Source organism: Cnephaeus nilssonii, assembly GCF_951640355.1.
Source record: "Cnephaeus nilssonii genome assembly, chromosome: 16".
In the NCBI taxonomy this organism is placed as follows: Eukaryota; Metazoa; Chordata; class Mammalia; order Chiroptera; family Vespertilionidae; genus Cnephaeus; species Cnephaeus nilssonii.
This window is the reverse complement of record NC_137087.1, coordinates 12,783,003-12,904,898: the sequence shown is the minus strand read 5'-3', so window position 1 is coordinate 12,904,898 and position 121,896 is coordinate 12,783,003. Positions and strand designations below refer to the sequence as shown.

The window sequence follows — 121,896 nt, the reverse complement described above, 5'->3', positions numbered from 1 at the left end:
GCAGCATGCAGCGGTGGCCGCCAGGGTCTCGGCAAACCCAGGAAGCCAGCAGCAGCCCCTAGTCCTGGGCGCCTGGCTGGGGGCGTGGCCCCAAACCGCCGCTTTGTGCAGGAGCCTTTGCAAGCGGCTTGGGGAGGCCAGCAGCCAGCCTGACCATGGGCCTCAAGCTCGGGGCTTGTAGGGACCCCGGGCAGCACACAGCAGTGGCCGCCAGGGTCTCGGCACACCCCAGAGGCCAGCGGCAGCCCTCGGTCCTGGGCGCCTGGCTGGGGGCGTGGCCCCAAACCGCAGCTTTGTGCAGGAGCCTTTGCAAGCCGCTGGGGGCGGGGCGGAACATCCCCGTGTCGCTTAGTGACGCGGGGATGTTCCCACCGGCCAGGTTGCTTGGCGCCTACACCCATAGGCTCTGAGTGGCCAGCGGGCGTTCTGGGACCCCTGCCGCTCAGGACCTAAGCACGGGCCTACAGGCTAGGAGCGGCCTGGGTCCGAAGGATGTTTCCTGGACCCAGGCCGCTCAGCGCCTGCATATGCAAATTAACCGCCATCTTGTTCGCTCTGATTGGCTGTGGGCGTAGCGGAGGTGCAGTCAATTTGCATGTTTCTCTATTATAAGGTAGGATGATTTCAGAGAGGAAGGGAGAGGTAGAGAGAGATTGAAACATCAATGATGAGAGAGAATCATTGACTGGCTGCCTCCTGCATGCCCCTCACTAGGGATCAAGCCCACAACCCAGCCTGTGCCCTTGACTGTAATTGAACCCAGGACCCTTCAGTCCACAGACTGATGCTCCATCCACTGAGCCAAACTGACGAGGCTGGTTAGTTTTATTTTTAAAGAATGTCATGCCCTGGCCAGTGTGGCTCAGCTGGTTGGAGCAGCGTCCTGTACACCAAAAGGTGGAGGGTTTGATTCCCAGTCAGGGCTCAAATCCAGGTTGTGTGTGTTCGATCCCCGCTAGGGGAGTGTATGGGAGGCAGTCTATATTTCTCTCTTACTTCAATGTCTCTCTATGCTTCCCTTTCCTCTTAAAAAAAAAAAAAAAACAAGAATGTCATTAAACAGGGACTAAAACCAAGGCCTGTCTGGCCTGGGATGGTCTGGAATGGTTCTGATGTATGCAATCCTTCTGCGACTTTCCTAGTTCCTTTTAGTTGGAGTTGGATATAACTATCTTTTTTCTATTTCCTTACAAATATATTGCCATAACTTACACTTTTAATTATCAAAGCCATGTAGTTTTTTTCTAACTTAATTAGAATTCTTAATTCTTAGATACCTTAATTTTTAGTGACAACAAAAAGTAAGTAATTAGTATTTTTAGATTGGCAAATTTACTAGTACATCTCATAACTCTTAGAAACAGGATTTTTGTTTTTTTGCATTGGCAAACACACTTACATTTTAAAGAGGTATGACAGATAACATGAACTTTCTCTGTAAACCCAGTCAAAACAAACATGTTTTTTTTTATATATATTTTATTGATTTTTTACAGAGAGGAAGAGAGAGGGATAGAGAGTTAGAAACATCGATGAAAGAGAAACATCGATCAGCTGACTCTTGCACACCCCCTACTGGGGATGTGCCCGCAACCAAGGTACATGCCCTTGACCGGAATCGAACCTGGGACCTTTCAGTCCGCAGGCTGACGCTCTATCCACTGAGCCAAACCGGCTTCGGCCAAAACAAACATGCTTTATGCTAATAACTTTAAAAGATATTAACTTAAATTACCTATTTGGATTCTTGGTGATTACTGCATTTCTTTAGTGGGCTCAAAAGTGAGCTATTTCATCGCCTAGTGTCATTGATAACTTTTACGAGGCGAGAAAAGGCGGGGGAGATACCAGGCTTGGGTGGCTTTAGCCGCTTGAGGTTTTTATTTTTAATAGATTTTTATTGATTTCAGAGAGGAAGGGAAAGAGAAACATCAATGATGAATCATTGATCGGCTGCCTCCTGCATGCCCCACACTGGGGGTTGAGCCCAAAACCAATTAGGAATTGAACTGTGACCTTCTGGTTCATAGGTCAATGTTCAACCATTGAGCCATACCAGCTGGACTGGTTAGCTTTATTTTTAAAGAATGTTATTAAAGAGGGGTCAGGACCAGGATGATCTGGAATGTGTCAACCATTTGCTTCTCAGTGTCGTTGGTTAGGGGAGATAAAACCTTGTGACTCATTAGCTGGCTGTAAATTGCTCATTGTTTGGCCTTGTTTAATTATTTCACCTATTCCTTCATTCCACTTGTCAAGGAATTTGCCTGGCTTCTTACTATCCTGCCACTTTCACCAAAATGCCTCCAGCCTTTTCTCATCCAAACTCATCATAAAGATGTTTCTCTGTATCACCACTATGACTGCCATTCAAAGCCAAGATGTCTTCATGTTTGTTTATTTTTTGCTTCACAGACTTACTTCTAAGCACCTGCTGTGGGGAAGGGGAGAAACACAAGGCCCAGTGAGAGGCTGGCCTCTCTGTGCGACGGTTACCTCACCTGGATGGGATGCATCTATGGGTCTGTAAAATGAAGGACCGGCACCATTGGTCCACTAAGATCCTTTTGTGCTACAAGCCATGAAAATGCCCCAAATAAGATTACAGGATTTTATACTTTTGGCATTTAAAAAGTCAGAGGTCTGGATGAATGGAACAGAATATCAGATCTCAGGGGTGGGGGCAGTGGGAGGGGACAGGAATAGAATAACCAAAGAACATATATACATAACCTATGGACACAGGCAATAGTATGGGGTGGAGGCTGATGAAGGTAGCAAAAAGGGAGAAAATGGGAGACACCTGCAATACTGTCAATAACAAAAAAAAGAAAAAGTCAGAATACTCCTCTCACTTGCTGTGTAGATTGTATCATAAGCTAAATTCAGGGGTCCTCAAACTTTTTAAACAGGGGGCCAGTTCACTGTCCCTCAGACCGTTGGAGGGGAGTCTGAGAGTGCAGCGCACATTCCACACATGCGCACTGCGGGCCCGGGACGAGTCGGCTGTAAGCAGGACAGGCAGCGGCGGCAAAAACATCCGGCGGGCCGGATAAATGTCCTCGGCGGGCCGCATGTGGCCCGCGGGCCGTGGTTTGAGGACCCTTGAGCTAAATTAAGTGTTAATGGAAACTAGAGAATAATCCTGCAATAAAAGGAGACAATCATGCCAGCCTGTGGCTCAGGCTGGAGAAGTGTGTGGAGAAGTTAAGTGGGCTGTGGGCAGCTCTCTAAGCATAATGAGGAGCACACGAACCACAACCAGGGCTTTCTGCATTTCTCTCAGTGGGAAAAAAATCCCTGCTATCTGAACTGGGATCAGACAGTCCTATAATAGAGTCTATTTGAGAAAAGGTAGGATGAAAAGTGTGACAACATATCAAAACTGACATATAAATACAGCATTTGAATGGAGAGACAATTCACAGCATTTTATTCGTTAATCCATTTCATTCAATAATGCACCATATTGTTCCTGGCACCATTAATGCTACTGTCTTTATTTCCCTTGGAGAAGACCATGCTTTTACAAAATCTGAGTTGGATTTCCATCGATTAACTCTAAAATATTTTACCTTACCAAAAAGCAACCCCTTATCAGCTAAGATGGAGGTGGTATGGGTAAGGTGTTTTAGTCAAAAGGTGGGAGCACAGGTATACCAACCAGCAAATTTAGTACGTGGCTTACACCAGATGGCAGGGAGAGAGCACCAACACAGCCTAGGCCTTCGAGAAGGTAGCTACAAGGACTCTGCTCAATAGGTTAGTCTGCAGAATGGAAAGTTAAACCTTTTCCTGTTATCTACTCAAACCCAACTAGAGAATATGAAATAATGAATAACTAGAGGGTCGTAACTTTCCAGAAAACAGAAAGGTGGAGTAAACACACCACCCCCAGATAAAGTGAGGCTGGATGTCAGTGCAGGGAAAGGCTTGGAGATCTCCTTTAAGTTTGCTTTTGGTGTTTTGGTCTGTAAGCAATCAGGATGGAAAGGGAGGCTATCCCAAAGAGGAACGTCTGCAGGAACCAGAGCAGCTGAGCCCGACCATTCGTGATGCCTTTCGACCTTAAGAGAAGAAACAATTTTAATATTATGGTTTCATAGTTATTATCTTCTATTTTTTAAAATGTACTCTTCTATCTACTTTCATTGGGTTTATTTTGCCATTTCTTCCAGCTTCTTAACTCGAATGGTTAGTTCATTTATTTTCACTTTCCTTGTGCAGTTAGGATGGTACACGCTTTCCCGAGAAGCAGCCTGGCTACTGCCTAGAGCTGTATCAGAGAACTGTTTCTCACATGATTTTGATGACTGGATAGATTAAACAGCACTGGGATGGCTTCAGAGCAAGTGTGTACCCAAGAAATATTATTTTTATTATTAAAACACAGTAGTAATAAAGTATCACTTTTAGAAATAATCTACAATAATAAAAGCGTAATATGCTAATTAGACCGGATGGCCAAACAGTGGAACGACCATCCAAATGATCTTCTGGACGACCATCCGGGACCATGCTGACACCCACTGGCGCCAGGCCAGCCAAGGTGAGTGCAATGCAATTGGTTGGGGGCCTGGCCATTGCCCCATGATTGCCCAGGAGAGAGAGGCCCAGGCCACAGGCCACCGACAGGTGGGTTGAGGTGGGTGGGTGGGGCCGGGTGAGAGGGAAGCCCGGGTCCCAGGTGTCAGAGGGAAGCTGGTGCCGGCAGCTGGGGGAAGGAAGGCCTACTCTTGCACAAATTTCGTTCATCGGGCCTCTAGTACAGCAATAATAGAGGTGACAGTTAATCTTGACCAGAAAAAAAGTCAACTGCAAAGAAATCTGGCATCACTATAACTACCTTTTTCATTACACCATCCTTTCTGTATATGCTACATGAAGTACAAATGTAAAAAAGAATCTTTTCTAGTACTTTCACACAGTATTAACTTAAACTGGCATCTGCTGAGTGGAGTTTAATCAAGGGACTTTTAGCTTGCATTGCACCTCAAAATGATTTGTGGAGCTTGTAATAATAACATTCCCATGTCTGAAGCAAGGCCAAGCAGGCCAGGACCTTGTGGGTCTGGAAACCAGGCTTGTGTATTTTGAAAAAGCTCTTCAGGTGGCTCAGTTGTAAAACTAGGATTGAGAATCATCAGCCCTGGTCAGGAACTAAGCTCTTTTTCAGGGGACCATACACAGACATCTTTTAAAACATAAGAAAAATCATCTAAATTAAGCAACTAAATAACTGATAAGCTATCACAAATGAAATAAATTCATTCATTAAATATTTACTGAGTACTCCCTCTGGGCTAGGCCCAGTATTAGGTGTGGGGATTCAACTCTACCCGGAGAATGCTCTCAGTTTACAAGTCCATGAATTATTTAAATGTGGCTACTCTCAAATTAGATACCAAGAGCAAAGCAACAAATACCTATTACAAACACTTACTTGCACAATACCATGGCATACAAGGACTCTCCCACGTGAATCAGCCAGGCAAGCCAGTACCTGGAATAAAAGTCAGCCAGGTTTAAGGTGATGGTTATCTGCTGATGAAATCTAACCCAGAAACCTTTATTAAAAAAAAGTGCTTTACTGTGAACTAGCACCACTCAGATATCTAAAGGCCACTGCAGGCCTCCCAGGTCTACAGTGGGACTACAACTGCAGTGTCCGCACCCCACTTCTGCAGCCCTCCTTACCCATTACGCAGAAGGGCGTGATGATGGTCCACCAAGTACTGAGTGAAGGGGCCCAGGGGCCCGAGGCTCTGATAAGGAATACTCTGAGGCCAGAAGACAACCCACTGGAAGAGAACCAGAGGCACAGAATACCTATTAGGTCACTGAAACCAGCAAATGTTTATTTTTGAGAGAGGCTAGGAAATAATCCTGACTCTACAGTAAGAACAGACCAAAGAAACTGTGAACTAAGACATCTGAGGTTCCACTCTTGACTTCTATTTTCTAAACACTGTTCTAGTGGGAGATTTATTCTGAGGAAACTATGTGGTTATCAGACTCAGTGCCCAGGCTGGATGGCTTTTGTTCTGAATGAATTCCATTAAAACATTATTTTATACAGGTTACTAACAAATTTTAAGAGTTTATGTGCCCTGACTAGTTTCTTTGCTGCAGAAACTATGGCTTGAGACAGAGCTCCATTTAATTTACAACCCCATCACCTCCTTTCACTTTTCCTATGTCTAAAACTGGGACTGATCCACTGCACAGAATTGGAAAATAAGTGAGATCAGGTTTGTGAAGTGCTCACAGCAACCACTTAATCACATAAGGTTTTTGTAATCTTACCAACTTTCCCTCAGTCTCTGTGTTGTGACCTCTGTCACCTTAGGCGTTTGAAGATAATTAAGTCCCAATAGGTCCAAAATTTATTGTTCCATTCATATTCAGCCAAGAGCAACACTACCTCTCCTGTTATGTTGTTACACACCTAAAATTTAAATAAAGCATAAAATATCACTCCATTCTCCCAAACCAAGGGGAATGGAACGGGCAGCATCTATCCACAATGTCCCAATGTGAGGCCATCAAAGCTTTCCTCAGTCTATATTCTAACTAATCAGAGATGCAGAATCACAGAACAGAAATGCACCTTTGAAAAATTTCAGTTCAACACCTCCATTTTACATATGGGGAAATCAGGACAAAGGTGGTCCGGTTTCACAACACACACTGTGGACACGACAAACACACTTTCAATCCCCAATCTCCAGGATCTACCGGGCAATATCCAAATAGTTTTGCCTTCATTCAAAATTACACCAACTCAGTCCCCCAACCTGAGTTCCAGAAGTTTTCCCTGTTATCTTTTATAAACCAACTGTCAAACAAAAGTCGTTCCTCTTCTCATCAGAGATTATCTGCCTTGGTTCCGCATTACATCCTCTCTATCCCTCCTTACCAATTAAGTCTCACCCATCCTTTAGCTTTATCTCCGTTTTCTTTTTCTTTTTTAAATATGTTTTTATTGGTTTCAGAGAGGAAGGAAGAGGGAGAGAGAGAAACATAAATGATAATAGAGAATCATTGATCGGCCGCCTCCTGCACGCCCCCTACGGGGGGGATTGAGCCCACAACCTGGGCATGTGCCCTTGACCGGAATGGAACCCGGACCTTCAGTCCACAGGCTGAGGATCTAGCCAGGCGTCCTCAAACTACGGCCCGTGGGCCACATGAGGGTGTTTTTGCAGTTTTGTTTTTTTCACTTCAAAATAAGATATGTGCAGTGTGCATAGGAATTTGTTCATAGTTTTTTTAAAACTATAGTCCGGCCCTCCAACGGTCTGAGGGACAGTGAACTGGCCCCCTGTTTAAAAAGTTTGAGGACCCCTGATTCTATCCACTGAGCCAAACCAGCCAGAGCTTTATCTCTGTTTTCTAAGCAATTTTAACTGCCCCAACATTCTGCTTCGGAAGCCCTGCTCTGACTTGGCAGGCTGTAACCTTGGCTTCCTGGGTGAGCTCTGAGACTCCTGTAAATCGTAGTAACCTTGGAGCCGAGGGGACGCAAAGGCAGGAACCCTCCTAAGTAGAAACAGACCTGTGAGCCCAAGAACTTCCGCTTACTCCAGTAACCTAGGCAACCGCCCGGAGCGCAGGCGCAGAACCGCGCTCCCTCAGAGCCCCTCGCCCTATGAGGGCCAGCCGAGCCCAAAACAGATGCCCCGCCCCTCCACGCCTCACCGCGAAATATCCCAGCGCGAGGGCTGTGACCAGCGAGGGCAAGGGTCTGGCTGTGCGGAAGTAGGCGGTGGCAGCCCTGCCGCCCTCCGACTTCGCCACCACCATCTTGAAAGATGTGTGGAGAGCCGCCCCCGTCCCCGCCCCCATACCGGGAAAGCCTGAGTAGCCGGTCTCAGGGCCCGGAGCGCCGGCGAGAGGCGCGGGCCGACCAGTGCGCCTGCGCCCCTTTCTGGGCTTGTCTCTCTCCCGCGGCTCCGAGAGCAGCCGCGCCGAATTGCGCCTGCGCGACCGCCTTCGCCTCCCGCAGGCGCGGGCCCTGCGTTCAATGGAGCGCTCATTCGCTCCCCTCGCTGCCTTTACCGTGTAATAGCCAAAGGAGAGGGTGATGACCGTGAACCAGAACAGACTGCCCCTCTGGAAGTAAGCCTCATCGCCTGCCGCCTTCCCCATCGCTGCAGCACATCCCGGGAGTGCGCTGGGCACCGCTCGCTCGGAGGCGGGGGCGGGGCCGGGGCCTCGTCCAGCGCCCCGCCCTCCTCCCTCCCGGGAGGGAGCAGATTCTGCGGGGTCGATGGTCGGAAACTCCAAGGGCGATTGTTGCTTGATTCTGGCCTGGTGGGCTGGACCTCATTTGCAGGGTAGACCCCTCTCTCAGAGTCACTTTCCCGCGTTTAAGATAAAGGTGTTGGAAATATGTGGTGCTTTACGTGGAAGTCTACTAACCACGAGTCTAATATTTGAACTTCAGCTCGGCCGTGCCCTTTGAGAAATAATGCTCTTCCTTTTCATTAGATGTCTGAAACCTTAGGGCACAGCAGTTATGAACAGGGGCTGTGGAGTAGATTGCCTGGGCTCTGCCACTAACTTTGCGTAAGCTTAGACTAGTTACTTAACCCTTCTGTGCCTCAGTTTAACTTCTCTTCCTCTCCACAAGTGACCGGGGTGGCTAAGTTTTTTATCCTCCAGGTATCCTCTATCGCCATCCCCATTATAACTTTAATCTCTCACCCCGTTATAATTTAGCTCTCTCCCCTCTACATGGATTAATGACCTAAATATTGAAAATAATGCAGAAAATACGGAGAAGAGTTTTACAACTTTTGAGCAAGTTATTAAAATTAAAAGCCATAAAGAGAAAGATTGAAAATTTAACGGCATCTAAATTTAAAACTTGCATTCTTAGGAAAGGCACCATAAAGTTGAAAGACCTGGAAGAAGGAATTCTTCAATATACACTGAGTGGTCAGATTGTTATGACCACCTGACGTTTGTAGGCAAATTAGCCGTACACTGCATCGTATGGGATATGGAAGCCAAAGGCCTGGCCTGTTCGAACACCTTTGCTGTCTGCAGTTACCAAGATAAAACGTCTCCAATTCGCATAGGAACACAAGGATTGGACAGTCGAGCATTGGAAAAAAGTCATGTGGTCCGATGAATCATGTTTCCAGTTGCATCATGCAGATGGCAGAGTGAGAATTTCCAGGAAACAGCATGAAAGCATGCACCTTACATGCATGAGTACAACCCTTCAAGCTGGTGGGGGCAGTGTTATGGTTTGGGGCATGTTTTCCTGGCATGATTTGGGCCCTTTAATTCGTGTGGAACAACGTCTGAATAGCACAACATACCCAAGTATCATTGCTGATCAAGTTCATCCTATCATGTTGATGGCGTATCCCAATGGAGATGGCTTCTTCCAACAAGACAATGCGCCATGCCACAGTGCTCGTATTGTGCAGGAGTGGTTTCAAGAACATGAGGGAGACTTTACCTTGCTTAGGTGGCCCCCACAATCACCAGATCTCAATCCAATTGAGCATTTGTGGGACGAAGTTAAAAGAGCCATCAGGCAGCTGGCTCCACAACCATCAAATCTCACAGAACTGGACAGTGCTATTCATCAGGCATTGTGTCAGATTCCTCGCATCACCTTTCAACATCTCGTGGAGTCAATGCCAAGAAGAATCGCCACAGTATTGAAGGCAAAAGGTGGCCCAACGAAGTACTGATGGGGTGGTCATAATAATCTGGCCACTCAGTGTATATAATAAAGGATATGAATTGGACATCCTTAAAAGAGAAAACATGAATGGCCAAGAAACATGAAAAGGTGTTCAACTGTAGGGAAATTTGGGATGTGCAAAATAAAGTAAAAATAAGATACTGTCTACTCTCCCCCTCCCCATTAAGATTGGCCTACAAGGTATCAAGACACACTATAAAGAACTATAATAAAAAGCATCTGGTATTTGACACACAAATCAAATCAGTGGAAATGATACTCCAGAGATAGACCTGACATTTATTTTATGATAAAGCTAACATTTCAAATTAAGGATGAAAGAATGATTATTCATTAAACTATTTTTGGATGACTGGTTATCTATTTGGGAAAAATATTTAAGACTCTACCCTCAACCCAACAGAAAAATGCAAATAATGCAGTAACATGAGGTACAGTGATAATAGTCCCTCTAGGGAAGTTCTGATGATGGAGAGTGGGATGTGCAAGTGCTGATACAGCAAAAACCCCACATTTTCCCAGGATCATGGAAGGGGAGAGTGATCTAAACAAACATGGAAATATGGATAGCATTGTGTGTCCAGAGAATTAGCAATGTATTGTTGCCAGAGGGAAAATGTGAAATTGAGGGAAGGAAGGGGAGGCCGAAAAGGCAGGTAGTCGGGTCCTGGTCATTAATGGCATTCATTGATTTGATCCCTTAGCCAAGGTGAGTCAGTGGCACGTTTTTTTTTGTTTTTGTTTTTTACATCAGTGGAGTGAAAATGTTTGGTGTACATTGGATGGAGGTAAAATTGGAAGCAAGGAAGATGAAGGGTTGATAAAGGAAAATTATGGGAGTGGAGAAAAGGTTATGTTATTCATTCAGATATTCAAAAAATATTTCCAAGGATCTGTTTAGTGTCAGGCTCGATGCTAATGCTCTAGAGATAAACAAGATAAATGAACAAGACCAATGCAGTCCAGGTGTCAGGTTGATACAGTGTAGGTCTGATGACAAGCAAATCAATAGGGATTGACTAGAGGCAGCATAACTTAATGTTTTAATACACTGACCACTTTGACCTTCAAGTATGAGAGCTTGCATTCAGAGGTGACAGAAATTCCTCAGGGCATTAAATCAACACATGAATGAAGGGGCAGAGATAATCTGGTAGTGTGTGTGGTAAAACTAGTGTGTGCTTGTCTAGCCTAAAAGTGTTCAAATTCAAATAATGATGATTAATGATGACAGTGATGGTGATGATTAGGTTTTATACAGGATTTTGGCCTATGGAACACTGATTTTTTAAAATATGCCCTTTGAAGTGGTTAGTTTAGAGGTGGCATAAAGTAAAATTTCAATAAATGTTAGCTATTCTTTTTACTACTGTTACTCTTTAATGAAATAAGTGCAGTGATAAGGGAGGATGAGGCACGCTAATGGCTAAAATTCACTCGGAGAAAATACAATTCAATGAACAGGCAATTTACACAATCATCTCAACTAAACTCAATGTGCTCAAAGCCAATTTGCTGAATCATCAGTTTGCAAAATTCATCAGATTTATGGAGTGTGACTTTAATAGGGATGTTAAATAGCTTTGTCAGACATGTTTACTTTTGGTCATGGAGCAACTTTCCTTTTATAGAAATATTTTTTTGAATCCTTTAACGTCGTTTCTTGTTTTGCTGACCTTTAGAATATTTAAAGGTGTGTGTGTTTTGTAGGCATTTTCTCAGGTGGTATATTGCATTTGTTAGATTTAGCTATGGCTGTGAGAAAGTAAGCCCTCATTTTTCTCCCACAAATCCAGATGTTGACTCCAGTACTGGGACTCCCATAGGGCCCTTCGGCCTGTTCCCAGTTTACTCCTACTCAGCTGTGCTTTGTGAGGAACCTTCCCAAGCATCCTCACTCCTGGTGAATAATGTCACTTTTTCTTGTGGAATATTGGTGCACATTGCTTACAATTTGACAGAGATAAACTTCTCATGAATAAACAGTATTTCATGATAGGGTAGGAGTGGAAGGAAGTGAAAATGCTTAATAATTTCCCTTTGAACACATATATCAGGAGAGAAAAGAGTATCACCTTGAGGCAAATGTAATGTCTTTGTAAAAATAAAAAATAAAAACAAAGAAAAAATGACCCAAATTTGGGTATGACAAACACAATATTGCTCATCTCTGCATACAACAATTGTGGAACACAGTAGAAGCTCAGAAATATTTATTGAATAAATGAATAGATAAAATACTGTTTCAAATATCTATATAGAAGGAAAATGTTACGTTTTTTAATTAGACAAACTTGAGGACTAGCCAGAGTTTGGGGCATTTAAGTTTAATTTTTAACATCACAAAAATGATGGGGAAAATGAATTAAAAGTTCATGGGACCCAAAAGTGGAGAATGTGTTTCCAAATCCTTGTAGAGGGGAGACCTGGGAGAAAAACATTAAAAGGAAAACACAGCTACTCTACAGAACACCAAACTCTTAAAATCACCTGTTGCTATTGTTGCCTTTTTCTTTTTAACTAGATGATCATTTTAATCAAATTGCATGTTCATCAACTTGCTTTTGACTTAAGTATTTTTTTCTAAGGTAACCTGGAACTCGTCTTTGTAGCACCTGAAGCAGATGCATAGGCCAGGAAGTTTCTTAGTACCTGGAAATAGCCCAGCTTGATTAGAGAGCTGAGCCTTAGCAGGAGGCCACAGAGTTTCCAAGGTGAGGCCAAAAGGGATGTAGTGGGCACGTCCTGAAACTCCCTCTCAGGCACCTCGCGAGTTCTGCCTTCCCCTTGCTGATGGTAACTGGGAGCGAAAGCTTATTGAATTTTGGTTTGCTGAGAGCAGAGACTGCATCCACAGGGCTCAAATACACACCTGGTTGTTATGCAAAGAGCTGGGGTCCAAGAAAATATCAGCTTTTTCTTGTCGATTCCAAAGAAATAAGCCGGAGGACTGGCCGTGAAGGAGAGTTTTATTATGTCTTATGTGCCCACCAGTGGCGGCTGGCTGGTAAAGTTTTCCACAGCACAGGCTTTCCCAGCTCAGAGTCATATAGAGTACAGAAAACAAAACAAACGGTATGGGTGGTGTGTGTATGTGTGTGTGTGGGGGTGCTTGTGTGTAAGCTGTGTGAGATCAAAACGCTAGCTGTTTCTCTGTAGTTGTTTACAGTCTAGAAGCAGTTTCTTTCTGGATGTACCGAGGAGCTGGCCAGGCTCCCAAGGTCTCACAGTCCACTTACAGACGGCCTTCATCAGATTCCCACAGTTTGGGAGGGGGCGTCGGAGCTTGGGAAGGGGCCCATGTTCTCACATACCGTACACTCCACCCCAACACGGGTACCTTCTTTCTTTGCCCCCGTACAATCTCCCCCTTACAACTTCCGCATATATCCTGGGGAGGAAGGAGAATGGGTGAGACTTTGCATCTGTTTCTATAGCAACTATATACTAGTAGCATACAGCAAAGGAATAACAACAGACTTACACATACCAGAATCAGAGTATATAAAACTAATCGCCAGTCCCAAGACAACTTTCCAAACCATGCTGGGATAGGACCAGTTTGTTAGGTTGACTGGGTTCGTTTTCCAAGGCAGCCCAGCAGTAGCAGAGAACACTCCCAACAGTTTGAAACAGTGGATCGGAGAGCCGCTTTATTAGCATCTCACAAAACAGCTAGCCTGCACTGAACTAGGGAGAATAAGACAAATGTTTAGTCAGCACCAATAGAGGGAAATCAGTATACAGGCTGTTGCTCTCCTATACCATACCTTTTGACTGGTGACATCCCCCTGCCCCCCACCCCCTGTCCTAGCATGCTAGCTGTGAGAGGAGCATTTGCATCTGCCAGATGGAAACAATGAAGGTCCCTACCCTGATACGTGTCCTAGGGTTATTTACTTGAATAGTAGGTGGCCATTTACCAGTATGGCAGGTTGTATAAGCACACCCTGTGCAAGCGCCTCCCCCCATGGGGCCGGGAGAGTGCACCAGTGGGTACCAGTTTGAGTTTTCCAGGGCCAGGGTAATACATTGACTTCAGGGTGTATGTCCTGGGGTGCTGACAACAACAGGTTCTTCTTCATTCCCCAAGAGGGTCTCATCTTACCATCCGTTGTTCAAACTTGCCCTCTCAGTGGGTTTGCCCATGTCTGCGGCAGCATCTGGTCGGGGCTTTTTATTCATTGTTAGTAGAGTCTTGGGGTCTGTCCTCGTAATGACCCTCCCTCAGTCTTCAGGGCATTTTTCAATAGTTCATTATAACGTCCTATCAGTCCAGCTCCTGTTGGATTATAAGGGAGGTGCAGTCACCATTCAATGTTGTGGCTCTCAGCCACAATTATTACAATGTCCTGTCATTGCTGGCAAGGGGCATAGATGCCACTCCACACATACAGACAAGCTGTTAACAAGCTGTAACATGTCAATCATTTTCAGTGGGAGGCCCAGGCTTTCGCTTTTGCCCTTTGACTCAAAGAACGCCACCTGCCGGTGTTCGGCAGCCAGCATTGCTTCCTTCTTCACCTTGCAGTCAGGAAAGAGAGATGGTGGTGATCAGGGGAGTGTTTCATCATATATAGCAAGTCAGACCAACAGAGAGTCTAAGAAAGATGCAACCCAGCTAGACCATCTGATCCAGGGCTTGGGGATGATTACGTGGCACCCTCATAGCCACTTCAACCCCTACAGGCATCCAGGAAGCTGGACTTTCTCCTCAGTCCCTCCAGGCTTCTGGCCACCACAGACTGGGAACCCCATTCTTTTTTTTTTTTAAAATATATTTTATTGATTTATTACAGTGAGGAAGAGAGAGGGATAGAGAGTTAGAAACATCGATAAGAGAGAAACATCGACCAGCTGCCTCCTGCACACCCCCCACTGGGGATGTGCCCGCAACCAAGGTACATGCCCTTGACCGGAATCGAACCTGGGACCTTTCAGTCCGCAGGCCGACGCTCTATCCACTGAGCAAAACCGGTTTCGGCGGAACCCCATTCTTGACTGGGCTGTCTTTGTTCCAGCCTGAGACTAACTTAGTCTGTGCTGTAGAGAGTCAAGACTCACTGGCTTGTTCCTTCACCCAGGACTTGGAAAGTTCTTGCTTGCTGGACCAAAAGGAGGGAGAGAAGGATTCTTCCTGGAAAAGGGAATGGCTTCATGGATCAAGAAGAAGAACCGTCAGGGTATGGTGAGACGCAGTAAACCACCTGGGGGCAAGGGCCCACAGCCCTGGGACAAGCCTACATGGGCACAGGTGTCTGCCAGAGAAAATAGGCAGGCCCCTGTCCTCTTTCATACAGGGAGCCCTGGAGTGGAGAAAACACAGAAGCAGGGAGACAAAGGTCTTGTCCTGATCCTGTGGTTTCTGGGACATGAAAAGAATGACAAGGCCTCTGGGAGTCAGCTTTTCACTGAGGATTCCCAGGGCCAGCGGGTCATTGCTCACAACTCCAGAGTTCCTTTCTGAGAGGTAGCCAGGGGTTAGGGCAGTTTCCTAACAGCCCTTAGGCTCAGTGCCAGGATAGGCTCACTCAGTTAAACCTGCAGCCTGATTCACTCCTTTCCCAGGACTCTGATGGTCACCAAGTTATCCGGCACCAAGTCTAACTATCTTTGAGGGTTTGGTTTTAAAAATGCTTGGGGAGTTATGGAATGAAGCTATTGTTGTTGAACATTATCTTTGTGTAAATAAAGCCGGTGGTGACACCTGTTGAGACAAAAAAATATATATGTATATATTACCACAACTTATACATTCCATTACCAAAACCATATACCTTTTTCCAACTTAATTAGAATTCTTAATTCTTAGAAAACTTAACTTGTAGTGACATCTAAAAGCAAGTAATTAGCATTTTTTTTAGATTGACAAATTTATGAATACATTTCATAAGTTCTAGAAATAGGTTTTTTTCATTGGCAAATAGACTCACATTTTCAAGAGACCTACTTCAAATAAAGTACAAAATATACTCATTCACAGATTCAAATTTATTTGTTCTTACCAACTGTATGAAAATTTAAAGTTAATTATTACCCAAGCCATTTTATTGACAAATTTTGTAACAGAGTAACAGAAATAAATAACATGAACTTGTAAACCCAGGCAAAACAAACATGTATGTTATGTTAATAACTTTGAAAGACATTCACTAAACTTAAACCACTATTTGAATTCTTGGTGATTATTGCTTTCCTTTAGTACATTGCTTAATTACCTAGTGTCCTTGCCAACTTTTAAGAAGGCTGGAGATGAGGGAGTGTACTAGGCTTGGACAACTTCCACCACTTCAGTTTTAAAAGTGTCAGTTTTTGCCATCTCACATGGAGGTGGGGCAGTCACCCCTACTGCCCACACAGAGTTTGGGGGAGACACCAATTCCTGCACTGTCCCCGGGACCACAGCATCCTCAGGGCCTCCAGAAGAATTTAGGCTGCTTAAAAGACCCATTTTCTTTTCTTTTTAAAATATGTTTGTATTGATTTGAAAGAGAGAGAGGAAGGGAAAGGGAGAGAGAGAGAGAGAAACATCAATTGGCTAACTCCTGCACACCCTCTACTGGGGATGGAGCCTGCAACCCAGGCATGTGACCTGATCAGGAACTGAACCAGTGATCTTTCGGTTCATGGGATGATGCTCAACCAACTGAGCCACTGTGGCAGGCAAAAGACCCTTGTCTTCATTTTCCTTTCATTTGCCAGTGGCAGCTTTCACACCACTGATTCCAGGACCAAAATCAGTCCTATTGGCTTTTCCAGGTGGTCCCCAACTGTCAATCAGGGTTGCCACCTGGGATTTCCCCCACTACATTCACACCACCTCCCATCCTGCCTCCACCTACTGGACTATGTGACTTGTTCTGCAAAGAGCTGAGGTCTGAGAAAAACATCAGTGTGTTGCTTGCTGAATTTTTTTTTTTTATTTTTTTTTATGATTTCAGAGAGCAAGGGAGAGAGAAAGGTCAATGATGAGAATCATTGATTGGCTGCCTCCTGCACGCCACCTACTGGGGATCGAGCCCACAACCCGGGCATGTGCCCTGACCAGGAACCGATCCTGGGACCCTTTGGTCCGCAGGCCTAAGCTCTATCCACTGAGCCAAACCAGCTAGGGCTTGCCTGCTGATTTTAAAGAAATAAACCAGATGACTGGCTGTGAAAGACATGGGTTTATTAAACTTATGTGGACACCAGTGTGGCCTGCAGGTGAAGTTTTCCGCACCACAGGCTTTCACAGTTCATGGTTATATAGAGTCCAGAAAACAAAGCAAGCAGGTGGGGGCAGGCGATGGGGTGTACTTGTGTGTAAACTGTGTGAGATCCAAATGCTGGCTGTTTCCCTGCAGTTTTCAGTCTGGGCTCACACACTCACCAGGCTCCCAAGGACCCACAGTCCACTACCTGATGGCCTTCCTCATATTCCCCCCAGGGTGGGAGGCTCACATACCATACATTGGTATATGTTATGGGATATTTTTCAAAAGCATTAAGGACTCGGTGGATATACCATGAAGCTAAGCTTAAAATAAGAATCTGAAGTAAGATTTTTTAAAAAGTTTTGATGACTTAAGGAAGAAGATTAACCATCAGGCTGGTCAACTTAGGGCCTTTGTTGACCTTTGCCAGTGAGATTGAAATAATGGAGTAGGAACAGAGGCACTACTGACTGGAGTTGAGAGAAGAATGTAAAGCAAGGAATTGAAAGTCTGGTGGAAATGTGTTTTGGAAGCAGCTTGATAGAGGAGGCACAGGGAAGGTTGCCAGCTGGTGTGAATTCAAGGTACTGAGAGAAAAAATAAAACCAAAAAAGCTCATGTGAATTTTGGATTATTGGGGGAGGAAAAAAGCAGCCTAAATCAGTTTAGGTTGAACCTTATTTTGGTTTGCTCTCTTAGTCCCCAGACTCCTTCAACACTTCCAGCTTCGCACATGGCGCTCTCTCCTACTCAGAACACCTAGTGCCGCCCAAATGCACTGGCTGAGCTCTCAAGGCCTCGAACTCCTAGCAGCAGACAAGACCCATCTACAGGCATGGCTCACAGGCCTCCCATGAGGTCATCTGCCCATCAAGTCTGTTCCTCGTGCTTATCCTTCATTTTGGTTGGGGAGGCATGATCTATGCTGGAATCAAGTCAGGAGCTCCCTCTGCCTTCTTGAAATTGCAAAAGGACTTTTTTTTTTTCCCCATTTATTTTTTTGAGGTTTTATTGTTAGTATACTAGAGGCCCATTGCACGAAATTCGTGCAGGGGCGGGGGGTGTCCCTCAGCCCAGCCTGCACCCTCTTCAATCTGGGACATCCCTTTCACAATCCAGGACTGCTGGCTCCCAACTGCTCATCTGCCTGCCTTCCTGATTGCCCTAACTGCTTCTGCCTCCCAGCCTGATCACCCCCTTAAACACTCCTCTGCCAGCCTAATTGATGCCTAACTGCTCCCCTGCCAGCCTGTTTGCCCCTAACTGCCCTCCCATGCAGGCCTGGTCACCCCTAACTGCCCTCCCCTGCAGGCCTGTTCCCCCACAACTGCTCTCCCCTGCAGGCCTGGCTCCCTTCCAACTGCCCTTCCCTGCAGGCTTGGTCGCCCACAACTTCCCTCCTCTGCCGGCTTGGTCACCCCTAACTGCCCTTCCCTGCAGGCTTGATCGCCCACAACTGCCCTCCCTTGCAGGCCTGGTCCCTCCCAACTGCCCTCCCCTGCTGGCCATCTTGTGGCGGTCATCTTGTGTCCACATGGGGGCAGCCATCTTGTGTGTTGGAGTGATGGTCAATCTGCATATTACTTTTTTATTAGATAGGATAGAGGCCTGGTGTATGGGTGGGGGCAAGCTGGTTTGACCTGAAGGATGTCCTGGATCAGGGTGGGGGCTCCCTTGGGGCATGGGGCAGCCTGAGTGAGGGGCGTGTGGTGGTTTTCAGGCTAGCCACGCCCCTCGGCGACCCAAGTGGAGGCCCTGGTATCTGGGGTTTATTTATCCTCTCTAATAAAATGGCAATATGCAAATTAACCATCACTCCGCTACATAAGCCACGCCCACTAGCCAAGTCACACCCACCAGCCAATCAGGGCAAGTATGCAAATTAACCCCAATCCAAGATGGCTACAGCCACAGAGAGCAAGGTTTCCCAGGTAACAGAGGAAGCCAAGCTTTCCATAGCCATTGCAGGCCTAAGCCTCCACTCAAGCTACAAAGTTTCAATTATAGAAGGTAAATAAATTCAAACAAATGGCGGCAGAATGGAGCTTGAGAGAGCAGGCCAGGGTTGCCGGCTGCAACAGGGGAAGCAAAGCTTTCCGCACACCCTGGCCGGGCTCACCCGCTTAAGGCTACAAAGTTTCAATTGTAGAAGGTGAATTAACTGCCACAGAAATGGCTGCCACCCCAGAGGGAACAGCAGGCTTGGCTCCACTCCAGGCTACAAAGTTTCAATTATAGAAGGAAAATAAATTCCAGATACCAGGGCCTCCTCTTGGGTCGCCAGGGTGCGTGGCTGGCCTGCAAACCACCACAGGCCCCTCGCTCAGGCCGCCCCACACCCCAAGGGAACCCCAACCTAATCCAGGACATCCTTCAGGGCAAACCAGCTGGCCCCCACCCCTGTACCAGGCCTCTATCCTATTTAATAAAAGAGTAATGTACAGATTGATCATCACTGCAACACACAATATAGCTGCCTCCATGTGGTCAAAGATCCTGCCCCCATATGGACACAAGATGGCCACTACAAGATGGCCAGCAGGAGAGGGCAGTTGGGAGGCACCAGGCCTGCAAGGGAGGGCAGTTGTGAGGGACCAGGCCTGCAAGGGAGGGCAGTTGAGAGGGACCAGGTTTGCAAGGGAGGGCAGTTGGAGGTGATCAACCCTGCAGGAGAGGGCAGTTAGGGGTGACCAGGCTGGCAGAGGAGGGAAGTTGGGGGCAAACAGGCTGGCAGGGGAGCAGTTAAGCATCAACCAGGCTGGCAGCAGAGTGGTTAGGGGGTGATCAGGCTGGCAGGCAGAAGCGGTTAGGAGCAATTAGGAAGGCAGGCAGGCAAGCAGTTGGAAGCCAGCAGTCCTGGATTGTGAGAGGGATGTCCGACTGCCCGTTTAGGCCCACCAGGATCGGGCCTAAAGGGGCAGTCAGACATCCCTCCAGGAGTCCCAGATTGGAGAGGGTACAGGCTGGGCTGAGGGACAACCCCCTGCCGTGCACGAATTTCGTGCATTGGGTTTCTAGTCTTCTATAATTGAAACTTTGTAGCCTGGAGCAGAGTCAAGCCTTCTGCTTGTTCTGTGGCAGCAGCCATTTCTGTTGGGATTTATGTATCTTCTATAATTGAAACTTTGTACCTTAAGCGGAGGCCTGGGCTGGCCAGGGTGTGTGGAAAGCTTGGCTTCCTCCATTGCTGGGGGCAACCCTAGCCTCCTGCTCTTTACAGCTCCATGGCTTCCGTCATTTCTGTTTGGATTTATGTATCTTCTATCATTGAAACTTTGTCGCCTTGACTGGAGGCCTAAGCCGGCAAGAGCAGGTGGAAAGCTTGGCTTCCTCCATTGCCAGGGAAACCCAAGCCTCCCTCCTGCTCTCTGTGACCGTAGCCATCTTGGTTGGGTTTATTTGCAAATTTGCTCCTGATTGGCTGGTGGGCGTGGCTGGTGGGCGTGGTTTGTGGGTGTAGCGGAGTGATGGTTAATTTGCATATTACTCTTTTATCAGATAGGGTAGGAAAGCAGGGGATTTTTTTACATTGATTTTATATCCTGCAACTTTCAGTTTTACACCATTGAGTATGATATAGGCTGGAGGTTTGTCATATATGGTCTTTATTATGTTGAGGTACTTTCCTTCTACTTTCCTTCTATACCCATCTTATTGAGTATTTTAATCATACCTGGATGTTGTATCATATCGAATGCTTTTTCTGCATCTATTGATAAGATCATATGACTTTTTATCCTTTGTTTTGTTACTGTGGTGTGTTACCCTGATTGATTGTATATGCTGAGCTATCCTTGTGCCCTTAGAATGAACCCCACTTAATCATGATGTGTTATTTTTTAAAATGTATTATTGCATTCCATTCCCTAGTATTTTGTTTAGGATTTTTGCATCTGCATTTGTCAGAGATATTGGTCTGTAGTTTTCTTTCTCTGTGTTATTCTTGCCAGGTTTTGGTATGAGGGTTAGGTTGGCCTTATAAAATGTGTTAGGAAGTATTGCCTCTTCTTCAATTTTTTGGAAGATTTTCAGAAGAATAGGCATCAAATCTTTGAATATTTGGTAGAATTTACTAGTGAAGCCATCTGGTGCTGTACTTTTATTTTTGGCATGGTTTTTGGTGGTTGTTTCAATTTCCTCACTGTTTATCAGTCTGTTTAGAGTTTCCAATTCTTCATGGTCATTTTAGGAAGGTTATATATTTCTAAGAATGCATCCTTTATTCTTGTGGCAGATAGTCTTTCGTAGTATTCTAGTGTGATCCTTTGTATATCTCTGATGTCTGTGATAACTTCCTCCCTTTCATTTTTGATTTTGTTTATTTGAGTCTTTTCTCTTTTTTCCTTAGTGAGTGTAGCCAGGGGTTTGTCAATTTGATTCATCTTTTCAAAGAACTAGCACTTTGTATTAATTTTTTGTATAGACCTTTTGTTCTTTATTTTATTCAATTCTGCTCTAATTTTTATTATTTCCTTTCTTCATCTGACTTTGGGTTGAGTTTTTGTCTGGAAAATCTCTCCAGTGATGTCAGTGGGGTATTAAAATCCCCTACTATGACTGTATTAATGTCAATCTCTCCCTTAAAGTCCTCCAAGAGTTTTTGTTTTAATGTATTTGGGTGCTTCTATATTGGTTGGATATATGTTTACCAGGGTTATATTCTCTTGTTGGAACAATCCCTTTAGTATTATGTAGTGACCTTCTTTGGTTCTTGTTATGATCTTTGTTTTAGAGTCTATTTTGTCAGATATAAGTATTGCTAACCTGCTAATTTTTCATTTCCATGTGCTTGGAAAATTTTTGCCATCCCTTCACTTTCATCCTGTGTGAGTCTTTTGTTCTAAGGTGGGTCTCTTGTAGACAGCATATACACTGAGTGGCCAGATTATTATGATCTCTGAATGCATAATAATCTGGCCACTCAATGTTTGTGTGTGTGTGTGTGTGTGTGTGTGTGTGTGTGTGTGTGTGTGTGCATATATATATTTTAGAGGCCCGGTGCATAAATTCCTGCATGGGTGGGGTCCGGCCAGCCTGGCCAGGGTGAGGGGACATGGGCAGTTGGCTGGCCTACCTGCTGGTCGAACTCCTGGTCGAGGGGACAATTTGCATATTAGCCTTTTATTATATAGGAGATCATAATATCTGGCCACTCAGTGTATATGGGTCATGTTTGTTTGTTTTTTATCCATTTAGCTACTCTATGTTTTTTGATTGGAGCACTTAATCCATGTATATATAAGGTTATAATTGACTAGAGGTCCAGTGCATGGATTCATGCACTGGTGGGGTCCCTCAGCCTGGCCTGCGGGGATCGGCCAAAACTGGCTCTCCAACATCGCCTGAGGGGTCCCAGAGTGCAAGAGGGCACTCTGCAAAGTTGCTGTCACTTGGGAGCTCCTGCGTTGAGCGTCTGCCCCCTGGTGGTCAGTGCCTGGTTAGACAGTCGCTTAGGCTTTTATATATGTAGATAGGTACTTATTTATTGTATTTATTGCCATTTTTAGTCTTTATACCTATGTTCCCTCTCTTCTCTCTCTTTTTCTTCTTACAACCGTCTCTTTAGCATTTCTTGCAATGCTGGTTGGGTGGTAATAAAGTCCTTTAGCTTTTTGTGTGGTTTTATGTGTATGTCTGGGAAGCTTTTTATTTCACCTTCAATTGTGAATGATAGCTTTGCTGGATAGAGTAGTCTTGGATTCAGATCCTTGCTTTTCATGATTTTGAATACTTCATGCCATTCACTTCTGGCTTATAGTGTTTCTGTTGAGAAATCAGCTGACAGCTTTATGGGAGCTCACTTTTAGGTAACTGACTGTCTTTCTTTGGCTGCCCTTAAGAATCTATCTTTGTCTTTAAAGTTTGCCATTTGAATTATGATGTATCTTGATGTGGGTCTTTTTGTCTTCATCTTTATTGGGACTTTCTGAACTTGTATGACATTTTCCTTCTCCAGTTTAGGAAGTTTCCTTTCATTATTTGTTCAAATATGTTCTTTCTCCTTTGCTCACACTCCTCTCCCTATGGTAGCCCAATTTGTGGGTATTGCTACGTTTCATGTTGTCCCAAAGTTCCCTTACACTATTCTTGTTTTTTGTTTTTTAATTCTTTTTTGTTCTTGTTGCTCTGATTGGGTGTTTTTCCTACATTGTCTTCCAAATCACTGATTCTATCCTCTGCTTCATCCAGCCTACTTTAAAATTTTTTTCAGTGTATTCTTGATGTCAGCTATGGTAATTTTCATTTCTGACTGGTTCTTATTCATGTTTTCTGTGTCATTTTTCATTCCAATGTAGTTTCCGCTAAGTATTTTGTAGTTACCGTTATGGTCCTTATAGTTCTCACTAAGTTCCTTTTAGCATCCTTATAACCATTACTTTGAACTCTATGTCTGATAAATGGCTTGCCTCCATTTCATTTGCATCTTTTTCTGGAGATTCCTTCTTTTCTTTAATTTGGGATTTGTTTCTTTGCCTCCCATTTTAATTGTCTCTTTGTATTTGTTTGTATTATTAGACGGAACTGCTATGATTCCAAATCTTTGTGGGATGTCCTTATGTAGTAAGTGTCCTGTGGGACCCAGTGGTGCAGTCTCTTTGATTTCCTGAGCTGGATGCTCTAGGAATGTGTCTTGTGTGGTTTATTTGAGCTGTCCTGATGTAATTGGGTCTTTGTTGTTGTTGTTAATCCTCATCTGAGGATATTTTTTCATTGACTTTTAGAAAGAGTGAGAGGAAGAGAGGTGGGGGGGAGAGAAAGAGAGAGAGAAACATTGATTCAAGAGAGACACAATTGATTGGTTGCCTCCTCACATGCCCCAGCTGGGGCTGGGGATCGAACCTGTAACACAGGTACATGCCCTTGACTGGGAATCAGACCAGTGACCCTTTGGTCCATGGGCCAACGCTCTAACCACTGAGCCAAACTGGACAGGGCTGTAATTGGGTCTTGATTGTTGTTCCTTTTATTCTTGGGATCTTCCCTCAGGTTTGCTGACTGTGAGGCTTAACCCTGAACACATTGTGCAGGCTGTTTACTGGTTCTGACAGAACAAAACAAAACAAGAAACCAAACAACTGGGAGGCGGGGGGAGCTGGAGAGAGATCAATGGGGGAAAAAGGAGACATATGACATATGTAACACTGTATGTAATACTTTAAACAATAAAGGATTTTTTTTTAAAGTAAGAAACAAATAAACAAAAACATTTTAAAAAAGAAACCAAGCAAAAACATACAAAAGAACCAAACAACAACAGCAAAATCAATCACAAAGAAGAGAGAATCAGGAAAGAGAATAAGAATAAAATTAAATTAAATTAAAAACAACAACAAGAAGAAATAAGGTGAAGAAAAAATAATATGATGGAAATAAGGGAGAGAGAAATAAGAATAAAGTATACAAAAAAATGGTAGAAAAAAGGAAAAGAATTATGAAAGGAAAAAAAAGAAGTGAAAGAAGAAAAAGAAAAAATAGAGTAAACAACTGAAAGAGAAAAATAAGAGAAATGAAAGAAAAAGAGAAAAAATAATAACAAAACAATAAAAAAAAACATAATGAGAAAAAAAGTGGAGTTTGACATGGCAGAGTTTAGTGTCTGCTTGGATCTCCCTTTGGATCCTGCTCTTATGTTGTCTGAGACTGATAGCTTTCGATGCCAGTTCCTGGCCTCCTGGGAGGTACTTTGGTGCTAGCCAATGTCCGAAGCTGTCCACATTGGACTCTTGACAACTTATTCATGTTGCAGAAGACCAAAGAAATACCAAGCACGCTTCCTAGAGAAAGGGAGGGACCCCGTTTATTAACACTAGTGGACTCCGGGAATAATTTCCAAATCAGAGTGAAGAAATACGCAGAGGACTTCACTTTTTATAACCTTCTGGGGTCTTTGTCTTGCAGATATGGTTCCGCCCCCTTTTGTGGGCTTACAGGATGATAGGACCACTGGATCTCCAGTGAGAGGGAGGTGCCTTGGGGGTCTCCAGGCCATATCCAATGATCTGTCCTGGGGCCAGCAATAACAACCCTTCCCCCACCCCAGGGCACTGCATTGTTCACAGTTTTTATGGCCTGACACGCCTTGCAAGACCAGTTTCCTCCTCATTCAAAGCTTCAAATGATGCACAGTTTGTGGCTGCCTCCACTGTGCTTGCCTGCACATGGGAAGGACTATATTGCATTCCTAGGGTGGCTATTTAACACCACAGAGCCCAGGAGAAGGCCAGCAAATATCCCAAGGCACCTTGGGATCCACCTCTGCCCCCACCCACCTCCGCCTGCCAGCCAGCGGTCAAACTTAGTCACTGAGAAGGCTGTTTCTGAAAGGGCTTTTGGCAGAATCAGGATGATAGGACCACTGGATCTCCTGTGAGAGGGAGGGGCCATTCAGACTCCATGGTAGATGGTGGTTGTGTGCCCCTCTCCCAGAGCGACATATTTGAGTCTGTATTAGAATATTTCCCTGACCTTGGCAGGGCAGAGGCCCTCTTAGGCAGGGCAGTGGGGTCTGCTAGAAGCTGGGAGTTTCTATCAGCTCTCTCCTGAGGAGGAAGTGACAGTCAGGGTCCTGGGAAAGTGGGGTAAGTGGTCCTGCCCCAAAGCCAGTCATTAATGCTCCCTGAGACTTCCCAGGCATGGCCTCTGCTGCTGCCTCCTCAGCCAGGGTCAAGATACAGGGTGGGGTGAGAAGGATTCTAGAAGGTGGGAAGAGCTGTATCCAGAGGGTGTGGTAATTTCCTTTTTCCAGGCTGCTGCTGTGGGGAGGGGCTTTCATTTCTCAGGAAAAATGGCTGCTATGATATGGGGGGTGGGTGAGATAATTAAGCACAGGTAGGTCAATATACAGGGTGTGGTGGGCAGGATACTAGAAGGTGGGGTGAGCTGTTAGAGGGTGTGGTAATTGCCTTTCCCCAGGCTGCTCCTGTGGGAAGGGGCTTTCATTTCTCAGGAAAAATGGCTGCTATGATATGGAGATAAGGGGTGAGATAACCAAGCAATTTCCTGACCTGATAATTTTTACGTTGTTTACCAAACTTTACCTTTGATCTGCCTGTATGCATTGCTAAAGGGAAAATGTGTATTGAGAGTAAATAAAAAGCAAAAGGGACCCAGTCTCGGTGTGTCTCTTCAAGAAAGAGGCTCCCCCTGGCCCCCAATGCCTTCTAAATTCATATTTCTTGTATAGTATTTTCATTTGTGCGTCGGCCCCTCCTTCAGATCCTGACCCCCTCCTCGAAGGTCGCAGCAAGGTGACTCCAGTCCGAATCACCCTCCCTCTGCTGGAGCCCAGGGTGAGTCACTGCAAATGAAAATCCTGTGCTCTGATCCTTCAAAAAGAAGTGGTTTTGTTGCATTGTACCCCCATCTTACAAAGGATGCCTCAAGAAGTCAAATTATGGATTAATTTATTAAAAGCTGGCAACATACAAGGGAGCCATTCAGCACTCCAAACCTTGCAGCCCCGAACAGCTTGCCACATCTGGCTTATATTGGCAGAATATCACAAAAGTATCGATTACATCTTTGGGTCTGGAATAAGGAATCTCTTTGCACAAGCAGTTACAGAAGCGAAATTGAGCAAGTTAGTTATCTAAAGTATAGTTTTTGGGTCTATAGATCACTGAATCAACAGAAACATATTATCTGGGACCACCGGGGCAATTTAGAATAATTGTGCTGTCCAAATTCCGGGACCACTGAGTCAACCAGAATGCATTATCTGTAGCTACTGAGGCAATTTAGGATAATTGTGCTGTTCTGGTTTTCGGGACCACTGAGTCATCTGAAGCTCAGTTATCTGTGCTTCAGTAAACCAATGAGATCACAATCAATGGAATATTCAAACCATCATCAATGGAGTATTGGGATAGCATACATAAGTTCAGAAAATCAAAATAACTTTCTATTGTTTTAGCAAACAAATAAGTACAGAACCCAAACAGCAGTTTCTACCTAAGATGATTGCTACCATACTTCAGTTTTGTCTCCAGCAGGCCCCATCTCTTCTTGGTGAATATAAGCCTCATCTCTTTTCACCACTAGATGCTACATGGCAGCTGTTCCCAGCTCTGGTGCTTTGGACTGGGAAGCCTGACCTGGGTGCAGGCCTCACTCTTCTCAGAGGAGCCCCCCGTAGCCAATATATCACTCCACACCATTGGCCTGGCACCTGTGGGAACTGGGCCATCCCTCTCATGACCCTGCCCTTCCTACCAGTCTTGAGGTGGTTTCTGCCCTTCCTTAAGAGTCTCCTCTTCAGTTAGTCTTCAGTTGGTAATTCAGGGTAATGCCCCCCAATTTATTTTTATTTCCAATTTGTGTTGGGAGGAGGTGCAAGAAAAACACACATACCCTGCCACCATCTTGAAACCCCTGGCTTTCCCCCCACTTTATACCTCTGTTTCTCTCTATATATTTCTTTTTCTTCTTAAAGCAAACATTTCTCACAATGCTGGTTTGGTGGTAAAAACTCCTTTTGCTTTCTTTTGTCTGGGAAGCTCTTTATTTCACCTTCAATTTTATTTATTTATTTACTCATTTATTTTTTATCCTACCCAAGGATATTTTTTCCCATTGCTTTTTTAGAGAGACTGGAAGAGAGAGGGAAAGATAGAGAGCAAATATTGATGTGAGAGAAACACATCGACTGGTTGCCTCCAACACATGCCCTGACCATAATCGAAACCGGGACCCTTCAGTCTGCAGGCTGACACTCTAACCACAGATAAAAACTGGCTGGAGCTCACCTTCAGTTTTAAATGATAGCCTTGCTGGATAGAGTAGTCTTGGTTTCAGATTCTTGCTTTTCATTACTTTGAATACTTGATGCCATTCACTTCTGGGCTGAAGTGTTTTTGTTGATGAATCAGCTGACAGCCTTATGGGAAATCCCTTGTAGGTAACCAGCTGTCTTCTCTTGCTGCCTTTAAGATTCTCTCTTTGTCTTTACCTTTCCCATTTTAATTATGAAGTGGCAGGGTTTCTTTTGGTCATCTTGATTGGGACTCTATGGGCTTCCTGAATTTGTGTGACTTTTTCCTTCACAAGGTTAAGGAAGTTTTCTGTTACTATTTTTTCCCTTGCTTACTTTCTTCTGCTGGTACCTCTATGATGTGGATGTTGTTACCTTTCATGTTGTCCCAGAGTTCCCTTAAGCTATTCTCACGCTTTTTAATTCTTCTTCCTTTTTGCTGTTCTTATGGGGTAGTTCTTTCTACCTTGTCTTCCTAATCACTAATTTGATCCTCTGCTTTATCTAAACTACTTTTTATTCCTTCCAGTGCATTCTTGATATCATTCTTTATTTCTGACTGTTTCCCCACCTCCACTGCTCCTGCCCTCATCATGGGTTCTATGGCCTTTTGTCATGCTGCTGTAGTTCTTATTAAGTTCCTGAGCATCTTTAAAACCATTGCTTTGAACTCTATATCTGATAAATAGCTTGCATCCATTTCATTCAGCTATTTTTTTTTCTGGAGACTCCTCCTTTTCTTTCATTTGGATTCTGTTTCCTTGTCTCCCCATTTTGGCTATCTCTTTGTGTTTGTTTCCTTGTATAGGTGTGGACAAAAGGGGCCACATGCTAACCTGACAAGCTCAGGAAAGGCCTGCACGGTTTGTTTTGCAAAATCAGAGACCTAGAGTAACCACAAAGGATGGTCTGAAATTAAACTTTAACTAAAAACAGGTTATAGTGGGTTAGTCATGTCCTAGGCCAGTATTTTCCCTGACAAAGCTCAACTTAGATCTTTACTGAGCCCATTTGTCTTTTTGCATCTAAGATAACATATCTGTGAAATGTCTGGGTAACTTGTAACTTCCCCTTTTTTTCTGGACCCCTCAGGGCACAACAAATGGCACCAGGACATTCCCTCATTGTTGTTGTTATCAACTGTTAACTATGTTAAACTATCCTGTATCCATAAGTAAAAGAAGCACATGTCCATCATTTCACATTTAATCCTATCCCAGCAATTTCCCCCCTTTGCTTTCTCCCACCTCCTTAATCGATCTCCAATGAATTTCATGTAACCCACTTACTTACTTTCCTTTGATGGTAATTTATAAAAACAAGGTATGAACTCCCCATTCTCTGGAGCATTATTTCAATTCCTTGAAGTTCTGCTTCCCGGCTTGTGTCGACAGTTTGGGTCAAATAAACTCACAAAAATTCTTTACAGGTTTCAATGGTTTTGTATGTTAACATGAGATAGAACTGCTGTGACGCCCCATTCTCGTGGAGTGTCCTTGTGAAGTAGGTGTCCTGTGGGGCCCAGTGGTGGTTTTTTTGTTCTCTCAAGTTGGGTGCTCTAGGCATGTCCCTTGTGTGAGTTAAATTGGCCCATCTGAGTTAAGCCTTCAGGCTGGGTGACTATAGGGGTAAAGCTTGATCACCATCTATGAGATGCTATGCAGTGCTGCCCTCTCAGGCACGCTGTTCCCAGCAGAATCTGGTGTCTGCCGGGTTCCCTCTTTGGGTGAGCAACTTGTGTGGCTAGTTGTGATGAGCTCTAGTGAGGCGTGAAGGCCTTCCCCAATTGTGTTGGTTCTGGGTCCACTGGGTGGGTTTCATGTGCAGGTTGCCCTCAGTCACTGTTTGTGTCTGTGAGCTAGACCTGCATGTGTGTGGGAGGGGCCAATTTGTGTAAAAGGTTCAGCTTCTCCCAGCTTAGAGCTGCTGACAGATCTGTCTCCAACAATCAGCTCTTCTGACCCCTCCGCCCCCCTGAGTTTGCATCAATGAGGGGAAATTAGTACCTGTTTCAAAGCCAAACCCCTCAGTTTCTGCCAGTCTCCAACTCTAGTTCCCCCTAGAAGGGCCTGCTATACTATAGGTTCGGGTTGGGTGTAGCCAGCTGTCTCCTCTTCAAGAGCAAGTTCAGCCACCCTTGGCTTAGGGGTACAGATCAAAGGAGTCTCCCATTGAGGATGATTCTGGCCCAGCCTGCAGGGATGGGCTAAGCATTTCTTCCTGGTCCCAGACAATAGCCTCCGAGGGTCTCACACTTTGAATATCCTCCCCCTCTGAACCATTCACTCCCCCCGCCACCCCACCCAGAATTGCACCCATTGGGGATATTTGGGACTTGGCAGGGCTCATCCAAACGGTCTCCCATTGGTGATGATGCTCACAACCTGTAGGAGGTGGGGCAGGCACTTCTTCCTGGGACATTAGGGGAGCTCAGATTTGCTTCCCTGCAATGCAGCTTCAGAGACCAGCCCTTGCTCGATTGGCTCCCAGACAGAAGCCTCCTTGGGAGACACAATCCAAAAATCCCAGCTCTGGGCAGCTCTCTGGCGCCCTTGTACCACCAGGCCAAGAGGAGGGGTGAAACTCAGCCTTGCACAGCACTCAGGTTTCTCCATGTCTGTCTCACCAGGGCGGGGCTGCAATTCTCAGCTAAGTTCAGCTCCTAACCCAGGTGGACAGGCTGAAACTCCGGCTCTCCTGCACCATCGTAACCAGCAGTATGGGCCGAAAAGTCCCAGTCCTGAGCTAGTTCCCTGTGCCGCCGCACCCAACAGGATGGGGCTGGCCTAGGAGCTCAAAGGTTGGGGAAGGGGTGCCATCTGTGTGCGTGAGGTGGGAGAGACCGTTCCTCACCACCAGCCCACACAGTTGAATCACTGACTGGGTTTTTCCTTAAAGCCTTTCCAGAGAACAGGGCCCCTCAAAGTCCTGCCGGGCTTAAAACCCAAGTATGGCTGAGTGCAGAGGGAACTCCAGGCTGGTGCTGCAGCAATGGGAGCGCTCCTTCCCTAGGATGGTGCGGTCAGTCTCCCAGGTGGACAGGATCCCCACTGATTCCCACTACCTGCTGGACATGGGCTCCATTCCTGTCTCTCTTGCTCTGGGTTGGGGATCCCTGCGTGGGGTTGAGACCCCACATTCCTAGGGGGAGGGAGTTTGGCAGCTGTGCTGTCCCCCTGGCTTCTCAACTGTCCCTGCCTGAGGGGGATCTCCCTTTCTGCATCTCCACACCTCTTAGCAGTCTCTACCTGGCTTTTCCTGGGCTCCTTGGTTATACTATTTCAGCTCAGCTATAGTTTAATTTGTTTTTCAAGTTGATTGCTCTGTAATTTAGCTGTAAATCCGGTCTGACTCCAGAAGCAAGTGACACAGCTTCCAGCTACTCTGCAGTTATCCTGGAATCCCAGCTGCTGTAATTTGTTTATTTGACAATCTGAGGGAAAAGAGGTCAGTGCCCCTGACTCAATAGTCAGGTATTGCATGTTTTAAAAAGTCTTGCAGGACACTGTTTGACAATTGCTGCCCTATAGCAAGCATGTCAAACTCCTGGCCAACCTGTAACATGCCTCATTTACTTATTTAAATGGCTGTGAGTTTGACATGCTTGCCCTACAGTCTAGCACTGATAAGAAAGGTAATGGGTCTGCTGAGCTTCAGTTTCAGCAATGATGTGGGCAAGCACCTGGTAAACCAAACATCAAGGTTGCAGCTCAGCTCTGACAAAAGTGCAGCTAATGACGTCCATTAGGGGCTGCAGGTATTGCTGAGGCTGCAGGATAGTATCAGTGGCCAGCAACCTAAGAAACCATGTGATCACCCTAGACCTCATCTTTCACACAGGGTGGTTCAGTGGTCATCTGCATGAAAGCCATTGTGGTCCTCATTTGCGATCTGACTCTTCTCACCTGTGTTGATGTCACTGAGGAAGGCAAAGGTTATCATTGTAAGAGGAGTGTGTGGGTTGGGTCATAAATAAAATTAGACTCTGTTGTAATGTGGAGTTAGACGAAGGAAACACTATAGTCTGTGTTATACGGGGATGCCAGGGCATTGAGAGGAGTACTTATTAGGCCAGGAGGTAGCAGTTAACAGAAGCTAAGTTGCAAACAGAGAAGACATATAAGGCTTCTGAAATAAAAGTCACCATAAATAGGAGTTTGTCTGGCTACCAGGATAAGACTTGTCAGGTAGGCTCTGTGGGGTGTGGAGAGCAACAGTTCAGGTCAGTTCAGCCTCCATGCTGATCCAGATCTCTGGGAGGCACACGAACATCCTAGCATGGGGATGTTAATAATGAAAGAGTTTTATCATTTGGGGCAGAAGTGGCTCTACTATGGGATCCTGCTTCAAAACATTGCAGTATGAGAAACAAGAGCCTTTCCTACGAGCCGAGGAAAACTGGCATTATAGACTCTACAATACACAAGGAGATGCCACAGCAGCAACAAAACCCAGGAACAGTCAGCACCCCCAATGGAGTGTCCAAAGGAGAGCATTGCAGGCATTGGGCAGCTGGTATGTGGACCTAGGCCAGTGATGGCGAACCTATGACACGCGTGTCAGCACTGACACGCGTAGCCATTTGTGATGACACGCGGCCGCTGAGGCGGCCGCATGCCGAGGATGAAACATTTATGTTATTTAAACTATAAATATCGCGAAATAATGTTTTTTCCTCAAAGTGACACACTACCTGAGTTATGCTCAGTATTTTGGCGAAGTTTGACACACCAAGCTCAAAAGGTTGCCCATCACTGACCTAGGCAAAGGTCCATTGATGCAAGAGATGAAGCCACAGGGACCTAGAAGGGAGCAGAGATGACAGCAACAGCAGGAGGGCAGGCAACCGCCCCATGGCCACTGGAAGTCAGAGTTTCCTGGAGGAGGCCTGCAATAGTGTATCAGCAGCTCAGGGTCCAAACTGCTCACTAGAGCAACACACAGAGGCAACACCAGCTAAGAAAGTGGGGAGATGATGGCAAGGATTTAAGGACATCCATCCCATAAAAACCAAGTGAGAGGCACCCAGATCTAGACCAGGAAGCAAAAGAGTGACTCCCCAGGCACCGTCCTCACAGAATGCTGCATCCTCGGCAACCCCTCTAGCTACTCCACCCCTGCCCAGAAATGCCAAGAAGCTCCCAGCTCTTTCCCACTATTTGGGTAGTAATGTTGAGGTGAACGTCAAAGAGAATTTGGCACAGAAAGCCCTGACTCTTGAAATATGCAAATGTGTGTGCTTTTGCAATAGTTGTAGGTTATTGGGCAACTTGCTTCCACATCTGCCCCTCACTCTGCCTCCTTGGCTTTGGTCTTCTCAGGACCTCAGATTTGAGGATATTTGTAAAACCCAGACATTGATGATGCCGCTGAACTCACAGAGCCCAGTGAGGTGCAGATGAGGTCATGCCCTGAGGGTGCTCTGTAAACTCTAAGGTGACAGGTGTGTAGTGTTGGGAACTCAGTGGCAAGTTTGCAGAACCCAGGTAGGGTGAGAGTGAGTCAATAAGGAAGAAAGTTGTCCAAAAGAGTTCTTAGAAGACCAACATCTGGTGGCTCAGGTTGCAGGGCAGCATAAATAGCCCCTGATTGCGGGCCAAGGAAGCGCTCATTGCCTGGGGACCCTGAGCCCTCGAGGAAGCAATGGTGAGTACCCAGCGAATGTCCCCCTGCCCATTTGGGGTGGTCTAATTTTCTGGTGTTGAGGAAGACAGGGTCTATGTAGCTCTTCTGGTCTGGGAGGTGTGAGTGTGGGTGTGGGTTTGGGTATGGGCCTGAGAGGGCAGCATAGTGGGGGAAGAGGACCGTTCTTCTGCCCCTCACTCTGCTTCTTTTGCTCAGTGGGAGGTTTGCCTTCTGAGCTGGGGGAGGGGGTGGGTGAGTGGGATATGACACCCACCTGGTCCCCAGAAGCCATTGTCAGGAAGCCTCAGGTGGGAATGCAATTTCAACTTCTCGCTTGGCTCTCTGCATCCCTGATTTCTTCAGAAAGTGGTGGTGGAGGAGAAACAGCCCAGGCCTTCCCAGGCCCGGGGTCAAAGCCCATCTTGGTACCAACTGCCCGTTGGACATGGATAAACATCTTTCCTCTTAGCTTCAAATCTTTGTCTTAAAAATACACCCACTGAACAAGTTTACTGATTTCCAATTAATTTTTAGAGGCGTCATTTTTCAATAATACTTTAGTTTGACATCGAGGCATAAAGTGAACACTATGTGGTTTAAGGGGATGTGGCTCTGCCCAATACCTCTATAGGCCCAGCGAAGAGGCCTGATCCAAGTCCTAGGTCTCCAACCCTGTGAGGTGGCTCCTGCCCAGGCCCTGCTGCTACAATGAGCTCTGGTGCCCTCGGTGCCATCTTGAGCTCATGGGCAGAATGCCTGTTGCTTTTCATTCTTCCCCAGATGTGGGCACAGGGCCCTTGAATTGTGGCAGCTGCACACCGGGGGGCCATGCCCTGACTCTGGCTGGATGCTTTGGTGCTCATGGCCGAGCCTCTGACCCAGCAAGGGCCATGCTGCTGGCCTGTGAGCTTGCCTGGTGTTTAGAGACACCCATGATTCCCAAGACGTGGTAAACTCGGAATGAGAAAGAACTGGTGCAAACAGGGTCCTCCGCAGCCCAGAACCACCAGCAGGTGGAGAAGACAGCACTTGTGTGGCCAGGAAGGCCCTCCACTGCCTGCCCCTCAGGCTGCCTGGCGATCCCTCCTCCTTTGCTCCGTCCCTCAGGCTTGTTCCCAGCCTCTGCAACTCCCGTGCGCGCTTTCCTGGCTCCTAACTGTACAGTTTCTCTCAAGAGGAAAGAAGCCCCCCATTGGGAGTGACCAGGTCCTGCACCCACCCTGACCTCACTTAGCTGCGGAGTCCCTCTCACATGCCACTGGACACCCTAGCGCCACATCTGTGTTTCCTACACCGAAAACCCCCCTTTCCCTGACGGAGCACACCTCACATGCCCTCCTCCACGAGGCCCCTCTCCCAAGTCGTTCCAGGTGGAGGGCCAGCACTCCAGGCGTCCCCGGGTCTCTCCAGCTATTCTGAGAACTTTTTCTGGGTTCCATCTGGAACTTTCTTCATGGAGACAGCGTCTAGTCCAGGAATGGCAGACCACCGGTAAATAGGTAGCCATGTGCCCATCTTGTGTTAGGACACATGGCACTGAGCATTCTGGCTCCTTTCCAGACAAGCACTGAAACTGCCAGTGCTAGTCCATGCACTGGTGCAAGTGACAGGAAATGGGTCTGCCCGGCCACCTTACTGATACAGACAGGGAGAAGGAGGTTCAAAGAGGGGGACTTTCCTGCCCAAAACACTTCCTGAATCCTTCCTGCTGTGACAGGTGGCCTCAGTGAGGAGTGCACATCCTAGCCGTGCCAATGGCAGTGAAAGGGAAGTCACTAGAAGGCACAAAACGGGGCTCTGAGAAGAGGTAGATGTTGCTGATTACCCATGTCAGAGTTCAGCTGGTAACTCATGCCCGCCCAGGCCAGACTGTCGGGCCGCCTTGTCCTAAGGTGCTTTGGGAGTCCTGCAGCTCCTGATCCCACAGAAGGGAGAGGCGGTAGGAAAGTGCCTCTCTGACTTCTGGGCGGTGGGCTAAGCACTAACCCATGTTCTGGAACCAAGAGCATGTCCTTCTCTTTCTGTCCCCCCCTGAAGGCCATGCTTCTCCTCCTCTCCGCGCTGGTCCTGCTCACACAGCCTCCAAGGTCATGGGGAGCAGAAGTGACGACGGCTTCCCAGAAACATTTGGTTGATGCCTGCACCCTGGTCATGTGTGGCCCTGTGGAGAATGGCCTGCCTGGTCGTGATGGACGAGATGGGAAAGAGGGCCCCCGGGGCGAGAAGGGGGATCCAGGTAGGGCTGGAGCCATGGGCTTGTCCTGGTGGGCATGGGTGGGCATGGAATTGTGACCAACTCAGCAACTCTGGCTATTCTGCCGTGCAAGCCCTGGAAATGGAAGCCCACCTGCTGGGGAAGAGGTCCCCTGGACATTCAGTCCACCTAAAACACCTCGTTACCAGTTGGCAAATGACAGGCTTCCCTGAACCCTGAGGTGTTTTTGCCCCTGCCCTAGGGGTCAGGATTCCTCCCCTAGGATCTTCTGATCCCTCTCACCCCAAGAATTGCAAATGGTGGGTAAATGACTGGTATTCGGGGCCCTCTAAGACCAAGCTGCAGCACTTACAATTGTTCATTGTGGTGGAATGATTTCTGTGCAGTGTCTTAATATCTAACTAAATTCTACTGCATGAGAAGTGGGCAAAGATGAGGCCCTGTGGCCCCACACTCAGGCCTGATCAAAAGGATTTACCTAAATGCACTACGGAGAGGAGGAAAGGGAACTCAGATTTCATAACTGGACGTTTGTAGCTTTTGACCTTCACCCGTTTTGCCCACCACCCAGCTGCCATCTTATGCAACCACCAATAATCTGATCTCTGCATTTATGAGTTCAGGTTCTTTGTTTTGTTTCTTAGAATCAAGATATAAGTGAGCTCACACTGTATCTGTCTCAATTTGTATGACTTATGGCACTTAGCATAATTCCTTCAAGATCCATTCATGTGTGGCAAATGGTAGGATTTTTTTTTTATGGCTGAATAATATTCCAGTGTGTGTGTTACATTTTTATCCCTCCATCCATTATGGACACTATTAGGTTGTTTCCACATCTTGGCTACTGTAAAAAAATGTTGCAATGAACATGAGGGTACAGATATCTTTTCAAATTAGTGTTTCGTTTCCTTTAGATAAAACCCAGAAGTGGTATTCCTGGATCATACTTTTTAAAAAAATTATCTTTTTAATGTCTTCAGGAAACTCCATATTGGTCTCCATAGTGGCTGCACCAATTTACACTCCCACCAACAGTGCATAGGGGTTCTTCTCCACATCCTCACCAACACTTGTGCTCTTTTATGTTTTTTTATAGTCGCCATTCTAGGAGGAGTGAGATGATATCTCATGGGTTTGATTTGCATTTCCCTGGAGACTCCTGTCAGGGACCATTTCTGATATAAAGTTTGGTCCTAGGAAGGGGAAAGCTAGGAGCCCATGATGCAGGGTAAAAGCTGGCAGATCCCCTGCTGTAATCCTGCAGCCTCGGGGCAGGCAGGGTGCACTGCATGGAAATCAGACAGTCCTTGGCTGGACCCCCCTCCAGCTCTGGCAGGCCTGTTTCCTTGCCTGTGAAATGGGGCTGTGCACACCCGTCTCCTGGGTCACCACTGGACTGAGGAGTGTGGAGGTGGAATGTCTACACCTGTGGACCTGAAGGAACGCAGGGGCTGGCCCTGCAGTGCTGGCTCCTCCTAGGCCCAGGGCCAGTTTTATGCCCATTTCTTCTGCTGCTACAGGTCCACCAGGAGCTACAGGGCCAATGGGGATGCCTGGACCTGTTGGCCCAGTTGGGCCCAAAGGAGACAATGGCCCTGCTGGAGAACCTGGACCGAAGGGAGACTCGGGGCCAAGTGGTGAGCAGTGGCGTGGACTGCAATGCCTGCCACTAGGCCATGCGGGAGGATGCACATACCCATCCCAGGAAGGAGGGTGCCCTGCGGGTGGTACAGGGTTCACGTGGGGAAGGCGTTAATTCTGCTGGGCGGCGTCTGTATGATGGTGCTGTTCTCTGTCCTCTATGACTGCTCTCACCTTCTCATGCTCTCCCCTTTCGACAAGACTGAGTGGACTGATTGGCTGGTCCTTTTCCCAGGACCTCCGGGACCTGCAGGTCCACCCGGGCCGGATGGAAGAGAGGGTCCCTCGGGAATGCAGGGGGATATAGGACCCCAAGGCGCACCAGGCCCCAAAGGAGAGCCTGGGCCCAAAGGTAGGAGGTTGGTGTGTGGTGGCCCGGAAGGGAGAGGGAGGAGTGACAATGGCAATCCCTGATGCGACCTAAGGATGCTCAGTGTGCCAGGGAAGCCAGTCCATCACTTTGGCAGCCTTGCTGTGGCCCCTGCCCCCCACACCCCACATGTAGAGGAGCCCAGACAGTGGGGTGTGCAGCCCCCAGTTCTCCTTCTCCATGTGGAGCCAAGGAAATGATCCAGCCAGCACACACTCTCAGCAGCCTTTGTCCCAATCTGTTCCTTCCTCAGGAGAAGTGGGTGCCCCAGGCGTGCAGGGCTCTGCAGGGACAAGAGGCCCCCCAGGTCTCAAAGGAGAGCAAGGTGCCCCTGGTGAGCGTGGAGCCCCTGGGAATGCAGGCCCACCAGGTGAGTGATGAGGAAAGCAGGCCTTCGGTTCTCCTGTGTCCACCTGAAGCTGTGGATGCCTGTCCCTGCCCCAACACCCCGCCAGCTCAGAGCTGCAACACTGGGCCCTGGGGAGTGTGTGCAAGGTGGTGCCTCGCTGGGCTTGAGCTCTGTAACTGGGGAGAGTGCGGTGTGAGCAGCAGGGACAGTCTGCATCCTGGGAAGGCCGGGTGCTGGGTGATGGGACAGTAGTGTACAGAGAGGGTGCGTGGCTGGCTTTGGGATAGACTGTACATGGGAGGGTGTATTGCTGGACAATAGCACAGTCCATATGCTGGGAGGGGGAAAATGCAGGAAAATGTGTGCCGAGTTCACCCTCTTCTTCTTGTCTGATCTCAGGACCTGCAGGACCGCTGGGACTACCAGGACCTCCAGGCGCCAGGGGCCCCCCAGGACTGAAGGGGGACAGAGGTGCTCCTGGGGAGAGAGGAGCAAAGGGAGAGAGTGGGCTTCCAGGTAAGGTCACCTCCCCTATCTCTGGGTGCCCCACCAGGGTGCAGAGGGAGGAGGGCCCTCTGCTCACTGGTGAGTCCTTTGTGGGGGCCGGGAGGGGCGTTGTGAAAGCAGGAAAGGCTGTGGGGCTGAAGGCAGGAAGATGAGGCTCTGGCTTAGACTCGGTGCTCGGAGAAGGGGAAGACTGAGCAGCTTCCCATCTGGTCACTGGGACAGCTCAGCTCTCTTCCCAGCTCATCAGAGAGCTTTGAGAATCAAATAACCCAGGGATGGGGAGCACTTGAGGGACATGCAATCCCACCCTCTCCCACCACCCCGGGAATGTGCTCCCAGACTCTCAGAATTTGCTGTGAAATGTCATCTGGGTCAGAATTAGTGGGGTGCTAGGATCTTCCCAGGGCACAATTTGCTCACAACAGAGCCTCCGGGAACCTGAGGGCAGCAGGGCCAGCTGGGACCCAGCTCCTTCCCCTACCCCAGGAAAGCCTGTCACTGAGCACCCTTCCCTTGGGACCCGGACTCTGAGCCGATCCCTGGCTGTGAGGGCCTGGTCTTCACTGGGCCTCTCTCTCCTGCAGACATCGCTGCTCTGAGGCGGCAGGTGGAGGCCTTGCAGGGGCAGGTAGGACGCCTTCAGGGAGACTTCCTTCAGTATAAGAAAGGTGAGTTCCTGGACCTGGACCTGGACCTGAGCCAGTCACCAAGGCAGGCCCCAGGCGGGGTCTGTTTGAGTTTGGAGTTGGCCGGGCCTGAGGCAGGCCTGGTTCTAGGATTGGGGCCTCTAGGATGGTAGTGGGTTTGGATGATGAGCTGGACCTGGGACTGGGGCAGGACCTGAGGCTAAGTATAGGGTGGGGCAGAGCAGGGCAGCCATGTGTTCCAGGAGCTGGAAGCAGATGCAAGGGACACGTATCAGGCTGTGGCCCCTACACCAGCTCAGTGGGCTGGTGCCAGCATGGTCAAGGCTACCAGGCTCCAGCCCCCACCATCACAGCCACCTGGGACCCGAGCCAGATCAATGCCCCAAGCCCAGCTGTTCAGACTTTCCCTCCTGCTGACCTGTGCTGGGCCCAGGACACCCCACTACCCAGGATGCATTCTTATCTCTATGGGGCTACGTGTACAAACCCCTCAAGATGTTGCTGCCCAGCGCACAGCAGCAGCGCCTCCAGACACTGTCCTGAGAGTTGGGGCTGGGATGCTGTGCTTGGGTTCAAGGCTTGAGGGTGTGACCTTGGCATGTGGCCATTGAGTGTCTCACCTGAGACAGGCCCAGGGTCCGCCAGGGGGCAGGCTGCCTCTGGGCTCTGCCCAGTGCTGGGCTCTCCCGCTCCTCCCTGGGTGTTCATGGTGGAGACTCTTCCCTAACCTGGGTGCTGAGGAGTCAGAGGCCCCCAGGAGCACAGCCAGTGCCCTGTTCCTGTGGGCATCTCCACCTGAGTCCCTAATTTGCCCCTCCTCCTCCCTGCTTTTCCCATGTCAGCTTTCAGCTCAGATCATTCAGCAAATCTCATTGATCCAAAGAGGAGTTTTTGAAGGAGGAGGGCATGCGGGGTGCGACATAGGGTTGGCTCCTATGTACCTAAGGCCACTGAGTACCCACGTACCAAGGGTGAGGTTTCAAGCATTTGGTATGTCTCCCTCTCTCCACAAACCTGCAAGTGTGCTCACTCCCTCACATGCACACTGATGCAAACAAAGGTACATTCATGATATGCACCTGCCACACGTGTGTGTATGACACACATGCCATCACTCACCTCATGTCATCTACACCCTCGAGCACAAACTCATATTCATACACACCCAGGTGGGCCTTCAGTGTTCCCATGTACCTTCAGATGGGCACGTGGCCATATTCGTGTGTGCACACACAGACCCTCCCGGGCACATGTAATGAATGGCAGATGAACTCTTGTCCAGGGCTGCTGTGGGTGCCCTCCTGAACCTGTGGACAGTCTGCCCCCTGAACCCTTGTGGAAGGGTCACGGTGCAGCCTGGGCTCCTCAGCAGCCCTTTGGGGCTGGAGCACAGCCCTCTCAGGAGCCCTGAAGGCTTCTATGCATGAACCCAGAAGTCAAAGGGATGGAAAATGAGCCGGGCCAGCGTGGCACAGTGCTTGAGCGTCGGCCTATGAACCAGGAGATTATCATTGGATTCCTGGTGAGGGCATGTGCCCTGGCTGTGGGCGTGATCCCCAGTAGGGGGCGTGCAGGAGGCAGCCAATCAATGATTATCTGTCATCATTGAGGTTTCTATCCTTCTCTCCCTCTCCCTTCATCTCTGAAATAAATAAAAATATATTAAAGCACACACACACACACACACACACACACACACAAAGGGTGGAAAATGAGATGGAATGAAAAGAGCTGTTGAATGTCACACAGGTGATGCTTTTATCAATTGCATTCCCATCTTAGAGATGAGGAACAGAAACCCCGAAAAAGGAAGTGATTTCCCTGCCACCTGGACAGTCATGGCCAAGGGGGGCTGAATACCTGGCCCTCTGGGTCCCAGAAAGCGCTCTCTCCAGCACTGACTCTCTCCTGCCCCTGACGCCCATGCACACCTCTCAGCCGTCTTCATTCTCTCTCCCAGCCCTCCAGCCTCACCCACACGCACACCTAGGCGCCAGCACTGGGCTGCACACAGTGCAGAGACTAGCACATCGCTGCCCTCAGAGGGCCCACCCTCCCCTCTTCTTTCCCACGTCCACACATGGCACGGACCTCCCAGCCAATGCCACCTGCCCTGCTGTTATGCAGGGTCCCAGTGAGAGCAGAGGGGGCACCTTCATGTTTGCAGCTCTCAGAGGCTGCACGATGCCATTTCGCTGCACCATGCCAAAGCTTTCCAGTCCCGCCCAGGAACTGGGAAACCGATTCCGCCATGCAACATGGGGTGAGATAGAAAGAGCACGTCTCAGCTTCAGTGTGAGATCAGATACGGGTGACTCTCCAACTCCACATGTGATGGTTAATGAAGCTGAGCCTCTTACCCTCTCTGAGCCCAGTGTTCTCACCTGTAACTAGACAGGCAGGTCCACCTTCCAGAGTGCACCACGGAGCTGGGGTCTCACCTTTGTCCTCCCGGGTGCTCTGAGGCCCTCTATGGGAGGCCCGGGGCTCTGGTTGGAGCACAAAGGTCTCAGAGCCATGGAGCTTTGGCAGGTGCCCCCAGAACCCCAACCTCACTGTCCTCTCCTTTTAGTGGAGCTCTTCCCCAACGGCCGAGGTGTTGGCCAGAAGGTCTTCAAGGCAGCAGGCTTTGTAAAACATTTCCAGGAGGCAAAGCAAGTGTGCGCACAGGCCGGGGGGCAGCTGCCCTCCCCACGCTCTGAAACTGAGAACAAGGCCTTGCAACAGCTGATGGTGGTAGAGAACAAGGGTGATGCATTCCTGAGCATGACTGACTCCCAGACGGAGGGCAAGTTCACCTACCCAGGAGGGGAGCCCCTGGGCTATTCCAACTGGAACCCCGGGGAGCCCAACAACAAGGGTGACAATGAGGACTGTGTGGAGATCTTCACCAATGGCAAGTGGAACGACATACCCTGTGAAGAGAAGCGCCTTGTGATCTGCGAGTTCTGAGCCCTCAGGGTGGGTGGGGGCGTTGTGGCCGGGAGCCAGGCCCAGACCCATACGCTGCCCACATGACAAAGAAGCGCTGAAGGCTCTGTGGCCGGGCTTCTGCACAGAGCCGTGGGATGAGGCCAGCCAAGGGCTCCCATGGAACTCCTCTCTCAGAATAAAATACACAACTGGCTTCACACACTGGCTGCCCTGTCAGAGGGAGAAGGGGCCAGCCTGCTTTCCCAGCTGCAAGGAATAAAATTAGGTCCCAAAATCCAAAGGCTCCTCCTCAGCCCTCTGCCTCCTCAAACTGTCCACCCAGCTTGTCACTCCCTCCTCTGTCACTCCCTCCTCTGTCACTCCCTCCTCTGTCACTCCCTCCTCTGTCACTCCCTCCTCTGTCACTCTTCCTCCTTTGTCACTCCCTCCTCTGTCACTCCCTCCTTTGTCACTCCCTCCTCTGTCACTCCCTCCTCTGTCACTCTTCCTCCTTTGTCACTCCCTCCTCTGTCACTCCCTCCTTTGTCACTCCCTCCTCTGTCACTCCCTCCTCTGTCACTCTTCCTCCATTGTCACTCCCTCCTCTGTCACTCCCTCCTCTGTCACTCTTCCTCCTCTGTCACTCCCTCCTCTGTCACTTTCTCCTCTGTCACTTTTCTTTCTCTTGCTTTGGTGTCCCCTTAGGGCAGTTCCTTATCTTCCTCTTTTGCTAGCCCCTCCTCCTCTTGACCACTTAATGGAGACCTGCGCAAGCCTTAGCTCTCCATTCTCTCCCCTCCTCACCCTCACTCCAGGGATGAACTTGTTCTGTCCAGGGCTCAGATCCCTGGCACCCATATTACATGCCTGCTCAGGACCTCTCCCGGAGCCCTGGACTTCTCTGTCCAATGCTAGCTGGAGCCCCAGGGCTGGGAGGTTCCAGTGGCTGCTCCTTGCCTCAAGGCCTGAGCCCCGGGAGGTGCACAGTGCCATGGGCTGAACTGGCAGGTCATCTGCCTCCCTGGCAGGACTGTGTGGCCCAGTTGAGTAGCCTCCTCCGCATCCCTGCACACCAGGACCTCATTCTTCCCTGTCATTGTGACTGCCTGTCGGCTCATGGGAGGGAATCCACCTGCTCAATCCCCATTCCAGCTGACATCTCAGGCACAGAGCATCCAGGCACGCTCAGGTTCACTCTCAGCCCTCTCCTTGCCTCCATCCAGGAGATTCTTCCCCCACGCTGCCTCAGAGACAGCCGGCCAGTTCCTCCTCCTCATCCCACATACAGGGGGAGACTTGCTCAAGGCCCCAGGTGTGTCAGTGCTATAACTTGGTCACGTGAAAGGTCATCTGATCCCAACCCTTATACTTCTGGCCTGTCAACTGCTGGGCCAAAGGCCTCTGTGTACCAGTTGACTTTAATGACACTTGTGCTTAAGAAATTGGAAGGACTCCTGGATGAAGCCCAGGCTCATAGGAGAGGCAACAAGACTCCTCCCCAGACAGGAAACCAGCCCTCCTTTGTTCCCAGGGACTGGAAGCCACACCCCTCTTCCCAACACTCCCCAGCCACACCTCAGATGTAGGACAGCAGGTCTGAGAGCAAAAAGCCACATCTAATCAACAGGGTGTCAGATGGTACGAGATTGATCGGGATGATCACTTAGTAAGTTATGTAATGACTAATCACTGGTATGGATCCTGAAGTTAATATAACACAGTATGTCACCTATAACTTAAAAATGAAAAATAACTTAAATAAATAAAGTGATTATTGATAGTTAAAAAAAGGAAAACAAGGACCACACCTCCCAGCAGCACTCAGCTCAGTCTCTCTGCTGAGACCTTGTTCCTGTTACCGACAAAAAAGCCCCATGTCCTGGCAGCTTCTGAAATATGTCAGTTATGCAACGGTGAGCAAATAATCTTCAATTCAGAAGTCAGACCTGGACACCATCGGCCAGGGAGCTGAGAAAGGTATTTCACTGCAAATAAAAAGGAAAAAGCAGTGGATGTGGGTTAAGCCCAGGAAGGGATATTTTCTAAGAATGAAGAGTTCTGAGGTGGCTTAAGGACTGCGGGTGCACACGAAGCGCTGTGCGGTCTCCCTGCTTCTGCCTCTGTGCACCCTCGCCTCTCTTCCTCCCTTTCCCACCACCTCCTTCTGCTTCCGGCTCTCAGCTGCCCAAGCACAGTCATGTGTCACACAGAGATCAGAAACTCTTGCTTGATATCAGGTCAAAATTCCTGTGGAAGTGAATCGGCCTGTCTCAGGTGCCCACCTCTGGCCCAGGAGACTAGGCCTGGGGGTGGACCACACAGCACAGTATGGCCATTGGGACCCATGCAAGGTCATGGTGGTCTGGCAGTCCCTCTAAAAGTGACCACTTCCCACCCAGCACGTAAGGCAACCTATTTTTTTGACAAGAGTGGAGTAAAAATGGCAAAACTGACTCAATAGGAAGAAAAGAAGTGTCCTGTAGTGTTGAAGGCTAGGACTGTTGAGACCCCAGGCCCTAGGAGAAGCTTTAGATCCACCTCATCATGAGGTCTGGTTCGCTCTCCAGCTCAGAGAGCAAGTAAGGAGAGTCATTTGGGTTCTGTAGACACAGCCCGACGAAAGCCAAGGACTAAGGAAAGTATTTCGGAAAATTCAAGTTTTAACCCTTTCTGAGCACAGCGACCTCTCCTACACTCCCATTCATGGGCAGAGGTGAACTCCGGCATTAAACTGCATTAGCCCTGCCCCACCCATAGTAGCTTGGTCCCTAGTGGAGTTGCCTGGGTGCCAAGTGGAGCCAGGACTGCGTGACTCTGACCTCTCAGGAGATGCTATGACCCTCACAGTGCCAGGTGACATCCTGGGAGCAGCCTGGGGTCCTTCCACGTGCGGAGGGTGACAACCACAGCAGCTCCTTAGGGAAGTCCCTGCTCAGTTCAATAGTGTATTCTCAGATCACCTCCTGGTTCTCAACCCTCCTACTACTCAACCAACCCACTTCCCATCAGGAGCTGACAGTGGGGCGCACACTGATGTTTGCTGGTGTTAAGATCTTCTATGTTTGTCCTGAATTCCCTCGATATAAAACACCGAGAACTGAGTTGCTTAAGATCAGGGCATTCTCAAATCACTCTTATCTTCCGGATATCCTTAATTCAAGCTTAATGGTGTGCTTGATCTTTTCAAGCTACCAGTGCTTATATAGTAGAGCCAAGAACCCAGGTATCTACTAGAGGGGACGACATATTCATAAGCTACATATTTATCCAGGCATCTCGTCATGCCCTCACAGATGCTATAAGGGATAAGTTGAAGAACTCTGTTTCTGCACACAATAGAGGCTCTCAACAACAAAAATCTGAAATGAGTGGATGATGGTAAAACCTTTTAACCAGGAAAATAGAGGAGAGCCATCTCTTTGTGGGATCACCAAGCTACTGAGGGACCAAGACACTTCTTATTATTGTCCAAGCTGTGTCTATTAGGCCCCCATATGGCCAATAGCAGGTGTCTTCTCAGAGGCTTTATTGTTGTTGTTGCTTTTGTGTGTCTGTGAATATTTCAATCCAAGAGACCTTATGAAGGCTGGTCTGTGACCTGCGTAGAAGCATATAATGGCAAGTGTACTGTCTGAAATGCCCTATTCTCCGCTGCCATGGTGGGAGCAGCAGCATTAGTGGTTATAACATGTTGTGTAACCCAGCATTCTGGAAACCTGAGCAAATGCAGGGAAAACACTGAAGATCACTTGGATCGATGTCCCTGGACCTTGAGTGAGGTTTGGAGGTTGTCATTGCAGCATACGTAGCCCATCTTTACTGCATAAATTTTGAATATTAACCTACTTGACTTTCAGTTACCTAAGCAATATAGTCTCTCTCAGGCTGCCTGACTCAAACAACCTTGAGCCACAGAGGCACTCACGAGGGCCCTCCCTACCTGAGCAAAACAGTACTTTTCATATTTGTTTAGTAAGAAGTCAGTGTGAAAAAATGAAAGAGTTGAGTGAATGAAATCCTGAATTCCTATTTGTAAGCCTGTTTGTATAGTTGAATAAAGTGTTTCCAAGACATTTCCAGGCCCATTGACCTGAGGAAATAGCACAGTGACCCCCCAGCCAGCCTCTCTGTACTTTTATTAATTCCCTGAATGCTTCATTTCACATGTAAGTGGCTGGAGTCAGGCCGAGGCCAAAGGTCAGGTGACACCTTCAAGGCCAAGGGAATGCGTTCTGTGATCAGAGGGCTGGATCGGGGCAGGAAGGAGAGGGGATAAGCGCTGCTGGGTGCTGGGTTTTTAGCAAGCCCAGAACACCTGGCCCTGGCCACAGAGGGCCTGAGAGGATAGTAAGAGGATGAGACGAATGTGAGTTCTCCAAAGACTCAGTTCCAAAAAAGAGTGAGGCTGGGAGGACCTCATCAGGAGGTCTTATGAGAGAATAAACAACCTAGAACAGTCAGAAAAATTACTTAAAAAACAGTGAGAATGCAGTTGGTCCTCGTAAGTTAAAAGGTTTTATAAAACTAACGTAATTATAATAGTGTGTTACTAACACAGGAACAGATGGGCCAAATGTAAAGGCTACCCAAGCCCGGCCCAAGTATGTCTATATATATATGTCATATATGCATGATAAAAACACATTACCAAGATTATAGGAAAATAATGAATGGTTCAATTAATAATTCTCAGTTAAATGGGTAAGGATTTAGTGGAAAAATAAAATCAGATTTTTACTTACATATAAAATTTAAAATCAGAACTAAAATATAAAACATCTCTGCCAAAATTTAAGGCAATGTAAGATTAAAATTGAAATGCTCATTTATCTGCAAATATATAACAGATAAATCAACAAGAAAATTATGAATATTGAAGTAGGAATGAGAAGAGAAATATCTAAGAATGAGAAGAGAAAATTCATGAAATAAGATCTACTGATGGCCAATAGTAATGAAACATGAAAAAGGTACAATCTTCGTAGTAATTAAAGAAATTCAAATTAAACAGCAGTAAACATGCAAAAATTTATGGACTAGAGTTCAAGCTATACTCAGAGGAAAATGTACTTTACTTTCATTATTAAAAATCTATATATATAAGAGCCTAAGTGACCGTTGCAACAGAAACAACTGCACAGACGACCAAATAGGCTGTGTGGGGCGACCAGGCCGTCAGGGGGGTTAGTGAGGAACGACCAAATGACTGAACAAGCAGGCTGCGTGCGGCAACCAGGCCAGCAGGGGAGTTAGTGAAGGATGACCAAACGACTGAGCAGTGAACTGTGTGGGGCAACCAGGCTGGCAGGGGGATTAGTGAGGGGCGACCAAACAACTAAACAGCAGGCTGTGTGGAGTGACCAGGCCATCAGGGGGAAGGCAATGAGGGGTGACCAGGCCAGCAGAGGGGGGCATTGAGGGGCAACCAGGCTGGCAGTGGAAGTTGGGGGTGACCAGGCCAGCAGGGGGGCCAGTTAGGAGCAATCAGTCAGGCAGGCAGGTGAGCACTTAGGAGCTAGTAGTCTCTGATTGTGAGAGGGATGTCTGACTGCCGATTTGTGCCTAAACCGGTAGATGGACATCCCCCTAGGAGTCTTGGATTGGAGAGGGTGCAGGCTGGGCTGTGGGGAAACCCCCTCCCCATGCATGAATTTCGTGTACCGGGCCTCTAGTTACAAAATAAAAGCATGGACATTGAGTGTGGTGTTAAGCCATCTCTGAAGCATCTATCCACCCTCCATCTCAGACCAAGGGTGCTTCCGCCTCTGGACTCCTCAGACCACTTCCACGTGGTGCATCCTAAATGCACCCCACCTTTCCTGATCCCTGCCCTTGGAATGCTTGGGAACCAGACCTCATCAGTGTAAGGGGAGAGGATCACCTAGGAACTGCAGACAGAGCACGAGAAAGGGTCTGCACAGGTGGCCAAGGTTTTCTCTCCAGAGGATGTTCTTGCTGGGTAAAGGGTCACAAGGCAACTCCCTGGAATCTGATAGTGCTTTTGTGGTGGTCAATACCTCGGTTTGTTAAGTGAACAAGAAGCTGAACTTGGCAGAAGCACCAGGCAGAGCTGGACAATGGGTTCTTTTCCACACACCATCTCAGATCTGTTGGTAGTCACTGCAGGGTTCAAATGGCCCCAGGGTCTCATCCCGGCTGAGATATTGTGTTGAGTGTAGAGAGCGCCTGGGAAGACACATGAGCATTTCTTTAATTAGTGTCAGCCGAATCCAGTGGCGTTTGCAGAGCCATGTCCTTGAGATGTACCGTGCCAGAGGCAGGTACGTCATCAGCCTGACCCTTAACTCAGGTGCCAGGAAGTGGGTTTCATTATCTAAGTTCAGTCAGGCACAAGGAATGGACGCAATTGTCTGTGCGTAGCCAGGAGTGACGATTACAAAGAAGCCACAAAGAATGAAAAATTACAGCTTGATGTTTAACCATGATTTCACATAATTTCCTTTATTTTAAACTCTAGTAAAACTTCCTGGAATTATACTGTATGTAATAAATGCACTGCACTGGCTCTGAGTCACTGTCCCTCCATCAGAGGACCAACTCTCCCACCCGGTACCAGCTTTTCCACTCTGTCTCTGTGTCTGTCTCTTTCTTTCATTTTCTCAATCCCCAGCCACCCCTACTCAGGATTCGTGGACCGTGGACCGCTCTCTAGCCTCGCTGGTGGCGGTCAGAGAGAAATACTTAATAGCTGAGTAGCCATGTCTGCTGCTGATATGGGAGAGGAGAGGGGCAACATGTGCTCTAGTGTTTGCCTTCCTTGGTGTAAGAGGACAAGGCTCCTCAGGACCTGAGGGAACCCAACCAGGGGGAGCCACTGAGCTGCATCAGTGAGCAAGTGAAGGCACCTTCTGGGTCCCCTAATCTGAGGTGGACAGACAAGAAGGAGGATGGGGGGTTTGAGGGGTGGCTTTCTGAAGAGCTCACATTGAACGTGTGGACATGAGAGAGACACACAGACCGGAGCAGAGAATTCCACCAGTTCCAGGGATTGCTGGACATGAGGGCTTCTGGTCACCCAGTGTGACAGTGTGTCTGGCCCTGGCCCTACAAGGGAGGGGCATTTAGGAAAGGCATTCTAACTGGGTATTGCAATCAAGGCAGCAGGGAAGAAAGCAGGAACATCTGAAGTTGCAGACAAGGGCCTCACCACTCACCTGGCCCCCATGTTGGCTCTCTGAGTTTGCTCGCCCTGTCTTAGAGACACCAGCAGAGGGCAGCATGAAGACACTGCTTTTACCCAAGAAAGGAAGCTGTGCCCAGAGCCATATTACAAAGTAAGTCTCTCCAAGCAGCTTCTTCTTGGTTCCAGCTTGGAGCTCAGTGAAGCTCCTGTGAAGGTTGTGGGATCACACATTTTGGGGAGGACTGAAATTCCTTTTTATTTGTTTATTCATTTATCCACTCAACAGTTATTGAGAGTGAGGTGGTCCCCAGCCCTGTTCTGGGCCCTGAGACTTCATTGTATGACTCAGCTTATCATACTAATCACAGTAACACCTAGAAGGAATGCTTACATGGCATTCATCAGGGCCAGTGCTCTTCTGGCTGCCTTACTTGTGCCAGTCCATTTACTCTTCACAGCCCTGTGAGGGGGGCACTAGTCATATCCCATGTTTACCACGAAGGGAACCAACACCCACAGTGTGTGTGACTTTCTCAGGACCTCAGCTGCATGGCTTGTGAATCCAGGCAGTCTGGCTCCAGTGTCCTCTTTTTAAAAAAATCATATTTTTATTGATTTCAGAGAGGAAGGAAGAGGGAGAGAGAGATAGAAAAATCAATGATGAGAGAGAATCATTGATCGGCTGCCTCCTGCACGACCCTACAGGGGATTAAGCCTGCAACCCAGGCATGTGCCCTTGACTGGGATTGAACCTGGGAACCTTTTGTCTGCAGGCCGACGCTCTATCCACTGAGCCAAACCAGCCAGGGCCCCAGCGTCCTCTTAATGACTTTGCTACACTGACAAAACCAAACAAGTAAATGGTCAGGATGATTTTAATGTCCACAATGGCCAATAAGAAGATGAACCTGGGTGTAGTAATGGGGACTGCGGTTGGAGTAGCCATACATTCGATGGTCAGATAAAGGCTTGAAGGGGAAGACAATGTGACAATAAGAGCCAGGCCCTGCGGGAGGGAGATCATGTTATCACACACACAATATCTGTTGAGCCCAGGGTGGTAGTGCTCAGCTCAAGGCCACTTGTGGACACTTTGTCCATGACCAAGCATGCACAGACCTCACCCTGAGCCCCTGACACCACCCAAGTTAATGCTCCTCATTGAGGGATGTGCAGAGTAAGGCAACTGAATATAGGCTGGGAGTGGGGGTGGGGAAGTAGGGGCTGAAGCTGCTAACAACAGGATGCTGGGAATTTCAAGCACTGGGTCACAGACTCACACATGCACAAAGACCCCAAATCATGTGCACACAATTCCCCACTCAGGGTTTCACCTGTGCGGTGCCTCACCAGAGATGTTTCAGACCCAGGCCCATTGCCTGAAGCCAGGAGGCAGTCAGACCCTGGAAATGCAGAGGGAAGGATTTGGGTCAGCAGTTGCATTTTACTAGTGGGCCATGAGCAACTGAAGGAGATTATTTGGGATCTGACACTGTGGAGTTAAACAGGACCCCCTTCACCTGGTGATGGGCTACACGAATGGAGAAGCCCTGGCCCCCTGGCTTCTGGGTCTCCCTGTGAAGGTAAAAGGCAGGCAGAAAGCAGCTAGGATGGTTGTATTTCCTTGAGCAGTGGTTTCCAAAACTGGCCAAACATCTGGATTGCCTAGGGACCTCAAGAAAGTGAAGGTTTCTGAGCTTTTGATGCACTGGGTCCAGAGCGGAACCAACTTGATCCTATGACTCTGCCAAGCCTTCCCGGTAGCTCTGCTGGCACGCCTCTGAAGAGCCACATGAGGTGGCACTCAAGGTTACAAAGACAACATCACTTTGCAAAGTTCACTTCTCAACATCCTCATGCTGACATTCGGTCTCTTACTGGTTAATGGGAAATGAATTCCTGATTCTTGGCAGGTTCTAATGCACAGATCAGTTACACAATTATGACAAATAACCTTCCAGGTCAGAGGCCCTCTGCCACGTGCAAATACAAGTCCAGGTCTGCCAGTGTCCTGGCGCTGGTGGATCTCTGATGGCCACACAGAGGGAAGCAGGTGGCCCAGGACACAAGGGAGGGCTGAGGAATGCGAATGCTAGGCCATTAGCCGGTACCCCAAGTCCCCATCCTCTGGCATGGGCATGGCTGAGAGTGAGAACAGCAGAGCCGTAGGCCTCCACAGAAAGATGATCCTGCAGGAGTGAGGCCCTGCAATTCCAGGCGCATGCCCAGCTGGAGCCGGGCCATGAACTTTGCAAGCTTTGGTAGCTGCTTCCCCTCTGGTGGCGGAAGCAAATCACACTGGCTGGGTCTATACTCCCTCAGGAGATCATCGACTTACATGTACTTTAAATTCAAGGTTCCCATCTGGAGAGCAAGGTGGACTCGCCATTCTAACTTACTCGGTCTGGCTTTAGATGGACTTGAGAAACTGGTGATCCGTGGTCAGGCCACAATGACTTTGCACAAAATGGCAGGTAACCAAGACTGAAAACAGTTCTGAGATCCTGCAGCGTTTGCTCCTGAAAAGCGCCCCACGGATCTGAATCTGTGTGATCATTGACTCCTCCAGCTTTAGCAGGGAGAAGCCTTGACAGAGCAATTTAGATATAGAGATAGAGGCCCGGGGAGCTCACATGCCACCCAATGCATTAGGCAGGGACATGCTTCCCAACCTTGCATTTCCCACCAACCTACTGCCTCTCTTCCAGCCTCAACATGGCACAGACACCCAGGCCTTGTCTCCCTTGGGCACAACCCTGGAGTCAGAGCCCAGGCTCCACAGAGGTCTCAGCACCAGCCTCCTGTCCAGGATTGCGCTGAGCCATGACCTTAGGGTCCTCACTCTTTGCAAGAGGCATCAGAGAAAAACTGCAGCTCAGATAGGCCTTCAGGTTTCTTGGTCCAAAAGCCAGCCTGGGGAGAGATACGGCAAATAACGGGGCTCAAGAGGTCACTCAGTCCTCCTCACTCCTGAAGTCCAAGGGGAATGTGCTGCTTAAGGCCAAAGGCCTGTCCTAGAGCCCCTGGTTTCATTAGGTCCCCTGTGCAAGAGATGTCGTTATCATATATCCCTGGGTGAAGGGAACTGTCTGCACTTAGCCCATGAGGTAGTGGGAGAGGCTGTCTGGACAGGCTCCTTAAAGCCATATGTCCGTCTTGTTCCAGATCCTGGGAAGCCTGGATGAACTGTAGTTACTACCTTTACACTCTCATGAGAATAGTGTATCTTTAGATTCATGCCACTCTCACCAGAGCTAACTTGCATCGGTTCCATGACTTATTGATAAGAACTGGGAAGTGAATATTAAGGAGGTGGTTGCCTCAATCCTACATGGAGGCAGAATCGTGGCAGGCAGATGCATTTAGAGAGAGGAGCTCTGAAAAGATGATCAGGTGCGAGGTCAGGAGAGGGACAGGCAGAGGAGAAGACTGGAAGGGGAATGGAAGAATTTGAGCTTGTCCTGTAGATTTTTACTGTCTCCCTGACTATTACATACTGGGAAACAATCCATGTGAAGTATGTGACTGTCTTCTACAATTTTATACCTAAAGATACTGTCCTTTATGCACAGTATAAACACGAAGACATTCCCCTTAGGGCAGAGCACGATCCCTCCGCCCCTTACAAAAAATAGAAATAATTATATAATGGTTACCAGTCTGTTTTCTCCTTGTTTTCTTGGCTGTGGGAAAATTCAGGCGTTAACTTTCATGCTTGGTTGCAGTAATCCTTCTTTGCTGAGTCATTGTATGTGTATTTTCCTTTCTTCTAGAAAGTTTCTGGTCTTTCCTTTTTGTATTTGCCTTGACGAATGGTTTGATAGGTGCCTCTAAACTTGAAGTAGCCTCCCACTCCTCTGGTAAGCAGAATGGACTTTAATTGAAAGTAGAGAATTTTCTGTTGGACATCACAAAATTACTCTTGGCATTGCCTCCAGGTGCAGTGCTTGAAGGAGAGAGTCTCATGGGATTGAAAATCCTGCCCTGTCTCCCCTACTTTACCAACCTTCAGCATTTCCCAGGCCACCTCTCACCCCTGCCCCACAGTCTTGCAGAAGGTGGGCAACTGGTAGTGGCCTCTCCCTACATTCACTTGTCAGATCCACTCCATGAGTCCATGTGGGCATTTTTTGGGGTGTACCCATTCTACAAATACACATCAAGCACTTCCTAAGTTTATGGTTCTTTCTCTGGGAGTTCAGATACAAAGAAAAACAGAATAGAAAACTAGTTTTATTTATTTTTATTTTTTAAAATATATTTTATTGATTTTTTTTTTTTTTTTTTTTACAGAGAGGAAGGGAGAGGGATAGAGAGTTAGAAACATCGATGAGAGAGAAACATCAATCAGCTGCCTCCTGCACACCTCCTACTGGGGATGTGCCCACAATCAAGGTACATGCCCTTGACCTGAATCGAACCTGGGACATTTCGGTCCACAGGACGACGCTCTATCCACTGAGCCAAACCGGTTAGGGCTAGAAAACTAATTTTAATAAAAACATCTTATTAAGTGGCCTTTGGCACATTCATGAACGATTTTTCAACCTTATTTGGTGAATGGGCTCCAAGTGGAGCTGCAATTCACTCTCTCCCGTTTGCTGCATGGGTTCTGCAGCATCTCAGCTCCACCGACCCTGAGATTGCTGCAACCATGCATGGTCATGAGCAGCACTGTGGGCCCACAGCGTCAGAATCCTGCTCAGAGGGCGGGTGGTGGGGAGGGGTGTTTTGTGGCCCTACTAGTTGACACTGCATCATTTGACCCACAGGGTGTGAAGCTCACCATTAGGGAGTTTTTCCTTTTGTATCTACTAATAATGGACCCATTGACCTATAATGGGATGAGGATGTCCCCAGAGAAAGGGAACACTGAACACGGACAGACTGAGACTGACAGTGCCCTGTGAAGAGGGAGGTCAGGAGTCTGCCTGACCTTCCCCCCACAGTGATGCTGGCATGCGCCATATCAAATCAGTGTCCTAAAGGTATGCTGGAAGGAAAGGCTGTGCTTTGTCCACAAGATTGCCCTGGTGGCTATAAGGAGGCCATAGCCACTTGGAGATTCCTGGGACTAATCATGGTACCGTTTTGGTGTGGTAACAAAAGTGGTTCCATGGAACATAACCTCCCAGGGTGATCTGATCACAGATTTCTAACTGGGCAGGTCACAGTGAGTAGTCACACTGCAGACATCTAGTGTTTTTAGTAAAAGGATTAACACACCTTTGAGTGGCCTCTTTTCAGACCCCTCAAGAGAAACCACCCTCAAGAGAGCATGGAATCTCGTTACCTACCCTGCAATCCATTTCCTGCCTTGCTTTCCTCCACCTTCAGGTTATCTCCCTTAGTTCCCTCATCAATTTCTTTTTTTTTAATTTTTATATTTTATTGATTTTTCACAGAGAGGAAGGGAGAGGGACAGAGAGTTAGAAACACCGATGAGAGAAACATTGATCAGCTGCCTCCTGCACACCCCCCACTGGGGATGTGCTTGCAACCAAGGTATATGCCCTTGAACGGAATCGAACCTGGGACCCTTCAGTCCGCAGGCCGACGCTCTATCCACTGAACCATACCGGTTTCGGCAGTTCTCTCCTCAATTTCAAGTGCACAAAGGAAGTCACAAACTGGCATTCTAGAAGCATTTTCTCGGACTGTTGTCTGGCTACCAGGTGTATCCTTTGTTTGGTTCAGATAATGTTTTATAAACATTCTCTACAGGTTTGGACTTCTAACATGGACATTGCATGTTGCCAGGTGTTACAGTAGGTGAAGGGTCTTCTGGTGCAGCACATGAGCAATGAAGACACATCCATGTCACAGATAGGACTGGGCGAGCCATGGGGAGGGATCGCGGGCATCTAGTGGTGGCAGCACTTGGACAAAAGGAATTGGATCTCTTGGAGGCCATGATCCACTCCTGACTGACACAGATGTGGCCCTCCATGGGTCCCTGTGGCGGGCCGCAGTGTCCTCGCTGAGAAAGGAGAGGACTAGAATGGCCCTTTCCACGGTTTCACTGTGACCCAGTGCCATGGTTTAGGCAAGACAGAGGGTGTCCTCTGCTGAGAACTAGACCAGAAACCCTCATGTCAGCCTCTTTTCACTCCCTAATCCCATAATCAAACCCATCCCTTCATTTTCCTCCCATCCCCACCAAAGAATGAGTCAACACTGGGCATGAGGAAAACATCACTGAATTTTCCTTTAGGGCAGCAGAGAGCTCAGCAGAGCCAAGGCGGGGTTGAGGGACCACCTCTTCAGGCTGGGAATTCACAGACGGCCACGAAGGAGGAAGAGCAGGAGACGTCATTCCACAGCCCATCCTTTAGAAGGAGCACACAGTCCTCCCCTGAGCCACAGTCATTAGGTTCATCCTTCCTCCAGTTGCTTTAGGTCAGCCTCCCTCCTGTCACATACACAAACTGGCCTTCGGTCGCTTCATCTGTGATGCCCAGGAAGGCATGGTCATTGGCCACGTCCATGATGGCTTTGTTCTCCTCGGCATTCTTGGGGGTGGCCACGGTGGCCTGGAGCTCAGCGCACAGAGCCTTCACTTTGGAAAAAGGCATCTTTTCACCTTGGGTCACATAGAGCTTCTTTCCAGATCTCCTGCCCAAGGAGAAGGCTTGCACTGAAATCACAAAGGATGGGTAGGATTGACTTGGCCTGGAGCCCCGGCCAGTAGGTGACCAAGCCCTCGTCGGGGAGTCAGGACTCTGAAAAAGAGCCCCTGTGCAACCCCTTCAGATCAGGTCCTAGTGAGGAGGAGCTCCTCAGCATGGGGAAGGCCCTGGCGGAGAGCCCGCCTCTCCTGGGGGAGCCTGTGCCTGAGACAGTCCCCGGCACAAACTGCCCCAGTGCAGGTGGACAGGGAAACAGGCGTGGGCCCCGCTGCCAGGCTTGGACGCCAGGACAGAAAGGGGCAGGGACAGCCACCTGAGAACAGTGGGTGCTGAGGACGGAGCGAAGATTTGGAGGCAGCAGACCTCCATGCAATCTTTCCTTTGCTGCTTCCCACCTGGGTGACAGTGAATGAATTACCTACAACTCCTGGACCTATTTTCTCTCCCTTGTAAATTAAATAAGCATAATGGTCATAAACAGCAGTGATGAGAGGACAGAATGAAACCATATTGTGAGAACATGCCAACCTAGCACAGGCTCTGGTATATAATCCGTGTTCACAATTGTCAGTTCTCTTCACCCTCTTGAAAGCCCAGAGCGCTCAAGGACAGGGGGAGAGCAGGAACTCAGTGGGGCAGGAAGAGGCTTACATTTTTTGATGTGGTCCAGTTCCGCCTCCAGGCTCCTCAGCTCTCTCTCTAAGTTCACCAGCTTAGTCTCTGTAACTGCAAAGCAACGGGAGAGGGCATATATTGAAAAAAATACCCTAAATTCAAGAACAGAGTATTTTTGGGGGGAATAAAGCTTATTAAGAAGTATGCTTATTTCATAAAAATAAGAAAACAAAAGCAAGTGAAAAAAACAAAACATAACTGTATTCCTGCCTTCTCAGACATAATTCATAACCCTTATAAACTGTATGTAACTCAGAAACTGTAATAACAATAGCAATAACAGTAACTTCCAAACTGTAGCTCTGGATCCTTTTCTTCACATACTGCTTAAATATTATACTCATTTATAGAAAAAGACTGAACTCATTCTTCTTTTTGAAAAAATTCTTAATCATGCTTTCATTTCTTATTCCAGGTGAGCTTTTTAATCTCCACTATAAAGACCTCTTGCCTGTGATGCCATCACGCAGTAATGACCAAAGACTGGTGATCAGGAAGCTGTTTGCACACTGAGGTGTGCTCTTTGGGCGGGGCTGTGTGGGTGGGCAGGCATGTGTGAGTGGGCGGGGACTTACTCTGTTCTCCCTGAGCAGCAGGACTCAGGGGAGTCCCACGGCACAGTGGGATCACTAGTCCTATATAATAAAAGAATAGTATGCAAATTGACTGCACCTTCACTACGCAAGTATGCAAATAAACCCAACCAAGATGGCTACAGCCACAGAGAGCAGGAGGGAGGCTTGGGTTTCCCCGGCAACAGAGGAAGCCAAGCTTTCCGCCTGCCCTTGCCGGCCTACGCCTCCACTCAAGGCTACAAAGTTTCAATTATAGAAGGTAAACAAATCCAAACAGAAATGGCTGCTGGCCATGAAGCCAGCAGGAGGCTTGGCTCCGCTCCAGGCTACAAAGTTTCAATTGTAGAAGGTAAATAAATTCCAGATACCAGGGCCTCCCCTTAGGTTTCCAGGGTGAGTGGCTGGCCTGAAAACCACCACAGGCCCCTCGCTCAGGCCGCCCCACACCCCAAGGGAACCCCCACTCTAATCCGGGCCACTCTTCAGGGCAAATCAGCTGGCCCCCACCCATGCACCAGGCCTCTAGCCTATCTAATAAAAGAGTAATATACAGATTGACCATCACTCCAACACAATATGGCTGCCCCCATGTGGTCAAAGATCCTGCCCCCATGTGGACATAAGATGGCCACCACAAGATGGCCAGCAGGGGAGGGCAGTTGAGAGGGACCAAGCCTGCAAGGGAGGGCAGTTGGAGGCGATCAACCCTGCAGGGCAGGGAAGTTAGAGGTGACCAGGCTGGCAGAGGAGGGAAGTTGGGGGCAAACAGGCTGGCAGGGGAGCAGTTAGGCATCAATCAGGATGGCAGCAGAGTGGTTAAGGGGTGATCAGGCTGGCAGACAGAAGCGGTTAGGGGCAATCAGGAGGCAGGCAGGCGAGCAGTTGGGAGCCAGCAGTCCTGGATTGTGAGAGGGATATCCGACTGCCCGTTTAGGCCTGATCCCGGTGGGCAGTCGGACATCCCTCGAGGGGTCCCAGATTGGAGAGGGTGCAGGCTGGGCTGAGGAACAACCCCCTCCGTGCATGAATTTTGTGCACTGGGCCTCTAGTATTCTTATAATTGTGACTAGAGGCCCGGTGCATGAAATTCGTGCATGGAGGGGGGTTGTCCCTCAGCCCAGCCTGTATTCTCTCCAATCTGGGACCCCTCAAGGGATGTCCAACTGCCCGTTTAGGCCCGATCCCTGGGATCGGGCCTAAACGGGCAGTTGGACATCCCTCTCACAATCCAGGACTGCTGGCTCCCAACTGCTTGCCTGCCTGCCTTCCTGATTGCCCCTAACCATTTCTGCCTGCCAGCCTAATCACCCCCTAACCACTCTGCTGCCAGCCTGTTTGCCCCCAACTTCCCTCCTCTGCCGGCCTGGTTACCCCTAACTGCCCTCCCTTGCAGGCCTGGTCCTTCTCAACTGCCCTCCCTTGCAGTCGGTGCCTCCCAACTGCCCTCTCCTGCTGGCCTACTTGTGGTGGCCATCTTGTGTCCACATGGGGGCAGGATCTTTGACCATATGGGGGCAGCTATATTGTCTGTTGCAGTGATGATCAATCTGCATAGTACTCTTTTATTAGATGGGATAGAGGACTGGTACAGGGGTGGGGGCCAGCTGGTTTGCCCTGAAGGGTGTCCCTGATCAGGGTGGGGTTCCCTTGGGGCATGGGGTGGCCTGAGCGAGGGGCCTGTGGTGGTTTGCAGGCGGGCCACGCCCCCTGGCAATGCAAGCGGAGGCCCTGATATCTGGAATTTATTTTCCTTCTACAATTGAAACTTTGTAGCCTGGAGCAGAGCCAAGCCTGGGGCTCCCTCCGAGGCCCGCAGCCATTTGTGTTGGGGTTATAATTGAAACTTTGTTGCCTTAAGCGGGTGGGCCCGGCCAGGGTGTGTGGAAAGCTTTGCTTCCTCTGTTGCCGGCGGCAACCCTGGCCTGCTCTCTCAAGCTCCATTCTGCCGCCATTTGTTTGAATTTGTTTACCTTCTATAATTGAAACTTTGTAGCTTGAGTGGAGGCTTAGGCCTACAACAGCTGGCAGAAAGCTTGGCTTCCTCTGTTACCTAGGAAACCTTGCTCTCTGTGGCTGTAGCCATCTTGGTTTGGGTTAATTTGCATACTTGCTCTGATTGGATGGTGGGCGTGGCTTGTGGGCGTGTCAGAAGTATGGTCCATTTGCATATTTGTCTATTATTAGATAGGATGGGCCGGTGGGCAAATATTTATGTGAGGTCATCATGTTTGTTTTGTTGTTACTAATTACTTTATTTCACTTCAGATGAATTTATTTAGTTACACTATTCATTACTTTATTGACCAGGGATCTTATGAAGCAGACCATCTTCATGCCACTCTTGTGACAACAAAGTTAAACCCACACCTAAGGGGACCAGTTTCCTCCCAAGCATCCTGGAACCTGGAATTGGCTGGTCCAGCTGAGGGAGCTGGTCCATCTGCAGAATCCATGAGGAGTGTCCGACAGGGTTGCAAGTCTGTTCTCAGGCACCTGTGGGAATCCCTTCAGGCCCAAAGTAGGACTGGGAGGAGTGAGAGTGCTGGGTCAGGAAGCAGAGGTGAGGTCTGCCAGTGGGGCACCGGAGAAGGACCCCTCCTACCTGGCATTCCAGTTCCCGGGCTGGGCCCCTCAGCCCACGCTGTGCTGAGATGAGCTCCTTACCTGAACTGTCTCCACGATCTCCTTTTGGGCCCTTCACTCCCTGTGTCCCAGGAGTCCCTCTACTTCCTGGAGGCCCCAGTTTCCCTGGAGGGCCCTGCAAGCCTCGGAGCCCCTGCTCTGTTGGAAGATGAAGGACATGTGGCCCAGTGTCTGTCACTCATTCTCTTCCTCGAAAAGCTCACCACAAGATTCACGTTGACTCCAGAAACCACCAGCAAACTAGTGGTGACCTGAGAAAGAAAGACCTGCCTCCAGCGCCAGCTGCCCGGCTACAGATACCGCCTCTTCACGGACAACCACACACCACCGATTCCTGCATGGAAATGTGGGAGCCAGGTCACAGCAGCATCTTTGATTAGGAGGGAATGACAATGTACAAGAATAATCCTGAGTGATTCATGCCCATCATAATGTAAGGGTAGCCTGCTCATGGCTCTGTCCCAGATCCCTCTGGGGAGTAAAGATTCAAGAAGTCAGACCAGCCTGGCTACCTGGTTCTCCCTTTTCTCCCTTAGCTCCGTCTCGCCCATCCCTGCCTGGGGTGCCATTGGTGACCGGGATGCCACAGGCAGTCACTGAGCAGGCCTTCTGGGCATCTTCACAGGTTGTGGGTTCTGAGAAGGACACTGTCACCACACACAGGAGGGTGGGAAGTGATACAAACCAGAACATGGACCTCACCTGGTAGTGGAGAGAGTGCAAGGAAAGAATTTCATCTCATCCTGTGGAGCCAACATTCGCTACCACCTCTGGTGTGTTGGACCCTGTGCTCGGGACAGCAGACACACCAGCTTTGACTCTGAGTTTCCCCCAGGCTTTTAAGGAGACAGACAACTTACACATTCCATTACCAAAACCATATACCTTTTTCCAACTGAATTAGAATTCTTAATTCTTAGAACACTTAACTTGTAGTGACATCTAAAAGCAAATAATTAGCATTTTCTACATTGGCAAATTTATGAATACATTTCATAACTTCTAGAAACAGGTGTTTTTCATTGGCAAATAGACACATTTTCAAGAGATCTACTTCAAATAAAGTACAAAATATATTCATTCACAGATTCAAATTTATTTGTTCTTACCAACTGTTTGAGATTTTAAAGTTAATTATTACCCAAGCCATTTTATTGACAAATTTTGTAACAGAGATAAATAACATGAACTTCGTTTTGTAAACCCAGGCAAAACAAATATGTATTTTATGTTAATAATTTTGAAAGACATTCACTAACCTTAAACTACCATTTGAATTCTTGGTGATTATTGCTTTCCTTTAGTGCATTGCTTAATTACCTAGTATCCTTGCCAACTTTTAAGAAGGCTGGAGATGAGGAAGGGTATTAGGCTTGGACAACTTCCACCACTTCAGTTTTAAAAGTGTCAGTTTTTGCCATCTCACATTGAGGTGGGGCAGTCACCCCTCCTGCTCATACTGCCCACACAGAGTTTGGTGAGGTACCATTTCCTGCACTGTCCCCGGGACCACAGCATCCTCAGGGCCTCCAGAAGAATTTAGGGTGCTTAAATTAACCATTTTCTTTTCTTTTAAAATATGTTTTTATTGATTTTAGAGAGAGAAAGAGAGAGGAAGGGAAAGGGAGAGAAACATCAATTGGCTAACTCCTGCACACCCCCTACTGGGGATGAAGCCTGCAACCAGGCATGTGCCCTGATAGAAACTGAACCAGTGATCTTTCGGTTCATGGGATGATGTTCAACTAACTGAGCCACTGTGGCCAGACAAAAGACCCATTGTCTTCATTTTCCTGTCATTTGCCAGTGGCAGCTTTTGCACCACTGATTGCAGGACCAAAATCAGTCCTATTGGCGTTTTCCAGGTGGTCCCCAACTGTCAATCAGGCTTGCCACCTGGGATTTCCCCCACTACATTCACACCACCTCCCATCCTGCCTCCACCAACAGGACTACGCGACTTGTGCTGCAAAGAGCTGAGGTCTGAGAAAAACAGCAGTGTGTTGCTTGCTGATTTTTTTTTGGTTTTGTTTGTTTTATGATTTCAGAGTGAAAGGGAGAGAGATAGAAACATCAATAATGAGAATCATTGATTGGCTGCCTCCTGCACGCCCCGTACTGGAGATCTAGCTAACAACCTGGGCAAGTGCCCTGACACGGAATGGAGCCTGGGACCCTTTGGCCACAGGCCTAAGCTCTATCCACTGAGCCAAACCAGCTAGGGCTTGTCTGCTGATTTTAAAGAAATAAGCCAGAGGACTGGCTGTGAAAAACACGGGTTTATTAGACTTATGAGGACACCAGTGTGGCTTGCAGGTGAAGTTTTCCGCACCACAGGCTTTCACAGTTCATGGTTATATTGAGTCCAGAAAACAAAGCAAGCAGGTGGGGGCAGGCGCTGGGGTGTACTTGTGTGCAAACTGTGTGGGATCCAAATGCTGGCTGTTTCCCTGCAGTTTGCAGTCTGGGCTCACACACTCACCAGGCTCCCAAGGACCCACAGTCCACTTCCAGATGGCCTTCCTCATATCCCCCCAGGGTGGGAGGCTCACATACCATACATTGGTATATGATATGGGATATTTTTCAAAAGCATAAAGGACTCGGTGGATATACCATGCAGCTAAGCTTAAAATAAGAATCTGAAGTAAGAGAGATTTTTAAAAAGTTTTGATGACTTAGGGAGGAAGATTAACCACCAGGCTGGGCAACTTAGGGCCTTTGTTGACCTTTGCCAGTGAGATTGAAATAATGGAGTAGGAACAGAGGCACTACTGACTGGAGTTGAGAGAAGAATGTAAAGCAAAAAATTGAAAGTCTGGTGGAAATATATTTTGGAAGCAGCTTGATAGAGGAGGCACAGAGAAGGTTGCCACCTGGTGTGAATTCAAGGTACTGAGAGAAAAAATAAAACCAAAATATCTCATGTGAACTTGGGATTAGTGGGGGAGGAAAAAGCAGCCTAAATCAGTTTAGGTTGAACCTTATTTTGGTTTGCTCTCTTAGTCCCCAAACTCCTTCAACACTTCCAGCTTCGCACATGGCGCTCTCTCCTACTCAGAACACCCAGTGCTGCCCAAATGCACTGGCTGAGCTCTCAAGGCCTCTAACTCCTAGCAGCAGCCAGGACCCATCTACAGGCATGGCTCACAGGCCTCCCATGAGGTCATCTGCCCATCAAGTCTGTTCCTCATGCTTATCCTTCATTTGGGTTGGGGAGCATGATCTATGCTGGAATCAAGTCAGACACTCCCTCCGCCTGCACCTCAGCCTTGGACTTCCCCATTAAAAATCGTGCTTTCACCTGCTTTATGTTCCTTTGGGCATATTCCTCTTCTTAGAGTTTGACTTCAGGCAAATTAATCTCTGGGCTTCAGAGTCCTCAGGTAGCCAAGACCCTTGTCATTTTAATGCTCCGATTATTTTGGCAAGTAGAATTAAATAATTTAATTATTTTCTTTCTTTTGAAATTTATCTATTTATTTATTACTAGTAGCCCGTTTGCACGAAGATTCGTGCAATAGACCTTCATTCACCTGGCTGCCTGCACCAGTTTTCTGCCGGCACCGGGGACCCAGGCCTTGGCTGTGGCCACCGCCTTCTGCCTTCTTTCAGGGTCGGGGCTTGGCCCCGGGTGGTGGCCTTGGGCTCGGCAGCACCCAGCATCCCTGCTACGGAATGCAGGAGCCGACCCCCAGTGGTTTCCTGCGATCCGTGCAGGCTCCCCGCTGGTGCCCAAGGCCGGGAAAGCCTCGGGCGGCTTTCCCGGCCTTGGGCTCCGCCACACCCCAACGTCCCTGCAACGGTTTCCTGGTGGGCGTGTTTGGTGGGCGTGGCTTGGTTGGTGGGGGTGGCTTGAGCGTAGCGAAGGTGCGGTCAATTTGCATATTTGTCTATTATAAGGTACTAGATATTAATTTATTGGGGTAACATTGGTTAATAGGATCATACACTGAGTGGCCAGATTATTATGATCTCTGAATGAATAATAATCTGGCCACTCAGTGTATATCCTATATAATCCTATCTAATAAAGAGGGAATATGCTAATTGACTTTGCAATGGTGGTGCCCACAGCCAATAAGGAGGGAATATGCTAATTGACTGCCCCACCCTCAAAGGTGGCTGTGCCCACAGCCAATAAGGAGGGAATATGCTAATTGACTTTCCTGCCCTCAAAGATGGCGGTACCCACAGCCAATAAGAAGGGAATATGCTAATTGACTGCCACACCCTTAAAGATGGCGGCGCCCAGTCCTTTCAGACCTGCTGGGGCAGCCGGCACACGGCAAGGCCGGGCCTGCCCCCAGGTAGGCTCTGCTGCTCCACGCACCTGCCTCCGGAATCCCCCAACCCCCTCAGCCCCCCAGCCGCCCAGGGCTGGCCTGAGGCGCAGGCAAGCCTCGGATGGCGGCTGCCCAGCTGCCCAGGGCCACCCGAGGCTCAGGTAACCAGGGCCGGCTTAGGCTTGCGCTGCCGGCAGTGGCAGCAGCAGAGATGTGATGGGGCGTTGCCTTCCCCTGATCGCTGGGTCACCTCCTGCCCCTGAGAGCTCCTGGACTGTGAGAGGGGGCAGGCTGGGCTGTAGCCCCCCCCGCTCCAGTGCATGAATTTTCATGCAATGGGACTCTAGTGAAAAGATAATATGCAAATTGTTTCTTTGACCAGGAGTTCGATCAGCAGGCAGGCTGGCCAATCGCCCATGTCCTCTACCACTGGCCAGGCTGGCCAGACCCCATCCATGCACGAATTCATGCACTGGGCCTCTAATATATATATACTGAGTGGCCAGGTTATTATGCCTTCAGAGATCATAATAATCTGGCCACTCAGTGTACAGGTTTCAAATGTATATTTCTATGATACATGATCTTTACATTGCATTGTGTGCCCACAACCTTCGTCAAATCATCTTCTATTACCATACATTGGCTTTTTTTTTCTTTACCCTTTACTACTCTCCACCTTCTTTTTCCTGGTAACGACCATAGTATTGTCTATGTCTATGAGTTTCAGTTTTATATCTCACATATTAATTAAATCATATTGTTCTTAGGTTTCTCCAACTGACATTTTTTTCTTTTTTAATGTATTTTTATTGATTTCAGAGAATTAGGGAGAGGAAGAGAAAGAGATAGAAACATTAACGATGAGAGAGAATCATTGATCAGCTGTCTCTTACACACCCCACTCTGGGGATTGAGCCCTGGGCATGTGTCCTGACTGAGAATTGAACCATGACCTCCTGGTTCATAGGTAAACACTTAACCACTGAGTTATGCTGGCCGGGCCTGAGTGACATTTTTTGCATAGGATAATATTCTCAAAGTCAATTCATGTTATCACAAATGGCAGTATTTCATTTTTTTTTTCTTACGGCTGAGCAGTATCCATAGTATGTATGTACCACATCTTTATCCAATCCTTTATCGAAGGACACTTGGGTTGTCTTCATGTCTTGGCCACCGTGAATAATGCTGTAATGAACACAGGGGTATATATATCTTTGTGAATAAGTGTTTTTGAGCTTGGGGGCAGATACCCAGAAGAGGGACTATTGGATTCTATGATAACTCTATTCTTAATTTTTTGAGAATCATCCATACTGTTTTCCATAGTGGCTGTACCAGTTTATATTCCCACCAGCAGTGAATGAGCATTCCTTTTCCTTCACAACCTCTCTAACACTTGTTATTACCTGTCTTGTTGATAATAGCCATTCTAACAGGTGTGATGTGGTGTCACATTGTAGTTTTTATTTGCATTTCTCTAGGATCTAGCGAAGTTCAACATGTTTTCATATTCTCTTGACTCTATGTCTTCTTGGGAGAGCTGCTTGTTTAGATCCTCTGCCCATTTTTAATTGGATTGTTTGTTTGCTTGGTGTTGTAAGAGTTCTTTATGTATTTTGGATATTAACACCTTGTTGGAGCTGTTGTTTGCAAATATCATCTCCCATTCAGTTGGTTGCCTTTTTTGTTGTCAGTTTCTTTTGCTGCACAGAGTTTTTTAGTTTGATACAGTTCATTTCATCTATTTTTTCCTTTTGTTTCCTTTGGGGTCAAATTCATAAAATGTTCTCTACAACCAAGGTCCCTATGCTTAGGACTAATGCTTTCTTCTATGAAATTTATTGTTTGAGATCTTATATTTAGGTATTTGATCCACTTTGTATTAATTTTCGTACATGAAGACAAACTGTAATCTAGTTTCATTCTTTTGCATCTGGCTTTCCAACTTTTCCAGTGCCATTTATTGAAGAGGATTTCTTTTCTCCTTATTGTGTTTTGGGCTCCTTTGTCAAAAATTACTTGCCCATATACACGTGTTTTTATTTCTGGGCTCTCAATTCTGTTGCATTGGTCTGTGTGTTTGTTTTTCTGCTAATGTCATGCTGTTTTGATTATTATAGCTCTGTAGTATAATTTGAAGCCAGGTAGTGTGATACCTCTGGCTTGATTTTGTTTTTTTTCTCAGGATTGCTCTGGGTATTAGGGGGTCTTCGTGGTTCCATAGAAAGCTGATGGTTTTGGTTCTCTTTGTTTAAAAAAAAATGACTTCAGATTTTGACAGGGCTCACATTAAATCTATATATTATTTTGGGTAATATGGCCATTCTAGCTATATTGATTCTTCCAATTCATGAATACGAATATCTTTTCATTCCATTGTGTCTTTTTCAATGTCTTTTAATCATGTTTTGTAGTTTTCCATATATAGGTCCTTCACATCTTTTGTTCAATTTATTCGAAGGTATTTTATTCTTATGGTTGAAATTGCAAAACAACTTTTTTTTTCCATTTATTTATTTAAGGTGTTATTGTTAGTAGATAGGAAAGCAGGGGATTTTTTACATTGATTTATATCCTGCAATTTTCAGATTTACACCATTGAGTATGATATAGGCTGGAGGTTTGTCATATATGGTCTTTATTATGTTGAGGTACTTTCCTTCTATACCCATTTTTTGAGTATTTTAATCATACCTGGATGTTGTATCTTATCAAATGCTTTTTCTGAATCTATTGATAAGATCATGTGACTTTTTATCCTTTGTTTTGTTACTGTGGTGTGTTACCCTGATTGATTGTATATGCTGAGCTATTCTTGTGCCCTTAGAATGAACCCCACTTAATCATGATGTGTTATTTTTAAAAATGTATTATTGCATTCCATTCCCTAGTACTTTGTTTAGGATTTTTGCATCTGCATTTGTCAGAGATATTGGTCTGTAGTTTTCTTTCTCTGTATTATTCTTGCCAGGTTTTGGTATGAGGGTTAGGTTGGCCTTATAAAATGTGTTAGGAAGTATTGCCTCTTCTTCAATTTTTTGGAAGATTTTCAGAAGAATAGGCATCAAATCTTTGAATATTTGGTAGAATTTACTAGTGAAGCCATCTGATGCTGTACTTTCATTTTGGCATGGTTTTTGATGGCCATTTTTAATCTTTATGCCTATGTTCCCCCCCCTTCTCTCCCTTTTTCTTTTTACAACAGTCTCTTTAGCATTTCTTGCAATGCTGGTTGGGTGGTAATAAAGTCCTTAGGTTTTTGTTTGGTTTTATGTGTGTGTCTGGGAAGCTTTTTATTTCACCTTCAAATGTGAATGATAGCTTTGCTGGATAGAGTAGTCTTGGATTCAGATCCTTGCTTTTCGTGACTTTGAATACTTCATGCCATTTATTTCTGGCTTATAGTGTTCCTATTGAGAAATCAGCTGATAGCTTTATGGGAGCTCACTTTTAGGTAACTGACTATCTTTCTTTTGCTGCCCTTAAGATTCTCTCTTTGTCTTTATAGTTTGCCATTTAATTATGATGTATCTTGATGTGGGTCTCTTTGTCTTCATCTTTATTGGGACTTTCTGAACTTGTATGACATTATCCTTCTCCAGGTTAGGAAGTTTCCTTTCATTCTTTCTTCAAACAGGTTCTTTATTCCTTGCTCACTCTCCTGCTCTCTGCCACCCCAATTTGTGGGTATTGTTATGTTTCATGTTGTTCCAACGTTCCCTTACACTGTCCTTGTTTATTTTTTTAATTCTTCTTTGTTTTTGTTGCTCTGATTGGGTGTTTTTTCTACATTGTCTTTTAAATCACTGATTCTATCCTATGCTTCATCCAGCCTACTTTAAAAAATTTTTCACTGTATTCTTGATGCCAGCTATGGGATTCTTCATTTCTGATTGATTCTTATTCATGAAAGTCACTGTTATCATCATTTGATATCTGACTCTTCTCATCTATGTTGGTGTCACTGAGGAAGGCAAAGGTTAACATTGTAACAGGAGTGTCTGGGTTGGGTCATAAATAAAATTAGACTCTGTTGTAATGTGGAGTTAGACGAAGGAAACACTATATTCTATGTTATAGGGGGATCCCAGGCATTGAGAGGGAGTACTTATTAGGCCAGGAGGTAGCAGCTAATAGAAGCTAAGTTGCAAACAGAGAAGACATATAAGGCTTCTGAAATAAAAGTCACCATAAATAAGAGTTTGTCTGGCTACCAGGATAAGACTTGTCAGGTAGGCTCTGTGGGGAGTGGAGAGCAACAGTTCAGGTCAGGTCAGCCTCCATGCTGATCCAGATCTCTGGGAGGCACACGAACATCCTAGCATGGGGATGTTAATAATGAAAGAGTTTTATCATTTGGGGCACAAGTGGCTCTACTATGGGATCCTGCTTCAAAACATTGCAATATGGGAAACAAGAGCCTTTCCTACGAGCCGAGGAAAACTGGCATTATAGACTCTACACTACACAAGGAGATGCCACAGCAGCAACAAAACCCAGGAGCAGTCAGCACCCCCAATGGAGTGGCCAAAGGAGAGTATTGCAGGCATTGGGCAGCTGGTATGTGGACCTAGGCAAAGGTCCATTGATGCAAGAGATGAAGCCACAGGGACCTAGAAGGGAGCAGAGATGACAGCAACAGCAGGAGGGCAGGCAACTGCCCCATGGCCACTGGAAGTCAGAGTTTCCTGGGGGATGCCTGCAATAGTGTATCAGCAGCTCAGGGTCCAAACTGCTCACTAGAGCAATACACAGAGGCAACACCAGCTAAGAAAGTGGGGAGATGATGGCAAGGATTTAAAGACATCCATCCCATAAAAACCAAGTGAGAGGTACCCAGATCTAGACCAGGAAGCAAAAGAGTGACTCCTGCCAGGTGGCAGCTCCCCCAGTCACCGTTCTGACAGAATGCTGCAGCCTTGGCAACCCGTCTAGCTACTCCACCCCTGCCCAGAAATGCCAAGAAGCTCCCAGCTCTTTCCTGCTCTCTGCGTAGTAATGTTGAGGTGAAGGACAAAGAGAAGGTGGCACAGAAAGCCCTGACTCTTGAAATATGCAAATGCATATGCTTTTGCAATATTGGTAGGTTATTGGGCACCTTGCTTCTTCATCTGCCCCTCACTCTGATTTCCTGGCTTTTGTCTTCTCAGGAACTCAGGTTCGTGGAAATCTGAATAACCAGACAGACACTGATGATGCCGATGAACTCACAGAGCCCAGTGAGGTACAGATGAGGTCATGCCCTGAGGGTGCTCTGTAAACTCTAAGGTGACAGGTGTGTAGTGGCAAGTTTCCAGAACCCACGTGGGGGTAAGAGTGAGTGAGGCAACAAGGAAGAAAGTTGTCCAAAAGAGTTATTAGAAGAACAAGGCCTGATGGCTCAGGTTGCAGGGCAGTATAAATAGCCTGTGCGTGCCAGGAAGTGCGCATTTGCCTGGGGACCCTGAGCCCTCGAGGAAGAAATGGTGAGTGGCTCTGGGCCTGCCTCTCTTTTCGTTTTCTCTGTGTCCAGTGAATGTCCCCCTGCCCATTTGGGGTGGTCTAACGTACTGGTGTTGAGGAAGATCAGAGGGTCTATGTAGCTCTTCTGGTCTGGGAGGTATGAGTGTGGGTGTGGGTGTGGGTGTGGGCTTGAGAGGGCAGCATAGTGGGGGAAGAGGACCATTCTTCTGCCCCTCACTCTGCTTCCTTTGCTCAGTGGGAGATTTGCCTTCTGGGCTGGGGTGGATGGGTGTGTGTGGGATATGACACACACCTGGACCCAAGAAGCCATTGTCAGGAAGCCTCAGGTGGGCATGCAATTTCAACTCCGCGCTTGGCTCTCTGCATCCCTGATTTCTCAGAAAGGAAGGTGGTGGAGGAGAAACAGCCCAGGCCTTCCCAGGCCCGGGGTCAAAGCCCATCCTGGTACCAACTGCCCGTTGGACATGGATAAACATCTTTCCTTTTAGCTTCAAATCTTTGTCTTAAAAATACACCCACTGGACAAGTTTACTGATTTCCAATTAATTTTTAGAGGCATCATTTTTCAATATACTTTAGTCAGACATTGAGGCATAAAGTGAACACTATGTGGTTTAAGGGGATGTGGCTCTGCCCAATACCTCTATAGGCCCAGCGAAGAGGCCTCATCCAAGTCTCCAACCCTGTGAGGTGGCTCCTGCCCAGGCCCTGCTGCTACAATGAGCTCTGGTGCCCTCTGTGCCATCTTGAGCTCATGGGCAGAATGCCTGTTGCTTTTCATTCTTCCCCAGATGTGGGCACAGGGGAATTGTGGCAGCTGCACACCGGGGGGCCATGCCCTGGCACAGGCTGGACACTTTGGTGCCCGTGGCCGAGACTCTGCCCCAGCAAGGGCCACGCTGTTGGCCTGTGAGCTTGCCTGGTGTTTAGAGACTCCCATGATGCCCGAAGACATGGTAAACTCCTAATGAGAAAGAACTGGTGCAAACAGGGTCCTCCGCAGCCCAGAACCACCAGCAGGTGGAGAAGAAAGCACTTGTGTGACCAGGAAGGCCCTCCACTGCCTGCCCCTCAGGCTGCCTGGCGATCCCTCCTCCTTTGCTCCGTCCCTCAGGCTTGTTCCCAGCCTCTGCAACTCCCGTGCGTGCTTTCCTGGCTCCTAACTGTACAGTTTCTCTCAAGAGGAAAGAAGCCCCCCATTGGGAGTGACCAGGTCCTGCACCCACCCTGACCTCACTTAGCTGCGGAGTCCCTCTCACATGCCACTGGACACCCTATTGCACATCTGTGTTTCCTACACCTAAAACCCCCCTTTCCCTGACGGAGCACACCTCACATGCCCTCCTCCACGAGGCCCCTCTCCCAAGTCGTCCCAGGTGGAGGGCCAGCACTCCAGGCGTCCCCGGGTCTCTCCAGCTATTCTGAGAACTTTTCCTGGGTTCCATCTGGAGCTTTCTTCATGGAGACAGCGTCTAGTCCAGGAATGGCAGACCACCGGCAAACATGTAGCCATGTGCCCATCTTGTGTTAGGACACATGGCACTGAGCATTCTGGCTCCTTTGCAGACAAGCACTGAAACCACCAGTGCTAGTCCATGCAGGTGGCCTAGGTGAGGAGTGCACATCCTAGCCGTGCGGATGGCAGTGAAAGGGAAGTCACCAGAAGGGACAAAACGGGGCTCTGAGAAGAGGTAGATGTTGCTGATAACCCATGTCAGAGTTCAGCTGGTAACTCATGCCCTCCCAGGCCAGACTGTCTGGCCGCCTTGTCCTAAGTTGCTTTGGGAGTCCTGCTGCTCCTGATCCCACAGAAGGGAGAGGCAGTAGGAAGTGCCTCTCTGACTTCTGGGCGGTGGGCTAAGCACTAACCCGTGTTCTGGAACCAAGAGCATGTCCTTCTCTTTCTGTCCACCCCTGAAGGCCATGCTTCTCCTCCTCTCCGCGCTGGTCCTGCTCACACAGACTCCAAGGTCATGGGGAGCAGAAGTGACAACGGTTTCCCAGAAACATTTGGTTGATAACTGCACCCTGGCCATATGTAGCCCTGTGGAGAATGGCCTGCCTGGTCGTGATGGACGAGATGGGAGAGAGGGCCCCCGGAGCGAGAAGGGAGATCCAGGTAGAACTGGGGCCATGGGCTTGTCCTGGTGGGCATGGGTGGGCACTAGAATTGTGACCAACTCAGCAACTCTGGGTATTCTGCCGTGCAAGCCCTGGAAATGGGAGCCCACCTCCTGGGGAAGAGGTCCCCTGGACATTCAGTCCACCTGAAACACCTCGTTACCAGTTGGCAAATTATAAGCTCTCCTGAGCCCCGAGGTGTTTTTGCTCCTGCCCTAGCAGTTGGGATTCCTCCCCTAGGATCTTCTGATCCCTCTCATCCCAAGAATTGCAAATGGTGGGTAAATGACTGGTATTCGGGGCCCTCTAGGACCAAGCTGCGGCACTTACAATTGTTCATTGTGGTGCAATGATTTCTGGGCAGTGTGTTAATATCTAACTAAACTCTACTGCATGAGAGGGGGGCAAAGATGAGGCCCTGTGGCCCCACACTCAGGCCTGATCAAAAGGATCTACCTAAATGCAGTACGGAGAGGAGGAAAGGGAACTCATATTTCATAACTGGACGTTTGTAGCTTTTGACCTTCACCCGTTTTGCCCACCACCCAGCTCCCATTTTATGCAAACACCAATAATATGATCTCTGCATTTATGAGATCAGGGTCTTTGTTTTGTTTCTTAGAATCCAGATATAAGTGAGCTCACACTGTATCTGTCTTAATTTGTATGACTTATGGCACTTAGCATAATTCCTTCAAGATCCACTCATGTGTGGCAAATGGTAGGATTTTTTTATGGCTGAATAGTATTCCAGTGTGTGTGTGACATTTTTATCCCTCCATCCATTATGGACACTATTAGGTTGTTTCCACATCTTGGCTACTGTAAAAAAATGTTGCAATGAACATGAGGGTACAGATATCTTTTCAAATGAGTGTTTAATTTCCTTTGGATAAAACCCATAAGTGGTATTCCTGGATCATACTTTTTTAAAAAATTACCTTTTTTAATGTATTCAGGAAACTCCATATTGGTCTCCATAGTGGCTGCACCAATTTACAATTCCACCAACAGTGCATAGGGGTTCTTCTTCTCGACATCCTCACCAACACTTGTTCTCTTTTGTGTTTTTTATAGTCGCCATTCTAGGAGGGGTGAGATGATATCTTGTGAGTTTGATTTGCATTTCCCTGGTGACTCCTGTCAGGGACCATTTCTGATATAAAGTTTGGTCCTAGGAAGGGGAAAGCTAGGAGTCCATGATGCAGGATAAAAGCTGGCAGATCCCCTGCTGTAATCCTGCAGCCTCGGGGGAAGGCAGGGTGCACTGCATGGAAATCAGACAGTCCTTGGCTGGACCCACCTCCAGCTCTGGCAGGCCTGTTTCCTCGCCTGTGAAATGGGGCTGTGCACACCCGTCTCCTGGGTCACCACTGGACTGAGGAGTGTGGAGGTGGAATGTCTACACCTGTGGACCTGAAGGAACGCAGGGGCTGGCCCTGCAGTGCTGGCTCCTCCTAGGCCCAGGGCCAGGTTTATGTCCATTTCTTCTGCTGCTACAGGTTCACCAGGAGCTAGAGTGCCAAGGAGCATGCTGGATGTCCCCAATGTGGAGAACGGCTCTGCTGGAGAACATGGAACGAAGGGAGACTCGGGGCCAAGTGGTGAGCTGTGGCGTGGACTGCAATGCCTGCCACTAGGCCATGCGGGAGGATGCACATACCCACCCAGGAAGGAGGGTGCCCTGCGGGTGGCACAGGGTTCACGCAGGGAAGGCTGTAATCCTGCTGGGAGGCGTCTGTATGATGGTGCTGTTCTCTGACCTTTGTGACTTCTCTCACCTTCTCACGCTCTCCCCCTTCTGAGAAGACTGAGTGCACTGACGGGCTGGTCCTTTTCCCAGGACCTCCGGGACCTGCAGGCTCTGGTTTAGACTCAGTACACTGGGGAGGACAAGCCTGAGCAGCTTCCCATCTGGTCACTGGGACAGCTCACCTCTCTTCCCAGCTCATCAGATTGCTTTGAGAATCAAATAACCCAGGGATGGGAAGCACTTGAGGGACGTGCAATCCCTTCCCAGAGCCCGCCCCCCCCCCCCCCCCCCCATTTAGGGATATGCTCCCAGACTCTCAGAATTTGCTGTGAAATGTCATCTGGATCAGAGTCAGTGGGGTGCCAGGAAATGCCCAGGGCACAGTGTGCTCACAACAGAGCCTCAGGGAACCCGAGAGCAGCAGGGCCAGCTGTGTCAGTGGCTGTGGATTCCTGGGGCCCAGCTCCTTCCCCTCCCCCAGGAAAGCCTGTCACTGAGCACCCTTTCCTTGGGACCCGGACTCTGAGCCAATCCCTGGCTGTGAGGGCCTGGTCTTCACTGGGCCTCTCTCTCCTACAGACATCGCTGCTCTAAGGCGGCAGGTGGAGGCCTTGCAGGGGCAGGTAGGACGCCTTCAGGGAGACTTCCTTCAGTATAAGAAAGGTGAGTTCCTGGAACTGGACCTGGACCTGAGCCAGTCACCAAGGCAGGCCCCAGGCGGGGTCTGTTTGAGTTTGGAGTTGGCCGGGCCTGAGGCAGGCCTGGTCCTAGAATTGGGGGCTCTAGGATGGTAGGGGGTTTGGATGATGAGCTGGACCTGGGACTGGTGCAGGACCTGGGGCTAACCATAGGGTGGGGCAGAGAGGGCAGCCACATGTTCCAGGAGCTGGAAGCAGATGCAAGGGACATGTAGCAGGGTGTGGCCCCTACACCAGCTCAGTGGACTGGTGCCAGCATGGTCAAGACTACCAGGCTCCAGCCCCCAACATCACAGCCACCTTTGACTTGAGCCAGATTAATGCCCCAAGCCCAGCTGTTCAGACCTTCCCTCCTACTGACCTGTGCTGGGCCCAGGACACCCCACTACCCAGGATGCATTTCTTATCTCTATGGGGCTAGGTGTACAAACCCCTCAAGATGTTGTTGCCCAGCCCACAGCAGCAGCGCCTCCAGACACTGCCCTGAGAGTTGGGGCTGGTTTGCTGTGCTTGGGTTCAAGGCTTGAGGGTGTGACCTTGGCATGTGGCCATTGAGCATCTCACCTGAGACAGGCCCAGGGTACGCCAGGGGGCAGGCTGCCTCTGGGCTCTGCCCAGTGCTGGGTTCCCCTGCTCCTCCCTGGGTGTTCATGGTGGAGACTCTTCCCTAACCTGGGTGCTGAGGAGTCAGAGGCCCCCAGGAGCACAGCCAGTGCCCTGTGCCTGTGGGCATCTCCACCTGAGTCCCTAATTTGCCCCTCCTCCTCCCTGCTTTCCCCATGTCAGCTTTCAGCTCAGATCATTCAGCAAATCTCATTGATCCAAAGAGGAGTTTCTGAAGGAGGAGGGCATGCAGGGGTGAGACATAGGGTTGGCTCCTACATACCTAAGGCCACTGAGTACCCACATTCCAATGGTGAGGTTTAAAGCATTTGGTATGTCTCCCTCTCTCCACAAACATGCACGTGTGCTCACTCTCTCACATGCACATTGATGTAAACAAAGGAAAATTCATGATATGCACCTGCCACACGTGTGTGTATGACACACATACCATCACTCACCTCACGTCATCTACACCCTCGAGCACAAACGCATATTCACACACACCCAGGTGGGCCTTCAGTGTTCCCATGTACTTTCAGATGGACACGTGACCATATTCGTGTGTGCACACACAGACCCTCCCGGGAGCATGTAATGAATGGCAGATGAACTCTTGTCCAGGGCTGCTGTGGGTGCCCTCCTGAGCCTGTGGACAGTCTGCCCCCTGAACCCTTGTGCAAGGGTCACGGTGCAGCCTGGGCTCCTCAGCAGCCCTTTGGGGCTGGAGCACAGCCCTCTCAGGAGCCCTGAAGGCTTCTATGCATGAACCTAGAAGTCAAAGGGATGGAAAATGAGCCCGGCCAGCGTGGCCCAGTGCTTGAGTTTCGGCCCATGACCCAGGAGATCATCATTGGATTCCTGGTGAGGGCATGTGCCTGGGCTGTGGGCGTGATCCCTAGTAGTGGGCATGCAGGAGGCAGCCAATCAATGATTCTCTGTCATCATTGATGTTTCTCTCTCTCTCTCCCTCTCCTTTCCCTCTGAAATCAATAAAATATATTAAAGCACCCACCCCCCTCCCCAACACACACACAACAAAGGGGTGGAAAATGAGATGGAATGAAAAGAGCTGTTGAATGTCACACAGGTGATTCTTTTATAAATTGTACTAGGGGCCCAGTGCACGAAATTTGTGCATTGGGGGTGGGGGGTCCCTCAGCCCAACCTGCCCCCTCTCACATACTGGGAGACCTCAGGGGATGTCCTACTGATGGCTTAGGCCCGATCCCCACGGGAGCGGGCCTAAGCCACAGTCTGGCCTCCCTTTGTGGGAGGCAACCAGGCTGGTCAGGGGAAGGCAACAGCCCCATCACCCTGCTGCTGCAGCCACTGCCAGTCACCGCAGCCACCAAGGTGTTTTCATCAACACGGACTCCAGTCCCTTCACCAAGAAAAATGACAACTTTCTTTAGGCATTTTCAAGATGTGTCTTTCATAGAATATGCATTTCTTTCTTACTTTCTTTTTTTTTTTTTTTTATCCTAGCCTAAGGATATGTTTCCATTGACTTTTAGAGAATGTGGAAGAGAAAGGGAAAGACAGAGAGCAACATCGAAGTGAGAGGAACACTTTGGTTGCCTCCTGCATGAGCCCTGATGTGGGCCCCGGCCAGGGAGGAGCCTGCAACCTAGGTACATGGCCTTGATCAGAATCAACCCTGACCCTGCTGTGGGCAGGCCGACTCTCTATCCACTGAGTCAAACCGGCTAGGGCAGGATATGACATTTCTTAGCCCTCCAGCAGCGGACCTTCGTTTTTTTCTCCAGAAGTGTGGTGGAAAAACCATAGATCACCTTTTTGGATTCTTATTACCCAAGTTACTAAGAATATTACCAGTGGCATACAGGAAGCTTAGCCAATGTGCAGTCAGAAAAGGTGTTTCCTCCATAGTTCACACCAATCACTGGCTGTGCCCTGCCCAGGTCTAAAGCCTCTGGCCAAAGCTTTAGGCCTGGGAAGGGGACCTCCAGCTCCCTGTGATCACAGACACTGCCCATTGGGCAGGGGACCCCAGCTCCCTGCAATCCACCACAGGAGCAGACCCCCTCACAGGAGCGGACCCTCAGTTGCCTGCGATCCATCGCAGGCTCCCCGCTGTTGCCCAAGGCTGGAAAAGCCTCCACCAGAGGCTTTCCAGAAATTGGGCTGGGCCAGACCCCAGCCTCCCTGCGAGGGATCGCAGGAGCCAACCCCCAGTTGCCTGCTATCCATCACAGGCTCCCTGCACCGCCGGAAAAGCCTCCGTTGGATGGTTTCCTGGTGGGCATGGCTGGTGGGCATGGCTTGTGGGTGTAGCGGAGTGATTATTAATTTGCATATTACCCTTTTATTAGGTAGGATTCCCATCTTAGAGATGAGGAACTGGAAACCCTGAAAAAGGAAGTGATTTCCCTGCCACCTGGACTGTCATGGCCAAGGGGGGCTAAATACCTGGTCCTCTGGTTCCCAGACAGGGCTCTCTCCAGCACTGACTCTCTCCTGCCCCTGATGCCCATGCACACCTCTCAGCCGTCATCATCCTCTCTCCCCGCCCTCCAGCCTCACCCACATGCACACCTAGGCACCAGCACTGGGCTGCACACAGTGCAGAGATTAGCACCTCGCTGCCCTCAGAGGGCCCACCCTCCCCTCTTCTTTCCCACGTCCACACACGGCACGGACCTCCCTGCCAATGCCACATGCCCTGCTGTTATACAGGGTCCCAGTGAGAGCAGAGGGGGCACCTTCCTTGTTTGCAGCTCTCAGAGGCTGCACGATGCCATTTCGCTGCACCATGCCAAAGCTTTCCAGTCCCGCCCAGGAACTGGGAAACTGATTCTGCAATGCAACATGGGGTGAGATAGAAAGAGCACGTCTCAGGTTTAGTGTGAGATCAGATAAGGGTGATCCCCCAACTCTACATGTGATGGTTAATGAAGTTGAGCCTCTTAAACCCTGAAAAAGGAAGTGATTTCCCTTGCCACCTGGACTGTCATGGCCAAGGGGGGCTAAATACCTGGTCCTCTGGTTCCTCTCTGAGCCCAGTGTTCTCACCTGTAACTAGACACACAGATCGACCTCCCAGTGCGCACTGCGGAGCCGGGCTTTCACCTTTGTCCTTCCTGGTGCTCTGAGGCCCTATATGGGAGGCCCGGGGCTCTGGTTGGAGCACAAAGGTCTCAGAGCCATGGAGCTTTGGCAGGTGCCCCCAGAACCCTGACCTGACTGTCTTCTCCTCCTAGTGGAGCTCTTCCCCAACGGCCGAGGTGTTGGCCAGAAGGTCTTCAAGACAGCAGGCTTTGTAAAACATTTCTATGAGGCACAGCAAGTGTGCGCACAGGCCGGGGGGCAGCTGCCCTCCCCACGCTCTGCAATTGAGAAGGAGGCCTTGCAACAGCTGGTCGAGGCTGAGGACAAGGGTGCTGCGTTCCTGAGCATAACTGCCTTCTGGACGGAGGGCACGTTCACCTACCCAGGAGGGGAGCCCCTGGTCTATTCCAACTGGGCCCCCGGGGAGCCCAACAACGATGGTGGTAAAGAGCACTGTGTGGAGATCTTAGCCAACGGCAAGTGGAACGACATACCCTGTGGAGCAAAGCGCCTTGTGATCTGCGAGTTCTGAGCCCCCATGGTGGGTGGGGGAGCTGTGGCCCAGGAGCCAGGCCCAGACCCATGTGCTGCCCACATGACAATGAAGAGCTGACGGCTCTGTGGCCGGGCTTCCGCACAGAGCTGTGGGATGAGGCCAGCCAAGGGCTCCCATGGAACTCCTCTCTCAGAATAAAATACACAACTGGCTTCACACACTGGCTGCCCTGTCAGAGGGAGAAGGGGCCACCTGCTTTCCCAGCTGCAAGGGATAAAATTAGGTCCCCAAATCCAAAGGCTCTCTGCCTCCTCAAACTGTCCACTCAGCTTGTCACTCCCTCCTCTGTCACTGCCTCCTCTGTCACTCCCTCCTCTGTCACTCCCTCCTCTGTCACTCTTCTTCCTCTTGCTTTGGTGTCCCCTTAGGGCAGTTCCTTATCGTCCTCTTTTGCTAGCCCCTCCTCCTCTTGACCACTTAATGGAGACCTGCTCAAGCCTTAGCTCTCCATTCTCTCCCCACCTCATCCTCACTCCAGGGATGAACTTGGTCTGTCCAGGGCTCAGATCCCTGGCACCCACATTTCATGCCTGCTCAGGACCTCTCCCAGAGCCCCGGACTCCTCTGGCCAATGCTAGCTGGAGCCCCAGGGCTGGGAGGTTCCAGTGGCTGCTCCTTGCCTCAAGGCCTGAGCCCCAGAAGGTGCACAGTGCCATGGGCTGACCTGGCAGGTCATCTGCCTCCCTGGCAGGACTGTGTGGCCCAGTTGAGTAGCCTCCTCCGCATCCCTGCACACCAGGACCTCATTCTCCCCTGTCATTGTGACTGCCTGTCGGCTCATGGGAGGGAGTCCCACCTCACAATCCCCATTCCAGCTGACATCTCAGGCACAGAGGGTCCAGGCACAGAGGGGTCAGGTTCACTCCCAGCCCTCCCCTTGCCTCCGTCCAGGAGATTCTTCCCCCACGCCGCCTCAGACAGAGACAGCAGGCCAGTTCCTCCTCCTCATCCCACAGAGAGGGGGAGACTTGCTCAAGGCCCCAGGTGTGTCAGTGCTACAACTTGGTCACATGAAAGGTCATCTGATCCCAACCCTTATACTTCTGGCCTGTCAACTTCTGGGCCAAAGGCCTCTGTGTACCAGTTGACTTTAATGACACTTGTGCTTAAGAAATTGGAAGGACACCTGGATGAAGCCCAGGCTCATAGGAGAGGCAACAAGACTCCTCCCCAGACAGGAAACCAGCCCTCCTTTGTTCCCAGGGACCGGAAGCCACACCCCTCTTCCCAACACTCCCCAGCCACACCTCAGATGTAGGACAGCAGGTCTGAGAGCAAAAAGCCACATCTAATCAACAGGGTGTCAGATGGTACCAGATTGATCGGGATGATCACTTAGTAAGTTATGTAATGACTAATCACTGGTATGGATCCTGAAGTTAATATAACACAGTATGTCAGCTATAATATAAAAATGAAAGATAATTTAAATAATAAAGTGATTATTGATAGGTTAAAAAAGGAAAACAAGGACCACACCTCCCAGCAGCACTCAGCTCAGTCTCTCTGCTGAGACCTTGTTCCTGTTACCGACAAAAAAGCCCCAGGTCCTGGCAGCTTCTGAAATATGTCAGTTATGCAACGGTGAGCAAATAATCTTCAATTCAGAAGTCAGACCTGGACCCCATCCGCCAGGGCGCTGAGAAAGGTATTTCATTGCAAATAAAAAGGAAAAAGCAGTGGATGTGGGTTAAGCCCAGGGAGGGATATTTTCTAAGAATGAAGAGTTCTGAGGTGGCTCAGGGACTGTGGGTGCACACGCAGCACTGTGCGGTCTCCCTGCTTCTGCCTCTGTGCACCCTCGCCTCTCTTCTTCCCTTTCCCACCACCTCCTTCTGCTTCCGGCTCTCAGCTGCCCAAGCACAGTCATGTGTCACACAGAGATCAGAAACTCTTGCTTGATATCAGGTCAAAATTCCTGTGGAAGTGAATCGGCCTGTCTCAGGTGCCCACCTCTGGCCCAAGAGACTAGGCCTGGGGGTGGACCACACAGCACAGTATGGCCATTGGGACCCATGCAAGGTCATGGTGGTCTGGCAGTCCCTCTAAAAGTGACCACTTCCCACCCAGCACGTAAGGCAACCTATTTCTTTGACAAGAGTGGAAGGAAAATGGCATAACTGAGTCAATAGGAAGAAAAGAAGTGTCCTGTGGTGTTGAAGGCCAGGACTGTGCATACCCCAGGCCCTACGACAAGCTTTAGATCCACCTCATCATGGGGTCTGATTCGCTCTCCAGCACAGAGAACAAGTAAGGAGAGTCATTTGGGTTCTGTAGACACAGCCTGAGGAAAGCCAAGGACTAAGGAAAGTATTTCGGAAAATTCAGGTTTTAACCCTTTCTGAGCACAGCGACCTCTCTTACACTCCCATTCATGGGCAGAGGTGAACTCAGGCATTAAACAGCATTAACCCTGCTCCTCCCTTTGTAGCCTTGGTCCCCAGTGTAGTACCCTGGGTGCCAAGTGAAGCCAGGACTGTGTGACTCTGACCTCTCAGGAGATGCTATGACCCTCACAGTGCCAGATGAAGGGTCTTCTGGTGCAGCACGTGAGCAATGAAGACACATCCATGTCACAGATAGGACTGGGCGAGCCATGGGAAGGGATCGAGGGCATCTAGTGGTGGCAGCACTTGGACAAAAGGAATTGGATCTCTTGGAGGCTGAGATCCACTGCTGACTGACACAGATGTGGCCCTCCATGGGTCCCTGTGGCGGGCCGCAGTGTCCTCGCTGAGAAAGGAGAGGGCTAGACTGGGCCTTTCCACTGTTTCACTGTGACCCAGTGCCATGCTCTTAGGCAAGACAGAGGGTGTCCTCTGCCGAGAACTGGACCAGAAACCCTCATGTCAGCCTCTTTTCACTCCCTAATCCCATAATCAAACCCGTCCCTTCATTTTCCTCCCATCCCCACCACAGCCACCAAAGAATGAGTCAACACCGGTCATGAGGAAAACATCACTGAATTTTCCTATAGGGCAGCAGAGAGCTCAGCAGAGTCAATGAGGGGTTGAGGGACCCCCTCTTCAGGCTAGGAATTCACAGACGGCCACGAAGGGGGAAGAGCAGGAGATGTCATTCCAGCTCCCATCCTTTAGAAGGAGCACACAGTCCTCTCCTGAGACAAAGTCATTAGGGTCATCCTTCTTCCAGTTGCTGTAGGTCAGCCTCCCTCCTGTCACATACACAAACTGGCCTTCGGTCGCTTCATCTGTGATGCCCAGGAAGGCATGGTCATTGGCCACGTCCTTGATGGCTTTGTTCTCCTCGGCATTCTTGGGGGTGGCCACGGTGGCCTGGAGCTCAGCGCACAGAGCCTTCACTTTGGAAAAAGGCATCTTTTCACCTTGGGTCACCTAGAGCTTCTTTCCAGTTCTCCTGCCCAAGGAGAAGGCTTGCACTGAAATCACAAAGGATGGGTGGGATTGACTTGGCCTGGAGCCCCGGCCAATAGGTGACCAAGCCCTTGTCGGGGAGTCAGGACTCTGAAAAAGAGCCCCTGTGCAACCCCCTCAGGTCAGGTCCTAGTGAGGAGGAGCTCCTCGGCGTGGGGAAGGCCCTGGCGGAGAGCCCGCCTCTCCTGGGGGAGCCTGTGCCTGAGACAGTCCCCGGCACAAACTGCCCCGTGCAGGTGGACAGGGAAACAGGCGTGGGCCCCGCTGCCAGGCTTGGACGCCAGGACAGAAAGGGGCAGGGACAGCCACCTGAGAACAGTGGGTGCTGAGGACGGAGCGAAGATTTGGAGGCAGCAGGCCTCCATGCAATCTTTCCTTTGCTGCTTCCCACCTGGGTGACGGTGAATGAATTATCTGCAACTCCTGGACCTATTTCCTCTCCCTTGTAAATTAAATAAGGGTAATGCTCACAAACAGCAGTGATGAGAGGACGGAATGAAACCATATTGTGAGAACATGCCAACCTAGCACAGGCTCTGGTATGTAATCCGTGTTCACAATTGTCAGTTCTCTTCTACCTTTCTAAAAGCCCAGAGCACTCAAGGACAAGGGGAGAGCGGGAACCCAGTGGGGCAGGAAGAGGCTTACATTTTTTGATGTGGTCCAGTTCCGCCTCCAGGCTCCTCAGCTCTCTCTCTAAGTTAGCCAGCTTAGTCTCTGTAACTGCAAAGCAATGGGAGAGGGCATATATTGGGAAAAAGACCCTAAATTCAAGAACAGAGAACTTTTTTGGGAAAAAGCTTATTAAGAAGTATGTTTATTCAAGAAAAATAAGAAAACAAAAGGAAGTGAAAAATCAAAGCATAACTGTATTTCTGCCTTCTCAGACATAATTCATAACTCTTATAAACTCTAACTCTGAAACTAATAGCTATAACAGTAACAATAGCTATAACAGTAACTTGAAAACTGTAGCTCTGGGTCCTTTTCTTCACATACTGCTTAAATAGTGTAATATTATACTCATTTATAGAAAAAGACCAAACTCATTCTTCTTTTTGAAAAATTTTCTTAATCATGCTTTCATTTCAGATTCCAGGCCAGCTCTTTAATCTCTATTATAAAAACTCCTTGGCCATAATGCTGTCATGCCGTAAGGACTAAAGACTGGTCACCAGGAGGCTGCATGCCTGGTAAGGCTCGTGCAGGTGGGTGGGGCTACATGCGTGGTGAGGAGTGTGTGGGTGGGCGGGAAATTGACTCTGGGTCTCTAGGCGCGGTGGGATTTGGGGGAGTCCTGCCGCGTGGTGGGGTCACTAGTATTCTTATAATTGTGACTAGAGGCCTGGTGCATGAAATTCGAGCACCGAGCGGGGGGTCCCCTCTGCCCAGCCTGCACCCTCTCCAATCCGGGAACCCTCGGGGGATGCCTGACTGCCGGTTTGACATCCCTCTCACAATCCAGGACTGCTGGCTCCTAACTGCTCACCTGCCTGCCTGCCTGATGGACTCTAACTGGCTCCCCTGCCAGCCTGATAACCCTTAACCACCTCTGCCTGCTGACCTGATCACCCATAACTGCCCCCCCTGCCAGTCTGGTCACCCCTAACTGCCCCCCTTGCCAACCTGGTTGCTTCCTATGCCCCCCCCCCACTGGCCTGGTTGCCCCTAACTCCCCCCCCCCTGCTGTCCTGGTCACCCCCAACAGTCACCTCTGCCAGCCTGGTCGCCCCATGCAGCTTGCTGCTTGGTCATTTGGTCGTCCGTCACTTACCCCCCTGCTGGCCTTGTCGCACCACTCAGCCTTTCAGTTGTCCGTTCAGTTGTTTCAGATGTGATGGCCCCTGGCTCTTTATATATATAGATTATATATATAGATGAGCCAGGGGGCAAATATTTATGTGAGGTCATCATTTTTGTTTTGTTGTTACTAATTACTTTATTTCACTTTGGATTAATTTATTTAGTTACTCTATTCATTACTTTGTTGCACCAGGGATCTTATGAAGCAGACCATCTTCATGCCACTCTTGTGACAACAAACTTAAGCCCAACACTTGAGGGGACTGGTTTCCTCCCATGCATCCTGGAGCCTGTCATTGGCTGCTCCAGCTGAGGGAGCTGGTCCATCTGCAGGATCCATGAGGAGTGTCCAGCAGGATTACAAGTCTCTTCTCAGGTGCCTGTGGGAATCCCTTCAGGCCCAAAGTAGGACTGGGAGGAGTGAGAGTGCTGGGTCAGAAAGCAGAGGTGAGGTCTGCCAGTGGGGCAGTGGAGAAGTGCCCCTCCCACCTGGCCCTCGAGTTCCCGGGCCGGGCCCCTCAGTCCACGTCATGCTAAGATGAGCTCTTTACCTGAACTGTCTCCACGATCTCCTTTTTGACCCTTCACTCCTCGTGGCCCAGGAGTCCCTCTACTTCCTGGACGCCCCAGTTTCCCTGGAGGGCCCTGCAAGGCTCGGAGCCCCTGCCCTGATTGAAGATGAGGGGCATGTGGCCCAGTGTCTGTCACTCATTCTCTTCCTCCAAAAGCTCAGCACTAGATTCACGTTGACTCCAGAAACCACCAGCAAACTAGTGGTGACCTGAGAAAGAAAGCCCCTCTGCCCAGCTGCAGATACCACCTCTTCATGGACAACCACAGCCCACCGATTCCTGCATGGAAATGTGGGAGCCAGGTCACAGCATCGTCTTTGTTTAGGAGAGAATGACAATGTACAATAATAATCCTGAGTGATTCTGTTATGGGGCAACCAGCAAGAGACGACCACCAGAGACAGAGATCAAAATTTATGAGCCTTTATTAAGCTGGCCAGCGACTACAGTTGCAGTACTTCACCGAGGCAAAGGCCAAACTGCAATGCAGACCACAGGTGTTACAGAAAACTTATACTCGAAAACCACAAGAAGGAGTTAGGACAGTTACAATGACAATCCAAAGGTTGCAAAAGCTATTTTAGCCATTTCTAAGAAACTCAGGGCACAGGTGCAACGCCTGGGCATGCTTGGCCGCTTGGCCGGAACGTGAACCACCACCTCCCTCCAAACTCCAAGGACCCATTGTTCGGTGACCTACTCCACCTCCCTCTGTCTTAAGGCATCCTGCCTGCAGGCAACGGAGGAGCTGTTCAGTGTTTGCCGCCCAGAACATTCCCTACTGGTCTTTAGGGTGAATCAAATCATTGATTCAGGTTCCTCCCCTCCTTCCCCGGGGATTCGCTGGTAATAGGTGTGGAGGACCATGAGCTTTACAGCCTGTATTCTTCCTGCCTCTTCACCTAAACTAGGTCGCCAGGAGCACACACAGGTGGGCTATCAGGGTCCGGTGGGTGGGCTTCCTGGTGCGCTGCCCTGATGATCCGCCTAGCAGCCGCTGTACTGCTCTGGAGCACCTGCAAAGACCTGAGGAGATTTCTCTTAGATAACACAGCTAGCTCTTCCTTTCTTAGCCATGGGAGAATAGGTGGCGGACGGCCAAACATGATTTCAAAAGGAGTCAGCCCTTTTACATATGGGGTGCAGCGAGCCCTGAGTAGGGCAAAGGGGAGGAGACTTACCCAGTTCTCGCCAGTCTCTAATTTTAGTTTAGTTAGGGTTTCCTTAAGTGTCCGATTCATTCTCTCTACCTGTCCAGAACTCTGAGGTCTATAAACACAATGTAATTTCCATGTGACCTTAAGGGCCTTAACTAAAGATTGGGTTACCTTAGCGATGAATGCTGGGCCATTGTCGGACCCCATGAATAAAGGTAGGCCAAACCAGGGGAGAATTTCAGAGAGGAGTTTCTTAACTACTACCTGTGCTGTTTCAGCCCTGGCCGGGTATGCTTCTGGCCAACTGGAGAAAGTGTCCACAAATACTAGGAGATATCGGTATCCTCCAAATCCACTGGGCAATTCAGTAAAGTCAACTTCCCAGTGTTCACCAGGGCTTGAACCTCGAAACCGGGTTCCTGGCAGTGAAGTTATTAGAGGTCCAAAAAGCTCAGCTAACTTAGTTCTTCCTAGATGTGTGCTCCTGTGCGTTTGGGAGGCGATAGTCTGTCCAAGGGCTTCTGGGACTATTGGTCTCCATCTGGTAACTATAGCCACCCATTGGTGGTTTCCTTCGCCTGTAACCTCCTGGCTGTATCCTCTTCCTCAGGGGTGTACCTGGGGTTGGGCTCCAGATTCTGAATAGGTATGGCTGCCAGCACTTCTAGGGACCCTACTGGTCTTTTTGCAGTTTCTTTAGCCGTTTTGTCGGCAAATTGGTTCCCCTTCGTCACAAGGGAATTGTCGTTTTGATGCCCTTTGCAGTGGATGACTGCAACTTCTTTAGGGCCCCAAATGGCTGAAAGAGTATTTCTGGAGCATTTTTAATATCCTCCCCCGCTGAGGTAAGGAGGCCCCTCTCCTGATATAAGGCTCCATGTATATGCACTGTGGCAAAGGCATATCTACTGTATGCGTAGATATTAATTCTCTTGTCCTTTCCCCACTGTAAGGCCTGGGTGAGGGCTATGAGTTCTGCCTTCTGTGCTGAAGTCCCATGTCCTAGGGATTGAGCCCATATGACTCTTTCTTGTGTAACTACAGCTGCCCTGGCATACCTGATACCATCCTCCACAAAGCTGCTCCTGTCAGTGAACAGGGTCTCCTCAGGGCTGGAGATGGGCTGGTCTGTTAGGTCGGCCCTCAAGGAGGTTAGGGTAATCAGGGTCTCTTCACAGTTGTGGAGGGGAGTTTCAGCTCCCTCATCAGGGAGGAGAGTGGCCGGGTATAGGGCTGTTTGCAGGTGCCCGAAGAAGCACCTGAGGCTACCCTCCTTCAAAGGAAATTGTGGCCTGGAGTTTGCTGAGCAGATCCCTCCTTAGGAGGGGATAGGGACATTCAGGCATAACGAGGAAGGAATGGGTAACAGTCTTTAGCAATCCGGGCTTGTGTCCTGGGGTAAGACTTTACTCGTCCTGTGGCCCCCTGGATGGGAGTTCTGTCCTTAGAAACTGGCCCGGCTGGGTGTTGCAGTACAGAGAAGGTGGCTCTGGTGTCTATCAGAAAATCTACTGGCTTGCCCCCCACATTTAGCATTACCCGGGGCTCCTGGGGGCCCACAGAGCCCTGACACCTTCAGTCCACTTCTTCCACTAACACCGGGGCTGCCTTATTCCCTGGCCGCTCAGGACACTCCCGTTCCCAGTGTCCTTCTTTCTTACAGTAGGCACACTGGTTTTTCCCCAGCCGGGTCTTTTGGTTCTGTCCTCTCTTTTCCTATTCTTTTCTTTCTGTCCCTCTTTTCTGTCCCTTCACTTCATTCATGACTAGAAGGACCTTTGCCATTCTGGCGTTTAAGTTAGCAGTCTTATCTTCTCGGTTGTTAAAGACCTTCTGAGCGACCTCGACCAGTTCTGAAAGTGACTTCCCCTCAAAGCCTTCTAACTTCTGTAATTTTTTTCTAATATCTGGGGCCGACTGAGACACAAACGCTTCATTGATAGCCCGCCAATTCTCTGGGGCATCAGGGTCTATTGGGGTGTACACCCGATATGCCACACAAAGCCTCTCGAGGAAGGCGGTGGGGCTCTCGTTTGGTCCCTGGACTCTTTCTGTTACCTTGGAAAGGTTGGTGGGCTTCTGAGCTGCCACTCGGATGCCCCTCAAGAGAGTCTGGCGATACCTATCGAGAGCCTCCCTTCCTCGATCAGTGTTGTGATCCCATTGTGGCCTTCCGGATGAAAAAACAGCCTCGATCCTCCCTGGGTCTGTGGTTGGTTGGCCATCTGGCCCAAGGACTAACTTCTTCCCTTCCCATTTTACTCTCTCTCTCTCTCTCTTCTGAAGTGAAAAGGGTCTGAAGTAGCTGCTGGCAGTTGTCCCAGGTGGGTGAAAAAGACCATCTCTAGGAGCGAAATCAAACCTTGGGGATTCTGGGAGAACAATGGGTTTTGGTTCTTCCAGTTGTATAGGTCACTGGTTGAAAATGGGACATAGACTATAAAAGGCTGACCATAAGGTCCTAAATCAGGGGGACCAGTCTGGCATAGAGGGAAGATGGGAGCAAGGCCACTGAAACCAGTCTCTTTCTCCCCTTTGCTGGTCAGGTCTGGTGGGCCATAAGGGGTCCCAGTCCGGGTGTGGGGCGGACTGAAAGGGTTGTTCACGGACAGAGTCTGAGTGGGAGGCCAATTGTCCGGGCCCCCCAGGGGCCATGGACTTGAGTACGGATCTTCTCTCACTCTGGGCGGAGGTGCCTGTGGGAGAGCAGGGTAGAGGGGTGTCGCTGGTGTCGGGTTCTCAGGGGCTCTTCTTGTCTGTCCCGTTGATAATGTTGGTGCCAAAGGCGGTGGGGCAACGGAACTAGGAGGCATTTGTGAGGGTATTGGGGCCTCCCACGAGGCCGAGGGACCCACCTCTGGTTGGGGCTCCGGAGGGGGAACACAAGAGGGAGGCCGGCAGTCTGGGACCTCGTTCTCCGGATCATTTGGTAAGACCTTAGGCGCAGGTGTCCTCAAACTACGGCCTGCGGGCCACATGAGGGTGTTTTTGCTGTTTTGTTTTTTTACTTCAAAATAAGATATGTGCAGTGTGCATAGGAATTTGTTCATAGTTTTTTTTAAACTATAGTCCGGCCCTCCAACGGTCTGGGGGACAGTGAACTGGCCCCCTGTTTAAAAAGTTTGAGGACCTTTGCCTTAGGGTCTACCTTCTTGTCTCCATTTGGTGTCCGGACTTGGAGGCTCCGCTGCATCCAGCCCTCCTGTAGTCCACCAGGGGAATGTTCCACAAACAGAAACCAGGTGCTTACCTCCCCACTGGAGGTCCAGGTGGCTCTCACTTTTGGATCACAAATTTTGGAGGAGACACTCCGCCTCCCTGGAACCTGGGACAGAGACTGGAGTGTCCTCACCTGGGGCGTCCACTGGCAACATGGCCAGAGTGTATATCGCTGGGGCCTCCAAAATGTTATGGGGCAACCAGCAAGAGACGACCACCAGAGACAGAGATCAAAATTTATGAGCCTTTATTAAGCTGGCCAACGACTACAGTTGCAGCACTTCACCGCGGCAAAGGCCAAACTGCAGTGCAGACCACAGGTGTTATACTCGGAAACCACAAGAAGGAGTTAGGACAGTTACAATGACAATCCAAAGGTTGCAGAAGCTATTTTAGCCATTTCTAAGAAACTCAGGGCACAGGTGCAACGCCTGGGCACGCTTGGCCGCTTGGCCAGAGCATGAACCACCACCTCCCTCCAAACTCCATGGACCCATTGTTCGGTGACCTACTCCACCTCCCTCTGTCTTAAGGCATCCTGCCTGCAGGCAACGGAGGAGCTGTTCAGTGTTTGCAGCCCAGAACAATTCATGCCCATTATAATGTAAGGGGAGCCTGCTCATGGCTCTGTCCCAGATCCCTCTGGGGAGTAAAGATTCAAGAAGTCAGACCAGCCTGGCTACCTGGTTCTCCTTTTTTTCCCTTGGCTCCATCTCACCCATCTCTGCCTGGGGTGCCATTGGTGACCGGGATGCCACAGGCAATCACTGAGCAGGCCTTCTGGGCATCTTCATGGGTTGTGGGTTCTGAGAAGGACACTGTCACCACACACAGGAGGGTGGGAAGTGATACAAACCAGAACATGGACCTCACCTGGTAGTGGAGAGAGTGCAGGGAAAGAATTTCATCTCATCCTGTGGAGCCAACATTCGCTACCACCTCTGGTGTGTTGGACCCTGTGCTCAGAACAGCAGACACACCAGCCTTGACTCTGAGTTTCTCCCAGGCTTCTTAGGAGACAGACAACTTACACATTCCATTACCAAAACCATATACTTTTTTCCAACTGAATTAGAATTCTTAATTCTTAGAACACTTAACTTGTAGTGACATCTAAAAGCAAAAAATTTGTATTTTCTAGATGGGCAATTTCATGAATATACTTCATAACTGCTAGAAACAGGTGTTTTTCATTGGCAAATAGACTCACATTTTCAAGAGACCTACTTCAAATAACGTACAAAATATATTCATTCACAGATTCAAATTTGTTTGTTCTTACCAACTGTATGAGATTTTAAAGTTAATTATTACCCAAGCCATTTTATTGACAAATTTTGTAACAGAGATAAATAACATGAACTTCGTTTTGTAAACCCAGGCAAAACAAATATGTATTTTATGTTAATTTTTAAAGACATTCACTAACTTTAAACCACCATTTGAATTCTTGGCGATTATTGCATCCCTTTAGTGTATTGCTTAATTACCTAGTGTCCTTGCCAACTTTTAAGAAGGCTGGAGATGAGGGAGGGTACTAGGCTTGGACAACTTCGACCACTTCAGTTTTAAAAGTGTCAGTTTTTGCCATCTCACATGGAGGTGGGGCAGTCACCCCTACTGCCCACACAGAGTTTGGGGGAGACACCAATTCCTGCACTGTCCCCGGGACCACAGCATCCTCAGGGCCTCCAGAAGAATTTAGGGTGTTTAAAAGACCCATTTTCTTTTTAAAATATGTTTAATTGATTTTAGAGAGAGTGAGGAAGGGAAAGGGAGAGAGAGAAAAACATCAATTGTCTAACTCCTGCACACCCTCTACTGGGGATGGAGCCTGCAACCAGGCATGTGCCCTGATAGGAACTGAACTGGTGATCTTTCAGTTCATGGATGATGCTCAACCAACTGAGCCACTGTGGCAGGCAAAAGACCCTTGTCTTCATTTTCCTTTCATTTGCCAGTGGCAGCTTTTGCACCACTGATTCCAGGACCAAAAACAGCCCTATTGGCTTTTCCAGGTGGTCCCCAACTGTCAATCAGGGTTGCCACCTGGGATTTCCCCCACTACATTCACACCACCTCCCATCCTGCCTCCACCTACTGGACTATGTGACTAGTTCTGCACAGAGCTGAGGTCTGAGAAAAACATCAGTGTGTTGCTTGCTGATTTCATTTTTTATTTTCTTTATGATTTCAGAGAGCAAGGGAGAGAGAAATATCAATGATGAGAATCACTGATTGGCTGCCTCCTGCATGCCACCTACTGGGGATCAAGCCCACAACACCGGGCATGTGCCCTGACCAGGAACCGATCCTGGGACCCTTTGGTCCGAAGGCCTGAGCTCTATCCACTGAGCCAAACCGGCTAGGGCTTGCCTGTTGATTTTAAAGAAATAAACCAGATGACTGGCTGTGAAAAACACCGGTTTATTAGAGTTATATGGACACCAGTGTGGCCTGCAGGTGAAGTTTTCTTCATCACAGGCTTTCACAGTTCATGGTTATACTGAGTCCAGAAAACAAAGCAAGCAGGTGGGGGCAGGCAGTGGGGTGTACTTGTGTGTAAACTGTGTGGGATCCAAATGCTGGCTGTTTCCCTGCAGTTTGCAGTCTGGGCTCACACACTCACCAGGCTCCCAAGGACCCACAGTCCACTTCCAGATGGCCTTCCTCACATTCCCCCAGGGTGGGAGGCTCACATACCATACACTGGTATAAGTTATGGGATATTTTTCAAAAGCATTAAGGACTCGGTGGATATACCATGAAGCTAAGCTTAAAATAAGAATCTGAAGTAAGAGAGATTTTTAAAAAAGTTTTGATGACTTAGGGAGGAAGATTACCCATCAGGCTGGGCAACTTAGGGCCTTTGTTGACCTTTGCCAGTGAGATTGAAATAGTGGAGTAGGAACAGAGGCACTACTGACTGGAGATGAGAAAAGAATGTAAAGCAAGGAATTGCAAGTCTGGTGGAAATGTGTGTTTTGGAAGCAGCTTGATAGTGGAGGCACAGAGAAGGTTGCCACCTGGTGTGAATTCAAGGTACTGAGAGAAAAAATAAAACCAAAAAAGCTCATGTGAATTTTGGATTAGTGGGGGAGGAAAAAGCAGCCTAAATCAGTTTAGGTTGAACCTTATTTTGGTTTGCTCTCTTAGTCCCCACACTCCTTCAACACTTCCAGCTTCGCACATGGCGCTCTCTCCTACTCAGAACACCCAGTGCTGCCCAAATGCACTGGCTGAGCTCTCAAGGCCTCGAACTGGTAGCCGCATCTAGTACCCATCTACAGGCAGGACTCACAGACCCCCCATGAGGTCATCTGCCCATCAAGTCTGTTCCTTGTGCTTATCCTTCATTTGGGTTAGGGAGCATGATCTATGCTGGAATCAAGTCAGACACTCCCTCTGACTGCACCTCAGCCATTGACTTCCCCATTAAAAATCGTGCTTTCACCTGCTTTATGTTCCTCCTGGCATATTCCTCTTCTTAGAGTTTGACCTCAGGCAAGTTAATCTCTGGGCTTCAGTGTCCTCAGGTAGCCAAGACCCTTGTGATTTTATTGCCCCTATTATTTTGGCAACTAGAATGAGATAATTAATTCTTTTCTTTCTTTTGAAATTTATCTATTTATTTATTCTATTAAATTTTTCGGGGTAACATTCGGTAATAGGTTCATATAGGTTTTACATGTATATTTCTATGATACATGATCTTTACATTACATTGTGTGCCCACAACCCTTCGTCAAATCATCTATTACCTTACATTTGGCTTTTTGTTTTTGTTTTTTTACCCTTTACTACCCTCCTTCTTCTTTTGTCTGGTATCCACCATAGTGTTGTCTGTGTCTATGAGTTTCAGTGTTATATCTCATAAATGAATTCAATCATATTGTTCTTAGGTTTCTCTGACTGACATTTTTTCCTTTTTAATGTATTTTTATTGATTTCAGAGAGGAAGGGAGAGGAAGAGAAAGAGAAACATTAATGATAAGAGAGAATCATTGATTGGCTGTCTCTTACATACCCCACTCTGGGGATCGAGCCCGCAACCTGGGCACGTGCCCTGTCTGAGAATTGAACCGTGAACTCCTGGTTCATAGGTCAACACTTAACCACTGAGCCATGCCAGCCGGGCTTGACTCACATTTTTTTGCATAGAATAATATTCTTTTTTATTTCATTTATTTATTTTTTTTTTAATTTCTTTATTGATTAAGTTATTACATATGTGTCTTTATCCCCCCATTGCCCCCCACCCCCCCACTCATGCCCTCATCCCCCTGTTGTCTCTGTCCATTGTTTAGGCTTATATGCATGCATACAAGTCCTTTGGTTGATCTCTTCCCCTTACCCCCACCCTCCCCTACCTTCCCTCTGAGGTCCAACAATCTGATCTATGCTTCCTTGTCTCCGGGTCTGTTCTTGTTTATCAGTCTATGTTGTTCATCATTTCCCCTAGATGAGTGAGGTCATGTGATACAAGAAATACACTTATAAGAACTGAAAATGAGACAAGCAATAATGGTTATGCTGAGAGACAAATGAACCAGTCTGTAGTGAGTTTCTTTCTGGGCCAACAGTTCTTTTGAGTCCCAATTTCAATGTCAAAGAGTTCCTTATGTGTAAATGTCAGCAATGATATTTCAGTTCTGGATGGTGGACAAATGGTGGTAATGCAGGTCGGACCCTCTCTGGTTTGGTCCTGGGCAACCTGCAGTGACGCACAGCTGCTGACTGCTAGTATGGCAAGGCATCGTCAGTGTCTTCCATCTCTGGACTGTTTCTTTTCTGTCTTCATGGCTGGAGTAGTCCTGTCGATTCCTCTCTGTTGCAGGAATCCGCATGGTCTCAGAGTTGTTTTCTGAAAATATACAAACATATTCTCGACCAAAAGTTAATAAAGGAATCTTTTCTATAAATTTGACTTGCGAACCTTTTTCATTTTTTGCCCAAATGATTTTCCTTTGGCTTGTTTTGACACCATGTATGTTTTACATGGGTGTCTTGCTGTTAGCATTACAAATGAAAGTTAATTTTCTAAAGTAAAAATTTTCTAGATGTAATTTACTTACAGGATATTTTTCCTTACATGATATTCTTCTACTATCCCCCCTTTTTATTTAAATATTAGGAGGCTTTTGGAAATTTTATAATATAGTCTTGATAGCTTTTAAATTTTAATTTTTTGCCCTAAAATATGATTGCTTTAGGTTCATTACATGTTACACAATTTTACCATGAGATGAACTACCAATAAAATTTTTAGTTAACACTTTAGGAACAGCTTTTTGTCCAGTACAATTAATTTTTCTAGAATATTCACTTGTTTCAACTAGCCAATTTAAATTTGCCTGAAAACTTGACTACTATTTTACTGTCAAATTTAATACTCTAACAAAAATCTTATTTTACCCTGTAAATATTAGTGGAAAGGATTATTTGCCTTCTTGAGTAGGCCCTGAGCATTCCTGGTACTAGGTTGGATTTAGGTAGCAAAAACCCACTTCCCCACACCATGGGTACAAGACAAGTCAAACAAATCTTGTTGCAGTGAGAGGGCATCTGCTGTCGGCCAAGTCTCTGTCTGTTACCAGGGTCCCAATTTGAGCTGGGCATGGGAAGCTAAGCAGACATGGGGGCAGGAGACCTCCCTCAGAAGGGGTGAGGGTTCAGGCCCCTGCAAAGTTGGGGAGGTGAGGGTCTGTGCCCCACCTCTATTGACCCCCAAGTTCTTTCCTGATGGCCCCTCTGTGACTGTGCCTGTCTTAGGTTGTTCCTTCCCTGAGGAATCTAACCTGTCTCTGGCTAACCAGCCATCCTCCGGGGCCAAGCAGGGTGATGTGAGGTTCAGTTTTGTCTCCTTGGTAGCCTATGCCCCCGTGGCCTCCACGCCCAGCACCTGCCTTGGGATCCCCTCGCCTGCTGGCGGGGCCCCAGCACTGATCACATATCTTGGGGAACCCGCGTTTCTTCTCCAGGGAGGGCCCAGCTTGCCCCACTGGGCGAGAGACAGGTCCATGGCACCAGTTATCACGAGACTTCAACCTCAGCATGAACAGAAAGATCAGGCAACAGCTGTGGGCAACTGGATTGTGAGAAGAGGGTCTCTCTTGGCCAAAAGGGCAAGAGGGACCAATATAGAATGTTCAGGTGCCTTCTAAGGGGGCCCTCTACACAATGGAAGGGATTAAATCCTTTCATGTCCTTTTTAAATTGCTGCCAGGCATTCAAAGAATTAGTTTGTATGTTTGTTTGGTATAATTGTATATTATGCTGTTGTAATTCTAAAATATCAAGAGATGTGTTACCTTTGTCTCCAAGCACCAAAAAGATGATTTTTTTATTGATTCCCAAGGGTGTGAGGTACTAGTACAGGTAATGGGGGTAACACAAATCTAGGAAAAATCATAATGACATTGTAGAATAATATCATGTAAGGATATTCTTTGCTCTAGGCCATGGCAATTCCATTTCAAACTGGCTGTCAATTTCTTTTTGTATAGACAAGGTCTTAGTTACATTTTCTGCACCTCTCCTAGGAGCAAGTAGTGATAGTCCCTTCCTTTGGTGTCCACACAAGCCAGAAACCTATCTTTAATTTTACATACAAAGAGGCAGTGGTTTGATTTTGTGTCATACGAAAGGGAAGCTGGGTGGAGACCCCTGTGTAATTATACTTCCTTGCCCCACCCATGGTCCTCCTGGATGAGCAAGGTGTTTGGTATTATTGGTGACTACATTAGGCGGGGGATCAGCCCACATAAGGGGTCTTACCCATGAAGGGTCAGGAGCATAAGTCCAAAATACTTCCACATTTGCCACAGGTAATACTACCATACAACTGATAATTGCTAGCATGGCTAGAAAGACATTCTCAGGCATTCTTGGATTTCTGGTTAGCTCACAAATTCTTCCCTGAGGTTTGACGTTCTGATTGATGTTTCTCTGTCTCTGGATCTATTTTTTCCCTCATCAGTTTATGTTGTTCATTATATTCCATAAATGAGTGAGATCATGTGATATTTATCTTTCTCTGCCTGGCTTATTTCACTAAGCATAATGTTCTCCATCTCCATCCATGTTGTTGCAAATGGTAGGAACTCCTTCTTTTTTACCGCAGCGTAGTATTCCATTGTGTAGATGTACCACAGTTTTTTAATCCACTCATCTGCTGATGGGCACTTAGGCTGTTTCCAAATCTTAGCTATGGTGAATTGTGCTGCTATGAACATAGGGGTGCATATATCCTTTCTGATTGATGTTTCTAGTTTCTTGGGATATAGTCCTAGAAGTAGGATCACTGGGTCAAATGGGAGTTCCATTTTTAGTTTTTTGAGGAAACTCCATACTGTTCTCCACAGTGGCTGCACCAGTCTGCATTCCCACCAGCAGTGCACGAGGGTTCCTTTTTCTCCGCATCCTCGCCAGCACTTGTCATTTGTTGACTTGTTGATAATAGCCATTCTGACAGGTGTGAGATGGTACCAAATTGTTGTTTTGATTTGTATCTCTCTGATGATTAGTGACTTTGAGCAGGTTTTCATATGTCTCTTGGCCTTCCTTCTGTCTTCGTTCAAAAAGTGTCCATTTAGATCAGGTGCCCATTTTTTTATTGAGTTGTTTATCTTCTTTTTGTTAAGCTGCATGAGCTCCCTGTAAATGTTGGAGATTCAACCCTTATCATTGATATCGTTGGCAAATATGTTCTCCCATGAAGTGGGCTTTCTTGTTGTTTTGTTGATGGTTTCCTTTGCTGTGCAAAAGCTTTTTATTTTGATGTAGTCCCATTTGTTTATTTTCTCTTTAGTTTCCATTGCCCTGAGAGCAGTATCAGTGAAGAAATTGCTTTGGCATGTGTCAGAGATTTTTCTGCCTATAGATTCCTCTAGTATTTTTATGTTTTGCCGTTGTATGTTTAAGTCTTTGATCCATTTTGAGTTAATTTTTGTGTATGATGTAAGTTGGTGGTCTAGTTTAATTTTTTGCATGTATCTGTCCAATTTTCCCAACACCATTTATTGAAGAGACTGTCTTGACTCCATTGTATGTTCATGCTTCCTTTGTCAAAGATTAATTGAGCATAGTGATTTGGGTAGATTTCTGGGTTCTCTATTCTATTCCATTGATTTATATGTCTGTTCTTGTGCCAATACCAGGCAGTTTTGAGAACAGTGGCTTTGTAATACAGCTTGATATTTGGTATTGAGATCCCACCTACTTTGTTCTTCTTTCTCAGGATTGCTGTAGCTATTCGAGGTCTTTTTTTATTCCAGATGAATTTTTGGAAAGTTCGTTCTACATCTGTGAAATATGCCATTGGTATTTTAATGGGAAGTGCATTGAATTTATAGATTGCTTTGGGTAGTATGGACATTTTGATGATGTTGATTTTACCAATCCATGAACATGGTATGTTCTTCCATCTGTTTATGTCTTCCTCTATCTCTTTTTTCAGTGTCATGTAGTTTTCCGCGTATAGGTCTTTTAACTCCTGAGTTAAGTTTATTCCTAGGTATCTTAATTTTTTTGTTGCAATGGTAAATGGGATTGTTTTTTTAGTCTCTCTTTCTGTAAGTTAACCTTTGGTGTACAGAAATGCCATAGATTTCTTGGCATTAATTTTGTATCCTTCTACATTGCCGAATTCATTTATTAAGTCTAATAATTTTTTGATGGAGTCTTTAGGTTTTTCTATGTACAGTATCATGTCATCTGCAAATAAGGACAGTTTTACTTCTTCTTTTCCAATTTGGATGCTTTTTATTTCTTCTTGTCTGATCGCAATGGCTAGTACTTCCAGCACTATATTGAACAGGAGTGCTGAGAGTGGGCATCCCTGTCTTGTTCCTGTTCTTAGGGGAAATGGTTTTAGTTTTTTTTTTTAATTTCTTTATTGATTAAGGTGTCACATATTTGTCCTCATCCCCCATTCCCATCCCACACCCCTCCCCATGGATGCCCCAACCCCCTGTTGATCTTAACCATTGGTTAGGCTCGTATGCATGCACACAAGTCCTTTGGTTGATCTCTCCCCCCTCTCCCTACCCTCCCCTACCCTCCCTCTGAGTCCTGATAGTCCGATCGATGCCTCCTTGCTTCTGGTTCTGTTCTTATTCATCAGTCTATGTTGTTCATCATTTCCCCTAGATGAGCGAGATCATGTGTCACTAGAGATATACTTATAAGAACTGAATGTGAGACGAGCAATAATAGTTATGCTGACAGGCAAATGAATCAGTCTGTAGTGAGTTTCTTTCTGGACCAACAGTTCTTTTGAGACCCAATTTCAATGTCCACCAGTTCCTTATGTGTACATGTCGGCACTGACTTTTCAGCTCTGGATGGTGGACAAATGGTGGTAATGCAGGTCCGACTCTCTCTGGTTTGGTCTCAGCCGGACCCAGAGGCACGGCTTCCCCCGGACTCAAGGGCGCGTGGCCTCACCCGGACCCAGGTGCGCGCGGCCTCACCCGGACCTGGAACCCAGCCTCACCCGGATCCAGGGGTACACGGCCTCACCCGGACTCGGGATTCAGCTTCACCCGGACCCAGGGGCGCGTGGCCTCACCCAGACCCAGGGGTGCGTGGCCTCTCCCAAACCCAGGGGCTCGTGGCCTCACCTGTGCCCGGGACCCAGCCTCACCTGGATCCAGGGGCACACGGCCTCACCCGGACCCGGAATCCAGCTTCACCCGGACCCAGGGGCGCGTGGCCTCTCCCAGATCCAGGGGCACGTGGCCTCACCCGGGCCCGGGACCCGGCCTCACCCGGATCCAGGGGCACACGGCTTCACCCGGACCCGGGACCCAGCCTCTCCTGGATCCAGGGGCGCATGGCCTCACCCGGATCCAGGGGCGCGTGGCCTCACTCAGACCCAGGGGCGCGTGGCCTCTCCCAGACCCAGGGGCGCGTGGCCTCACCCGGGCCCGGGACCCAGCCTCACCCGGATCCAGGGGCACACGGCCTCACCCGGACCTGGGTTCTAGCTTCACCCAGACCCAGGGGCGCGTGGCCTCACCCGGATCCAGGGGCACACGGCCTCACCCGGACCCGGGATCCAGCTTCACCTGGACCCAGGGGCGCATGGCCTCACCCGGATCCAGGGGCGCGTGGCCTCACTCAGACCCAGGGGCGCGTGGCCTCTCCCAGACCCAGGGGCGCGTGGCCTCACCCAGGCCCGGGACCCAGCCTCACCCGGATCCAGGGGCACACGGCCTCACCCGGACCCAGGATATAGCTTCACTTGGACCCAGGGGCGCGTGGCCTCACCCGGATCCAGGGGCACACAGCCTCACCCGGACCCAGGATCCAGCTTCACCCGAACCCAGGGGCGCGTGGCCTCTTCCGGACCGAGGGGCGTGGCCTCACCTGGACCCAGGGGTGCACGACCTCACCCGGACCCAGAATCCAGCTTCACCCGGACCCAGGGGCGCGTGGCCTCTCCCAGATCCAGGGGCACGTGGCCTCACCCGGGCCCGGGACCCGGCCTCACCCGGATCCAGGGGCACACGGCCTCACCCGGACCCGGAATCCAGCTTCACCCGGACCCAGGGGCGCGTGGCCTCTCCCAGATCCAGGGGCGCATGGCCTCACCTGGGCCCGGGACCCGGCCTCACCCGGATCCAGGGGCACACGGCTTCACCCGGACCCGGGACCCAGCCTCTCCTGGATCCAGGGGCGCATGGCCTCACCCGGATCCAGGGGCGCGTGGCCTCACTCAGACCCAGGGGCGCGTGGCCTCTCCCAGACCCAGGGGCGCGTGGCCTCACCTGGGCCCGGGACCCAGCCTCACCCGGATCCAGGGGCACACGGCCTCACCCGTACCTGGGTTCTAGCTTCACCCAGACCCAGGGGCGCGTGGCCTCACCCGGGCCTGGGACCCAGCCTCACCCGGATCCAGGGGCACACGGCCTCACCCGGACCCAGGATATAGCTTCACCTGGACCCAGGGGCGCGTGGCCTCACCCGGATCCAGGGGCACACAGCCTCACCCGGACCCAGGATCCAGCTTCACCCGAACCCAGGGGCGCGTGGCCTCTTCCGGACCGAGGGGCGTGGCCTCACCTGGACCCAGGGGCGCACGACCTCACCCGGACCTGGGATCCAGCTTCACCTGGACCCAGGGGCGCGAGGCCTCACTCGGACCTGGGAACCAGCCTAACCCGGACCCAGGGGCATGGCCTCACCCGGGTCCGGGACCCAGCCTCACCCAGACCCAGGGGCGTGAGGCCTCACCTAGACCCAGGGGCGTGTGACCACACCCGAGCCCAGGGGCGCGCAGCCTCGCCCGGACCCAGGGGTGTGCGGCCTTACCCAGATTCAGGGGCATGTGGCCTCGCCCGGGCCTGGGATCCAGGCTCACCCTGACCCAGGTCCCAGCCTCACCCGGATCCAGGGGCGCATGGCCTCACCCGGACCCGGGACCCAGCGGGGCTTCGTCTTCTTGATCCCAATTCCTGTTGGTCAATTCCCTCTCAGCAATTCCTTCGGCCATTTTCTCAGAGCTCCGGGGCAGCTGCCGCAGGACTCATTGGGTGGGGCTCGGCGAAGCTCCAGTGTGCCTGGTGCGCGGTGGCGGGCTGGTCAGCGCTTGGGTCTGCAGCGGTGGCTGGTCGCCAAGCGTGCGCACCTGGCCGCTTCCGGGGCGTTGAGATTCTTGAAGGACTCGGAGGTCAGCAAGCGCGGAGTCTCCCACCCCATGTCTCCCAGGGACTCGTTTGTCCGTGCTCGGCAGTGAGTGGAGCCGTCCCCTCAGCCGGAGACTGCCGGGGGAACCGCGCCAAGCACATTCCAGGCCGCCATTGTGTCGCCTGAGCCGTAGTTCTTAAAGTGTGATCTTTGGCTCACCGGCATCAGCATCATCCCGCGTACCCCTCTCTTTTATTCTAGTTGTAGAGCATCTGCTCAGCCAGCCCTCCAGTGGTTCTGGATGGTGTCTGCTCTGTTTTCCCATTGTAGTTTCAAAATTGTTGTGGTAGGCAACAATCAGGCTTCCGCCCTATGCCTCCATCTTGGTCCTCCTTTGTGTAGTTAAGTCTTGATTGTTGTTGGTGTCACTGGGAGGAATTTTCCTCCAGGCCAATTGGCTGTGAGGACCCGCTGTATCTATAAAGGAAGAGTTGCTGTGCAGGAGACACATTTATGGGCCGGGACTTGTTCCAGTGGGGCTTTGGTGCTCACTGAGTCTGCCTCTTGAATGTGTCCCTTATGCGAGTGGTTGAAATCTAGTGTCAACTCACACCGACCACTAGATGCCCTCGTTTCTGGGTCTCCTATGGAGTGTAGGTCAGCTACTGTCTGAGACCACTCAGCAGGAGTTACAGCAAAAACTGCAGTTTCCTCCTCCTGCCTGAGCGGCCCTGGATCAGTCCGACTGGAACCGCAGTTCATCTGGTCAAGCTGCCACAGGACAGGCCACCCACATGCAAAAGCTGCTGCTTGGAGCCCGGGTGGGCCTGCAAAACGTGTGGGGCGGGTCCCAGGGCGGGGTGGGTCTCAGGTCGGGGCGGGGTCTCAGGGCACCACCAGGCCATGGCATGGCGAACCAAAATGGCTGCAAGTCTGCTTTTTCTGCTTTCCGCAGCGCAGCAAACACTGACTGCTGGACGCACCTCCGCAAGGAAGTTACTCCCACTCTCCAACATGAAGGCCAAGAGTCTAGCCTCTCCCCGCAGGCGTCTGGGTCTCCCACGTGTCCCCAGAAGCTGGATTTCAGAGTGATGGAGAGCTAATCTCCCCTAGGTTTGGAAAAAAAGCCGCACGTCTCTTCCCCCGCCACCAGCCCGACCCACACGCCTCCGCACCTCATCCCCTCCGAGTTCGCTCTTTCCTCTTCCCACTTATTTGTAAATCCACCATTCAGCCAGCTCTCCTGTGGATCTGGGTGGCAGACGCTCTGTCCTCCAGTTGTATTTTTGAAATTGCTGTGCGTGGCGCAGTTCATTTGTTTAACTTTGCTGCCTTCTTGGTTCTCCTCTCTCAAAATGGCTAAAGGACTTGAATGTAAGACAGGAAATCATAAAAATCTTCCAAGTCGGTGTCGGCGGCCACCGGGGCCCCGAGGATCTCACTGGGCAGCTCGGCCAGGTCGGTGACGCGGATGAGCCCCTCCTGGCAGCAGATCAACGCCATGGATCCCTCCGAAGGGAAGGGCGGGAGGATCGAATGGAATCGAATTGAACCTCCGCCCGTGGGCAGCGTTTCCTTCCCCCTGGTTTTAGTTTTTGCCCATTGAGTATGATGTTGGCTGTGGGTTTGTCATATATGGCTTTTATTATGTTGAGGTATGATCCTTCTATTCCCACCTTGCTGAGAGTTTTGATCAAGAAAGGGTTTTGGATTTTGTCAAATGCTTTTTCTGCATCAATTGATATGACTGTGATTTTTATCTCTCAATTTGTTTATGTGATGTATCATGTTTATTGATTTGCGGATATTGTATCATCCTTGCATCACTGGGATAAATCCTACTTGGTCATGGTGTATGATCTTTCTGATGTACTGCTGGAGCCGACTTGCTAGAATTTTGTTGAGGATTTTGGCATCTATGTTCATGAGGGATATTGGTCTGTAATTCTCTTTCATTTTGTTGTCTTTATCTGGTTTTGGTATTAGGGTGATGCTGGCTTCATAGCAGGAGCTTGGAAGTGTTCCTTCCTCTTGAATTTTTTGGAATAGTCTGAGGAGGATAGGTTTTAGTTCTTCCTTGAATGTTTGGTAAAACTCCCCTGTGAAGCCGTCTGGCCCTGGGCTTTTGTTTGCTGGAAGCTATTTGATGACTGCTTCAATTTCTTCCATAGTTATCGGCCTATTGAGATTTTTAGATTCTTCCTGATTGAGTTTTGGAAGGTTGTATTTTTCTAGGAATATGTCCATTTCCTCTAGGTTGTCTAGTCTGTTGGAATAGAGTTGTTCATAGTATTTTTTTTAAACAATCCATTGTATTTCTGTGGGGTCTGTTGTTATTTCTCCTCTTTCATTCTGATTTTGTTTATTTGGGTCCTCTCTCTTTGCTTCTTGGTGAGCCTGGCTAGAGGTTCATCAATCTTGTTTATCCTTTCAAAGAACCAGCTCTTGGTTTCATTGATCATTTGTTTGTTTGTTTGATTGTATATGCTGAGCTATTCTTGTGCCCTTAGAATGAACCCCACTTAATCATGATGTGTTATTTTTTAAAATGTATTATTGCATTCCATTCCCTAGTATTTTGTTTAGGATTTTTGCATCTGCATTTGTCAGAGATATTGGTCTGTAGTTTCCTTTTTCTGTGTTATTCTTGCCAGGTTTTGGTATGAGGGTTAGGTTGGCCTTATAAAATGTGTTAGGAAGTATTGCCTCTTCCTCAATATTTTGGAAGATTTTCAGAAGAATGGGCATTATATCTGAATATTTGGTAGAATTTACTAGTGAAGCCATCTGGTGCTGTACTTTTATTTTTGGCATGGTTTTTGATGGTCGTTTCAATTTCCTCACTGTTTATCAGTCTGTTTAGAGTTTCCAATTATTCATGTTCATTTTAAGAAGGTTATATATTTCTAGGAACATATCCATTTATTCTTGATTATGTGGCAGATAGTCTTTCATAATATTCTAGTGTGATCCTTTGTATAAATGTGATGTCTGTGGTAACTTCCTGTCTTTCATTTCTGATTTTGTTTATTTCTTTTCTTTTTTTTCCTTAGTGAGTGTAGCCAGGGATTTGTCAACTTGATTCATCTTTTCAAAGAACTAGCTCTTTGTATTAATTTTTTGTAGAGTCCTTTTGTTCTTTATTTTATTCACTTCTGCCCCAATTTTTATTATTTCCTTTCTCCATCTGATTTTGGGTTGAGTTTTTGTCTGAAAGATCTCTTCTGTAATGTCAGTGGGGTATTAAAATCCCGTACTATGACTGTATTAATGTCAATCTCTCCCTTATAGTCCTCCAAGAGTTTTTGTTTTAATGTATTTGGGTGCTTCTATATTGGTTGGATATATGTCTACCAGGGTTATAGTCTCTCATTGGAATGATCCCTTTAGTATTATGTAATGACTTTCTTTGGCTATTGTTATGATCTTTGTTTTGGAGTCTATTTTCTCAGATATAAGTATTGCTACCCCACTATTTTTTCATTTCCATGTGCTTGGAAAAATTTTTCCATCCCTTCACTTTCATCCTGTGTGAATCTTTTGTTCTGAGGTGGGTCTCTTGTAGACAGCATATATATAGGTCATGGTTTTGTTTTGTTATCCATTCAGCTACTCTATGTGTTTTGATTGGAGTAATTAGTCCACTTACATTTAATATAATAATTGACTAGAGGTTTGGTGCACAAATTCATACACCAGTTGGCTCCCTCAGCCTGGCCTGCGTGGATCAGCCAAAACCAGCTCTCAAACATCCCCCGAGGGGTCCTGGATGCAAGAGAGCACTCTGCATAGTTGCTGTCACTTCGTAGCTCCTGTGCTGAGCATCTGACCCCTGGTGTTCAGTGTCTGGTTGGCCTGTCGCTTAGGCTTTTATATATATAGACTAGAGGCCCAGTACACGAAATTCATGCACTGGAGAGATGTCCCTACCCCAGCCTGCACCCTCTCTAATCTGGGACCCTTGGGGGATATCCGACTTCTGGTTTAGGCCCCAACCCACAGGGATGAGGCCTAAACCGGCAGTCGGACATCCCTCTCAGAATACGGGACTGCTGGCTTCTAACCTCTCGCCTGCTTGCCTGCCTGATTGCCCCCTAACTGCTACCTTGCCATCCTTATTGACATCTAACTGCTCCTCTGGCGGCCCAATCACCCCGAAATGCCCTCCTTGCTGGCCCAATCGCCCCCAACTGCCCTCCTTTGCCAGCCTGATTGCCCCCAAGTGCTCTCCCTTGCTGGCCTGATCCCCCCAACTGCCCTCCCCTGCCCACCTGGTAACCCCTAACTGCCCTCCCCTGCTGGCCTGGTCACCCCCTACTGCCAGTGTGGTTGCCCCCAATTGCTCTCCCCTACTGGCCCACTCCCCCCAACTGCCCTCCCCTGCAGGGCTGTTCATCCCCAACTGCCCTCACCTGCCAACCTAGTCACCCCTAACTGCCCTCCTCTTCCAGTCATCGTGTGGCAGCCATTTTGTGGTGGCCATCTTGTAGTGGCCATCTTGTGATGATGTGAGGGTGTCTCGTGAGGGTGCGGGGGCCAACAAGGCTTTTTTTAGTATAGATAGTTACTTATTTATTGTATTTATTGCCATTTTTAGTTTTTATGCCTATGTTCCCTCCCTTCTCTCTCTTCTTCTTACAACAGTCTCTTTAGCATTTCTTGCAATGCTGGTTTGGTGGTAATAAAGTCCTTTAGCTTTTTGTGTGTGTATCTGGGAAGCTTTTTATTTCACCTTCAATTGTGAATGATAGCTTTGCTGAATAGAGTAGTCTTGGATTCAGATTCTTGCTTTTCATGACTTTGAATACTTCATGCCATTCACTTCTGGCTTATAGTGATACTGCTGAGAAATCAGCTGACAACTTCAGGGAACTCACTTGTAGGTAACTGACTGTCTTTCTTTTGCTATCCTTAAGATTCTCTTAAAGTTTGCCATTTGAATTATGATGTATCTTGATGTGGGTCACTTTGTCTTCATCTTTATTAGGACTTTCTGAACTTGTATGACATTATCCTTCTCCAGGTTAGGAAGTTTCCTTTCATTCTATCTTCAAACAGGTTCTTTATTCCTTGCTCACTCTCCTCTCTCCCTGGTACCCCAATTTGTGGATATTGTTATGTTTCATGTTGTCCCAAAGTTCCCTTACACTGTCCTTGTTGTTGTTTTTTAATTCTTTTTTGTTTTTGTTGCTCTGATTGGGTGTTTTTCCTACATTGTCTTTTAAATCACTGATTCTATCCTCTGCTTCATCCAGCCTACTTTAAATTTTTTTTTCACTGTATTCTTGATGCCAGCTATGGGATTCTTCATTTCTGACTGATTCTTATTCATGAAAGTCACTGTCATCATCATTTGAGATCTGACTCTTCTCTTCTGTGTTGGTATAACTGAGGAAGGCAAAGGTTATCACTGTAACAGGAGTGTCTGGGTTGGGTCATAAATAAAATTAGACTCTGTTGTAATGTGGAGTTAGATGAAGGAAACACTATAGTCTGTGTTATACGGGGTGCCAGGCATTGAGAGGGAGTACTTATTAGGCCAGGAGGTAGCAGCTAATAGAAACTAAGTTGCAAAGAAGACATATAGGGCTTCTGAAATAAAAGTCACCATAAATAGGAGTTTGTCAGGCTACCAGGATAAGAGTTGTCAGGTAGGCTCTGTGGGGAGTGGAGAGCAATAGTTCAGGTCAGTTCAGCCTCCATGCTGATCCAGATCTCTGGGAGGCACACGAACATCCTAGCATGGGGATGTTAATAATGAAAGAGTTTTTCATTTGGGGCACAAGTGGCTCTACTATGGGATCCTGCTTCAAAACATTGCAGTATGGGAAAGGAGCCTTTCCTATGAGCCAAGGAAAACTGGCATTATAGACTCTACAATACACAAGGAGATGCCACAGCAGCAACAAAACCCAGGAGCAGTCAGCACCCCCAATGGAGTGGCCAAAGGAGAGTATTGCAGGCATTGGGCAGCTGGTATGTGGACCTAGGCAAAGGCTTGATGCAAGAGATGAAGCCACAGGGACCTAGAAGGGAGCAGAGATGACAGCAACAACAGCAGGGCAGGCAACCGCCCCATGGCCACTGGAAGTCAGAGTTTCCTGGGGGAGGCCTGCAATAGTGTATCAGCAGCTTAGGGTCCAAACTGCTTACTAGAGCAACACACAGAGGGAACACCAGCTAAGGAAGTGGGGAGATAATGGCAAGGATTTAAGGACATCCATCCCATAAAAAGCAACTGAGGGCACCCAGATCGAGACCAGGAAGCAAAAGAGTGACTTCTGCCAGGTGGCAGCTCCCTCAGCTACTGTCCTGACAGAATGCTGCAGCCTCTGCAACCCCTCTAACTACTCCACCCCTGCCCAGAAATGCCAAGAAGCTCCCAGCTCTTTCCCGCTATCTAGATAGTAATGTTGAGGTGAAGGTCAAAGAGAATTTGGCAGAGAAAGCCCTGACTCTTGACATATGCAAATGTGTGTACTTTTGCAATAGTTGTAGGTTATTGGGCAACTTGCTTCCTCATCTGCCCCTCACTCTGCTTCCTTGGCTTTGGTCTTCTCAGGACCTCGGATTCCTGGAAATCTGTAAAACCCAGACACTGATGATTGCTGCTGAATTCACAGAGCCCAGTGAGGTACAGATGAGGTCATGCCCTGAGGGTGCTCGGTAAACTCTAAGGTGACATGTATGTAGTGTTGGGAACTCAGTGGCAAGTTTCCAGAACCCAGGTGGGGGTGAGATTAGTGAGTCAATAGGAAGAAAATTATCCAAAAGAGTTCTTAAAAGACCAGCGCCTGGTGGCTCAGGTAACAGGGCAGCATAAATAGCCTGTGCGTGCCAGGAAGTGCGCATTTGCCTGGGGACCCTGAGCCCTCGAGGAAGCAATCATGAGTGTCTCTGGGCCTGCCTCTATTTTCGTTTTCTCTGTGTCCAGCGAATGTCCCTCTGCCCATTGGGGTGATCTAATTATCTGGTGTTTAGGGAGGCAGATTCTATGTAGATCTTCTGGTCTGGGAGGTGTGGGTGTGGGTGTGGGTTTGGGTGTGGGCCTGAGAGGGCAGCATAGTGGGGGAAAAGGACCGTTCTTCTTCCCCTCACTCTGCTTCCTTTGCTCAGTGGGAGATTTGCCTTCTGGGCTTGGGGAGGGTGGGTGAGGGGATATGACACCCACCGGACCCAGAAGCCATTGTCAGGAAGCCTCAGGAGGGAATGCAATTTCAACTCCTCACTTGGCTCTCTGCATCCCTGATTTCCTCAGAAAGGAAGGTGGTGGAGGAGAAACAGCCCAGCCCTTCCCAGGCCCGGGGTCAAAGCCCATCCTGGTACCAACTGCCCGTTGGACATGGAAAAACATTTTCCCTCTTAGCTTCAAATCTTTGTCTTAAAAATACACCCACTAGACAGCTTTACTGATTTCCAATTAATTTTTAGAGGCATCATTTTTCAGTAATACTTTAGTCAGACAATGAGGCATAAAGTGAACACTATGTGGTTTAAAAGGATGTGGCTCTGCCCAATACCTCTATAGGCCCAGCGAAGAGGCCTCATCCAAGTCTCCAACCCTGTGAGGTGGCTCCTGCCCAGGCCCTTCTGCTACAATGAGCTCTGGTGCCCTCGGTGCCATCTTGAGCTCATGGGCAGAATGCCTGTTGTTTTTTATTCTTCCCCAGATGTGGGCACAGGGCTCTTGAATTGTGGCAGCTGCAACCAGGGGGCCATGCCCTGGCTCAGGTGGATGCTTTGGTGCTCATGGCCGAGCCTCTGACCCAGCAAGGGCCACGCTGCTGGCCTGTGAGCTTGCCTGGTGTTTAGAGACTCCCATGATGCCCGAGGATGTGGTAAACTCGGAATGAGAAAGAACTGGTGCAAACAGGGTCCTCCGCAGCCCAGAACCACCAGCAGGTGGAGAAGAAAGCACTTGTGTGGCCAGGAAGGCCCTCCACTGCCTGCCCCTCAGGCTGCCTGGCGATCCCTCCTCCTTTGCTCCGTCCTTCAGGCTTGTTCCCAGCCTCTGCAACTCCCGTGCACGCTTTCCTGGCTCCTAACTGTACAGTTTCTCTCAAGAGGAAAGAAGCCCCCCATTGGGAGTGACCAGGTCCTGCACCCACCCTGACCTCACTTAGCTGCGGAGTCCCTCTCACATGTCACTGGACACCCTATTGCACATCTGTGTTTCCTACACCTAAAACCCCCCTTTCCCTGACGGAGCACACCTCACATGCCCTCCTCCACGAGGCCCCTCTCCCAAGTCGTTCCAGGTGGAGGGCATGCACTCCAGGCGTCCCCGGGTATCTCCAGCTATTCTGAGAACTTTTTTGGGGTTCCATCTGGATCTTTCTTCATGGAGACAGCGTCTAGTCCAGGAATGGCAGACCACCGGCAAACAGGTAGCCATGTGCCCATCTTGTGTTAGGACACATGGCACTGAGCATTCTGGCTCCTTTGCAGACAAGCACTGAAACCGCCAGTGCTAGTCCATGCAGGTGGCCTCAGTGAGGAGTGCACATCCTAGCCGTGCCGATGGCAGTGAAAGGGAAGTCACTAGAAGGGACAAAACGGGGCTCTGAGAAGAGGTAGATGTTGCTGATTACCCATGTCAGAGTTCAGCTGGTAACTCATGCCCGCCCAGGCCAGACTGTCGGGCCGCCTTGTCCTAAGGTGCTTTGGGAGTCCTGCTGCTCCTGATCCCACAGAAGGGAGAGGCGGTAGGAAGTGCCTTTCTGACTTCCTGGCGCTGGGCTAAGCACTAACCCGTGTTCTGGAACCAAGAGCATGTCCTTTTCTTTCTGTCCACCCCTGAAGGCCATGCTTCTCCTCCTCTCCGCGCTGGTCCTGCTCACACAGCCTCCAAGGTCTTGGGGAGCAGAAGTGACGACGGCTTCCCAGAAACATTTGGTTGATGCCTGCACCCTGGTCATGTGTGGCCCTGTGGAGAATGGCCTGCCTGGTCGCGATGGACGAGATGGGAGAGAGGGCCCCCGGGGCGAGAAGGGGGATCCAGGTAGGGCTGGAGCCATGGGCTTGTCCTGGTGGGCATGGGTGGGCATGGAATTGTGACCAACTCAGCAACTCTGGGTATTCTGCCGTGCAAGCCCTGGAAATGGAAGCCCACCTCCTGGGGAAGAGGTCCCCTGGACATTCAGTCCACCTGAAAGGCCTCGTTTCCTGTTGGCAAATGACAGGCTTCCCTGAGCCCTGAGGTGTTTTTGCCCCTGCCCTAGTGGTGGGGATTCCTCCCCTGGGATCTTCTGATTCCTCTCACCCCAAGAAAGAGCAAATTGTGGGTAAATGACTGGTATTTGGGGCTCTCTAGAACCAAGCTGCGGCACTTACAATTGTTCATTGTGGTGGAATGGTTTCTGTGCAGTGTATTAATATCTAACTAAATTCTACTGCATGAGAGGAGGGCAAAGATGAGGGCCCGTGGCCCCACACTCAGGCCTGATCAAAAGGATTTACCTAAATACACTACGGAGAGGAGGAAAGGGTGCTCATATTTCTTAACTGGACTTTTATAGCTGTTGAACTTCACCTGTTTTGCCCTTCACCCAGCTGCCATCTTATGCAAACACCAATAATCTGATCTCTGCATTTATGAGATCAGGTTCTCTGTTTTGTTTCTTAGAATCCAGATATAAGTGAGCTCACACTGTATCTGTCTCAATTTGTATGACTTATGGCACTTAGCATAATTCCTTCAAGATCCATTCATGTGTGGCAAATGGTAGGATTTTTTTTTTATGGCTGAATAATATTCCAGTGTGTGTGTGACATTTTTATCCACTCATCCATTATGGACACTATTAGGTTGTTTCCACATCTTGGCTACTGTAAAAAATGTTGCAATGAACATGAGGGTAAAGATATCTTTCAAATTAGTGTTTTATTTACTTTTGATAAAACCCAGAAGTGGTATTGCTGGAGCATATTTTTTTTAAAATTATCTTTTTAATTTCTTAAAGAAACTCCATAATCGACTCCATAGTGACTGCACCAATTTACACTCCCACCAACAGTGCGTAGGGGTTCTTCTTCTCCACATCCTCACCAACACTTGTGAGCTTTTGTGTTTTTTATAGTCGCCATTCTAGGAGGGGTGAGATGATATCTCCTGGGTTTGAATTGCATTTTTCTGGTGACTCCTGTCAGGGATCACTTCTGATATAAAGTTTGGTCCTAGGAAGGGGAAATCCAGGAGTCCATGATCCAGGGTAAAAGCTGGCAGATCCCCTGCTGTAATCCTGCAGCCTCGGGGCAGGCAGGGTGCACTGCATGGAAATCAGACAATCCTTGGCTGGACCCCCCTCCAGCCCTGGCAGGCCTGTTTCCTCACCTGTGAAACGGGGCTGTGCACACCCGTCTCCTGGGTCACCACTGGACTGAGGAGTGTGGAGGTGGAATGTCTACACCTGCGGAACCTGAAGGAACGCAGGGGCTGGCCCTGCAGTGCTGGCTCCTCCTAGGCCCAGGGCCAGGTTTATGCCCATTTCTTCTGCTGCTACAGGTCCACCAGGAGCTACAGGGCCAATGGGGATGCTGGATGTCCCCAATGTGGAGAACGGCTCTGCTGGAGAACCTGGACCGAAGGGAGACTCGAGGCCAAGTGGTGAGCAGTGGCATGGACTGCAATGCCTGCCACTAGGCCATGCGGGAGGATGCACATACCCACCCGGGAAGGAGAGCTCCTGCAGGTGGCAGTGAGTTCTTGCAGGGAAGGCTGTAATACTCCTGGGCGGCATCTGTGCGCTGTTCTCTGACCTCTATGACTGCTCTCACCTTCTCACACTCTCCCCATTCAGAGAAGACTCAGTGCACTGAATGGCTGGTCCTTTTCCCAGGACTTGCGGGACCTCCAGGTGTGCCCGGGCCGGCTGGAAGAGAGGGTCCCTCGGGAATGCAGGGGGATGTAGGACCCCAAGGCGAACCAAGCCCCAAAGGAGAGCCTGGGCCCAAAGGTAGGAGGTTGGTGTGTGGTGGCCCGAAAGGAAGAGAGAGGAGTCACAATGGCAATCCAGGATGTGACCTAAGGATGCTCAGCGAGCCAGAGAAGCCAGGGCATCACCACTGACAGGCCTTGTTGTGGCCCCTGCCCCCACACTCCACATCTGGAGCAGCCCAGACAGTGGGGTGCACAGACCCCAGTTCTCCCTCTCCATGTGGAGCTGAGGAAATCATCCAGCATGCACACAGTCTCAGCAGCCTTTGTCCCAATCTGTTCCTTCCTCAGGAGAAGTGGGTGCCCCAGGCGTGCAGGGCTCTGCAGGGACAAGAGGCCCCCCAGGTCTCAAAGGAGAGCAAGGTGCCCCTGGTGAGCGTGGAGCCCCTGGGAATGCAGGCCCACCAGGTGAGTGATGGGCAAAGCTGGGGCAGGCCTTCGGGTCTCCTGTGTCCACCTGAAGCTGTGGATGCCTGTCCCTGCCCCATCACCCCGCCAGCTCAGAGCTGCAACACTGGGCCCTGGGGAGTCTGTGCAAGGAGGTGCCTCGCTGGGCTTGAGCTCTGTAACTGGGGAGAGTGTGGTGTGAGCAGCAGGGACAGTCTGCATTCTGGGAAGGCCGGGTGCTGGGTGATGGGACAGTAGTGTACAGAGAGGGTGCGTGGCTGGCTTTGGACAGACTGTATGTGGGAGGGTGTATTGCTGGACAATAGCACAGTCCACATGCTGGCGGCGGGGGGTAGGGGGGGTGAAAAACGGGAAAATATGTGCTGAGCTCACCCTCCTCTTCTTGTCTGATCTCAGGACCTGCAGGAACCCTGGGATTTCCGGGATCTCTCGGCATCTTGGGCCCCCCAGGACTGAAGGGGGACAGAGCTGCTCCTGGGGAGAGAGGAGCAAAGGGAGAGAGTGGGCTTCCAGGTAAGGTACCTCCCCTAGCTCTGGGCGCCCCACCAGGGTGCAGAGGGAGGAGGGCCCTCTGCTCAGTGGTCAGCCCTTTGTGGGTGGGGTGGGGTTGTGAAAGCAGGAAAGGCTGTGGGGCTGAAGGCAGGAAGATGAGGCTCTGGTTTAGACTTAGTACACGGGGGAGGACAAACCTGAGCAGCTTCCCATCTGGTCACTGGGACAGCTCAGCTCTCTTCCCAGCTCATCAGAGAGCTTTGAGAATCAAATAACCCAGGGATGGGGAGCACTTGAGGGACATGCAATCCCGCCCCCCCACAAGAGATGTGCTCTCAGACTCTCAGAATTTGATGTGAAATGTCATCTGGATCAGAGTTAGTGGGGTGCCAGGACCTGCCCAGGGCACAGTGTGCTCACAACAGAGCCTCAGGGAACCCGAGGGTAGCAGGGCCAGCTGTGTCAGTGGCTATGGATTCCTGGGGCCCAGCTCCTTCCCCTCCCCCAGGAAAGCCTGTCACTGAGCACCCTTCCCTTGGGACCCGGACTCTGAGCCGATACCTGGCTGTGAGGGCCTGGTCTTCACTGGGCCTCTCTCTCCTGCAGACATCGCTGTTCTGAGGCAGCAGGTGGAGGCCTTGCAGGGGCAGGTAGGACGCCTTCAGGGAGACTTCCTTCAGTATAAGAAAGGTGAGTTCCTGGACCTGGACCTGGACCTGAGCCAGTCACCAAGGGCAGGCCCCAGGCGGGGTCTGTGTTTGGGTTTGGAGTTGGCCAGGCCTGAGGCAGGCATGGTCCTAGGATTGGGGCCTCTAGGATGGTAGTGGGTTTGGATGATGAGCTGGACCTGGGACTGGGGCAGGACCTGAGGCTAAGTATAGGGTGCGGCAGAGCAGTGCAGCCACATGTTCCAGGAGCTGGAAGCAGATGCAAGGGGCACGTATCAGGCTGTGCCCCCTACACCAGCTCAGTGGGCTGGTGCCAGCATGGTCAAGGCTACCTGGCTCCAGCCCCCAACATCACAGCCACCTGGGACCCGAGCCAGATCAATGCCCCAAGCCCAGCTGTTCAGATCTTCCCTCCCGCCGACCTGTGCTGGTCTCTGGACATCCCAATACTCAGGATGCATTTCTTATCTCTATGGGGCTAGGTGTTCAAACCCCTCAAGATGTTGCTGCCCAGCCCACAGCAGCAGCAACTCCAGACTCTGTCCTGAGAGTTGGGGCTGGATGCTGTGCTTGGGTTCAAGGCTGTGAGGGTCTGACCTTGGCATGTGGCCATTGAGTGTCTCACCTGAGTCAGGCCCAGGGTCCGCCAGGGGGCAGGCTGCCTCTGGGCTCTTCCCAGTGCTGGGCTCTCCCGCTCCTCCCTGGGTGTTCATGGTGGAGACTCTTCCCTAACCTGGGTGCTGAGGAGTCAGAGGCCCCCAGGAGCACAGCCAGTGCCCTGTGCCTGTGGGCATCTCCACCTGAGTCCCTAATTTGCCCCTCCTCCTCCCCGCTTTCGCCATGTCAGCTTTCAGCTCAGATCATTCAGCAAATCTCATTGATCCAAAGAGGAGTTTCTGAACGAGGAGGGCATGCGGGGTGCGACATAGGGTTGGCTCCTATGTACCTAAGGCCACTGAGTACCCACGTACCAAGGGTGAGGTTTCAAGCATTTGGTATGTCTTCCTCTCTCCACAAACATGCATGTGCACTCCCTCCCTCACATGCACACTGATGCAAACAAAGGAAAATTCATGATATGCACCTGCCACACGTGTGTGTATGACACACATGCCATCACTCACCTCATGTCATCTACACCCTCGAGCACAAACTCATATTCACACACACCCAGGTGGGCCTTCAGTGCTCCCATGTACCTTCAGATGGGCACGTGGCCATATTCGTGTGTGCACACACAGACCCTCCCGGGCGCATGTAATGAGTGGCAGATGAACTCTTGTCCAGGGCTGCTCTGGGTGCCCTCCTGAGCCTGTGGACAGTCTGCCCCCTGAACCCTTGTGGAAGGGTCACGGTGGGTCGGGGTGCAGCCTGGGCTCCTCAGCAGCCCTTTGGGGCTGCAGCACAGCCCTCTCAGGAGCCCTGAAGGCTTCTATGCACGAACCCAGAAGTCAAATGGATGGAAAATGAGCCCGACCAGCGTGGCCCAGTGGTTGAGCTTCAAACTATGACCCAGGATATCATGGTTCTATCCCTGGTCAGGGCTTATGCCCGGGCTGTGGGCATGATCCCCAGTAGGGGGCGTGCAGGAGGCAGCCAATCAATGATCCTCTGTCATCATTGATGTTTCTCTCTCTCTCCCTCTCCCTTCCTCTCTGAAATCAGTAAAAATATATTAAAGCACACACACACACACACACACACACACACACACACACACACACACACAACAAAGGGGTGGAAAATGAGATGGAATGAAAAGAGCTGTTGAATGTCACACAGGTGATGCTTTTATCAATTGCATTCCTGTCTTAGAGATGAAGAACAGAAACCCTGAAAAAGGAAGTGATTTTCCCTTGCTACCTAGATAGTCATGGCCAAAGGGGGCTGAATACCTGGGCCTCTGGGTCCCAGACAGCGCTCTCTCCAGCACTGACTCTCTCCTGCCCCTGACGCCAATGCACACCTCTCAGCCGTCTTCGTCCTCTCTCCCAGCCCTCCAGCCTCACCCACACGCACACCTAGGCGCCAGCACTGGGCAGCACACAGTGCAGAGACTAGCACATCACTGCCCTCAGAGGGCCCACCCTCCCCTCTTCTTTCCCACGTCCACACACGGCACGGACCTCCCAGCCAATGCCACCTGCCCTGCTGTTATGCAGGGTCCCAGTGAGAGCAGAGGGGGCACCTTCCTTGTTTGCAGCTCTCAGAGGCCGCACGATGCCATTTCGCTGCACCCTGCCAAAGCTTTCCAGTCCCACCCGGGAACTGGGAAACCGATTCTGCCATGCAACATGGGGTGAGATAGAAAGAGCACGTCTCAGCTTCAGTGTGAGATCAGATAAGGGTGACTCTCCAACTCCACATGTGATGGTTAATGAAGCTGAGCCTCTTACCCTCTCTGAGCCCAGTGTTCTCACCTGTAAATAGACACACAGATCCACCTCCCAGTGCGCACTGCGGAGCCAGGGTCTCGCCTTTGTCCTCCCGGGTGCTCTGAGGCCCTCTATGGGAGGCCCAGGGCTCTGGTTGGAGCACAAAGGTCTCAGAGCAATGGAGCTTTGGCAGGTGCCCCCAGAACCCCAACCTGACTGTCCTCTCCTCCTAGTGGAGCTCTTCCCCAACGGCCGAGGTGTTGGCCAGAAGGTCTTCAAGGCAGCAGGCTTTCAGAGACCTTTCCAGGAGGCAAAGCAAGTGTGCGCACAGGCCGGGGGGCAGCTGCCCTCCCCACGCTCTGCAGCTGAGAAGGAGGCCTTGCAACAGCTGGTGGAGGCTGAGGACAAGGGTGCTGCGTTCCTGAGCATAACTGCCTTCTGGACGGAGGGCACGTTCACCTACCCAGGAGGGGAGCCCCTGGTCTATTCCAACTGGGCCCCCGGGGAGCCCAACAACGATGGTGGTAAAGAGCACTGTGTGGAGATCTTCACCAATGGCAAGTGGAACGACTTACACTGTGGAGAGAAGCGCCTTGTGATCTGCGAGTTCTGAGCCCCCATGGTGGGTGGGGGAGCTGTGGCCCAGGAGCCAGGCCCAGACCCATGTGCTGCCCACATGACAATGAAGAGCTGACGGCCGGGCTTCTGCACAGAGCCGTGGGATGAGGCCAGCCAAGGGCTCCCATGGAACTCCTCTCTCAGAATAAAATACACAACTGGCTTCACACACTGGCTGCCCTGTCAGAGGGAGAAGGGGCCAGCCTGCTTTCCCAGCTGCAAGGGATAAAATTAGTTCCCAAATCCAAAGGCTCCTCCTCAGCCCTCTGCCTCCTCAAACTGTCCACCCAGCTTGTCACTCCCTCCTCTGTCACTCCCTCCTCTGTCACTCTTCCTCCTCTGTCACTCCCTCCTCTGTCACTCCCTCCTCTGTCACTCTTCCTCCTCTGTCACTCCCTCCTCTGTCACTCCCTCTTCTGTCACTCCCTCCTCTGTCACTCCCTCTTCTGTCACTCTTCCTCCTCTGTCACTCTTCCTCCTCTGTCACTCCCTCCTCTGTCACTCCCTCCTCTGTCACTCCCTCCTCTGTCACTCTTCCTCCTCTGTCACTCTTCCTGCTCTTGCTTTGGTGTCCCCTTAGGGCAGTTCCATATCTTCCTCTTTTACTAGCCCCTCCTCCTCCTCTTGACCACTTAATGGAGATGTGCTCAAGTCTTAGCTCTCCATTCTCTCCCCACCTCATCCTCACTCCAGGGATGAACTCCTTCTGTCCAGGACTCAGATCCCTGGCACCCACATTACATGCCTGCTCGGGACCTCTCTCGGAGCCCCGGACTTCTCTGTCCAATGCTAGCTGGAGCCCCAGGGCTGGGAGGTTCCAGTGGCTGCTCCTTGCCTCAAGGCCTGAGCCCCAGAAGGTGCACAGTGCCATGGGCTGACCTGGCAGGTCATCTGCCTCCCTGGCAGGACTGTGTGGCCCAGTTGAGTAGCCTCCTCCGCATCCCTGCACACCAGGACCTCATTCTTCCCTGTCATTGTGACTGCCTGTCGGCTCATGGGAGGGAATCCACCTGCTCAATCCCCATTCCAGCTGACATCTCAGGCACAGAGCATCCAGGCACGCTCAGGTTCACTCCCAGCCCTCTCCTTGCCTCCATCCAGGAGATTCTTCCCCCACGCTGCCTCAGAGACAGCTGGCCAGTTCCTCCTCGTCATCCCACATATAGGGGGAGAGTTGCTCAAGGCCCCAGGTGTGTCAGTGCTACAACTTGGTCACGTAAAAGGTCATCTGATCCCAACCTTTATACTTCTGGCCTGTCAACTTCTGGGCCAAAGGCCTCTGTGTACCAGTTGACTTTAATGACACTTGTGCTTAAGAAATTGGAAGGACACCTGGATGAAGCCCAGGCTCATAGGAGAGGCAACAAGACTCCTCCTCAGACAGGAAACCAGCCCTCCTTTGTTCCCAGGGACCGGAAGCCACACCCCTCTTCCCAACACTCCCCAGCCACACCTCAGATGTAGGACAGCAGGTCTGAGAGCAAAAAGCCACATCTAATCAACACGGTGTCAGATGGTACCAGATTCATCGGGATGATCACTTAGTAAGTTATGTAATGACTAATCACTGGGATGTACACCTGAAGTTAATATAACACAGTATGTCACCTATAACTTAAAAATGAAAAATAACTTAAATAAATAAAGTGATCATTGATAGGTAAAAAAAGGAAAACAAGGACCACACCTCCCAGCAGCACTCAGCTCAGTCTCTCTGCTGAGACCTTGTTCCTGTTACTGACAAAAAAGCCCCAGGTCCTGGCAGCTTCTGAAATATGTCAGTTATGCAACGGTGAGCAAATAATCTTCAATTCAGAAGTCAGACCTGGACCCCATCCGCCAGGGCGCTGAGAAAGGTATTTCATTGCAAATAAAAAGGAAAAAGCAGTGGATGTGGGTTAAGCCCAGGGAGGCATATTTTCTAAGAATGAAGAGTTCTGAGGTGGCTGAATGACTACGGGTGCACACGCAGCGCTGTGCGGTCTCCCTGCTTCTGCCTCTGTGCACCCTCGCCTCTCTTCCTCCTTTTCCCACCACCTCCTTTTGCTTCCGGCTCTCAGCTGCCCAAGCACAGTCATGTGTCACACAGAGATCAGAAACTCTTGCTTGATATCAGGTCAAAATTCCTGTGGAAGTGAATCGGCCTGTCTCAGGTGCCCACCTCTGGCCCAAGAGACTAGGCCTGGGGGTGGACCACACAGCACAGTATGGCCATTGGGACCCATGCAAGGTCATGGTGGTCTGGCAGTCCCTCTAAACGTGACCACTTCCCACCCAGCACATAAGGCAACCTATTTCTTTGACAAGAGTGGAGTAAAAATGGCATAACTGACTCAATAGGAAGAACAGATGTGTCCTGTGGTGTTGAAGGCCAGGATTGTGGAGACCCCAGGCCCTAGGAGAAGCTTTATATCCACCTCATCATGGGGTCTGATTCGCTCTCCAGCACAGAGAGCAAGTAAGGAGGGCCATTTGGATTCTGTAGACACAGCCCGAGGAAAGCCAAGGACTAAGGCCAGCATTTCAGAAAATTCAGGTTTTAACCCTTTCTTAGCACAGCAACCTCTCCTACACTCACATTCATGGGCAGAGGTGAATTCCGGCATTAAACAGCATTAGCCCTGCCCCACCCATAGTAGCTTGGTCCCTAGTGTAGTAGCCTGGGTGCCAAGTGAAGCCAGGACTGCGAGACTCTGACCTCTCAGGAGATGCTATGACCTCACCTGGCCAGGTGACATCCTGGGAGCAGCCTGGGGTCCTTCCACGTGTGGAGGGTGACAACCACAGCAGCTCCTTAGGGAAGCCCCTGCTCAGTTCAATAGTATATTCTCAGATCACCTCCTGGTTTTCAACCTTCCTGCTACTCAACTAACCCACTTCCCATCAGAAACTGACAGTGGGGCGCACTCTGATGTTTACTGGTGTTAGGATCTTTTATCTTTGTCCTGAATTCCCTCGATATAAAACACTGAGAACTGAGTTGCTTAAGTTCAGGGCATTCTCAATCACTCTTATCTTCTGGATATCCTTAATTCAAGTTTAATGGTGTGCTTGATCTTTTCAAGCTACCGATGTTTATATACGAGAGCCAAGAACCCATGTATCTACTAGAGGGAACGACATATTTATAAGCTAAATATTTATCTAGGCACATAGTCATACCCTCCTAGATGCTATAAGCCCTGGACATCGGTGATATGAGGGATAAGCTGAAGAACTATGTTCCTGCACACAATATGGGCACTCAAGAAGAAGATTTGAAATGAGTGGGTGATTGTAAATCCTTTTAACCAGGAGAATAGAGGAGAGCCTTCTCTTTGTGGGATCACCAAGCTACTGAGAGACCAAGACACTTCTTATTATTGTCCAAGCTGTGTCTATTAGGCCTCCTTATGGCCACTAGTAGGATCTTCTTGTAGGCTTTACTGCTGTTGTTTCTTTTGTGTGTCTGAATATTTTAATCCGAGAGACGTTATGAAGGCTGGTCTGTGACCTGTGTCGCTTCTGGGTAGAAGCAGATAAAGGCAAGTGCACTGTCTGAAATGCCCTATTCTCTGCTGCCATGGTGGGAGCAGCAGCATTGGTGGTTATAACATGTTGTGTAACCCAGCATTCTTGAAACCTGAGCAAATGCAGGGAAAACACTGAAGATCACTTGAATGGATCTACCTGGACCTTGAGTGAGGTTTGGAGATTGTCACTGCAGCATACGTAGCCCATCTTTACTGCACAAATTTTGAATATTAACCCTCTTGACTTTCAGTTACCTAAGCAATATAGTCTCTCTCAGGCTGCCTGACTCAAACAACCTTGAGCCACAGAAGGACTAACGAGGCCCCCCCTACCTGGGCAAAACGGTACTTTTCATATTTGTTTAGTAAGAAGACAGAGTGAAAAAATGAAAGAGTTGAGTGAATGAAATCCTGAATTCTTATTTGTAAGCCTGTTTGTATGGTTGAATAAAGTGTTTCCAAGACATTTCCAGGCCCATTGACCTGAGGAAATAGCACAGTGACCCCCTAGCCAGCCTCTCTGCACTTTTATTAATTCCCTGAATGCTTCATTTCACATGTAAGTGGCTGGGGTCTGGCCGACGCCAAAGGTCAGATGACACCTTCAGGCCAAGGGAATGCATTCTGTGATCAGAGGGCTGGATCGGGGCAGGAAGGAGAGGGTACAAGTGCTGCTGGGTGCTGGGTTTTGAGCAAGCCCAGGACACCTGGCCCTGGCCACAGAGGGCCTGAGAGGATAGGAAGAGGACGAGACGAATGTGAGTTCTCCAAAGACTCAGTTCCAAAAAAGAGTGAGGCTGGGAGGAGCTCATCAGGAGGTCTTATGAGAGAATAAACAACCTAGAACAGTCAGAAAAATTACTTACAAAACAATGAGAATGCAGTTGGTCCTCTTAAGTTAAAAGGTTTTATAAAACTAACATAATTATAATAGTGTGTTACTAACACAGGAACAGATGGGCCAAATGTAAAGGCTACCCAAGCCAGGCCCAAGTATGTCTATACATATATATCATATATGCATGATAAAAACACATTACCAAGATTATAGGAAAATAATGAATGGTTCAATTAATAATTCTCAGTTAAATGGGTAAGCATTTAGTGAAAAAATAAAATCAGATTTTTACTTACATATAAAATTTAAAATCAGAACTAAAATATAAAACCTCTCTGCCAAAATTTAAGGCAATGTAAGATTAAAATTGAAATGCTCAATTATCTGCAAATATATAACAGATAAATCAACAAGAAAATGATGAATATTGAAGTAGTAATGATAAGAGAAATATCTAAGAATGAGAAGAGAAAATTAATGAAATAAGATCTACTAATGCCAATAGTAATGAAACATGAAAAATGTACAATCTTAGTAGTAATTAAAGAAACTCAAATTAAAGAGCAGTAAACATGCAAAAATTTATGGACTAGAGTTCAAGCTATACTCAGAGGAAAATGTACTTTACTTTCATTATTAAAAATCTCTATATATAAAAGCCTAAGCGACCATCGTAACCGAAACAACTGAACAGTCGACTGAACAGGCTGCATGGGGAGACTAGGCCGGAAGTGGGGTTAATGAGGAACAACCAAACGACTGAACAAACAGGCTGCATGGGGTAACCAGGCCAGCAAGGGAGTTAGTGAGGGATGACCAAATGACTGAGCAGCGGGCTGTGTGGGGTTACCAGCCCAGCAGGGGGTTTAATGAGGGGCGACAAAACGACTGAACAGCAGGCTGTGTGGAGTGACCAGGCTGTCGGGGGCAGGGGGTGGGGGGTAGGATGAGGGGTGACCAGGACAGCAGAGAGGGGCATTGAGGGGCAACCAGGCTGGCAGTGGGGGAAGTTGGGTGTGACCAGGCCAGCAGGGGGGCCATTTAGGAGCAATCAGTCAGGCAGGCAGGTGAGCAGTTAGGAGCTAGTGATCCCAGATTGTGAGAGGGATGTCTGACTGCCGATTTTGGGCCTAAACCAGTAGTCGGCCATCCCCCGAGGAGACCTGAATTTGAGAGGGTGCAGGCTGTGCTGTGGGGACCTCTCCCCCCCCCCCCACACACACACACCATGCACGAATTTCGTGTACCGGGCCTCTAGTTACAAAATAAAAGCATGGACATTGAGTGTGGTGTTAAGCCATCTCTGAAGCATCTATCCACCCTCCATCTCAGACCAAGGGTGCTTCTGCCTCTGGACTCCTCAGACCCCTTCCACAGGTGCATCCTAAATGCACCCCCACCTTTCCTGGTCCCTGCCCTTGGGATGCTTGGGAACCAGACCTCATCAGTGTAACAGGAGAGGATCACCTAGGAACTGCAGACAGAGCACGAGAAAGGGTCTGCACAGGTGGCCAAGGTTTTCTCTCCAGAGAATGTTCTTGCTGGGTAAAGGGTCACACAGGCAACTCTCCTACGAAATCTGATAGTGCTTTTGTGGTGGTCAATGCCCGGTTTGTTAACAAGAAGCTGAACTTGGCAGAAGCACCAGCCAGAGCTGGACAATGGGTTCTTTTCCACACACTATCTCAGATCCGTTGGTAGTCACTGCAGGGTTCAAATGGCCCCAGGGTCTCATCCTGGCTAAGATATGGTGTTGAGTGTAGAGAGCGCTTGGGAAGGCACATGAGCATTTCTTACATCATTGTCAGCTGAATCCTGTGGGGTTGGCAGAGCCACGTCCTGGAGACGTACCGTGCCAGAGGCAGGTACGTCATCAGCCTGACCCCTTAGCTCAGGTGCCAGGGAGTGGGTTTCATTATCTAAGTTCAGTCAGGTGCAAGGAATGGACGTAATTGTCTGTGCATAGCCAGGAGTCACGATTACAAAGAAGCCACAAGGAATGAAAAATTACAGCTTGATCTTTAACCATGATTTCACATAATTTCCTTTATTTTAAACTCTAGTAAAACTTCCTGGAATTATACTGTATGTAATAAATGCACTGT

The 121,896-nt window shown here is 49.0% G+C and overlaps 4 protein-coding genes and 3 pseudogenes across 8 annotated transcripts; 4 read left to right on the top strand and 3 right to left on the bottom strand.

The window, feature by feature from the left end:
* Positions 1–3,154: 3,154 nt before the first annotated feature.
* TMEM254 (transmembrane protein 254) lies at positions 3,155–8,194 on the bottom strand. Of its 2 annotated transcripts, none has more exons than XM_079794183.1 (4): positions 7,702–7,897; positions 5,698–5,801; positions 5,444–5,503; positions 3,155–4,067 (listed from the first exon to the last, which is right to left on the bottom strand). In XM_079794183.1, the coding sequence occupies exons 1-4, from the start codon at positions 7,846–7,848 to the stop codon at positions 3,947–3,949; spliced, it is 432 nt and encodes a 143-aa protein (XP_079650309.1). In that variant the 5' UTR covers positions 7,849–7,897; the 3' UTR covers positions 3,155–3,946. The 2 variants fall into 2 exon arrangements, with proteins under 2 accessions (XP_079650309.1, XP_079650310.1); XM_079794184.1 differs by lacking the exon at positions 7,702–7,897 and adding an exon at positions 8,062–8,194 and having other exon boundaries at positions 3,172–4,067.
* A 5,503-nt stretch (positions 8,195–13,697) lies between these two features.
* Positions 13,698–15,194, top strand: LOC307112521 (aurora kinase A- and ninein-interacting protein-like; annotated as a pseudogene). The gene is made up of 4 exons: positions 13,698–13,719; positions 14,165–14,477; positions 14,697–14,910; positions 15,028–15,194. The product of its transcript is annotated as an aurora kinase A- and ninein-interacting protein-like (transcript).
* A 20,144-nt stretch (positions 15,195–35,338) lies between these two features.
* LOC307112871 (pulmonary surfactant-associated protein D-like) lies at positions 35,339–41,982 on the top strand (the record flags this gene model as incomplete). The annotated part of the gene is made up of 7 exons (XM_079793952.1): positions 35,339–35,534; positions 37,037–37,153; positions 37,393–37,509; positions 37,781–37,897; positions 38,276–38,392; positions 38,968–39,051; positions 41,603–41,982. The coding sequence occupies 7 exons, from the start codon at positions 35,339–35,341 to the stop codon at positions 41,980–41,982; spliced, it is 1,128 nt and encodes a 375-aa protein (XP_079650078.1).
* Positions 41,983–55,350: 13,368 nt separating this feature from the next.
* LOC307112870 (mannose-binding protein A-like) lies at positions 55,351–60,302 on the bottom strand (annotated as a pseudogene). Its single transcript has 4 exons — positions 60,122–60,302; positions 59,631–59,747; positions 56,368–56,442; positions 55,351–55,724 (listed from the first exon to the last, which is right to left on the bottom strand). The product of its transcript is annotated as a mannose-binding protein A-like (transcript).
* Positions 60,303–69,341: 9,039 nt separating this feature from the next.
* LOC307112869 (pulmonary surfactant-associated protein D-like) lies at positions 69,342–78,272 on the top strand. The gene is made up of 5 exons (XM_079793951.1): positions 69,342–69,366; positions 71,285–71,483; positions 72,988–73,089; positions 73,818–73,901; positions 77,764–78,272. The coding sequence occupies exons 1-5, from the start codon at positions 69,364–69,366 to the stop codon at positions 78,141–78,143; spliced, it is 768 nt and encodes a 255-aa protein (XP_079650077.1). The 5' UTR covers positions 69,342–69,363; the 3' UTR covers positions 78,144–78,272.
* Positions 78,273–81,193: 2,921 nt separating this feature from the next.
* On the bottom strand, positions 81,194–89,177 carry LOC307112833 (mannose-binding protein A-like; annotated as a pseudogene). Its single transcript has 4 exons — positions 88,997–89,177; positions 83,917–84,033; positions 82,211–82,285; positions 81,194–81,567 (listed from the first exon to the last, which is right to left on the bottom strand). The product of its transcript is annotated as a mannose-binding protein A-like (transcript).
* Positions 89,178–108,749: 19,572 nt separating this feature from the next.
* On the top strand, positions 108,750–115,436 carry LOC307112520 (conglutinin-like; the record flags this gene model as incomplete). The annotated part of the gene is made up of 7 exons (XM_079793250.1): positions 108,750–108,945; positions 110,449–110,550; positions 110,783–110,899; positions 111,172–111,288; positions 111,685–111,801; positions 112,387–112,470; positions 115,057–115,436. The coding sequence occupies 7 exons, from the start codon at positions 108,750–108,752 to the stop codon at positions 115,434–115,436; spliced, it is 1,113 nt and encodes a 370-aa protein (XP_079649376.1).
* Between the last annotated feature and the right edge of the window lie 6,460 nt (positions 115,437–121,896).

Excerpts from the sequence above, each read along its gene's own strand:
- TMEM254 (XM_079794183.1), bottom strand. The coding sequence starts at position 7,848 with ATGGGGGCGGGGACGGGGGCGGCTCTCCACACATCTTTCAAGATGGTG. Across the intron at positions 5,802-7,701 it reads TCGCGCTGGGATATTTCGCG|TGGGTTGTCTTCTGGCCTCA; the intron begins GTGAGGCGTGGA and ends GTTCTCTTCCAG. Across the intron at positions 4,068-5,443 it reads TATGCCATGGTATTGTGCAA|GTCGAAAGGCATCACGAATG; the intron begins GTAAGTGTTTGT and ends TCTTCTCTTAAG.
- LOC307112869 (XM_079793951.1), top strand. Across the intron at positions 71,484-72,987 it reads GAGCGAGAAGGGAGATCCAG|GTTCACCAGGAGCTAGAGTG; the intron begins GTAGAACTGGGG and ends CTGCTGCTACAG. Across the intron at positions 73,090-73,817 it reads GGGAGACTCGGGGCCAAGTG|ACATCGCTGCTCTAAGGCGG; the intron begins GTGAGCTGTGGC and ends TCTCTCCTACAG.